Raw genomic sequence first — 129,793 nt, forward strand, 5'->3', positions numbered from 1 at the left:
CTCGCTCAAAGACATTCAGGTTTGGACAAACTGCAGTTCTTGCTGGGCATTGATATGTTGACATGACTTGATGATTGTAAACACTACCTGTAATTATCATGTGCAGTCACACCAATCATGGTTGAACTTGTCATCCAAGGTTGCCATCAATAGTGGTTAGTATTATCCATGTATTGTCTGTGGTTAGGTCAGTTTTGGGAGCACACGCTAGTGTTAGAAGTCACTGCATCTAACACATTGCACAACCACCCTGGGTCCTGGATGGCAAATACCCAGACAGACATCTAGACAGACAAAGTAACCTCTATCTCTTGCAGCCAGATGATAAGTGGGCATCCTTTTGACCTCTTCCAGTTGCTGAAGTCCTCAACACCAACCCATCTGTGTGCTAGACCATGCCCTGAGAAATACACCAGATGGCCAAAATGTCATAACATTCTCTCATAATATAAGTGATACTCTTCATCAGAGTTATTCTAAGTAATTCCAGCCCAAGGATCCCCCAAAGAGACTTCCAAAGAGAGTCATCACTTTTGGTCGCTGAATCGCTTCAGAACTGTACATTAAGACAGATAGCACCAGGACCCTAAAAACCCAGACCTTTGTTCCCTCCCAGCGATAACTGCCTCATCAAAGACCTCTGTCCGGGGACAGAGGTCTTTCTAAAAGGTTGACACTTACAGCACATACAGATACATTTCTGATGGCCACGCCCAAGAAATAATTGAAAGCCTGGAACTTACCTTGCATCCAAATAGTATCTACTCAGGCTGGTTAGGAACCTTCCACCCTACTGCAGTCCACTCTAGAAGTAAGCAAACGAGAAGTGGGGACATAGTTCGGGTATACTACACTGCCACCATCTTATGTGTACTTTGACCCAGATGTTTGCAGATGACACATATGTGCATATCCATATATACTACGAAAATTTCTATACTGCAACAGCAGAGTATTTTAAAGGGTTCCTGATACTTAACAAATGTGTATTTGTACAAAACTATGTACAGTCCCATGTAAGCTGCTACTGTTTCCATATATGCCTGTAATCATCTATTTGAATTTTTTTTGGGACAGCATTCTTCATTTACCAGGCTCCAGCAGCCTCATGTAGTGCATGCTATGGAAGTAGAAGATGATGAGTACTACTAAATGCCTACTGAATTTTTTGATACCCTACAGATTGTGATGTACTGCTTTTGATTTCTATATAGAAAGGTAATATGATTTTTCTGTTGTAGCCTTGGTCTTGATCCAGGACCATCATCATCTGCAGATAGAATGAGTTTAAACCATGCCGATGAAACAATGTAGCAGATTGGCTTTAACCCAGATACCCCGTAATTTCTGAATAACTTTCATATTAGTTAGATATTTACCATAAACCCAGTGAGAGCAAACTGCAATGTCTCTGCCCACTCACAGCATCATAATTAAAACATAGAATTGTTTATTTAAAGCAGCGGCTGTAAAGAATCGACTGTCAGACGGGAACCCATAAAAAGAAAAGTCCGGAAGCAGGCTGTGGCTTGAGCAAGTGTTAGGTAAAATTCATCTGTGCACGGTGTTTGTCTGTAGAAAAGCAAAATTATGCACGAAGGTTTATTTATGTGTAAAGAAATACATTGACTCAAATAGCCTGTAGAAGAAGAAACAAGGAAATGGCACAGAGTGGGTAGAGGGTGGGAGGAGGTCTAAAACCTCGGAGAAGTTAATAACTTGGTATAATAAATAATACATCAGACCGATGACAATTTGGCACTACTATTTATTATCGTCATCAGCTACCTCAGAAAATAGCTGCACTCGGTGCTCTGGGGCTACTGTGCACTGGATGGAAACACTGTTTTAATACTCAAGGCAATGATGACAATATTTGATGTTTTACCTCTGAGAGAGAGTGTCAGATTTTGCAGTGCTACAATCAGAAGCGATGGTGGAGACTATACCATTACCAGATGGTGCTCTGCCCAGAGGGGATGGATAAATGAGGACCACCAGGGTTGATATAACAGCAGGACAGTGATGTAACTGCACAAAGAACATGCGCTATAATAACTACGTCAAAGCAAATGAAATGGACTGAGTGCAGTCTGATATTCAAACTTGGCTTGTAGTCAACAGTCACAGTGACTTTGACTGAATGTTGATTTTTCAGTGATCCAAGAAAGAAAAAGTAAAGTATAAATGGTTACGTCTGAGAGGTAGGGATGGACTGGTCATCTGCCTGGGTGGTTGATATCCGCTTGACCCAAGGCGATTTCCGTAGTGTGGTGGATGCGGCAACACACTGCACCGGTGCATGCTCCCAGACCCGAACTGACCTGACCTTCCAAAGAAAATAAGCACATTATAACTAGAAAGCCCCTCAGTAAAATGCATTCTTCTGCCACGGTGCAACACACGCTTTAGCTATGAACCCAAACCATATTGCAATCATGATTTTTATTTTAGTTTTTATTGAGACCGATCAACAAACCAACCCACCAATTGAGTAATTTACCAACCACTCCCAAAACATACACGCAACAAAATATAAATGCAACACTTTTGGTTTTGCTCCCATTTTGTATGAGATGAACTCAAAGATCTAAAACTTTTTCCACATACACAGTATCACCATTTCCCTCAAATATTGTTCACAAACCAGTCTAAATCTGTGATAGTGAGCACTTCTCCTTTGCTGAGATAATCCATCCCACCTCACAGGTGTGCCATATCAAGATGCTGATTAGACACCAGGATTAGTGCACAGGTGTGCCTTAGATGCCCACAATAAAAGGCCACTCTGAAAGGTGCAGTTTTGTTTATTGGGGGGATACCAGTCAGTATCTGGTGTGACCACCATTTGCCTCATGCAGTGCAACACATCTCCTTCGCATAGAGTTGATCAGGTTGTCAATTGTGGCCTGTGGAATGTTGGTCCACTCCTCTTCAATGGCTGTGTGAAGTTGCTGGATATTGGCAGGAACTGGTACATGCTGACGTATACGCCGGTCCAGAGCATCCCAAACATGCTCAATGGGTGACATGTCCGGTGAGTATGCCGGCCATGCAAGAACTGGGACATTTTCAGCTTCCAAGAATTGTGTACAGATCCTTGCAACATGGGGCCGTGCATTATCCTGCTGCAACATGAGGTGATGTTCTTGGATGTATGGCACAACAATGGGCCTCAGGATCTCGTCACAGTATCTCTCTGCATTCAAAATGCCATCAATAAAATGCACCTGTGTTCTTCGTCCATAACAGACGCCTGCCCATACCATAACCCCACCGCCACCATGGGCCACTCGATCCACAACATTGACATCAGAAAACCGCTCACCCACACGACGCCACACACACTGTCTGCCATCTGCCCTGAACAGTGTGAACCGGGATTCATCCGTGAAGAGAACACCTCTCCAACGTGCCAAACGCCAGCGAATGTGAGCATTTGCCCACTCAAGTTGGTTACGACGACGAACTGGAGTCAGGTCGAGACCCCGATGAGGACGACGAGCATGCAGATGAGCTTCCCTGAGACGGTTTCTGACAGTTTGTGCAGAAATTCTTTGGTTATGCAAACCGATAATAATGTAATTCGGGTCACGGCACCAATGTAGCAGTTTGCTCTGTGTTGTGATTTGATCCTCTCCTTTGCTTATTTGCTCCCGTTTTTTCTTTGTTTGTTTGTTTTTTTGGAAGTACATGAAATCAGTGCATGGCATCACGGACTACATCTAACTGTTTTTCTAAGTTAACTGAGAACAAGTTTGAACTCCAATTTAAAGTTCATGTTGGACCGTTGACATCAAAACACCAGTGGAACACCAAATGTAAGTCCCATTTCTGTTGTTTATAAATTAATAAAATATCAAATGACAAGGATCTATTTTAGTCATTATATAAAACAAATAAAGAATATTTTTTCATTCTTTTAATGGAAAGAATATTTCATGAGGTGAAAGATGGAATGTTCCATTCAATGAGGCAAAGCTGAAGTATGCACCATTGAACTCATAAACATCCATTATTTGTATACTATATTATTATCCTCCTGCCATAGAGACAGACGGCCTGGTTGCTGAAGTCATGGTTAAGCCAAGTCTGAGAGCATGTGTTGGTGGCATGGCAACCATCCAGGCAGGCAGCTGGTCCATCCTCACCTGTTGAGAGTAACCATCTCTCTGCGGCAGCCAGATGAAGCACGGAAGCCATACACACTTCCATATTAAATACTTAGAATACCTTAGAAAGTTGAGTTACTAATGGGTTCTTGTAACTGATATGTACTTCCTGGATGATTTTCTTCTGAATTGATTAATATGTTGCATTTGGTGATTCCACTGTTGCATTACCACCTAGAACATGGGTATTGTTTGGGTATTTGGGTGCAGATCTGGCACTAAAGCTCCTGGTGGTTATGGTGTCACGGTAAGCTTTCAACGGCAGCAGAAGGAGCTCGTCTTGAATGAACACAGACCACCGACACCCCACACCCCACACAAGTGAATGAATGAGTGAAAATATGCAGTGCTAATCAGGGCAAAATAAACAGAACAGCTCCCACGGGCATCGCGGTAACAGGAGAAATGACTGCAGTAAAGTATGCCCCAGTCATCATGCACCACAGGTTCCAGCCAGTCAACCCAGAAGACTGTGGTTTCCTGAAATGCGTGATGTTTCCACCAGTATGAAACCAGGTGTGTGTCTGTGGTGCAAACAGAAATACTCCCTCAGTCCAATCACTTAACTGAACTGATTTTAAGTTTACCACATTACACTGCATGTCATTCAGTGCAGGCAGAGGTTCACTCCCTCAAATGGGTTCTTCTGGATTAGAGCCATCAAGGCCTGAGGGAGCCTGCTCATAAATGTGAGCACCAGAGGAGCCAGCATGCTCTGTCGGGGGGACTCCATCTTAATTTTTAGGATCGGGAGAATTTTCCCATCAAGATGAGAAGCAGATGTCTCTCCTTTTCTGTCTTCCTCTCTTGTGGTCGCACTGACTCTGTTTCTGTCTCCGTCACATTGGCTCCCTCCCTGGGTAGGTCAAACACGGCCCTTTGCCCCCTCGGGACGTGGGCGGAAAAGTACCATGGGAAGGGTAGCTGCCCCTCAGCCCGGTCACGTGACAGAGGAGCCTTTTTGTGGGATGCTTTTACGTACATTGCTACATGCTCATGGAGCTCGTCCAAAAACTTGAAACTTTCTCATGGAAAAGCGAAGGAGCGCTGATGCAAACGTCACGATCTGATGATTCCCGCTTAAGATGGATGTTGCAAAGTGCTGCAGAGCTGGCTTTCACTTGGTCTACTGGAACTACTTTCACCACCATTGCGTGACCCCTTGAACTTTGGCAGGATAAGGAATGATGGCTATCGGACAGAAGAGCTCCGTTTCCCGTCATGTGTCTACTCTCTGCGTAAATCGTTTGCAGGGTCTGCCTCATGCACCTGCGGTCCTCCTCTGGCCTTGCAACCCAACCTCTTGGCTCATTTCTGACGTATACACAAGTATAAACAGACAGAGACAAACTGCAGGCCGGTCACCGGGTGCAGGGTCACAGTCTGTAAACAAATGAGCAAGAAGATGAACAGAAGCTCTCCATGGAGTAGCCGCTGACTCTACTGAAGCAGAAGACCAGACGGATGAGATATACGACTTATACAGATGTCTGCTAAATGTACAAGTTGCCACGCCATCGCGTAAGATAAGGGTTTTGGTATGAGATTGTTTAACCCACTATCAATGAACGTTGCCTCAGTGGATAGAAGGTCATCTTTCAACCGAGGCGCCGAGTTTAAAGGCCCCGACTTAACCCAAATTTCCCCGCTGAAGTACGCTTCAGGAAGGTTCCTTAGGAACTGCTGACTGATGATAGAAGGAAAGGGAAAACTTCCATGAGGGAATAAATAAACATTCCCTATTTTGTTTGTGATTCGTACAACAGTACAATCCCTGATAACAAATAAAGTAAATTAATTTGGTGTAATTAACTCGTAATGGACGTAGAGCTCTTTGGCATAATATCTTGGGAGGACATTCTGGGTCTCGGTCAAATTCCCTGAAGTAGTTCTGAAATGCATCGACAAATACAAAAAACAGTTCACTGGGGAACCCATGGAAAAGCATTAACACCATTTGGCCTCAGGGCCTACATGGGACTACAACTGGAGACAGCTAGACCACTGATGACTGGACAAAATCTTATCTTTAAAGATGTAAAACAGTGATGATTTCAACTGATGAATAATTAGCATTTTTTTGGCCCATGGTTCTAAAAAAAAATGAAAAGTGCAAAACAGCATGTCTTCTTCTTTGTAATCAATAGCATTTGTCAAAACTGCTTATTGGTCTGTTACTTTGGTCCCTACAATAAAGGTCCCTATACCTTGGGACCATTATTGACAATGGACTATGAGCATCAGATTGACCTGGTATGTAAGAAAGCTCACCAACGTGTGTATTTTTTATTGTAAACTCAGACATTTTAATGATTTACTGAATCTGTTCTTACCTTTTCTGTTATTTGCTGGAATTGGTTTTTAACTTAAAAAACAAAACTTTAACTTTAAAAAACAAAAACCGTCTGCATCGTATTGTAAATGAGTGCAGCAAGATTGCTGGTTCTTCTTTAAATAACCTGCCATCCATACATAAAATCAGAGCCATTAAGAAGGCGTGGTCGATTTTGGATGATCCCAGTCACCCCTTGTACCCAGAGTTCAAACTGCTTCCATTTGGTCGTAGATTTGTGTCAAGAGATGTAGGACCAGTAGGTACAAGAACTCCTTTATACCCACTGTTACTAGGTTTTTAAACATTATTACATGAGTTTCTTATTGTTTTGTGTTATTATTATGTCCACTGTCTGGTGAGTTTTCATGGCATATTTCGGATCATGTTATGTTTATGTCTATGCATGTATGAATGTGTTCAATCTGCTGTTCAAATATTGCCCCATTGAGGATAATAAAGACACCTTGATACAAGGTGTCTTTATTATCCCCAGGAAAATGAATGAGAGCCATTGATCTGCACACACTGGGAAGGCTGGTGTAAAAGTGAAAGAATTGAAACCACTGAAGTCACTCGATGGATGCCATCTATCATACTGCCTTTTTCAAAACACGGACTGTGCTCATGGTGACAGTTTGGCTGTTTTGTTTTTTTTTTCCATAAAATGACAGGTAAGTTCCCCATATTACACCAACGTAAGTGTAAGAGCTAGCTAGTAAGCATAGGGGAAGTTTCCTTTAGAAGATCATGTTTTTATTGCAGCATTCCCTTTGTGTATGGTGTGTAATCATGGTAAACTTGTAAGTAATAGTAATAGTTGTAATAGTTTATAAACTTGTGCATGATGTGTGGGCTATATGACTGTTGATTTCAAATGTAGTGCATCATACATGAACCACAGGCATATAAGGGGCACCTCAGGGTTCTCTAATAGGACCATTGTACGGGTGGTGGAGAATGGGTATTAAAATTCTCAGACGATATTTCACATAAAATGATGATAGGTGGCAGAGGTTTTTGATACACTGAACCAAAGAATCAGTTGCTTCATTAAATGACTGAAACTGTAAATACAGTTATTACTTTAAAAGTAATTATTCAGGGCTTCAAAATCTTCAAAACTCTAAATAGAGCAATTGTTTCAGAAAACAATTCTGTTTTGAGAGACCTGACATGCTAAATAAATCAACGACTTTTTAGAAAATGATTCACTGTTTCAGTAGATATCAGTGTGACAATGAGCTGCTGTGTGACCCCCCCCCCGTACGGAAGCGGCGGACAGACAACAAACAAGATGTTAATATGACGCTTCAAGTGATCAAGCTTTTACTGAAACAACTGGGTGGGAGTCACAACTTCAACACTATATGACACTTAAACAAGAGGCCGCAGTGAGGTGTCACAAACTGATCGTGCTACCAGGAGGATCCTGGCCTCACTGGCAAGAAGTTCTCTTAGTTATTTATTTATTTATTTTACGTTCTGAAACGGGAAAGCACTTGTGAAACAATGTGACATCATCAGCCTTGAGAAAAAGTGGTTGTGCCTCGACTACTTATAAAACAGCTTTTGAGCCTTTCCAAACATTGCATTAGGTTTGTTTGTTACAAAGTTTCAAAAATCTTACATTTGCACTCATTGTTTGGAGAGGTTTAAACCCAAAACACTAGCTACGCCTATGTGAATCACCATCACAATTGTACCACAGATTGCCCTTTCTGGATGGCACACAAGTTGAAAAAGATAACATCTGCAAACATATGAAATTACTCCCAGGTTTATTCAAATTTACAGGTGTGTTTATGTGTTTTCTTGAATTTTATTCTCGTGGTCAAAAAGCCGAATCCATCCTGAGCTTTTACTCTGTTCTTTAATTTGTCCAACCTGCAAACGCAGACACGTAGGAATGAGCTCATTTATCATCGTGACAGATTTTGAAGCTGAACCATTGCCACTGTGCCCTAATGTTCCCTCTGTGCTCTGTTTTTGGCCTCAGCTACACCTGCCTGAAACTCCAGCCCACCTCCACCTGTGCAGGCAGCACCGTGCCGATGAAGAGATTAGTGACAGGACCCGTGAATGGCAGTGAGTATGAAACCTTGACGACGTGGTCATAACATGCACATATGTGGGACAGAGAAGGGGCCGTTATTTGGAATTCCGTGCTCCTCATGTCACATATCAGAGAACAGAGGGGAAAAAGAAAACCCTTTCCCACATCTGCTGCCTTTGATGGAGCAGGTAGAAGTTACGGCCCCGAGCGTGGTCTTCCTCCTCTTATTTTTCCTCCTGGTTCATGCTGAGAGCACATGTTCCCACACTGTGACCAGCAGGACTCTGGGTTTGTTGCTGGCGTGACTCAGATCACTTTGGCCTCAGCTTTATGGTGAGGCTGGGGGGGTAAAGGGGCTCGCCATCCTGAGGGACCACCCCCACCACCAGCTCAGGCTCGCTGCTGTCCACAGCACAGATAAAGTCTGACAAATGGCTTCTGGCATCCTGCAAATGGCTTTTACACACTCACGCGACACACGGGGACACAGCGATTATAGTGGTGCACCCCTCCTTCCCTCTGCTCCTTGGGCCACAAGGGAGAGCTGTTATCAATGTGAAGGAGTCGCAGGAGGAAATGCCATCTTAACTTGAGGAGTGTGTACGCTGCTGTTCATCTTCTGTCAATGGGCTGGTCCATCCTAGAACTATTCAGCACACTTCATAGGCCTAAATGGGGGTTGTTGTGGGTTAAACTCCTCCCTCAATATTCCACATGTAGTGAAGAAATGACAGATGGCAGAGGGGTTTTAATAAAATATCGAGGCAATCAATTTCCACAAAAATTTCTTAAACTTAAAAATCAATTGTTCCCACAACTTAAAAGTTTCGATTAAATGCTACTTGTACTTCATGATTACATGTGTTCATTAAGTAAGACTCTTTGGCTGCTAGGTTGTTTTTCAGTTGGTGTTCACTCTAAGAAATGAAACACAGGGGTTTTAAGTGTAATTAATACTATTACTTTCAATATACTTACATTTGTTAATTTGAGGGATTTAAGTATAGTATTTCATTTGATTTACTTAATTTCAACTACAATATTGTTTTGCACTTAATTGACAATGTTATGTGGAAAAAGTTACCTTAACTTTATCAATTAAATTCAACGTTTTCTTTCTTAGAGTGCAGCAGATCCGAGATGGCCTTGTGTGTTATGTATGAGCCAATTTTTACACCAGATATCCTTCTTGGCACAACTCCACATTACATGGAGGAATGTGGCAGGGGTTGGGGTTTGAACCAGGAACCTACTGCACCGAAACCAAACGCACTAACCACTTGTCCACCACTCCTGCGAAAGGGTTCATTAAGTCAGCTCAAATATTTTCATATATAATTACTTAATTCTTTTAAGTTGTGCTTAAGTTATGCTTTGAAGTTTTGCTTACTTAATATACAATTAGTTCAAGTCAATCAAAAATTCTGAACTTAATTTACTCAAAAAGCAAGACCATGTTACACAAACTTGAAATATTTAAGTAAGTAGAACATTTTCTTCAAACTTTTAGTTGACACTACTTAATCTTTTTAATTCATTTGAACATTTGGGATTACAGCGTATATCGAACTAAACAAATCAGTTGCTTCACAAAATGATTGACTGCTTTGAAACACTTGAAACAGTAAATAAAAAATTACTATAGAAATAATTATTCAGCTTCAAAATCCTAAATAACTGTTTCACAAAACAATTCCCTGTTTTCAAAGACTTGAAATGCAAAGCAAATAGATTGCTTCAGAAAACAGTTGACTGTTTCACAATGCTTGAAACACTTTTGTTGAAGATCTTTTGTTGATAAAATGTTTCACATTTTTGAAATACTTCAAAATTAAATGAAACAACTGCTTCAAAAATTAAACCAAACACTTGCTAAAGAAAATAATTCACTATTTGAAGTATGCAAGGCCATAAAACGAAATTGCTGTTACAAAAAGTTTCATCATTTCAAAATGCTACAAACACTAAATTAACCAATTATTTTGAAACAATTCACTGTTTTGGGAGATTAAAATAAATATGTATGAAACAGCTGCATTAGAAAGTGGTACAGTTTCACAAAGATAAAAGCCAATTAAGTCTTAAAAGCATTCAATAAGTCAAATTCTTCATTGGCTTGAAATATTCAAAATACAGAATGAGTCCCTTGTTTCACATAAAGATTTATTATTTTGAAATGCTTAACACACTAAGATAGTGACTTGTATTGAATAGTGGAACCCACTCCCCCCCCCCACTCCCTGCAATCTAAATTTCTGGTTGCGCCCCTGATGCCATTGCACTACATGATCTATGCTGTACGCTGTGCGGGTCTAGGATCAGATTACAGGCCTTCAGGAGGAAGAGAGCGGCACAGGGTGCAAGACATAGAAGCAACGGAGTCGGGCAGAACACGCAATCATGGGAAATGTTCACGAGAAAAGACAGACCTTTTTATTCTCGGCAGGAAACACAAATCTGCAGATGTTGAACAGCTGGGCAGCATCAGTATATGCACCATGGGAAAAAAGTGAGCATGAAATGTCACAGTGTCTAACGCCTAACAGGGTGTGGAAGAGAGTGGCTTTGTTTCAGTCAAATATGATGAATATTTGAAATAAAATAAAAAATATACCAATAAACTGAATTTCTTCTCTTTATATTCCAAACACGGGAAAGATGAAGCCCCTATTAAAAGTCTAGGCAGCAGAAGAGATGAGTGCATGTTGTGATTTGGAACATGCAGGGATATAGAGTGAACATGTTACACTCATTGTCCAAACAGATGCTATCTGAGATGATGGGAGACATGCGAGCCAGACGCCAGCCTCCTGAGAGTGTGGAAATAAGAGACCCCCCCCACACACACACACACACCACCACCACCAATTTCAAAATTTTGTTCATTCCCATGATCATTTTTAGTCATCAAGCAAGGATTAATCATAATATTTATGCTGGTGTGTTCACGCTTTTACCTGCTGTGTACTGGTCTTGTTACCTGAGAAATGCTCCATATGCTGGAAATCAGAATCATGCTGTGAACGGTCAAGACTTGCAGCTAGGCTATGCATGAAACACGTGCTTTAATTTTAAGTAGAAGCCTCAGTAACCTCCAGGCTTTGAAAATTAAAGAAACTAGGAAAGAGAACCTGCTCCTAATTTCCATCAGACATGCAATAAGATTTTTCCTTCCAACAAGCCTGGATAGGTCCAGCAGATGGTAGACAAGCTACAGCATCAATCACTGATCTAGCAGGTGGCAATGTTCAGCAGGTAGCAGTCAGTATCTACCTGACGTTGCCTAAGCAATACAAAGTTACTTTTTGAAATAAGCTGGTGCACCAAAGTGTCCCCAGTTTTAATCAGTTCAATCAATCAATTTCAATCAATTTCTTTATATAGCGCCAAATCACAACAAACAGTTGCCCCAAGGCGCTTTATATTGTAAGGCAAGGCCATACAATAATTATGTAAAACCCCAACGGTCAAAACGACCCCCTGTGAGCAAGCACTTGGCTACAGTGGGAAGGAAAAACTCCCTTTTAACAGGAAGAAACCTCCAGCAGAACCAGGCTCAGGGAGGGGCAGTCTTCTGCTGGGACTGGTTGGGGCTGAGGGAGAGAACCAGGAAAAAGACATGCTGTGAAGGGGAGCAGAGATCGATCACTAATGATTAAATGCAGAATGGTGCATACAGAGCAAAAAGAGAAAGAAACAGTGCATCATGGGAACCCCCCAGCAGTCTACGTCTATAGCAGCATAACTAAGGGATGGTTTAGGGTCACCTGATCCAGCCCTAACTATAAGCTTTAGCAAAAAGGAAAGTTTTAAGCCTAATCTTAAAAGTAGAGAGGGTGTCTGTCTCCCTGATCTGAATTGGGAGCTGGTTCCACAGGAGAGGAGCCTGAAAGCTGAAGGCTCTGCCTCCCATTCTACTCTTACAAACCCTAGGAACTACAAGTAAGCCTGCAGTCTGAGAGCGAAGCGCTCTATTGGGGTGATATGGTACTACGAGGTCCCTAAGATAAGATGGGACCTGATTATTCAAAACCTTATAAGTAAGAAGAAGAATTTTAAATTCTATTCTAGAATTAACAGGAAGCCAATGAAGAGAGGCCAATATGGGTGAGATATGCTCTCTCCTTCTAGTCCCCGTCAGTACTCTAGCTGCAGCATTTTGAATTAACTGAACGCTTTTTAGGGAACTTTTAGGACAACCTGATAATAATGAATTACATTAGTCCAGCCTAGAGGAAATAAATGCATGAATTAGTTTTTCAGCATCACTCTGAGACAAGACCTTTCTGATTTCATCCTCATTATGTGCTGTTTTAATTTAAAGATATGCAAGATGAGAGCATTTATAGTTTTTGAGTTATTGTCTTATAAACCTGGAAAGGGATGGACTCATTCATGTGTCCATTCACTCACTGCATTTCATTTCATTTCATTCATTTCACTGCATTTAAGGGTGTCAAAGTGGTGGTCCGTGGGTCGACAAAGGCTCACACTCCATGTAGTATATGGCCTGTAGTGTGCTTTTTTATGTATAATGAAAAAAGATAATTTATCTTCTGCATGTGAAGCAAACAAGAATGCACTGATATACCAGCCTGGCCTCACTTTATTTCTCTTTTTTTGTGATACTGTCATGCAATGTGTTACATTTTCATGACAGACATATATAGACAGAATAATAGTAGTGCTATATGACTAAAAAGATTAATCCAGGTTTTGAGTATATTTCTTATTGTTACATGGGAAACAAGGTACCAGTAGATTCAGTAGATTCTCACAAATCCAACAAGACCAAGCATTCATGATATGCACACTCTTAAGGCTATGAAATTGGGCTATTAGTAAAAAAAAAGTAGAAAAGGGGGTGTTCACAATAATAATAGCATCTGCTTTTGACGCTACAAAGTCAAAACTATTATGTTCAAACTGCTTTTTTTTTTTTAGCAATCCTGTGAATCACTAAATGAGTATTTAGTTGTATAACCACAGTTTTTCATGATTTCTTCACAGCTGCGAGGCATTAATTTTGCTGGTTTGGAACCAAGATTTTGCTCGTTTAAGTGTGCTTGGGGTCACTGTCTTGTTGAAACACCCATTTCAAGGGCATGTCCTCTTCAGCATAAGGCAACATGACCTCTTCAAGTATTTTGACATATCCAAACTGATCCATGATACCTGGTATGTGATATTTAGGCCCAACACCATAGTAGGAGAAACATGCCCATATCATGATGCTTGCAACACCATGCTTCACTGTCTTCACTGTGAACTGTGGCTTGAATTCAGAGTTTGGGGGTCGTCTCACAAACTGTCTGCGGCCCTTGGACCCAAAAAGAACAATTTTACTCTCATCAGTCCGCAAAATACTACTCCATTTCTCTTTAGGCCAGTTGATGTGTTCTTTGGCAAATTGTAACCTCTTCTGCACATCTTTTATTTAACAGAGGGACTTTGCGGGGGATTCTTGCAAATAAATTAGCTTCACACAGGCGTCTTCTAACTGTCACAGCACTTACAGGTAACTCCAGACTGTCTTTGATCATCCTGGAGCTGATCAGTGGGTGAGCATTTGCCATTCTGGTTATTCTTCTATCCATTTTGATGGTTGTTTTCTTCCACGCGTCTCTGTTTTTTGTTTTGTTTCCATTTTAAAGCATTGGAGATCATTGTAGATGAACAGCCTATACTTTTTTGCACCTGTGTATAAGTTTTCCCCTCTCCAATCAACTTTTTAATCAAACTACGCTGTTCTTCTGAACAATGTCTTGAACGTCCCATTTTCCTCAGGCTTTCAAAGAGAAAAGCATGTTCAACAGGTGCTGGCTTCATCCTTAAATAAGGGACACCTGATTCACACCTGTTTGTTCCACAAAATTGATGAACTCACTGACTGAATGCCACACTACTATTATTGTGAACACCCCCTTTTCTACTTTTTTTTACTAATAGCCCAATTTCATAGCCTTAAGAGTGTGCATATCATGAATGCTTGGTCTTGTTGGATTTGTGAGAATCTACTGAATCTACTGGTACCTTGTTTCCCATGTAACAATAAGAAATATACTCAAAACCTGGATTCATCTTTTTAGTCACATAGCACTACTATTATTCTGAACACTACTGTATACATACATTAAATATATACATATCATGGTACATGGAGCACACCAGGTATGCATCAGCCCTCTGATGCTTTTTCATTTTATTCTTTATTTGTTGAAATAGCTCCCCGCCATGAGGTCAGATCCTGACCTGTATCTCTCAGGTCATTTGAGGCCTAGGTGTCATATTTACAGTTTTCATTACATTCAAGAACAGTGTATCACCAGTACTTTAGTGAACTATGTGACCTTAAAATCACAGCACATTCACGACTTCAGTGCCTTTAAAAAGCACCAGCTAGGAACACACAAAGTGAAATTCAGCCTTATCAGATGATGGGAACCTCAATCCGCACCACATTTCCAATTTTCTCACATATGCAATAAAAAAAAATTAATTGAACATCGTCAGCTTTAATGTGTCTGCCTTATTAATAAAATGAAGTATGTACATCAGGAACAGCCGGCAGGTTCAGCAGTTCAGAAACCACAATGAGTTCTTTTACAACATCTGTAAATATAACTCAATCCTAAAATACCCTCGGCCGTATGAGCTTTGTCTTCTTTATAATATGCAGTTGTCTGATTGGTATCCCAGTCCAAAGTATGTAATATATATATATATATATATATATATATATATACACGAGGTCTGTCAATAAAGTATAGGTCCTTTTATTTTTTTCAAAAACTATATGGATTTCATTCATGTTTTTACGTCAGACATGCTTGAACCCTCGTGCGCATGTGTGAGTGGGGGAGTCGTCCAGCCCCTCGTCGGAATTCCTTTGTCTGAGAAGTTGCTGAGAGACTGGCGCTTTGTTTGATCAAAATTTTTTCTAAACCTGTGAGACACATCGAAGTGGACACGGTTCGAAAAATTAAGCTTGTTTTCGGTGAAAATTTTAACAGCTGATAAGAGATTTTGAGGTGATACTGTCGCTTTAAGGACTTCCCACGGAGCGAGACGTCACGCAGCGCTCCCAGGCGCCGTCGTCAGCCTGTTTCAAGCTGAAAACCTCCACATTTCAGGCTCCATTGATCCGGGACGTCGTGAGAGAACAGAGAAGTTTCAGAAGAAGTCGGTTTCAGCATTTTATCCGGATATTCCACTGTTAAAGGAGTTTTTTTTAATGAAAGACGTGCGGACGGACTGCAGCGTCGGCTCGCAGCTGCCGCGACGCTCCGCCACTGGAAAAACACCTCCGTTGGAAGCCTTAAGGACAAGTTGGAACATGTCCAGCTGTTAAACAATTTCTCATATACTCACTCCACTGAAAGCCATCAAAAGCCGCCTGGATTTTACAAATGGTTATCAACACGGAGGTGTTTTTCCTGTGCCGCCGCACCGCGCCGGCTGCGTCCCGACGCGCGGACCCGTCCACACGTCTTTCATTAAAAAAATCTCCTTTAACAGTGGAATATCCGGATAAAATGCTGAAACCGACTTCTTCTGAAACTTCTCTGTTCTCTCACGACGTCCTGGATCAATAGAGCCTGAAATGTGGAGGTTTTCAGCTTGAAACAGGCTGACAATGGCGCCTGAGAGCGCTGCGCGACGTCTCGCTCCGTGGGAAGTCCTTAAAGCGACAGTATCACCTCAAAATCTCTCATCAGCCATTAAAATTTTCACCAAAAACAAGCTTAATTTTTCAAACCGTGTCCACTTCGATGTGCCTCACAGGTTTAGAAAAAATTTTGATCAAACAAAGGGCCAGTCTCTCAGCAACTTCTCAGACAAAGGAATTCCGACGAGGGGCTGGACGACTCCTCCCACAAGGAGTGCTCACAGGCGAATGACGTCACCGACAGGCGTGGAAAAACTCACGCATGCGCACGAGGGTTCAAGCATGTCTGACGTAAAAACATATGAATGAAATCCATATAGTTTTTGAAAAAAATAAAAAGGACCTATACTTTATTGACAGCCCTCGTATATATAAATAATTTTACAATAACAAAATAACAATAATTTTACATTTATTGCTATTTACAGTCTTACTTAAATTTGTACATCTTCAATAAAGCTCATCAATCAATCATAAACAATATTTACGTTTATGAGCTTTTGACAAGAGCGGAAGTTAGCGTGCAAACTGACGTCCGCGGAATGTATTGTAAATCAGTCTAGAGTTGTTATTGGGTTACAAAAACATCATTTTTGGTTTCAGAAGTGTTTATTTCTTGTAGCTTTTATATGATATATGACAAAGAGGTTATATTTACACACAAACGAAAAGGTTTGAAGCTAGCCTGTGACATCACCATGCTAACGTTCACGAACTGTCTTGTAAATCACTTCAGAGGTGTTATTAGGTTCCATAAACAGCGCTTTCAGTTTTAGAAGTGTTTATTTCTTGCTAGGTTTTACAGAATATATGAAACATGTTATATAAACACATAAATGAAGTGGTTTTACAGAGAGCTGTGTTACATTGCCGCTCTACTTTGATTGGATGTCAGACCCGCCACTCAAAAAAAAAAAAAAAAAAAAAAAAGAGAAACAGAATGACTTTTTCACCTCTTAAAATAGGTCAAGGTTCACCATCTTTGAACATGTTCAAAGTCTGTGTCCCAAGAATGTTCCCTGTGAATTTGAAGACTCTAGCAGTATTAGGACTGGAGTTATGCTGAGCACAGACAGACGGACAGACAGACACAAAGTCTTGGCAATACCCGATGGCCATATTTTATGGCCTCGGGTAAAAATGAATAAAAAAAAGAAATTCCAGGTGTGAAAAATATGGAGGACCCGAAATGCTGCAACAATTCCAAATTAAGACAAATACAAAGAAAATACCTCCATCAGTTCTTGAACACCCAGTTGTATCAACAAAAGTCTTGCAAACTGGGAAAAAATGCAACCATCGGAAGCATGTGCAACAATTTAATTTGATAATGTGTGTGCTGCAAATTCACACAACATACATAAAAAGACAGATGTGCTACAAAGATCCACAACACAACGGAAGCATGAACAAAATGACAAAATAGATTTGTGCCCATTCCTCTGTTGTTGTGCATCGCCCATCACACATACATAAATAAATAAATGTATTTCTTCTAAAAAAAACAAAAAAAGTAGCAGTGGTCTTTGTGACCTCCAGACTCGACTTTGGAAATTAAAGAAACTGACAAACGTTTAATTCAAGCTACATGATAACTTCAATGGCACATGCTCCTGATGTCTGAAACAATCCCAGACATGTCCAGCAGGTGGCAGCCTCATCTGTTATATTTCATAAATAAAACCAACTTCATTTAGTACTGATCAGGTGCATCTGAGCTAACCATGTTTTAATCAGTTTAACCTCATTATATGCCCTTTAATACTGTGTGTGTTAAGATGGAACATTCACTGTCTGACTGAGATATCGTGGTAACCACCTGCAGGGATGGACTCTTTTTTTTCCCTTTCTTTTTTTCAAATCTATTAACTCCGTGCAGTTTAAGGCAAAAACTTAGAAATCTAAAAGTAAATAATTTTATGAAACAGATCTTTAATGAAACAGAAAAAAAAACCCCTTCATGATTAATTTTGTTGTAAGAGGAATATTTGATTTTCTGCTGACCTACTATGAAGAGAAACACAAACACTACAGTTTTCTTTGAAATGTTTCGATGTTGCATAATACTTTTGCACAGTATGTGTTATACTGAAGGTGTGATATTTGTGAATTTATTACACTATCCAATAAATGGTGCTGGCTTTAACCGACAGAAAATTCAAATTCATATGTAAAATGGCACAGTAAGGTAGAGAAAGAAAATGATGTCTGTGTTTACACACTTTAAATAATCATCACTTTTTCAAAATAAATGAAATCAGACTTTCTGCAATACCCTTGAGAAGAAGGCAGAAGAATGAATCAAGTTCTGTTTTTCCTTTACCAACAGCAATATTTAGACAGCAAATAAAATATTTCTGGCTTGTTGCCTGTGGGGATCCATGGACTGTAGTTTGGGTAGTGTTTATAAAATAGGTAGTTAACATTTTTCAAGGGTGGTAATAAATTATATAAAGTTTTTATAATGAGCTGGAATGGCGTGTGAGTCCAGAATGTTTTTAGAACCTTAGACCTCAACAGTTTTTAGAAGAGGAACTCAACCCTTTTATTTCTTGTTAATTACATCATTTTTAAATGTTAATTTACTGTCTTAATGTATTTGTAATTGGTTTAGGTTCTTGTTATCATATACACATTATTATTATTATCAGTATAATTATTATTTTCTTTTATTATTACTTCTATTTTGTCATTTCATGTTTAAATGGACCACAATAAAATAAGTGTTTTCACTTTCTTGTGTCATCCATGTATTTTTAATGTGTTTACATTATGTACTTACATTGAACTTACTAAATAAAATAAAAATACCAAACAGGATTTGTCAGCTCTCCCCAGTTTATCTGTAATCAAAGTTGTATGTACACACACATACGTGTACAAAGACGGCACTTCGCTTTTAATATATTGTGGGGAGTTACACAGAATAACAAAAACCTAACCAAATTTTTTTTGTTGTTTTTTCTTCATTCTGTCCCAAACAGGTATTTTTACACACCCATAAACAGACTGTGGCAGAAGACATCAAACGCAGTACACTTCCCACTCATGGTAACGGCAACATGACATTTAACTAAACTGACTAAACCATTTGAACTACAAAAACACAAATCAATAACACTAACAACACTGTCAAACTAACATGAACCACAATAACAACATTTAAAAAACCCCAAACCCCCAACTCTCATGGTGCATTGCAGCACATCCATTGTTCACTGTTGTTAGCTAATATCGCTAATTTCTCCAAAAATTAGTCCTATCCACTTTTCATTTTCGCAGAGTTCATCCTTGACAAAATACATAAGCATAGCAAACAGCAAATATTAAATCTCCCTAGTTTCTATGTGATTGAAGCCATACACACGCACACACAAACACACAGAGGCTACTTGGCTATTATAATATGGATTATATTACATCTATGTACTGAAGCCAGACTCTGAATTAGGTCACCTGTGAACACAGTCCAATTATGTCAGGCTTCATTCTTCAAACAGGATCTGAAAAATGATGTAGGACAGATATCCACAGCTGTTATTTCAATTGATTTAACAGATGAAACTTTTGTCTGTTTCAAATCATCCTTTCATAAACCTGTTTTTGTGTGATGCATTTTTTAAACTAGGTAATGATACCCTTGGGTATCTGACTTTAACCCCAGTGACATTAACCTTCATCCAAATGATTGACCCAGGGGTGGGCAATCAGGTGCCATGAAGGGCTGAGACACTGAATGTTTTGCTTGCTACCAATCACCTCAGCATGTGGTTTCATTAATGATCAGGTGTCTCACAGGGTGATTTCATTGACTTTCAGGTGTTTATATTCAAGGGAGAACCTTCATCAGCAAACCCACCTGCTGAAATGATTGGTTGCGAGGAAAACCTGCAGTGTCTCGGCCCTCGTTGCCCACCCCTGGTTGACCTGTGGCTGACTTTGCCAGTGCAATTCAGGAATCCACCTGTGTGTGCCATAATTAGTCCACATTGGGTTGAAAATGTCCTTGACCTTGACCTTTGTCAAAATTAATTCTTTAGCTCAATTTTGGGGTCAACCTTCACTGACAAACTAAGTTTGGTAGAAATCAGCAAAATGACCTGGGAGGACAAGGCCAACACACAGACAGGCAGACATGAAAATTCAGTAAGGTATATCTGATATATTATATTCCAATTCTAAGGTGGAACTATGCCAGTATACAGAGGTATAGCTAAATATCTAAAAAGGAAGAGTAAAATAGGAGAGTAGAAAAGAGTAGAGCAGAGCCACTTAGGTGCCTGGTCTTGAGAACCAGGGATGGTAGGTTGAAAAGCTTTTTTATCCCATGGGAACTCTCCCTACCCACCCAAGCAGCTCAAGAAAAAGGTATATATATAATATAATAAGTAATAAGACATAAGAAGGATAAGACATCACAGGAGAAGATTGTAGTAAAGGTAATTTAGTATGTGGACTAGTAGTAAAATCAAATATAGTTAGTAGGCTAAACTATAGATGCAGAAGCTATGAGTGTGTGAGTGTACTGGTATCTATCTAAAGTAACTCTGTTAGCATACTATAGGAAAATAAAAGATAATAATTATGCTATCAAATGGAAACCTAAGAACTTAGGTACTATATGTTGATATCTTTAAAGGCACACATAAACTGATGAATCATTAAAAATCTGCACCATGTAAAACAGAATTGTGAATGGCGAAAATAAGCTAGTTATAGTAGAAGAGCTATATTAGCTGTGAATAAGCCAACCGTACCCAGCAAGCTAATACGGTAAACAAAAAAGGTAATTAGTGTATAATGTATAATAGCGTAGTTAAACCTACAGTAACGGTATTAACAAATACATATAAAATAAATGTGGGCAAAAGTATGAATTAATGTGGGTTATCAAACACAAAAGAACCAACTATTTTGTAAGCTACGATGAACGTTGCTAAGGCCGGCTAGATAAGCTAACGTTAGCTGTTAGGTATAACTAATTGTATCCCACTCCTCCAATATTTACTTAAATATAATAATACTAAAAAGGGGGAACAAGAAAAAGTAAAGCGTGTAGAAATGCATATGGAGACATAAGTACATATATTTTCAGAAAAGAGAAAACGCCAGCTGTTTTAATCACCAAACCTGCAGCTGCCAGCGTTACACATCTTGCTGTTTCTTCGTCTTCTGCTCATATTACTGACACAGTATTCAGTAGCTTCGCCCTCGTGTGGGAACACATGTAATTACAGCTGATCATCCCAGTAACCACTTAAAGCATTATGACCTTGAGCCCTGTGACTGAGCTTTGGCAAATTTGACCTTGCCTGGTCAGTTCTACCAGCAGAGCAGCCTCCATATGTGTACCAAGCTTGGTGCAATTTGGAATGAAAAACCTAAATTTTTACCTTTGACCCTTATGAACTTGACCCCCAGTGACTGGCCTTTGGTTAATTTGTCATCACCTGGACAACTTCAGAACCCACCTCCATATGTGTGCCAAGTTTAGTGCAAATTGGAGAAAGGAGGAAACAAAAAACCTTCAATTTTGACTTCTGACCCCAATGATGTGGATGCCAATGACTGACCTTTGGTAACTTTGACCTTGCCTAAGCAGCTCCAGAACACACTTCCATGTGTGTGTCAAGTTTGGTGCAAATCAGAGTAAGAAAACCTCAATTTTGAGCTTTGATGGTGACCAAGTGGTTAGTGCACTTGGTTTCAGAGCAGAAGGTTTCCGGTTCAAATCCCACCCCTACCACATTTCTCCATGTAATGTGGAGTTGCACCAGGAAGGGCATCCGGCGTAAAACCTGTGCCGATTCCACATGCAGATCCACCTTGGATTTACTGTGGCGACCCCGAGTGCAAACGAGGGAGCAGCTGAAGGGGCTTACTATCTTGATCCCAATGATTGACCTTTGGTAAATAAATTTGAGGGGACATTAGAGTATAATGTCTAAATTTTGACATTTGATCACAATGACATTGACCTGTGCTGAAACCCATTAAGAGCAGCTCCAGGTTTGATGATCACCCCCATATCGAGGCTAACGGACATTAACGGAAGGACCTAGGAGAAGTTGGGAAAATATTCAAATATTACAAATATTCCTGTTTTTTTTTGTTTTTGTTTTTTTTTTGCATTTTTCAATTGTCGTGTTTTGCAGATACATTACATACATTTGTTCCAGCCTGTCAGAAATAATATTGATCACTGTGTTCACATCATGTGGAATGTCTTACAGCTTCAATCTCACAGAAAGTGAGATCAAATCTGTGTGGTTTGGATTCTGTGAGAACTGGCAGTCCCTGAAATGATGATTCCGGAAAATGCTATGTAACAGCATCATATATGACTTTACCATGAGGTGAACTTGGGGGGGGGGGGGGGGTCACTGTAGAGTGACGGCTGCTGCTGCAGGCTGAGAAACGACTGGCAGCAGAGTCTGAGGGCACAGATCACATGAAAGACAATAAGGTCATTTGTGGCCTGTTTAATTGACACCTGCACTTAATTTTGACTGTCAGCTAATTAACGTCTGCACACTGTTTTACTGTCAGTCGTGTTCACAGTTTTCAGCATCATCTGCAGCTTTATTCCATTTTGCAAAAACTACAACAAAAGACAGGTCTGAATCTAAAACCCTGAATGAGCCGAGGCTCTGAAGCCAGACACAAATTTTTGTCTTAGAGGGATTTTCCAAGTCTGTTTTATATATTCTGTGAAGTTGCTACCACGGACCAACCTGTCCACGCCCAGAGGAGTGAAGATGAAACTCTTATTCAATTTGTGTGTATATTTGTGCAGCCTAACAAATGAAATTACACATTAAATTGTACTGGCTGTCAGCATCTTGTCTTTATGCAATAACTGAAATATTTAATGTGATCGTTAATCAATAAAAGTACTTTGCAATGTTTTTTTCCTGAGTTTTGTCTGACAGGCTGAGTTGCAAATTCACCTAAAGCTGTACTTCGTACAACAGTTTGGGTGGCTGAAAAAAAGTTGTGTGGAAAGGAGAATAAGTCCTATACATGCCCTGAGGCCTGTTGGTGTTTATCCCGGAATTCTGTAGTATGAAGTGGATGAGAGTCCATGACCTTCCCTGGACAGCACCCCTGGTGTGATGCAGGTGCACCCATTTACAGCTGGGTGTGCTGGGATGATGCAGATGAAGTGCAAGGGGGAAAAATTTTTCTTATAAATTTCTGACTTTGACATTTGTGGAGTCTTGTGTATTGCGTAAGAAAGGCATTTCATCAGGTCCAGGCCCATCCTAAACTTGGATGCTCCTGAGACAACAAAAATCATAACGACATGCAGAACCCACCTCCGTATGTCTGTCGGGTTTGGAGCTAATCAGAGTGAAAAACACAAGATTTGAACATTGACCCCAATGTCTGAATTTTGGTAAATCTGATCTCCTCTCAACAATTCCAGAACCCAGCTACTACGTGTGCCAAATTTGGTGCAAGTAATAGTGAAAAACTGAAATTTTGACCTTTGACATCAGCAACCTTGCGCCTAGTAACTGAACTTTGATCAATTTGACCCCATCTCTGCAATTCCAGAACCTACTTATGTATGTATGACAGGTGTGGTCAACAACAGAGTAAATAAACAAATAAATCATCCAAAAATTTGACCTTTGATCTCAATGACCTTGTGCCGAGTAACTAAACTTTGATAAATTTGACATCATATCTGCAATTCCAGAACCTAATTAGTATGTATGTATGTACAACCCCAATTCCAATGAAGTTGGTACATTGTGTAAAATGTAAATAAAACAGAATACAATGATTTGCAAATCTTCTTCAACCTATATTCAATTGAATACACCACAAAGACAAGATATTTTATGTTCAAACTGATAAACTTTATTGTTTTTGTGCAAATATTTGCTCATTTTGAAATGGATGCCTGCAACACGTTTCAAAAAAGCTGGGACAGTGGTATGTTTACCACTGTGTTACATCACCTTTCCTTCTAACAACACTCAATAAGCGTTTGGGAAATGAGGACGCTAATTGTTGAAGCTTTGTAGGTGGAATTCTTTCCCATTCTTGCTCAATGTACGACTTCAGTTGTTCAACAGTCCAGGGTCTCTGTTGTCGTATTTTGCAATTCATAATGTGCCACACATTTTCAATAGGCGACACGTATGGACTGCAGACAGGCCAGTCTAGTACCTGCACTCTTTTGCTAAGAAGCCACGCTGTTGTATCAGATGTGTAAGTTGCCATGCCATGGGCACTAACACACCCCCATACCATCACAGATGCTGGCTTTTGAACTTTGTGCTGGTAACAATCTGGATGGTCTTTTTCCTCTTTTGTCCGGAGGACACGACTTCCATGATTTACAAAAACAATTTGAAATGTGGACTCATCAGACCACAGCACACTTTTCCACTTTGTGTCTGTCCATTTCAAATGAGCTTAGTTAAATTTGCTTGGTTAAATTTTACCTCATCTCTGCAATTCCACAACCTACTTAGTATGTGGGTGATTCTTAGACTACGGGCACTTATTATGTCCTTTGATCATATTGTATGAAAAACAGAAAAAAGGGGAAATTTCACACTTTTATAGTTATCTTTACAATGAAGGTGTGTTAAGAAATTTGTTCTAGTAGTCTATGATGACTTTTTCACCTTTTTTCAGCATCATTATATGCAAATATTGCCATTTTGTACTTGTCCCACACCCAGACTTTTGATCTTCAATGATAAAAATGAATGGTAAAGAAACATTTTTTCTAATGTTTTAAAATATCTCTGAATAAAATATCAGTAAAATAATCAAAACATAATTGAGGTATTCAATGTCATACAACTGTTGTGATTTTTTTTAAACAAAATGTAGTTTTCCCCATATTATTGCCATAATTTCCACCACAACACTGTAATGTCCCTTTAAACAGTTTGTGTGAAAGATTGTTTGGGTAGTTTCTATGGAGATAAACAGTGACATCAGAGCACATGTATATAGCGCCAAATCACAACAAACAGTTGCCCCAAGGCACTTTATATTGTAAGGCAATGGTGTGGTGGAAATTACATTTACAAGGCCAGTAGTACCCATAGTTAAAGAATCACCCATGTATGTATGACAGGTGTGGTCAACATCAGAGTAAATAAACAAATAAATCATCCAAAAATTTGTCCTTTGACCTCAACGACTTTCTTTTGCCAAAACAAACCCTTTTAATTGTAGTTCCGGTGTTGATCATCATCAGCATATTAGGTTTGGTGGAAGTCAGACTTGTTAGGAGTAGGATGGACAGACAGACAGACAGAGTTCAATTATAGTGTGATGATGCTAAAGGTTTTTATATTGGTGCCTTGTAGTTGCAGACACCACGTCTTTTTTTTTAAGGTAGAATTTCTGAACAAAATATTTCCACAGATTACTATAATCCATTTAAACAGAAAACAGTGAAGACAGAAGACAGTTTCTTGTTCTGCAGCAGTTAAGTGAAGAACATTTCTCCTTTAAAAATAAAATAAAATAAAATAAAATCCTAAAATAGAGTTTTTGAGTGAGCTGGTTATAATTAATGGTTGTTGTTCAGAGAAGCAATGGTTATCACTTGCCAGCAACTTTAGGCAAAGAAATGACTCTTGTGTCCCTTTGGAGGCAATTACTGCTTTCTGTACTTTTTACACATTTTTACAAGTGAGTGTAAAATGTCACTGCAAAAAAAAAAAGGCTCTATAATATTATGAATATTACATTAACGTCACCTAAAAAAGAAGTAATTTGAATTATTCATGAATCTGAGATTAGTACAAGTTCTTGCAGTTATTAAGTAGAACATAATGTTGTTTTATGACGCACTATCATGCAGCTCTGCAACGACGAAGAATATTTGTCATATTCTGGCTAAATGTGAAGAACCTTAAATATTTTATATCAAGATTTTGAAAGATTGTAACTGTAATCTCTGTGTTTGATGCCACTGCCAATTAATCCTGCTTCTGCACTTAACAGACTGCCCATTGGGTGGCACTCTAGTTATAGCTGTAAAGCACTAAATGACGTGTCTTGAATGACAGTAAATGCACAAATATAACAGTAAAAAAAAATTATAAATAAATACATTACACAACCAAAAAAATTAAAACCTGTGTGTGTGTGTATATATATATATAATCCATTTTAAATCTAATACCACATAAAGCAACTTCAATGTGAAAATTCTGTTTTTCTTTTATTTTCTTTCTTTTTTTGTTTAAGAAAATCCTTCTCTGTATGGAACGGCTAAATAAATAAATAAATACATTTTTATAAAGCACAGTTTCGCCAATCACAATCATAGAACTCCTTCTGGTGTTTTGGTGGCTTCCCTCACTAGTCTCCTCCTTCTATGGTCACCCAGTTTTGATAACAGACTACTCCAGACAGATTTATTATACAGTTGTATGGTAAATCTGGCAACAAAATTTAATGGAGTCTTCCATGCCCTAATATGTATCTGTGGTGACATTCTGTAAAAATCCATGCAGTAGTTTTGACATAATTCTGCTAACAGACAGACAGACAAATAAATAAACAAATGTCGATGATTTTATTACGTCCTTGGCGGACGTACAAACTGTGTGTGTTTTTAATAGTGTGAGCCACCCAGAGTAGCATGTACAATTTTAATTAATTGATTTTCATTTATATAGCGCCAAATCACAACAGAGTTGCCTCAGAGCGCTTCACACAGGCAAGGTCTAACCTTACCAACCGCCAGAGCAACAGTGGTAAGGAAAAACTCCCTCTGAGGAAGAAACCTCAAGCAGACCAGACTCAAAGGGGTGACCCTCTGCTTGGGCCATGCTACAAACATAAATTACAGAACAATTCACGGACAAATATACAAGAAATGCTATTGGCGCACAGGACAGGAGGATCGCCAACACGAATACAACTCCCATCTCTGGATGGAGCTGCACCTTAAACAGAGAAAAAACAGAATCAGGCATCAGAAAGACAAAAAAATACTGTATAATTTGGCAGCATTAAACAACAAGAAAAACAGAGAAATACTAAGGTGATCTCTGGCCACTAGCCTTAAACTTCACTAAAAGACCCAGAATTTAGGTAAAGTCGAGGCCGCAGCCCGCTCCAATTACTAATACATGAATTAAAAGAGTAAAAGCGTAAAACAAAACTGTACCAGTATGAAAGGGAAAATAAGTGTGTCTTAAGTCTGGACTTGAAAGTCTCCACAGAATCTGACTGTTTTATTGACGCAGGGAGATCATTCCACAGAACAGGGGCGCGATAAGAGAAAGCTCTATGACCCGCAGACTTCTTATTCACCTTAGGGACACAAAGTAGTCCTGCACCCTGAGAACGTAAAGCCCGGGCCGGTACGTAAGGTTTAATTAGGTCAGCTAGGTAGGGAGGTGCCAGTCCATGAATAATTTTATAGGTTAGTAGCAGAACCTTAAAATCTGATCTCCCTGGGACAGGAAGCCAGTGAAGGGATGCCAAAATGGGTGTAATGTGGTTGAACTTTCTGCTTCACGTCAAAAGTCTGGCAGCAGCATTTTGAACCAATTGGAGACCCCTAATACTAGACTGCAGTAAACCAGAAAATAGAACATTGCAATAGTCCAATCTAGAAGAGATAAATGCATGGATCAGGGTCTCAGCATCAGCCATAGACAAGATGGGGCGAATTTTCGCTATATTTCGCAGGTGGAAGAAAGCAGTCCTAGTAATATTTCTAATGTGGAGGCCAAAGGACAACGAAGGATCAAAAATTACCCCAAAGTTCCTCACTTTGTCAGTGTGATGTATGACACACGAGCCGAGGCTGAGTGTTATCTGGTAAAATTGATGCCGATGTCTCACTGGACCAAGAACCATCATTTCAGTCTTATCAGATTTTAAAAGTAGGAAGTTTCTAGACATCCAACTTCTCACTGATGCAAGGCAATCTTCTAAGGATTTTATGTGAATGAGATTACCAGCAGTTATCTGCATGTATAACTGAGTATCATCTGCATAGCAGTGAAAGGTAATCCCAAAACGCAGCAATATGTGCCCAAGGGGTGCTATATAAAGGGAGAAAAGCAGGGGGCCTAAGACAGAGCCTTGTAGAACCCCAAATTTCATGTCACTAAGGTTAGAGGTAGTGTTACTGTACAAAACACAGTGAGAACGACTGGTCAAGTATGACGTCAGCCATGCAAGGGCACTCCTAGTAATCCCAAAATGATTTTCCAGCCTATCAAGTAGAATATGATGATCCACTGTATCAAATGCAGCACTGAGATCTAACAGCAACAGAACCGTAGTGGTGTCCGAATCCATTGTAAGCAGAAGATCATTCACCACTTTAGTGAGAGCCGTCTCTGTGGAATGATATTTTCTAAAAGCAGACTGCAGTGGCTCAAAGAGATTATTCTCAGTAAGATAGTCTACGAGCTGCCGTGACACCACTTTTTCCAGAATTTTAGAGAAAAATTTGTTATCGGCCGATAGTTTTTCAATACACTAGGGTCAAGGTTTCTTAAGTAATAGTTTAATCACTGCAGAAACAAAGGAATATTTTTAATTTTTAATTCCATATTTAAAGGTACAGTAACATTTATGGGTGTTTATTAGCAGAAATGGAACGCAGCCTTCATAACCATCTGTTCATTTGTGCAAAATTACCTGTAACAATAAAGCAATGTGTTTTCTTAAACTTAGAATGAACACTTCATATCTACATTGGAGGTCTGTGCACAAATCATTACCTGAAATAATAAAAGAGTAACAGTTAAAAACAGATGTGCACATCTGGAGTTGGTCACAAGTCCTGAACAAACAATCTTGCAAAGAAAAAGAAATGATGACGATGTCCATTAGAGTTCACAGGCTCATAAAGATATCATTAACAAAAGATATTTGAGAGTATATGTAGTGATGTGGACATTTTCATCTCTCTCTCTAAGGGAGGAGAAATAAAGACGTAGGGCTTAAGGCTGGAGTTGCTGGGAGAAGATGATTTAGAGCGACACCGGTTCCGACCCACTAATCCACATGCATGGCCACACGTCTCTGCCTCACCCTGAGCAGCAGCCACAGGGGACATCTAGAACATTGGCAGAATCCCAGATCATGATTCATTAAAGGACAAACAACAGAGCCTGGTGCAGAGGACTCTGTGGAGAATTTCAAATCCCATAACACATCTTCCCTTCAATACCCGTTTTGACCTTGAATTACCAGAGCCGGTGTGCCGTTTCCATATCAGAGTTCGGTGGGTTGGTCTGTGACAGTTTACCCTCCCGGCTGATATCAGCCCAAATTAGAGCGTACATAATGAGTTGTGAGGAGAGCGGCTCCACACTGATAGTTCTGTGGGACCATTAATCTGCCGTGGAGCAGAACAGACTCTCATCTCAAATGGAACTGTCTCCATGTAGCGCTGTGAGTGCACTTAGCGTTCACATCACAGAATCGAAAAATGGCCGTCCACAGAGGTCAGCTGTTGTTCAGCAGTTCCAGTGTGTCGGGTTGAGGATTTTGTCCAGTCCGAACAGTCTGTTGTCCAGCCGATAAACTTCTACAGGGACAGATGTCTGTGACTGGGGCTCATGGACATGAGGATTTTGATCTGGGCCTGTTTTCATGAAGCACTCTAATCTTGTTTTGTCGACTAAACTCACTTAGTCGAATCATCTTTTGACATTAGTCACTGCACAGAGCTCTTAGTTGGCTAACGTTTTGTGTTACCCGATTAAAGTTTTTTAGCCTGGTACAGAGGAGGCTAATCTTATTTTAGTTGACAAAACTTCAGTGTCTTACCTCAAAAAAAGGCAGCTATCGTGTAGCGCCACTTGATGGAGGAGGAAGGAAGGAGAGACTTGCGGCGGGGGCGGATGTTCCAGGACCAGAATAATCCATTGGTGATGTTTACGGATGTCGAGGTCGGCCATGTTTGTAGCAAACGGGCCAACCCGGAAGTAAACAAAACTGCCGCGCATTGGAGGCATTTCTTGGCAACGGCACTGCGAGGCCGCTATGACCGTGCAAATCATCAACTAAAACTAATGTGAAGACGGCTAATCTACAAGTTTAGCTGTCAATGTGAAACAGCGATTAGATGGATAATGTTGGGAGACTAACCTTAGATGACTAAGTAAGTTTAGCAGAATAAAAGATTAGACTGCCTTATGAAAATGTTTTATTTTCTGGGTTGGTGCAGGCCAGAATCAGGGGTCTTCACTTGGTTCAAAATCCTGCTGCCAGACTTTTGACACGAAACAAAAAGTTTGACCACATTACTCCCATTTTGGCGTCTCTTCACTGGCTTCCTGTCTCTGCACCGGCACCGTCCTATTTGGCTGATCTACTTAAACCCTACGTACCGGCCCAGGCTTTGTGTTCACAGGACGCAGGCTTACTTTGTGTCCCTAGGGTGAATAAAAAAAATCTGCAGGAAATAGAACCTTCTCTTGTTGTGCCCCGGTCCTGTGGAATGCTCTCCCTCCGTTAATGAGGCAGTCAGACTCTGCTGAAACTTTTAAGTCACGATTGAAGATGCATTTGTTTTCTATTTTAGATGATTAACATATTGTTTTATGATGCTTTTTATTGTTTTTACTTTTTTTTTTACTTTTTTATTATGCTTTTAATCTTTTAATTATGCTCTTTGATCTTTTGGTTTAATTTGTTGTTGTTGTTTTTTGTGAAGCGCCTTGAGGCAACACTGTCATGATTTGGCGGTCTGTAAGTTCAATAAATTGAATTGAATTGAAACCGGGTCCCAGATCAAATTGGAGGAAATGAAGAAGCAGTTGCGATTATGATTTCAACCTCTTTCCCATCATCCCATTGCAGCCAATTATATGGTGGCCGTGAGAGACCACAACACAGACACAATTAAGGCAACACTAGCAAATGCAGAAAAGACACACAAACACAACCAATGTGCATCAATATCAGTTCTGCAACAGGTAGTTGCATCAAAAAGATGTCTTGCAAATCCAGAAAACCCTTGCAAACACAGAGAACACAACACGTGCAATTATTTAATTTGATAAGGTGCCTGCTGCAAATTCACGTCACACATAAAAACAAAGATGCTCGCGAAGATCCACAACACAGAGGAAATAAAATAATAAAATATAAAAATGTAGCTCGCTGAAGGGCAAAATCATCAATAAAGTAATAGAGGTAAAGATAATAGAGTGTTGTGATGATTTTTATGTTTTCTCAATTTGCAAGACATTTTTGATGCCACTGTCTGTTGTTGAAGTGATGCAGGATTTTTTTTAAATAAAGCCTTTCTGCAGTAACCAGTTCTGTCTCAATTTGTCTAATCTGACTCAGACGTGTATACAGAAACTCATATCACATTTTATAGGATAGTATATTTTTACACCAAAAGCACAATTTTTTACTATTATTTCAATCCCACATCTCATATTTACACATTTATTTATTGTAGAATGTTGTTAACTGTATGCATATTTTCTTAATGTTAATTTTTGTTTTTTACTCTATGTAACACTTCCTTTGACAATGTAAATGTATGTTTCCATGTCAATAAAGCTCCACTGAAATGAAATGAGCTCTTGATCTCCATAGTTCTAACAGAAAGACTCAGGAGGCAAGTTCAACTTGCTAATTTTAATACGACATCATGTATGGAACGTTTTAGTCTATGGTGTAGTAGATTTGCCGCAGAGTTGAGAAGATCACAAATCCTGCTGATGGAAGAGGCAGAGACACCAACTGGTGGCAGTGGGTGGAGGAGGGGATGTCTTGTCAGTGATCTGTAAACAGTGAGAGGTGAGTGAAATCACTGATGTTTTAAGGGATGTGCACAGTTCCTATTGCGTGGGACCTAATAGGAAACACCTGCTTGTTTAGAGATTCAAGATGATGCTAATTAACCCATTTTGAGTGACTACTTAATGATTTGAGTCCTCCGTTAGAACTTACGCTGTGTTGCATTTCTTCCACTGCTGGCTGGAGTGCAACTTGCAACTAAGGAACCTCTTGAACCTCCTGAAGCTGATGGCTGTTATATCATTGGCTGTCATGTTAGCAAGCTGTGTCAAAATCCAGATTCATAAAATCCTGCTCTATTCTCCAAAACAGGTTGGTATAACTTACTGTGACTTGTCCAGGTATTACAAATACATTGTCTTTCAATATTTGTTAACTTCTTGTCCAGATGATGACTGCAAACTTGCTAGCCTAGCCCAGTCAATAAATTAACACTTTCTACTTTTTGGCATTTAACTGGCTCCAAAGAGCTCCAGCTAAGTTGCCAGAAGACCGACTGATAGGGTTGATAATACTGTGAGATAAATACAGATGGACAATTAGAACTCCTTCAAGGGATGGATTTGTAGAGTTTAGGAGCTTGGCAGGTGGAGTCTGGTAGGTAAAGCTTACTGCTTTTTCTCTTGAGCAAAGCATGTTCACAACAGCAAATATATATCCTGTATATTCGTTTTGTGAATTGTTTTATAAATCATGTTGGTAGCATGGCCCAAGCAGAGGGTCACCCCTTTGGGTCTGGTCTGCTTAAGGTTTCTTCCTCAAGTCATCAGAGGGAGTTTTTCCTCACCACTGCTACATGTGTGCTTGCTCGGGGGATTGGAAAGGTTAGGCCTTACTTGTGTGAAGCACCTTGAGGCAACTTTGTTGTGATTTGGCGCAATATAAATGAAAATAAATTGAAATTGAAGCACAGATAGGTAAATGTTGGGCGGTGTCAGGTTACAAGCAGAAATCAAGCAATAGTTAAATATCTCCAACATCTACTGCTATTGCTTTTACTTTCTGTATCAACCGAAACAAAATTTTCTAGCTCTTTGTTGCAACTCCAAGAAGTGAGGTTGCACAAAGTTTGTTTGCGACTGCGTGTAGTGATGTTCCTGTCAGCGTTCGTGTGATGCGGCGAGATGATGCACTCACTTCAAATGCAAAGTATCGAGCGGCCTCAGTCACAATAAACATCTTGGAATAATTGAAATTCAGATTGAGCGAGAATGAAACAGAACTTAGGCTAATGTGAACATTACTCATTCCCTTCGGGGTCCGGTCAGACTAAATGTTCGACTCTGCTGCTGTTGTCCAGCTTTTGGTCATCATTGCCCCCCCACACACACAGACACACTCCTTCACACAAGCAGCTTAATCCATCACTCTGACTGCAGTGAGGAGGGATGAAGCGTGCAGAAAAACAGAAGGAATTTAATTCTGTTAGTCCTAGAGGCCATAAATCTGCAACAAACCACCTCCCACATTCAGCAGGTGCTTCACAGACGGACGCAGGTTTGGCCCACCTGCATGAAATAACAGAACAGAAACAACAAGCGTAACGCTGATATGATTAACTGCGTTACGTAACATGTAGGATATTTAAAGGAGCAAAATTGCAGTTTCTAAATTGAGCAGAGTGAGATATTGATTTAATGCTGAGATGCCACATCGATGGGGATTCAAGCTCTGACGCGTTCGCATGCTTGACTTGATGTGCCCTCCTCCCCCCAAAAAATACAGGAAAATTTAACAGGAACCAAGAAAGGAACACAGTCAGAACCAGAATATAATGTAACCATTAACTTGAATGAACAAAGGTCACAGAATATAGAATGAAATGAAGATGTGAGTCCAGAATGTTTGCAGGACAGAAATAAGTAAAAGTACCCAGAATGCACAGTTCAGCAAATCAACAAAACAATCAATCTGAAAATGGCCTTTAAAAAAAAAACGTACATCTGTAAAAGAGGGCGGGCGATTGCAGCTGGTGAGAACGTGAAGGCAGGTGCATTTCTTTGCAGATGGGCTCTGATTTATCAGCATTTATACAATTTGATTCTTAATTGCACAAGCAAGAGAGGCCATTTATGTGCACTGGCAAAACCCACCCTACATGCAACATGTGTGTGTGGGGGGGTTTGTGTAAGCGGGGGTTGTGTTTGATGAGGTTACGGCATTGTAAGTGTGTGGTGGCATTGTGTGTGTGTGTGTGGAGGGAGGGGTAACGCATTGTGTGTGTGTGTGTGTGTGTGTGTGTGCGGGGGGGGGGTAACGCATTGTGAGTGTGTGTGTGCGGGGGGGGGTTAACGCATTGTGAGTGTGTGTGGAAGATTGTGTGTGCATGGGGTGTTGCGTGTAGCAGCGTTTTGTGTGTATTTGAGTGTGTGTGGTGGTTGTGTGGACAGAGGTTGTGTGTGTGGGTGGGGCTGTGTGGACAGAGGTTTTGTGTGTGGGGGGTTGTGAGTGTGTGTGTGGGGGAAGTTAAGGCATTGTGAGTGTTGGGGTTTGTGTGTGAAGGACTTATGTTTGCGTGGGGGGTTGCGTGTGTGGCGAGGTTGTGTGTGGGGCTGTATGCGTAGGGAGGATTGAGTGTGTGGCAGAGTTGTGCATTCATGGGGGGTTGTGTGTGGTGATGTTGTGTGTGGTGATGTTATTTGTGTAGGGAGGTTGAGTGTGTGTGTGTGGTGAGGTTGTGTGTTTAGCGGGGTTGTTGGTGTGTGGCAAGTTGTGCGTGTAATGGTGTTGTGTGTGTGCAGGGGGTTGTAGTGTTGCAGGGTAGTGTGTAGACGATTGCATATGTGGTGTTGTTGCTTGTATGTGGTGGGTTGTGTGTGTGTGGTGAGTTGTGTGGGTGTGGAGTGTGTGTGTGTGTGTGTGTGTGTGTGGTGGGGTTGTGTCTGTGTGGCAAGGTTGTGTGTGTGGTGGGATTGTCTTGGGGATTTGTGTGCGGCTGGGTTGTTTGTGTGTGGATTGTTGTGCAGGTGGCGGGGTTGTGTGTGGAGTGTTGTGAGTGTGGCGGGGTTGTGTGTGGTGGGATTGTGTGTCTAGGGGGGTTGTATGTGTGGTGGGGTTGTGGGTGCGTGTGTGTGGTGAGTTGTGCATAGGGGGTTGCGAGTGTATGGGGGTTGTGCGTGTGGCGGGGTTGTATGTGTGTGTTTGTGGTGAGTTGTATGTGTGGTGGAGTTGTGTGTGTTTGTGGTGAGTTGTATGTGTGGTGGGGTTGTGTGTGTTTGTGGTGAGTTGTATGTGTGGTGGGGTTGTGTGTGTTTGTGGTGAGTTGTATGTGTGGTGGGGTTGTGTGTGTTTGTGGTGAGTTGTATGTGTGGTGGGGTTGTGTGTGTTTGTGGTGAGTTGTATGTGTGGTGGGGTTGTGTGTGTTTGTGGTGAGTTGTATGTGTGGTGGGGTTGTGTGTGTTTGTGGTGAGTTGTATGTGTGGTGGGGTTGTGTGTGTTTGTGGTGAGTTGTATGTGTGGTGGGGTTGTGTGTGTTTGTGGTGAGTTGTATGTGTGGTGGGGTTGTGTGTGTTTGTGGTGAGTTCTATGTGTGGTGGGGTTGTGTGGTTCCTGTATATACATACGTACATAAGCTACAATTCTGTGGAAAGTCACGGAAAGCTGTGGATGTTATTACCTCAGTTTCAAAGAGGACGACGTGTCCTCACATAGCTGATCTCACTTTATATTCAAATGAAAACCACTTCAGTCGTCAGTCGGCCTCGTCTGTCCCTGCTGCTCCACTCGGGTTATCTTTAGTGCGCATTGAATATTTATACAGCAGGTGGCAGGAGAGCTGGTCACTGATCTCTAAGGTGACTTGTCGAGCGTCCGTGAGGAGTGGCGGCGGCGGTGCACGACAGTCGGGCTGTCATGAACTGACATGGGACATTTTGTCTGCTGTGTTTGTCCTTTTATTCATTTCAGACAAAAGCTGACTGCACACCACACATTTATTCACCGATGCGCAACAAACTTTTACACACCATTTGGTCAAACAATCATTTGATTTAAAAAAAAATTCCACTATCCCTCAGCATCAAAATAAGAACTGGGATCTATTTTAAAATAGAAGCCAGACTCTTTGGCACACAGTAACTGTGCACGCTGCACAGAAGGAGCATCACTGTAGACGAATGGGAAATGTGCTTGATGGCATGTAAAACAGGTAGAGATAAACGTCTGGGCTCACCACCGGTGGCTTTTAAGCTCACATACTTTGATTGCTGTGGGACTGAAGCACTGAGAGAGCAGGGAGGTGGGACATGTTTGTGCACACCGCGGTGTGTGTGTGTGGGAATGCTCCACACTCTAGGCCTCATTCCGCCCTCCTCGCTGGGGGACAATTAGATGACATTAGAGATGATATGATGAGCTTTTTCATGGGAGAGCTTTTAAGTTATTGCTGCAAGGATTGGATGTTTTTAAAAAAAAATTTTTTTAATGCTAAAACAACATTTTCACTTGTAAAAAGCCAGACGTCTGTATGTCACCGCTCATGCATGAAGTGTTTTGTTAATGTCGGTTATTGCTGTAAGGATTTTTAATGAGCCCACTGCAATCAAAGAACAATTTCCTGTTTGAGATGAGTTCTTTTTTTTTTTAATGCATTAGCTGCTGATAGAAAGTAATATTTCAAAAGACTACCTCAGACATACTGGCAGCTCCAAGAACTTTAGATGGGGGCATGATTGGTTCATAATGCACTCCAAAAAAAAAAAGTGCAGGATTTCCATCCAATAAATATATAATATAGAATGTTATATTATTTTATATATATATATATATATATATATATATATATATATATATATATATATATATATATATATATATATATATATATATATATATTATTATTATTATTATTATTATTATTATTATTATTATTATTATTATTATTATTATTATTATATATGTAATAATATATAATAATATAAGAAATATATGTAGACCCAACTCAAAAAAGCACATTCATGTGTGTTCATGGTGGTGGGGGTTGCACAGCTTTTTAAAGTTGACAGGTATGTCTGCGAAACCTCTCATGCTGCCTGCTCTCTGCTCTGTTTACTGCTGAGCAGGAGGAGAAGAGGGGGAGGTTTCTGAGCTGAAGCCAAGCTGTTTCTTCCGCGCATTGCAGTTGAGAGTTTTAAGCCACCAATAATGGAAAATTTCCACCAGGCTCTCAAGTTCAAATGGTCTGTGCCGCCGAGCACGGATTTTCCAAAAAATGAATTGAATTGTTTCTGAAAAATCAGCTGCTTCAATGTCCCAGAGTCAAAATCAAATAAATGCTGATGATGTGCACTCACAGAAATATTTAACCCTAACTTTTAAGATTTATGTAATTTTATTACATGACAAATTCCCATTTACCTTTTTAGATCATTTTAATACAAACCCACCAAATAAACCTTACATGATGCATATTAATTACTGTAATAAATCCTATTCATTTGAAATGCATAATCCTCGGCTTTATATATAATATGTAATAATAATGACAGTATTTATTTAAAATACATAAAGTATATTGTTTGAATTGCATAGTAATTATGTTACCTATGCCATTTATCTTGTATAGGTAACATACTGAATATGCATCATGTAAGGTTTATTTGGTAGGTTTGTATTAAAATTATCAAAAAAAAAGTAAATGGGAATTTGTCGCCAATGATTTTATTACATCCTTGGCGGACGTAATCGCAACAAAGTTAAATACAACTTTGGTTACACTAGTGGCACAAAGTTGATCACTTTATTCCAGAGCAGCAAATATACAATATCTCATTGGTGCTACGGAAACAGGGGGCACTAAAACAGCAGATCAGTTGGAGAATCTGCAAAACAAAAGATGAAAAATGTGACTGCAAAGTGTGAACGCCACTTGTCTGGTACGATTATTAAAATTCTTGGAGATCAACAGCTCCACGAAGCCCCACCCTAGAGCTGCCTGTGCTTGTTTTCCATGAAACAGGGCATAATGTCATACACAGCTCTTGACATTGTGTGTTGCACAAACTGTAAACTGTAAAGCGCCGAGCAAAAGTAGGTGATGTGAAGAAAACTTTCTTGGACTGCAGTTACGCTGACTTGTAAAAGAAAGTAGCCAATAATAAATTAGCAAGACTCGTAAGGCGTGGAGGAGCGTTGTGGGCATTGGCATTTCATTGTTGCAGTCTCAAGCTGTCCCTGAACTGAATGTGTGAGATAAGTTCTTTGGAGCGCAAACAATCTGAAACAAAAGAACATGAGATGGAGATTGGTTCAGTAAGTAAGAGAGGGGAGGAGGCACTTCTGGTGTCCAAGGGCATCATAAAACCCAGTGTGTGTGTGTGTGTGTGTGTGTGTGTGTGTGTGTGTGTGTGTGTGTGTGTGTGTGTGTGTGTGTGTGTGTGTGTGTGTGTGTGTGTGTGTGTCTGCACAACAATGCCAACAGGGGCGCAAATTCTCCACACACACCAGGAATCAATTTTACACAGACAGAGGAGGACTTGGAAAGAGGCGTATTGGAGAAACGCTGAAATACTGCATCTTGTGTTATTGGATTTGTAGCCCATGCAGTTTTTAGGGGGGGGGGGGGGGGGGGGGTATGTGCAGAATCTGCAAGCTGGGGGAGCCAGTCAAGTGGAGCATCCTCAAGTCAGCACAAGAACCTGTGACCATCTGTGTCCAAGAGATTGTTCTGTTTTTTTTTTTTTACCTCTGAATGCAATTCAGAAGAGCTTAGAAATAATAACTGTTACGGCACCAACTTTAATGTACTTACAGGAAGACATTAAAAGTGCTCGGAACGAAAAATAACACTTGTGGCTCGTGTTCAAGAGAATGGTGCAGTCGATAGCTGGGAACTGAACCTGCATCGTGTTCTCAAAAAGCACATACATATTTTATTATGAACAATAAGCGGAAACATCAGCGAGGTGTGCAGGGGGACGACAGAGCCAGTCCACAATGTTCACTGACCCACGGAAAGTCTTACACTTCAACTTCTGGGTGAACTGTTAGAATGATTCCTATGGAATTACATTAAAAATTATATTTTTTGAAGGCTATTTTTCCCCCCTATATTTTACATGAGACAAAGGTGAATTGAACCAGGATGTTTACTATATGGTACTTGAAGCAGATTATGTTTCATTAATGGTTGTAGAGAAGCTTGAATCTTCGACTGGACTGGGTTGCTTGACGCGAGGACGTTTCACTTCAAATCGCAGAAGCTTCCTCAGCTAAAATTCTTGCTCTGGTAGTCTGACTTCTGTCTTGACTCTTGTAGAGAAGAATAATCAGAAGTCACAAAAGCTGGAGTTTTAAACCTAACCAGACCCCTCCTACGAAGAGGCAGACTGCTATAGGCTAGTGTTTAAACAATAGCTCTAATTAGCACCTATTGTGCGCTAGTTAGCACCCTCCTAATGACAGGGCAGCTGTCCCTCCTAATGATGGGACGGATCCTCTCCTGATGGCTCCCTTGACGACTGCTGATGACGTGAATGACTCATTACCATGAACAAAAGACTGAAACTCCTTTGACCTGAGTACCCCATTGTAAACAGGGGATAAAGCGTGTCTCAGACCCCCTCCCCGGTTAAGGCTGGGTTTCAAACATTTCACAAAGAATGCCTCCTTGACCCCTCTCTCAAACCATTTCTTCTCTCTGGCTAATATTTTAACTTTAGCCAACACCTCCGTGTTGATAACCATTCGTAAGATTCAGGAGGTTTTCGATGGCTTTCAGTCGAGTGAGTATCCGAGAAATTGTTTAACAGCTGGGCATGTTCAAACTTGTCCTGTAATGCTTCCAACAGAGGTGTTTTGCTGTGGTGCCACGCGATGAGCGGCTGGGTGCCGACGCGCGAATCCGTCCACAAGTCTTTCATTACAAAATCTCCTTTAACAGTGGAATGTCAGTCATCTATTTGAGTCTGGTCTGCTTGAGGTTTCTTCCTCAAATCATCAGAGAGAGTTTTTCCTTACTGCTGCCACCTGTGTGCTTGCTCTAGGGGTTGGTAAGGTTAGACCTTATTTGTGTGAAGTGCCTCGAGGCAACTTTATGATTTAGCGCTATATAAATGCAATAAATAGAATTAATTAAATTAGTAGACAGTTCTCAAAAATCAAGTAACTGTGCAAGAAGGACAAGAGTGAGGAAAGCCACCAAGACACCCAGACAACCCAGAAGTTATAGGTTTATGTGGCTGTGATTGGAGAAACTGTGCACAGTGCAAATTTCGCATTTTGCATCACCACTCTTAGCGTCATAGTGGAGTAGAGCGTAGAAGAATTTTCTTCCACCAAAACAGATCAAATCTAGGCTTGCAACTTAGATGTACCTTCTGGAAATTTGTAGCTAAACTTTCAGGATGTCATTTTAAGAAAATCCTCCTCTATACCACTTCATCATGAAGATGGATAACTGGTGATACAAAATGCAAATATTAGACGGATGATGTTGGGTGACTAACCTTAGTCGACTAAGTAAGCTTAGTAGACTAAAATATTTGACAGCTTTATGGAACCAAGCCCTGGGGTCCGTCCAAACTCCAGGTGTATATTTATTGATAGGTTTTCTGAACCATTATATTTATTCAGCATAAATTTTATATATGTGTCACCTATACAATTGTCTTTCATTTCACATTATTTTGATCCACTTTGCATAAATGTTGTGACCTTCATTAGAAACTTTTCTGGTATCTTGTTGGACTAGAGAGCAGCATTTTCAGCTTAGTGTCAATTTTTTTTAATAAGTACTGTCAGAGCAGTTTTTATGCAGTTATTTGCATCAGAGCAACTGCAGGGAGAAGTTTGAATTGAATTTTTGCATTGAAAAGTCATGTTCAGACTGCTGGGATAGACTTCAGCCCCAAACTCTTCCACTGTGATCCTTGATTGGAATAAGCGGGTACAGAAGATGACTGAATGAATGTCATTTATGTACTATCTGTAAAGCAAGATGCATCTGTGTGTATGTGGCTCACATATTTCTGTGACTGTTTGTTAGATCGGCCTCAGCGTTCAGATATGGCCTGCACATAGCACATTGATGTACATCCTTTATTATGAACAGTTTTGGGGATCCATTTTCAAAACCTTTATTTTGAAGTCGTCATAATTATTGGCCCAAGATGGAACATTTTCACCGCCAGCTTTAACAAAGATCATTGACAAAGATGAGTCACTCTCTGCCTTAAACAGAAGCCTATGTCTAAAGCGTTTATGGGGGAGAAATGGAAGAAATAAATTAAAGAAATGAATAATACACAAACACTCTGAGATATGTGAGCCACAGACAGACACACAGACACTTCTTGCTTTATTATCACAAAGCGGAATGTTCTCATGCACCAGCTTCGACAAAGATCATCAACAAAGCTCCCACTTTTCTATTTGCCCTACTGAGATTTCAAATCCCGCAAAATCTCGCAAAACTTCAAAGAGATCGCCATTCTGCGAGATTTCATTGACATTGAGAACTGCGCTGAGATGCTCTGATCAGGCTGCACTTTAACTGCTGCACACGGACAACAGCGTTAACATCACAACATAAAACTCTTTGTATATTGTGCCTAAAGCTCTCATGAATATATTCTCTGAGTTTATAGACATTGTTATTGTGTTTGTTTTATGTAAACATGCCAGAAGCTCAGGTTGTTCCTCCGTTATTTTCAGTGGGAATCGCTGTGAGCTGTGATTACTTCCTGTTCATGTTGTTCTGGGGGAAAGTGAAGTTTGCTCTTTAATGTCCTGCTTATTGTCCTTATTTGTCCTGTTTGTTCCAGAGCAATATCTCGTCACCTTCCTAAAATAATGGCCTAAGTCATTTAGGTGATGATATATAAGAAGTCTGAAATTCAGTTTGCGTTTATTAAATTCCACGCAGTTTAAACATAGCAGACACGGATTATTTGGAATATTTCAAGTTTTCAGGGTCTCATGCATGCAGTCTCTTATTAACATAATGAAAAGCATAACAAAAATTACATTTTGTTAGTATAATGTTCATTTGCAATAGTCCTCATGTAATTTCTCTGTGTTATTTAGACTGCAGTAACTCTCTGGTGCACAAAGGATTATGGGATATACCAATAGGGCGAATAGGAATACATACTTTCTACGGGCACTGTGCAAACGTTCGAAAAAGAGGAAAAAAGTTAAGTCTTTCAAAATAAAATGTGGCTTATCACCCAGACACTCAAGTTTTTTTTTTTCCCCATTGGCATAAATAAAAACATGTTAATGGTATTTTGGTTTTGTTTTTTTAAACAAACAAGACGTTCTGGTAGGGTCCACATGGATGGACCCCATGTGCACAGATTAGTACATTTCATGTTGTGTACTGATGAAAATGAGTGTTAATAATAAAAAATGACAGTGTTTGTGCAGAATTTTGCTATGACAACCTGTGTGACAGTTTTAATACTGAATTACCCCCCCAGTTAAGATAATCTAGAACCGCCACTGTATAATGGCGCCACACGCACTTCTGTTTTTAATGTTATTTACGCCCCCTAGTGTTGCACACGTGCCAGTCTGCTGGAGTTTGGTCACCTTGCGCACTCTCTGCGTCCGGGAGCATCACTGGTGGAATGTGTGCGCGGCTCTGGATGCGCTCCTCTGGCTGCTCATTGTTCATGCGTCTCTGACTTTAAAGGTCTTATGGTGATCGCGGCTCGTCTGACCCACGATGATCGGCACAAAGGGCGCCCTGGAGAGCGGAGAGCCGCCTTGCATCCGGCTGGAGCCCCTGATCAGCTCCCACTCAGCGGCCGGCGGCAGTCGCGCCGTCTTCACGGACAGCAGCGGCGCCAAAGTGACGGCCAACGGAGTGCACGACATCGAGGACCGGATTCTGAGGATCACCGGCTACTACGGCTACAACCCGGGGTACTCCAGTCATAGAAGTGAGTGAAAAGATGACAAGAAAGTAGAGGGATGGCGATCGGAGGCTGCGACAGTCTGCGTCAGGGAAGAATAGAGGATGGATAAACGCGCACGCACAAACAAATACTGTTGTCATATTTCACATCATTGTTCTTCTCTGGCTAAAATGACTTTGCCAGAAGTCAGGTGGGTCATCGTGGCTTTAATGAAGCAGCTTGGTGTCAATCAGTGTCAGGTGGAGGGTTAATGAGAGAGATGTCAAAGCTGTCAGGAACACACTTCCACCAAAATCAAAGCATGCACTGAGATTAAAAAACATGATTTATTACAGCTTCATTAACATCACACCTGTGCAAGTTCACTTGAAGAAATCCAGATCCAAATAAGGCTCTGGAGACATTAATTCCGGACTTGTTGATTCTGTCATGGAGAATATAAGAGACAGACTGCACCAAGATCAGAGAATTAGTTTTTGAGGAACAGATCTAAAATAAAATAAAATAAATCTCCATGTGTAAGAGAGAGTTTGAAATCATTCTGAATTGACTTCTTGATCACAATTAATACAAAATGTAACAGGTTGTCTAGATGGATTGATTGAAGATTCATCAATCAATCATATTTTGTATTTCTGTCTGAAATGTTTTGTGTAGTTGATAGTAATGTTGCATCGTGCCTCCATCTCAAAAGAAAGACCAAATAATAATTTAAGATCCATAGAGGCAAAGGATGCTTCTTCGGCGTAAAACTTGTGCCAATTCAACATGCAGCTCCACCTTGGATTTGCTGTGGCGACCCCGAGTGCAAACAAAGGAGCAGCCGAAGGGTCTTACTAGATGCAAAGAATGCTTCATCTTGATGAGATTGATCATACCTCTGGATTTCAAGGATATGAGAAGAAATGAAATTAGATTAATAGGTTGAAAAATATCTCATTATCAAAACTATCCAAAAGTTACATCTGAAGCCCAATTTACACATGGATCATAATTAATACCAAAATCAAAGGGGCTCTTCTGCTTGCTGAGAGTGATGAAAAACGATGATGATGAAAATGCTGAAAATGTTTTGAGTTAATCAAAATACTGAGTAATACCCCATTTTAAAATCTATAAGAGGGTAGTGAAATTAGCCAAAATTTGCATCTGGATTCCAGTTCATCTCTGTGTCCCTTTCACACGTGGATCCTGATCAAACACCACATATAGTGGTTTAATTCTGTTGATGGCAATGATCATGGCACTAATTTTTGTATTCAACTGAAAATGGTTTGAGCAATTGATGGAAATGTGCACAATACCTCTTTTTACTCGGTGAAAGAAAAGCAACCCCCCCCCCAATCCTTCCACCCCTATTCCCACCCCCACACACCATATCTGAATATCTGGTTCTCGATTAAAATTTGAAGGGTTCTTCTGCTCAGAGGGGGATCAATCCATCGAAATTTATTGTGAAATTGTTTTGAGCAGTTAATCAGAATCTTGCACAATGCCTCATCCCATTATATAAAAGAAGGTAATGAAATAATGAACAATTTGCTAATGGATCCCAATTAATTCATTTTCACACGTGGATCTTGATCCACGCAATGGGTTCACCATTCCCTAGGTGATATTGATCACTCTGCCAAATTTTGTCTTGAGCAATGACAGTTTTAATTTCAGATCTGTCTATTATGTCTTTATGATGTCATAAGGCTAGGTCTTGAAATACTAGGAAAGAGATCAAACAAAATTAAAACATTTGAGGTCTGCTTTCTAAAGTGAATTGGCTCTTCCCTGATCCATTGACTGTCTTTTCAGAAAATTTCATCACAGTCCATCAAAGTTTTGGGTCATCGTGCAAACCGGTGTTCACATAATAATCCAAGAAGATCCCCATCTAGATGTGACTGATGACAAAGCTATGCCCACAAATGCCAAGTCTTCCTCTTCTTAAGAATGATTACTTCACCAAATTTCAAAGAGTTTGGCTGGAAACTATCTGTCTAATCCAAACAACAGACAAATGTCTGTTATCACACAACCTGCTTGGAGGAGGTACGACTGCGTGTGCACATGTGCCAAGTATGGTGGTATTTATTAATGCTATTTAAAAATGAACAGTTAAGGATGGTCTAGATCAAACAACCCTTTACAGCAGCTTCAAACTGAAATGTTTTTCAAATGTTTGCACATAATTAAAGCAATCAATTTTCCAAATGGCAAACACGCCTGCTCGTCCCGTGATACATGTGAATACAGCCAGAGATGTTTGATGTATATCCCAGTGCAAAAACACATTCAGCTCCTTTATTATTTTCATTTGTCACCCGCGCTTTGATCAGTGGAGCAATACTGGGAATTTTGCTGACACAGAGATAAAGGTTGGGATTGGAATGCTGAGGAGGCACTTTGTCCAGGGGTGATCCTGAAATTGTGATTGATATTAACAGCAGAGAGAGAACAGCTTTTGCAATCTTCAACATGTGTGGATTCATTACTGGATTGAAGGTAATCCATCAACATGTGCAGCCACGCTGTTCTGCGCACAGCGGATCCTCTCAGCTCGCAGACGTTAAGCAGAATCGGCCCAGTTTAGCAGTTGGCTACTACGTCCGCTTAGTCCCTGTCCATATGTACATGGGTATTTTAGTAGACTTGGCTTTTTCTACATTTCTGGGCTTTCATCCAGATGCAAACTGCATTTTAGGCGACTGAAAACCGAGCTTTTGCAAAACTTCTTCCAGGGTAAAACTTTTCAGAAACTCCGTTTGGACATTTACATAGACAAGTTGTTGCCTTGCAATGTCAACATGTGCAATGTGTCTATAGGGCAGCAACGTCTCATTTGAACCCCTACGCGATAGTGCGGGATTTGACCACATTTGGGGACAGCTGGCACGAACACGGCAGAGAATCCCCGGGCGGAGTGTGGGAGTTTCAGCACAAACCATTCAGCCCGGCTCAGTAAACTTAAAAGCATACTCGCTGCCACCTAGCGGACCTGCTGGTTTAAGACGTGCCTGTTTTAAAATGGTTTCCGCTGACACTCCCACACTCCGCCCAGGAATTAGTCTCTTCCCATAAACAGTGTCACTTCTAATGGGAAAATGGTGTACTGTTTTGTTTTCGGCTGCAATCACAGCAGCAGTTGCGAAAGTGCAGTTTTTTTTTTTGGTTCCCAATGGAGAAGGGAAGACAAGGCAAATGTGAGAAGTTGTGTTGATAAGTGTTAGCCTACATAGCTAACCAGAGCAGCTGCGTTTTCTCGCCTATACAACCGCCTCAACATGTTTGAGCTCTGAGTCATAAAAAATGCAACATATATCCACTTTCCACCACATTGTCACGTTTTCTTTGCATTTTCACTTTGTTTGTGTGTAATTTGCCCAAAAACTCAAAGAAAGTGCCATGTTGTCCCCGGAAATAGAGAAATTATGTCATATGCATCATATTTGACCCTTTTAGCGCCCGCCCTCAAACAAGGCCGCGGTGCCCAATTGTCTGCATGAGGCGATTTTATGCAGTGATGGAGGTAGCTAAAATACCGCTGTTTTTGTTGTTGCTAGTTGGATAGTTTAGATGCTTACGTAATTACTGGCCTTCTCTGTTGAAAAACAGGTGTCAGTGAGCTTTGGACGCCTCTGTCTGTGTTGCTATATTCAATACAGACACTGCTACCAATGTTCTCGCCTGTTTTGGAGAACACCCAGTTGTAACCCTGGTTGAAAAAGAGCTAGCATGCTCTTGACCGCTCTTGACAATGTGTTTTGTGCTCATGTGAATTTTTTTAAACAGTTCTTGTGTCGACACAATTTTATTTTATTTTTTATGCCCTGTACGATACTTGCGCCGCGAGGCGGGGCATATAGCGTCCGGGTTGTCCGTCCGTCCATCTGTCCGTCCGCAATTTGTTTGCCGCAACGTAGCTTGGCACCTATTGCTCGCAAAAACCTCATATTTGGTGGGTACATGCCTTGGAGGAGTACTTCACATGGGTTTGAAGGTCAGGGACCTTAACCTACTTTTCAAGGTCACCAGTGGTCACAACTGTCAAATCCTTCGCCGCAACATAGCTCGGCACCTATTGCTCGCAGAAACGTCATATTTGGTGGGTACATGCCTTGGAGGAGTACTTCCCATGCTTTTCTCCCTGTATGTGGCACCCCTTGGGCGTATACTGTGGAGTTTTGGGATTGCCTTTCATTGTTATGCTCATTGTATCATCAGTCTAAGTATCAGCATCAGCATCAGTATCAGGATGATACTGATGCTGATGCTGATACTTAGACTGTCCACTTTATTGTGGACAGTCTAAGGCACACCTGTGCACTAATCATGGTGTCTAATCAGCATCTTGATATGGCACACCTGTGAGGTGGGATGGATTATCTCAGCAAAAGAGAAGTGCTCACTATCACAGATTTAGACTGGTTTGTGAACAATATTTGAGGGAAATGGTGATATTGTGTATGTGGAAAAAGTTTTAGATCTTTGAGTTCATCTCATACAAAATGGGGGCAAAACCAAAAGTGTTGCGTTTATATTTTTGTTGAGTGTAGTACTGCGCACGGGGCATTTCATGACGAATGTCTCTAGTAATGAATGCATCAAATCCCCATCTTCAGAAATCCCTGTGTCCATGTGGCGTTAGCCTTAAGAACACCAAGAGAAGCACATTTCTCCACATACAACTGGAGTTGCTCCGGGAAGGTTGACCAGTGTGAAATTATCAGTGGTGGGCTCAGTTCAGCTAACCGCTTATTAGCTAAGCTAACTTTTTTGTTAGCAGATTAGCTTTTCTGCTAACTTATAAAAATTAGTGAATCAATTAGCTTCCATTAAATGAAGTTAGGCTGCATTCACAACACTCAGATATTCGGAACTACCCGACGTAAGAACAACCCTACTTCCAGAAAAAGTGCACTCATGACATTACCCTGGAGAGTCTTTGAAACATGTTTTTCGAATTTGAGTCATCAGCTACCTAGCCTATACCACAGTACAGAGGCTGACATTATCTTTTAGGCTAAATTAAATTGTTAAAGACATTTTTGCTGATGTGTGGTGCTGGTAACTTTGCTAATCGTACACAGAATGTGAATATATTAAATATAGCAGCAATATCTTCTTAAAAAATCAATTAAAGATGCATTTTCAACATTAGAAACATTTCTGTCTTAGCAGTTGGAAATGGTGCCGCCACAGCTGTGATGTTAACTTGGTTGCTCCATTTCCTCTAAAGCTTTCAAGTGAAATTCTGGCCTGGCATAGCTTTCGAGACAGTTTTCCCCGAGCTAGAGGGCAGACTCTCCGAACTTTCAAGGGTTCTGAATGCAGCATAAAGCTAACTTTAAGTCCGCTATCTTTTTTAATATAAAGTTTAACAGTCAAAAACATCTTACATTTGTTCCTGTTGGCACTAATACAATAAGCAAAACTGACAAATCATGCATCTGCAACGATCATCTTGAGAAGATGGAGAAGCAGGAGGTTAAACCAGAGTAAATGCACTCATTAGATTATTAAAGTGATTTTTCTGTTGTATGGCTGGGGGGCCTGGCTGCCTTTTTGTTTCTGTCTTTTGTTTTTCCTTCCAGGTGGCTTGCATTTGGGACTGAGTGGCTGTGTTGCTGAGGTTATCAGGACCTCACCCTGATCACCTGCGGCTCGTCAGGACTCACAGCTGAGGTGCATCTATATGGATTGGAACATGGTGGCATTTAAGACTGGAGTATACAGTGTGTATTTGCCAGAGACTCGACCTTGTGACCAGACGGGTGAGATCGTCGTCTCGGGAGCCATCTCATCATCAGTGGATGCAGAGAACGTCCAGGGTTTGATGCACGGTCTGTGAAAGAGGAGGGGGTGAGGTCTCACGCTCGTCAGCACACTTCCTGAGGTACGTTAGATTTTGTGACTAACATTTATACAGTCAGTAAATGTGGTGTCCCTCACACCTTATTATATTGAGCTGTATGTTAGTCATGTATCGGCTTCCACTGCAGTGGAGTTTTGTGAACTGGATGTTCCATGCCTGCAGGTTGGGAAGCTGATTAGTAATCAAGCCAGGAAGTGTTTGCTGTTTATGTACACCTTTAAGTGTTCTCTCTGTGTGTAGAGTGTGGACTCACATAATGGTTCCTTCTTTCACAGACTCGGTTTGTTGCGGCCACCTGGGGGGTGTCGGCGGGGTCCTTGGGTCCGAACAGCTTCTGGCTCCGGACCGTTAGCGCTGCTGGGAGCGCACCACGCCAGACCGCACTTTCTTTTGTTGTTTTTTGTATCACTGTTATGTATTAAATTCAGTTAGCCTTTGTACCGTGCTCTGCTTATTTCATACTGGGTCCTTCAAACGCTGGTCGGTTCTCCGAGCTGCGTCCGACACATAACATTTTCTTGTCATTTAATACTTTCTATATTGTGAGTAAACTGTATGTTGAATGCAAAGTAATGTTTAATTTTATTTGTTCATTTAACTGTTTATGTACACTTTGATCATCTGATCTTAGCATGCTAAACCTTTTTGGGAACCTCCACGTTTATGCTTCAACATGTAGGTACTGTTGTGAAAGTGTAGTGACACGGACCCACAACAGGGGGCGCAAATGAACGGTCAATAGATGAGCCAAAAAGGAACAATTTAATGTTGTGAAATGTGCACAACGAATATACAGACAATCTCAGAATATGATTACAGTCAAATTACAAAGGTGACATGTGGGCAGGCTCGAGGATAGAATACGTCTGTCCTGAGAAGGGCCGGAACCACACGATTTCCGCCACCACCGAACCTGCTGAATACTGGAGCCGCCAAGTCCCGAATTCCCAGGTGATCACCGTCTCCGACTGTCGGATCTGGTACTGCTGGCGAAGAACAAAGACAGTCAAGTGTGGGTGTGTGTACACCCAGCAACAACAACGGTGGGAATGCCACCTCCACCTCTCACTCAATATGTGATGAGTACCGCAGTGATTCCTCAGGGAAAAAGAGTGCCATCCTGCACTCACTCAGCTTCCACAGAAAGAGGAACCGGTACTCCTGCAAACACTCACAATATACAGATATATTGTAACACAAAACGGCTGAGGATATTACCTTCAATGAAGTACGATATCTCGGCGATGAGGTGGAGATGACGTCTGGGTTTTATGGAGTGAGGTGATGAAGAATGAGTGACAGCTGTCAGGAAGTAATGAGTAACAGCTGTCACTCCCGGCTGTGTCCGTGGCGGCAGCGCCCTCTCGTACCTGAAGCCCGCACTTCAGGCAGGGCGCCCTCTGGTGGTGGGCCAGCAGTACCTCCTCTTCTGGCGGCCCACACAACAGGTACGGTCTGATATCCAGGTCCTTGATGTGAGCGCACATAGCAGCGCGCATAGTAACCAGCGAGCCACTGAAAACAAACCACTGTCACACTTATTTCCTACTTGACATCCATCACGCTTGCATTGTTCTGCCATGTTTTTTCTACTTAATATACACTAGTTTTCACAGAGAATGCCATGATCGTGTGTTGCAGTTGGCTGTACCAACCATGATAAGTTAAAAGTTCGAAAGGTGTATTTTTTTCGAGCTCCCAAAGCGCCACAAAGGTCGAGACAGAAGGGATAAATGGCTGGCTGATATCAGTCGAGTAAATGAGGATGGTCATGGGAATAACGCCGCTGGATCGCTAGTTGGCATCGCTTATGGTCGGAACTACGATGGTATCTGATCGTCTTTGAACCTCTGACTTTTGTTCTTTATTAATGAAAACATTCTTGGCAAATGCTTTCACTTTTGTCCATCTCGCACCGATCCAAGAATTTCACCTCCAGCAGCACAATACAAATGCCCCCGGCCGTCCCTCTTAATCATGGCCCCAGTTCAGAGAAAGAAAACCCATAAAATAGAACCGGAGTCCTTTTCCATTATTCCTAGCTGGGGTATTCAGGTGACCGGGCCTGCTTTGAACACTCTAATTTTTTCAAAGTAAACGCTTTGGACCCCGTGGGACACTCAGCTAAAGCATCGAGGGGGCACCGAGAGGCAGGGGCTGGGACAGAGGGCAGCTCGCCTCGCGGCGGGCCGTCAGCTCGATCCCGAGATCAAACTATGAGCTTTTTAACTGCAGCAACAAGGCTCTCCACATGCTCATACACCATTTGGGTATGACCAAATCAGCAGGCCTTTGTGAATATACAGTGGTAAAGACAACTATATCAACAATGGTTGTGAGTGTACATACAGTTTGTTTTCAGCGGCGATCCAAAATGGCGGCAGAAGTGACGTAGGCTCGACCGTACCTATTAAAGTTTCTGCTCTTTTAGGCCTGTTTTCTAGGTTGTAGAGCCCAAAAAAAAACCAAGCCAAAGTTAAATTCCTATGGTAATAGCAATAGCTTCAGCTAAAGATTTAGCAGTTTATTGGTTTAGTTTATCGTTATCTTTTCAGTTAGCAGTTAGCTAACCACTAGAAACATGCCAAATCCTAATGCGAATCTCTCCCAGATCCACTGTGAGGACCCCAAGCAACTGGGAGCAACACAAAAAATATAAATAAATGAATATCAATAATTAAAAAAAAAACATTAAGGTGTGCAGATTATGATTTCTTTAGCATGAGGCCTGTGATGCTACTCATTAGAGCGTCTCTCTCTCTCTCCTCTGTTATGCCACTGGCCTTTTTCATTACGGCGCTTTTCTTGAACAAAAAGCCAAATATGTGACTTGCAATCAGACGCCGACAAATTGTTCTCTAAATGAATCAAGCTTCCGAGTATCTCCCGCTGGCTCACGGCTCAGATGATCGTGTGCAGTAAAACGGATGACGTGCCTAATCTTTCCAACACATTAAACTCTCACAAACCTGTTTTAAATCTCAAAAGGAAACATGTACCTCGTGTCTTATTCAGTCACGAACAGTTCAAACTGAGATCTCCTGTGTGGGTTTTATTTTTTTCTTCAGATGGATGCTGAGGAAAAGGCAAATGAGGCTGTTGCTCATTAACAGCCTCCTGTTTATGAGTGGCGGCAGATGCAGTAGATTCAGCATGAACGCAATCATGTACTTCTGTGTGAGAAAAGAATAAACTCATCAAGGTTATTGAAATAACGCATGATTGAGCGCCTCAAACAACGCTAGACTGGAAAGCATGCCTGGACCAGTGACCAAGAGCATGCAATGTGGATGATGTGCAGTTTTCTTCAAAATATGTACACTAGTTTTTGACAGAACTGACCGAATCACCCTTTTGTGCAGTGCTGCACAAACAATAAACATCTGGATGTGCATGCAAGTAGATTGAGTTCTATCCATAAAACAATCACCTTTTCCAATTAAGCTGAAAGAAAATCAACAAGATGAAACGTGCAGTTCCTCCCTTTCCATTTTTCACAAAATTTACCATTATTTCTGTGGTGTATCACAAAATTACAGCTAATTTAATTGCTGATGAGGTATTCATTTGGGAGGGGATTCAATGTCATGTCATCGTGTCTTGTTGCTGTGTTTTACGTCACATGGGTCAACATCCTAAACTGTTTCCAGGCCAGGATATTATTGATCATATTGATGATATAACATTATGAATCATTTGTTTGAATACTATGGGCAGCACGGTGGCTTAGTGGTTAGCACTGTTGCCTCACAGCGTGAAGGTCGTGGGTTCAATTCCCGTGGCCTTTCTGTGTGGAGTTTGCATGTTCTCCCTGTGTTTGCTTGGGTTTCCTCCGGGTGCTCTGGCTTCCTCCCACATCCAAAGACATGCGGGTTAGGTGGACTGGAATCTTTGAAATTGTCTGTAGGTGGGTGTGTGTGGGTGTGTCTGTGTTTGTTTGTCTGTTTGTGGCCCTGTGACAGACCGGCGTCCTGTCCTGGGTGTACCCCGCCTTGCGCCCTATGACTGCTGGGATAGGCTCCAGCCCCCCGCGACTCTTAATTGGACTAAGCGGTAGAGGATGAATGAATGTTTTGAATACTAACAAAAAGATAGTGGTGCTGACAGAACTCTTTCTTATGACTTAAATTGTGAAAAATCCAAAGGGACTGCACCTTTAACAGTGGCTCAAGATCCAAGGGTGGACACGAAGGGCCGAGGCGGTGCAGCAGTTCCTTGGTACTGATGACCTCCAGTGGGTGATTTCACAGATGAAAGTTTAAGGGGAGAGATCATCAGCCATCTGATCCATGCATTTGTCTCTTCTAGACTGGACTACTCCAATGTTCTATTCTCTGGTTTAACCCAGTTCAGAGCCTCCATTTGGTTCAAAATGCTGCTGGCATATTACACCATATTACATATAGACCATATTACACTGATTTTGGCCTCCCTTCACTGGCTTCCTGTCTCTGTGAGGTCTGATTTTGAAGTTCTGCTATTAATTTATAAAATTATTCATGGATTAGTGCCTCTCTACCTAGATGACCTAATTAAAACCTACATGCCGGCCCATGCTCTGTGTTCTCAGGACGCAGGACTACTTTGTGTCCCTAAGGTTAAAAAAACTCTGCAAGCCACAGAGCTTTCTCTTATCATGCGCCTGCTTTGTGGAATGATCTCCCTTCATGAATAAAACAGTCAGATTACGTACAGACATTCAAGTCCAGACTAAAGACTTATCTATTCTCCTTCTCGTATATGGCTAGCAAACTGGTGTAGTATGGAACTACAATTCCTGTCCTTATAATTCATATTATTAGCCACGGAACAGGCCTTTGTCTCACTACATCTAAGTTCTGGGTCTGTTAGTGAAGCTCAGGGCTAGCTGCCGGCGACAACTTTTAGCAACCTCTCTGCTTCCCTGTTGATTTACTGTTGGTGAATTAATGCCTCAGGTGCAGTTATTTCGGGCCGACTGAGTCTGCTCTTTTTCTCTCTGTCCGAGGCACTGATCCTGGTCTTGCACCCCAAGGCACCAGACTGATCTTGGGATGCCACGCCTGTTGCACCACTGACTGGAGGTCCTGCCCTGCAGCCTATCAGTGCTGGACATGGACGCCTATGTATTAGAGACGCGAGATAGACTCTATGCTCTTCTGTTTCTTCTGTTTGTAAACAAACTTTGGTACAATCTGTAAAAACCTTCTAAATGGCCTAAGCAGTGTGTCACCCCTCTGGGTCTGGCCTGCTTGAGGCTTCTTCCTCATTATCACCAGACAGAGTTTTTCCTCACCACTGCCACCTGTGTGCTTGCTTAGGGGGGTTGGTAAGATTAGACCTTACTCACGTGAAGCACCTTGAGGCAGCTTTGTTGTGATTTGGCACTATACAAATAAAACACTTTGAATTACATTGAATCAGCCTGGTGGTAAGGAAACCTTGTACATAATTTTTGCCTTTCTACTGAAAGTAATATTTAAGAAATGTAGAAGCACGCGGGTCCGTACCACCACCAAAACCAGACAATCCTGGAAGTTTGTCATGATTAGTATTTTTTCAGTACATCCCCTGAATGCAGTAACTTCTTTCACTGTAACACATCCAAATTTGGATTGGGATTAAATTAGATTAGAGATTAGATAGAACTTTATCAATCCCTTGGGAAGACTCCCTCTGGGAAATTGAGGTTCCAGCAGCATTATATCACAGCACACAGCTATTGTATGGAAGCACACAGTATTGAACAGCACAACATTGTATAGAAGCACACGGAGTATCAAAAGTGAAACTAAAATTCTGCATGAAATTTCACTGGGATACATATGATTGACAAGTTAGTTTTTCTGCAAAAGTGGAAAACACCAAACAGAGTATTTCGTCTTGATAAGACGAATCATTCCAGCAGTGGAGACTGGCCCATTTTTGATAAACTGACCAAAGTGTAAAGAAAAAAAAATCCACATCATAATCCCAATCAGCACAAAATCTGAATCATTCTTCATCTTGATGGATTGATCATTCCACCATATTTCATGGAAATTGGCAGAATAAAAAAAAAAAAAATAAATATAGCAAAAAGCCACATTTTTAATGAAAAGAATGAAAGACCATCCATCTCAACCAGCACCAGTCCCTTTTCATAAAATAAATGATCATTAAACTAAATTTCACAGAGATTACTTAAAAAAAACAACAACAAAACAGTGTTTTTGTTGTGTGGGCCGCTGAAGAGGAGGTACTGCTGGCCCACCACCATCAGAGGGCGCCCTGCCTGGAGTGCAGGCTCCAGGCACCAGAGGGCGCTGCCGCCTTATGGGAGCAGCCTGGGTGACAGCTGTCACCCATCACCGGACACAGCTGTTCCACTCAGCACAGAGGTATATCAGGAGGACGGCGTCTCCACCTCAGTGCCGAGATATCGCCTTTAGACGAAGGTAACGTTCTCTGCATTTATATTCTGACTAAATAGCTAACAGATTTGTTAAACCTTTTCAGGACAGCTGAATTGCTTAGATAAGTACTCACCTGCCTGTCATACTGTAACTGGAGGTGGAGGCGGCTTCTCCCCTCTCCGTTGCTGGGTGCTGTCGCATCCACGCCTGTGTTGTTGCTCTCTCCCGCCAGCAGTACCGGATCCGACGAGCGGAGGCAGTGGCCACCTGGGAATTCGGGACTTGGCGGTTCCAGTATTTCCAGGGTTCGGTGGCAGAGGAGATCTGGGTGGTTTCGGTTCGACTGAGACGGACGTCTCCTACCTTTGAGCCTGCCCACACGACACCAGCGGATTCGACCCCAAATTGTGATTGTTGTATTCATTGTGCTCGTTTCACAATAGTAAACCTTGTTATTCACCTTCCTCCATTGTCCGTTCATTGCGCCCCCTGTTGTGGGTCCGTGTTCCTACACTTTCACAACAGGATATCTCGGCCAGCGTCATGGACCCCGAGGGGCGTCAACCGGCTGTTGAACGGCCAATGGAAGACCAAGGCGCGTCGGCGGCTTCGGGAGGGGGCAATCGGTGAGTTGCAGGCGGATCCTCACCGCTTTCAACCTCTCGGATCGATTTAATGACCGAGCAGCACGTTCTCCTAACCGCAGGGTGGAGGCTCTCGCCGCACAAGTGGAGGCGCGCCCTTCGGTGCGCCGCTGCGGCTCTCCCTCCCGAGGACCCTGCGCGTGAAAGTGACGTTCCACTGGTCGTTCAACGGTCCCTTCCTCCGTCCCCAGAAGCATACATAAGCCCTCCAGAACCGTACGGAGGCTGTGTGGAGACGTGCGCGGATTTTCTGATGCAGTGTTCGCTCATCTTCGCACAGCGTCCCGTGATGTACGCGACTGATGCTAGCAAAGTAGCTTATGTAATAAACCTGCTTCGCGGGGAGGCACGCGCTTGGGCTACCGCGCTCTGGGAGCAGAACTCACGGCTCCTTCATACATACGTTGGGTTTGTACGGGAGCTCAGAACGGTGTTCGACCATCCCAACAGAGGAGAGTCCGCTTCAACTGCGCTACTGTCAATGAGACAGGGGCGTCGGAGCGCAGCTGCCTATGCAGTCGCCTTCCGCATCGCGGCGGCGAGATCCGGCTGGAATAGCACTGCCCTCCGCGCCGCCTTTGTAAACGGACTGTCATTGGTCCTAAAAGAGCACCTGGTGGCGAAGGACGAACCGCGGGACTTAGACGGGCTCATCGATCTGGTCATACGACTCGACAACCGGTTAGAAGAACGCCGTCGGGAACGAGGCGAAGGGCGTGGCCAGGCACGCGTCGTCCCTCTCCCTTCCGGTGCCGATCGAGCTCCGCCTTCCCCACGCTCCACAGCCCCTGCGCTCCGTGGGGTCACAGCTCCCCCTACTGACGAAGCTAGGGACACGAGTAGGGCAACATTTAGGGCACCAGATGCACCGAGGAGATGGACCCACGGAGCGTGTCTTGTTTGTGGTTCCATAGAGCACCATGTGAGAGACTGCCCCGAGCGGCCAAACGCCAAACGCCCGCCCCTAGAGACTGGGCCAGGGGTGGGCCAAAACATTCACGTGGGACACACCCACATTGCTACACGACTCCCAGTCACGATCCTGTTTGAGGATTCAACCCTGAAGGCCCCAGCACTGGTGGACACGGGCTCTGAGGGGAATCTGCTTGACAGTAGATGGGCCAGGGAGATAGGGCTCCCTCTGGTGGCTCTTACCTCGCCTGTGCAGGTTCGGGCGCTAGATGGCTCCCTACTCCCACCAATCACGCATAAGACACCTCCAGTAACTCTGGTGGTATCAGGTAACCAACGGGAGGTGATCGAGTTCTTTGTGACTCAGGCCACCTCCCGTGTGGTTTTGGGTTTTCCCTGGATGCTGAAGCACAATCCCCGGATCGATTGGCCGTCCGGGGTAGTGGTTCAGTGGAGCGAAACCTGCCATCGGGAGTGTCTAGGTTCCTCGGTTCCTCCCGGCTCCCAAGCTAAGGAGGAGGTCCGAGTCCCGCCCAATCTGAAGGCGGTGCCGGCGGAGTACCATGACCTCGCTGACGTGTTCAGCAAGGATCTGGCTCTCACGCTTCCTCCCCACCGTCCTTATGATTGTGCCATTGATTTGGTTCCAGGCTGTGAATACCCGTCCAGTAGGCTGTACAACCTCTCACGGCCGGAGCGTGAATCAATGGAGACCTACATCCGGGACTCATTAGCTGCCGGGTTGATCCGGAATTCCACCTCTCCGATGGGTGCTGGTTTCTTTTTTGTGGGTAAAAAAGACGGCGGGCTTCGTCCATGCATTGATTACAGGGGGTTGAACGAAATCATGGTTCGCAACCGATACCCGTTGCCCTTGTTGGATTCGGTGTTCACCCCCTTGCATGGAGCCAAAATTTTCACCAAGCTGGATCTTAGGAATGCGTATCATTTGGTTCGGGTCCGGAAGGGAGACGAATGGAAGACGGCATTCAACACCCCCTTAGGTCATTTTGAGTACCTGGTCATGCCGTTCGGTCTCACTAATGCTCCCGCGACTTTCCAAGCGTTGGTAAACGATGTCTTGCGGGACTTCCTGCACCGGTTCGTCTTCGTATATCTAGGACGATATACTCATCTTTTCCCCGGATCCTGAGACACATGTCCGGCATGTCCGTCAGGTCCTGCAGCGGTTGTTGGAGAACCGCCTGTTTGTGAAGGGCGAGAAGTGTGAATTCCACCGCACTTCTTTGTCCTTCCTGGGGTTCATCATCTCCTCCAACTCCGTCGCCCCTGATCCGGCCAAGGTTGCGGCGGTGAGAGACTGGCCCCAACCAACAAGCCGTAGGAAGCTGCAACAGTTCCTCGGCTTTGCTAATTTCTACAGGAGGTTTATTAAGGGCTACAGTCAGGTAGTTAGCCCCCTGACAGCCCTGACCTCCCCAAAAGTCCCCTTCACCTGGTCGGATCGGTGCGAAGCCGCGTTCAAGGAGTTGAAACGGCTCTTCTCGTCTGCACCAGTTCTGGTGCAGCCCGATCCTAGCCGCCAGTTAGTGGTTGAAGTGGATGCCTCGGACTCAGGGATAGGAGCGGTGCTCTCCCAGAGCGGGAAGACCGATAAGGTCCTTCACCCGTGTGCCTATTTTTCCCGCAGGTTGACCCCCGCTGAACGGAACTATGACGTCGGCAATCGGGAACTCCTTGCTGTGAAAGAGGCCCTCGAAGAGTGGAGACATCTGTTGGAGGGAACAGCCGTGCCATTCACGGTTTTCACTGACCATCGGAACCTGGAGTACATCAGGACCGCCAAGCGGCTGAACCCCAGGCAAGCCCGCTGGTCACTGTTCTTTGGCCGTTTTGACTTCCGGATCACCTACCGTCCCGGGACCAAGAATCAAAGATCGGATGCATTGTCCCGGGTGCACGAAGACGAAGTCAAAACGGAACCGTCGGATCCCCCGGATCCCATCATCCCGGAGTCCGCTATCGTGGCCGCCCTCACCTGGGACGTAGAGAAGACCGTCCGGGAGGCCCTGACCCGTGACCCGGACCCCGGAAACGGACCAAAGGACAGACTATACGTCCCACCAGAGGCTAGGGCTGCAGTCCTGGACTTCTGTCACGGTTCTAAACTCTCCTGTCACCCTGGGGTGCGAAGGACCGTGACAGTCGTCCGGCAACGCTTCTGGTGGGCATCCCTGGAGGCCGACGTCCGGGACTACATCCAGGCCTGTACCACCTGCGCCAGGGGCAAGGCCGACCATAGAAAGACCTCAGGGCAGCTACAGCCACTGCCCGTGCCTCATCGCCCCTGGTCCCACATCGGCCTGGACTTTGTCACGGGTCTCCCGCCGTCCCAGGGACACACCGTCGTCTTCACGATAGTGGACCGTTTCTCCAAGGCGGCCCACTTCGTGGCCCTCCCGAAGCTCCCAACGGCCCAGGAGACAGCGGACCTCCTGGTCCACCACGTCGTCCGTCTGCATGGCATACCATCAGACATCGTCTCCGATCGCGGTCCCCAGTTCACCTCGCACGTCTGGAGGAGCTTCTGCCGGGAACTGGGGGCCACGGTCAGCCTCTCGTCTGGGTACCACCCCCAGACCAACGGGCAGGCAGAGTGGGCGAATCAGGAACTGGAGCAGACACTTCGCTGTGTGACAGCCGCGCACCCGACGGCCTGGAGTACCCACCTGGCCTGGATCGAGTACGCCCATAACAGCCAAGTGTCATCTGCCACCGGCCTCTCCCCGTTTGAGGTGTGCTTGGGGTATCAGCCCCCCTTGTTTCCGGTGGTTGAGGGAGAGGTCGGTGTGCCCTCGGTCCAGGCCCACCTACGGAAGTGCCGTCGGGTGTGGCGTGCCGCCCGCTCTGCCTTGTTGAAGGCCCGGACGAGGGCGAAGACACATGCAGACCGGCGGCGGGCCCCGGCCCCCAAGTATCGTCCTGGGCAGGAGGTCTGGTTGTCTACCAAGGACATTCCTCTGCAGGTAGACTCGCCGAAACTTCAGGAACGGTACATCAGACCTTACAAGATCCTCAAGGTCATCAACCCCGCCGCAGTGAGGCTCCAGCTTCCGGCCTCACTGCGGATCCATCCAGTTTTTCATGTTTCCCGGATCAAGCCCCTTCACACCTCACCCCTCTGCACCCCGGGTCCGGCGCCGCCTCCTGCCCGGATCATCGACGGGGAACCGGCTTGGACTGTACGCCGGCTCCTTGATGTCCGTCGGATGGGCCGGGGTTTTCAATACCTGGTGGACTGGGAGGGGTACGGTCCCGAGGAACGCTCCTGGGTGAAGAAGGGCTTCATCCTGGACCCGGCCCTCCTGGCCGACTTCTACCGTCGCCATCCGGACAAGCCCGGCCGTGCGCCAGGAGGCGCCCGTTGAGGGGGGGGTCCTGTTGTGTGGGCCGCTGAAGAGGAGGTACTGCTGGCCCACCACCATCAGAGGGCGCCCTGCCTGGAGTGCGGGCTCCAGGCACCAGAGGGCGCTGCCGCCTTATGGGAGCAGCCTGGGTGACAGCTGTCACCCATCACCGGACACAGCTGTTCCACTCAGCACAGAGGTATATCAGGAGGATGGCGTCTCCACCTCAGTGCCGAGATATCGCCTTTAGACGAAGGTAACGTTCTCTGCATTTATATTCTGACTAAATAGCTAACAGATTTGTTAAACCTTTTCAGGACAGCTGAATTGCTTAGATAAGTACTCACCTGCCTGTCATACTGTAACTGGAGGTGGAGGCGGCTTCTCCCCTCTCCGTTGCTGGGTGCTGTCGCATCCACGCCTGTGTTGTTGCTCTCTCCCGCCAGCAGTACCGGATCCGACGAGCGGAGGCAGTGGCCACCTGGGAATTCGGGACTTGGCGGTTCCAGTATTTCCAGGGTTCGGTGGCAGAGGAGATCTGGGTGGTTTCGGTTCGACTGAGATGGACGTCTCCTACCTTCGAGCCTGCCCACACGACACCAGCGGATTCGACCCAAATTGTGATTGTTGTATTCATTGTGCTCGTTTCACAATAGTAAACCTTGTTATTCACCTTCCTCCATTGTCCGTTCATTGCGCCCCCTGTTGTGGGTCCGTGTTCCTACACTTTCACAACAGTTTTTGAGAGAGTGGCTAAATTATTGGGAAAAAAATGTACATCCCTCTGTAAGAGTAATGTGGATTTTTTTGTTATCAAAACCAAAAATTTAAAGCAATTGATCAACCTTTCTATAATCTTGAGGGGGGGACAGTCCCAGACACAAGTGTGGTTCTGCTATTGTTGAGAAATCTAGACACCTGTTTGACAAATAAGCAACAAATTTTAATGAAATGAAGAAGATAAAATTAGTTTTATTTCCTGCTTTTCTGGCATGAATAAGTCTTTTACTAATGGTGTGTGAATGTGAACATGCAGGAAAAGGAAAGGTGGGACGTCACATGTGGTGTTTTGTTCTGATAGAATAAGCAGATGTGGATTGTAAGAGCAGCTTACTGAATTTAGAAATATTTTACAGCTGTCTGCTACCTGTTGGCCCTTTCAGTTTCCAGTAACCAATTCCTGATTTTATTTTTTAACACATGCACACAGCAGAAGCACATGTGAGGTTTTAGGTTCCACCCTGTGTATCCGTCCATCCGTGTGTGAACAAATTAACAAATAAACTAAAGACTTTTGGTTTGATTTCAACCAAACATGGTGGAATGACTGAGGACTGTCTCAGGAAAAAGTGATTTAATTTACAGAAAAATCTGTTAAAAGTTAAGGTCACAGGCCAAGGTCAAACTTTGGGTCCCTTGCTTATATACAGAAGCTATTTAGAATGGCTATTCCAAGGAAGGGATTAAAGATAAACCCACAATTACTATAAACACTAATATGAAGTCATACATCAAACTTCTATGTGATGCATAGCTTAGTGGTTTGCACCGTTGCCTCATAGTGAGAAGGTCCCAGGTTCGAATCTGGCCTAGTACTTTGTGTGTGGAGTTTGCATGTAGTGCTTGGAGAGCTCTGCCTTCCTCCCACTTCCACAGACCTGCAGATTAAGCTGACTGTCAGCGTGAATGTGTTTGTCTGTGTGTCAGCCCTGCAGCAGACTGCTGTCATGTTCAAGGGGGCAGATAGGATAAAGTGCTTCAGTTTGTGGCAAAGCTGATGAAACATCACAGCATGACTGTTTTGCATGTAAGGCACAGGTGTTTCAGTCTCTGAATGCCACTTATGTGTTTTCATGCCAGAGTCAACAGAAGGGATTCATCAGGGCTGTGTACTTGTCACTTTATTTATTTATGTGTGCGTGTGTGTGTGTGTGTGTGTGTGTGTGTGGCTGCAGCTGTCAGCTTGAAAGTGAATTCTTAGTAAGGTATGAAAGGTGGAAAGCAGATTTGTTTGTTTTTTTATTTACTTTAACTTTTAAAAATGTCACATTCATTTTATTTCAGTTGACATGACATCAGCAGTGAGAATTATGTGTCCCTCAAGCTGACGTGGATCATTAAAGGTAAAACAAAGGAGCTTGGATATAGGAACAGTGGGCTCATCGCGCCAAGCCTACAGGGTGATGAGATATTTAGAGGGAGTGATTCCACGTCTTTATTATTTCTACATGCCATCTGTATTGCATTAGTAGATGCCTCTGAGGGCCACTGTGGACTACATTTGTTGACATGGGGCACAATGCACGTTGTTGCAGTATGACAGCTCGTGCACAATGATAAGACAAGAATGCAAGAAGATAAATGACATTCAAAACAATGCTTTCTATTTAAGCGGCGGCTCAAAGCCCAATGTGCGCTGTTGGAAAGACTGAAATGATATTTAATGGAATAATGTTCTCCCAAGCACCTGCCTGCCTGCTGCTGCAGTGAGCGTGCACGTTACAAAAATGGTATGCAGCAAATTCTTCCTCAGCATCTCCCTGCAAACTATTACAATAATTTGCTGCGTACCCCGCTTTTGTAACCAAATTAGAAAAGGGTATGCCTGCAGAGCAGCAGCGCTGTCCACTGGGAAAACAGGCATGGTGCCATATAGGAATGGCAGGTGCTTGTACGTGCACAAAGCCTGCTTTGTTCATTGTTGGAGCCATGATGTGACAATGGCAGACCCCCCCCCCCCCCCCTTCCTCACAGCACAAGTGTTTAGTTTGTTGCATGTGCACTGCAGTGAGAAAGTGTGCACTGACACACACAGGTGGTGCAGCTGCAAAAGCTTTTCTACTCATTAAGGCTGCTCTTCACATTCAATGCATTTACTCGTTTTGGGTTGTCCCATTCCCAGGCCTGCTTTCTCAGCTCTATTTATAACTATCCTAGGCTGGAATGGGGTGTGTGTGTGTGTGTGTGTGTGTGTGTGTGTGTGTGTGTGTGTGTGTGTGTGTGTGTGTGTGTGTGTGTGTGTGTGTGTGTGTGTGTGTGTGGTGTGTGTGTGTGTGTGTGTGTGTTCAGCCTGAACCCCTCCTGAAACACTGTCACACTCTCCTGGGAATGAGAAAAATGCCCTCCAGGTGGGTGTAATATCTGACTGCAGAACTGCTGACACGTGCCACTCCTTCATCGCCCGCGTGCGCGTCAGGAGACCGTTTTCACGTCTGTGTAATCCAAATGCACTCTCACATAATACATAACATTTTAAAGGTTTGGAATCTCTTTTCGGTCAACGCTCAAAAGCAGCAGTTTCATCAGCTGCCCAACAGCGCCCCTATGTGGTCTGATTTCAAACTGCTGCTAATTTTGTCAAAGCTGTGATTGTGTTTATAACTAGTGCCTTAGAATTGTGATAAAAGTTTTTTTTCTTCAGTGAATCAATTAAAATAAATTCATTTTTAATGTCCAAACATTGCCGTTCCAAGAAAAATTAAATGTGTTTTTCCGCTTATGTTTTATAGAAGAAATGACTCAAGTTACAACTGTATTATATAGGCACCTCTATGGATGGATAATAATGGAGCATTGTGTACAGATACTTATTTATACACCACTAATTTAAATACAATTTGTCAAAAACATAAATTCCTGGTGTAGTGAGATACACTGTTGGTTATGTGAAGTGTACTTTTAGGGACAAACATGCAAACATACCCTTGAAATGCAGTAGTAGTTAAAGAATTGTAGATGGTGTCAAAATCCAACCCCTTGTCCGTGTCGTGATAGGTGGATAACAGATCAAATAGGGGATTGCATGTTGGGGTGAAATATGGTGGATCAGGCGGTGGAAGTCATGGCTTGAGACCCAACAACTGTGAAGACGATTGAAGGCTGCAGCAGATCCTCAGACCCTGACTGTCTGGGATTTCCCAGCCTTCACACCAGGCGAAGGATCTGTCAAGGACCTTGCGGTTGTTGATGTGTAACAACATTCCCATGTTAAACAAACCCATGCACAGGTGTATCTAGACCAGTGATGTCCAAAGACATTCCAGAAAGGTCAAAAGGGTTTTCTTTGCAACCACTGACTCCAGCAGGCGATTTCTCTGAATCACTTTGAGCAGATGGGATGAGTTCATCGGTGAGATGATGGTCTAGTGGTGGAGAGGTGATGGCCTGGTGGTTAAAGCGTTGGCCTTGAGACCAAAGAATCATTGGTTCAAATCCCAGCCTGATCAGAAAATCACTAAAGGCCTTTGTGCAAGGTCCTTATCCCGTAGTTGCTCCAGATGTGCAGTGAGCACCTTGTCTGGCAGCACCCTCACATCGGGGTCAATGCGAGGCATTATTTATAAAGCGCTTTGAATGTCTGATGCAGATGAAAAAGCGCTATATGAATGCAGTCCATTTACCTGCAAAACAATAGTTTGCACCATCTGTCATGCTTAGTTATCATGTTAGAGGGTAACGTGTCACGTCATAGAATCCAAAGCACGTTGATCTTGTTTGACTTTTACTTTGGAGACCAAGCATTCAGCACAGTCAAAACTATTCCATTTATTCATCATATTAGCACAACCAATAATTGGCATCACATTTTTACCAAAATTGGAGCAACTTTAACTTTTGACCCCTGTACAAACTGAAATTGAACTTTGTCACCATTTTTGCTGTTTTTACCCCATAACTCTATAATATTCTGTCACAGATAGTCCAAACTATACCTTTTTGGAGTCTTTGTGATCAGACAAACAATGCAGCATCATTTTCAATAAGATTGGAGCATTTGTAAATTTTGACCCCAGTGTAATTCTTCAGTTGACCCCTACCTGGCTGCCTATTGAGAATTTAGGTAGCTAACATGCTTTTACAAAAGAGTGATGTCTAAGGAGTATTTGTGCCAAATTTGGTGCTTTGTTTCACCATTTGAAAGATTCCTCTGTAATCTTCTGTTATTTGCTTCATTACAAGAACGTCTGTGCCGAGTTAATGTAATCCATCCTAATCACCACTAGGTGTCCTCATCTTCTAATGGTCCACTTGTGTTGAGCAGATGGGATGAGTTCATCAGTGAGATGATGGTCAAGTTGTGGGGAGGTGATGGTCTGGTGATGGTCCAGTCAGCACCTCAGTGAACTCAGCTTCACGTCATCATCCAGATGAAATGAGTAAGCAGGAGCTGCATGAAGACAAAGGGGCCGAGTGGGTCAAACCTGAGGCCTGCTGGCTCATTTAAATGACAGAGGAGGCTGTAAAGCTCGAGTGCATCAGTGTTCAGGAGCAGCACCGTTGCTATGGAAGTAAAGATGGAGGCTTTGATCTCTACTGCAGCAGCATTTTTATGCAATACAGTACCGGTATATTGTTTTTAGCATCAGATGTGATTGAGCGGCAAAAACACAGTTACATGTGACGTAGAAAAACCGCAAGTACAAGGAGACATAATCTCCTCCAAGCTTTGAGTGGATGAACTGTGGCTGCCAGCAGGTATTTCTCTTAATCTGATAGCAATTAGTATCCCGGGCTCTGCTGCCAAGGTCTCCTTGCTGTCCCTAGCTGTTGGCTCCACTCATCAGCAAGTCTATTTTTAAATTTCTAACCCTGCTCATCTCACAGCTCATCTCCTCCAAGACCCGATCAAACATTAGCTTCAAATGTTTTTACGCACTGACTCTGTAGACCGCGTGTTTATCATCACATCCCGAACGGCATGTGTGCCACCCGCGCAAATCCACTAATAGAAAAAATAATGACCGCAAGAATAAAATACCCATAATGCTGTCTGTCAGTGTGTTTTTAAGGAAATGTTGTTCATATGGTTTTAATTTTGGTGTCATTATGTTCAAGCTGCAACTTTCTATAGAATGTGGTGGATCATTTTTTGTTTTAGAAGTGAATGTGTTACTATGGTAATGGCCAAAAACAACAAAGTCCACCCAGTCCTGAGCTCTAGAAAAGAGACCTCGAGTTCCCATTTGATCCACTTGAGCATTTAACATGACAATAACTGAAATGGAGAGTTTGGGATTAAATAAGATACATTAAGACCAGACTGTGCTGTTGAGGCTCAGTGGTTTGTGAGATATAAAAAGGAGTAAATTCATTGAGGTCGAAACAGGCAGTTCCAGTCATTGTCACGAAAAAAAAAATGCTCAGGTGGATTAAATAGAAACTTGGGCTCCATTAAGCAGTAAAGCCCAAAATCTGCTCTCCAGGTTCTTACTTTTAGATACAGTGACAGGTGGTTTTTAATGAGGTCAAAGGTCAATACAGGCATTTCTTGTGATTTCCAAGAACAATGTGTGTTGAGAGCAAATTGTAACTTTTAGTCCCTGAGTACTTTAAGACCAGAAACTCTGATGTCTAGCCTCAGTGGCTACTAAGATATATACGAGGGGTAAATTTGAGGTCAAAGGTCAAAACAGGCATTTACAGTCATTTCCATGAAAGATGCTCAATTGACTCAAATAGAAATTTGGGGTCCCTGAGTAATTTAAGGACAAAATCTGCTCTCCCGGTCCAGTGGTTTCATAGATCAAGTGATTTTCTTTCTTTCTTTCTAATAGCAGTCAGTGTTCAGAACAGGGCTTCCTGCTGACTTTCATAAATAAAAGTCATTATTTCCTCTGAATACACATTGTTCCTGAAAATGACTAGAAATGCCTGTTTTGGCCTCTAACCCCAATGAAATCGTCTTTCACTGCCTCTCAGTAATGACTGAGCCTGAAGAACAGATTGTGGACTTAAATTAATCAGGGACCCAAAGTTTGTATTTGTTTTAGATTAGCATATAGCTGGATTTATTTATTTTATTATTATTATTATTTTATATTGTGGTTGGGAAAATAATTTCATCCAAAAACCTGGGAGCACTTTAAGTCATGCATCATAGAAAAATCGGGATAGTTTTCATTAGTGTTAGTGTTTAATGAGGGATCATGGGAAATAAGTGTGCTTTCACTGTGTCACTACCTTAATCATCTCCTCTGTACTGAGTTCTACGTTCAAACAAATATTTCATTGTTACTAGATTTCTGCATTTCTTCACTGTAACATCTGATGAGTTAGGGTTAGACCCCCATAGGATTAGGGGTAGGGCAGGGTTAGGATTAGAGGAGGGGTTAATTTAAACCATAACCTGAGTGCTGCTGAGCCCAGCTTGACCAGCATTGATTTTACTGGTGAGAATATTCAGATTATATTTCAGGGTTCCAAGCCTTATCTGTCTGAAGGCATACTTTAAAAAGTGATATGACATGGATGTAAAAGCCCGAGCCAAATTTCAGTCCATTAAAGGTGCTGGGAGATAAACCACAGCGAGAGACCGGCTGGCCTGAGGACTTTCCTTAAGATGGAAACTCATAATCGCAGCACTTCCCGTAAACAGGCTGATGCTCTCCTGGCCCACTGCAGCTGCTGATGCAGTAAAAAGTACTTTAGTTAAGTACTACAGTGTACAAGTGCATCTCTGACCAATATTACTTACATTTTACTCTCTGCGGGATGCGACGGGTATTATTGTGAGCTCTGTGCAGAACAAGTACAGTTGTATACATAAGTATCTGGAAAGGGACACAATTATTAGTTCTTTGGATGAAGATCCATCAGACTAATGACATGAAGCTTCAGGAGCAGTGCACAGTGTGTGGTGCACCACTGATCCACTGATTTTCTGAAAAACCTTTCAATTCATTTTTCTGAAATTTGGTACCCACAATGTCTGGTCAAGCTAAGTTGGACTTAATCCCTGAGGGCCCCCCAAGGGCCCACGAGAAGGGCAAAAAAAGCCATTAGAATCCCTTGGGAAGACTCCCTCAGGGAAACTGAGGTTCCAGCAGCATTCTATAGCAGCACGCAGGGTAAGAAGCATCTAGAGCATCAAAAGTGAAAGAAAATAAACAATTTGCAAATATAAATAGCAGCAGAAATGAATAAATTACTCACACTGTTGAATTTATTGCAGAAAAACTGTTCAATACTTTGTTACTTTAAAAAAAAAATTCATATAAAGACTCCTTGGGGGGCACTCTACAGAGAAAAAATGTAATTGTCTTTGCTCTGAAAGGGGGGGCAAAAATTGACATTTTGCATACATCTTAATTTATAGGTGAAAAAGTGCTTGACATTTTTCCTTGGTTCTACATAGTATAGATTCCTTGAATCAGCTTCTTCCTCCACCAAAATTGTCACTGACTGTGAACCATTAATGCCACTTTCCCCATATTTGATCAATATTACTCTTTGTTTGTTCAAAAACATCAGGGTCCCTTGACCCTGTGTTTGTAATGTTGCCTCTGCACATCACTGCAATGAAGTTAAAAAAAAAACAATCAATTTGTAGTGTAGACTTCAAAATATCACATTAACAATTTAGGAATCGCAGCTATTTGCAGGCACCATAAGCAAATGGCCAAACTAAATATGCAGATTATTTTTAAATACCGTAACCCATCTCTTTCACAACCAGTTTTCTTGTGATAAATCAGCGGACAGAAACTTGAACATTTCCAATTCACTGTATACAGTGCATGTGGAATGTATTCACAGTGCTTCACTTTTTCCACATTTTGTTATGTTATAGCCTTATTCCAAAATGGAGTAAATTCATTTTTTCCCCTCAAAATTCTACTCACTATACCCCATAATGACAACATGAAAAAAGTTTTTTGAAATTTTTGCAAATGTGGAAAAGTGAAACGCTCTGAATACTTTATACTGTATGTCTTCAGCTTCACAGCAGTCATTACGAAATGCAAACATTGTGGTATTGTCTTTTAAATCTGTCTGGAGAAGGTATAGTTCTCAAAAACTAAGGGACTGTGCAAGAAGGTGAAGAGTGAAGGAAGCCACCAAGGTACCGCCAACGGCTCTGGAGCAGTTATAGGCTTTTGTGGCTGGTATTGGAGAAACTGTGGATAGTGCAACATTTGTTTATGGGGGGGGGGGGGTACTTTTGGGTGACTTATATGGTGATTTGTTACTAAATAAATAAATTGATTTGAATTAATACTGTATGTAACGCCAAGCTGTGCTGTTTGTACTGATGTCTTTGACATACTATGTCATCTGAGCAGCATAATAGCAATGTGGAGATGCGGAGGATGTTTGAGGTACCTGCTGCCTCCGGCACCTAGACACTGACAGCAGGTGTCTGACTTTCCATGTACTTTTTGTGTTTCGTGTGTAGTGGTGTTTGTTATGACTGTTTCTGCAGCTGTGAAGACAACAGGAGAGATCTCTATAAATAATGTGATTATCGAGGAGTAGTGAAGAGCAGAGGAGCAAGACAAAATGGAAAGAGGGGGAGAGAGAGAGAGAGAGAGAGAGAGAGAGGAAAAGAATGGGGTCATGAAAGGAGGGGATGAGAGAGGAGGAAAAGTAGGAAGATAGGATGCAGCAGCAGCAGTAAATGCAGCATAATTATCCAGGGCTGCTTGGTTACCTTCCAAACAAAGCTGCTGATTTGCTGAGTAAAAGAAGAGGTGGGGCGAAAGGAGGGAAAAGAGGAGGGAGGCAGGGAGGACAGAAAGAGATGAGTGGAGTGATTGCACCCAGTTCCACACACACTCGAGGCTCAGTCTCCCTTGGAGACAGTGACAGTGACAGGCATGACAGGGCAGCAGTAGAGAAACCACTAAGCTGTTCTTCGACTGAGCGGTGTCTCACTACAGACAGACAGAGTGGGAGAAGGAGAGCGAGGGGGCTGAGTCTCGGGAAAGGGGTGCTAGGTGGGAAGAAGGCAGAAGAGTTGGCAGATCTTTGAGGAAGGGGGTGGGGTGGGGGGTGGGGGGGTTCATCGAGGAGAACGAAGAGGAAGAAGAAGAAGAAGAAGTGGAGGAGTTAGTGAGTGTGAGAATGCAAGGGGAGAACTGGAGGAGCTGCTGAGTGTGCAGGCTCACACACACAGACACACACACACGCTCGTGTCCCAGGGAAGGACAGTGCGTTTTGCTCCCAGTGGAGGATGAAGAAGCACTCAGCCCGAGTGGCTCCTCTAAGCTCGTACAGCACTCAGGTCCTGACCTGCCCCATCTCTGAAGGTAAACCAAGAGAGGTAGAAGTCAAAATTCCCTGTACCCTGTACCATCTATGCATGTGTGAGCATGAAGTTAAAAAGGCGTAAAAAAAAAAAGAAAAAGAAAAAAAAGAAGTGACGCTCTTTCAATTACTTGACCAACTTTGACATATTGTCCCACAGGGCACCAAGTTTGCTGCCGTGTGGAGTGTCCAGGTGTTTATGAATAGCAGTGTGCTTTGAGGACTTTGAGCATGTGTGCAAAATCTGCAAAGGCCAGCAAATCTAATGGAGTTTCATTTTTACTGTTGTCAGTGTCATAGTGATTGGTTTCCTCTGGATGGAGCAAAAAGTAAGTTGTGGCGTCACAGAAAGATGCGTTATTCAGAGTTAGTGCATCCTGCCTGCAGGGTTGAGGTTCTGCATGAGCCGCAGCAGCATCGTGTGTTTGTCTCCACCTGCCACATTTGACCCAACACGGATGTCAACTCATAGACAGGTCAGCTACTTTTAGATGTGTTATAATAAAATTTAAAGTAACAGAACAAACAAATGCACTCGTCACACAGAACCATCCACACATCCTTGACTCTGATTTGGTGTTGTGGTGCATCCGTTGTCACTGCCAGTGATAAACCAGTAACAGGATTAGCCTGTAAAGTGTAATGATATGCAGTATTGTGACAGTCAAGGCCATAAGTATTTGGATAATAATGCAATTTTATTTATCTTTTTTATTTTGCCTCCATACACCACCACAATGGATTTGAAAAGAAACAATCAAGATGTTCTTGCAGTATAGAACTTCAGGTTCAATTAATGGGGTTTTTAATGAAAATATCATCCTAACCATTTAGGAATATGTGCTTTGTATACGGGTGATTCTTTAACTACGGGCACTATTGGCCTTGTAAATGTAATTTCCACCACACCATTGCCTTACAATATAAAGCGCCTTGGGGCAACTGTTTGTTGTGATTTGGCGCTATATACATGTGCTCTGATGTCACTGTTTATCTCCATAGAAACTACCCAAACAATCTTTCATACAAACTGTTTAGGGACATTACAGTGTTGTGGTGGAAATTACGGCAATAGTGTGGGACAACTACATTTTGTTTAAAAAAAATCACAACAGTTGTATGACATTGAATACCCCAATTATGTTTTGATTATTTTACTGATATTTTATTCAGAGATATTTTAAAACATTAGAAAAAACATTTCTTTACCATTCATTTTTATCATTGAAGATCAAAAGTCTGGGTGTGGGACAAGTACAAAACGGCAATATTTGCATATAATGATGCTGAAAAAAGGTGAAAAAGTCATCATAGACTACTAGAACAAATTTCTTAACACACTTTCATTGTAAAGATAACTATAAAAGTGTGAAATTTCCCCTTTTTTCTGTTTTTCATACAATATGATCAAAGGACATAATAAGTGCCCGTAGTCTAAGAATCACCCATACATAAAAAGAATGTCCTATATAGGCCGTGAGGCTAGTTCCTGTTGGTGCTGATCTCTGGATTCCACTGGATGAGAGCCCAGTCCTGTGCACATTATTTCCCCAGTCATGGACTGTACCCATTTACAGCTGGGTGGACTGAGATGATACCAATGAAGTGTCTTGTCCAAAGACTCTGACAGGGACCGTGAGCAGGACTCAAACCCAGGTCTGCATATTTGCAACCCAACAACTTATCCCACTAAGCTATCTGCACTTCATACAGAAAAGACAACAGATTATTCTGGTTGAGATAAAGTCAGGTGTAGCTTTTTTCTTGTTGTTGTTGGTTGGTTTACTTAAAGTGAATTCTGAAGGTGAACTGTATTTACACTTGGCTTTTCCATTTGATGCAATTTTCCCACTTCTTTAAACTTTAGGCCACCACTTACACTGCAAAAGCTGTCCCTCTCAAAATAAGACAAATAATCCAAAATCTAGTCAAATTGTCTTGTATTTAAAAAAAAAAAATCTGCCAATGGGGTAAGAAAAATTTACTTGGTTAGAATTCTCAAAACTAGCAAAAGCTCTAGGCACTGAATAATTAAAATGTGCCTTAAAACTAGACAGAATTCTTATTTTAAGATTAGCCTCTGTCTTAAAATAAGGAAAACAATCTTATTCCTTTGCTTAGATGATTTGAAATCTATTGCCTTTCCTTGTTACTGGTTAAATACAGCTTGATATTAGCTGGAAACATTTATTAAAAAAAGTGAGATGCATGTTCCCAAATTAAGGCATTTTTTCGTATGTAAAAAATGCTTGACAAGATTATTTTTTCTATTTAGGCAAAAATTAAGTCAAATTTTTTTTAAACATGTCTTTTTTTACTTTCTTAGATATCAGTTTTTGCATTGTACCCACCAGGAGTACAAAGTGATGCAGGCAGCAGATTGGGACAGAATTCACTGCATTCTGTTACTTTTTCTACTCCAGTTGACGATGGCAAGAAAATCTTATGATGTCATGCTATTTTCTTTGTGACATTTTAGTCAGCATCAACACTGCTATTAAGAGATAAGAATTTTAGCTGCAGGATGTGATTTTATGTGGTGGACGTTATAATATTTCTGCATCTTGGCACTGGATCGGTCTGTCAAGGCTTTTAACTCAGGTAAATCAGATTCACATGCAGCTTAAAGTCGGGGTTCTGCATCAAGAAAAGTAAATACAAAGAAGTTGCTTCCCTCTGCGTCTTTTTCTCTGTCAGGTCTTATTTTTTCAGGAAGCACGTATGCACATTTGCTTGATTAAAAAGCTTCACGGGGACACAGTGTAATTTACTAAATGATCCCGGGGAAAAGATAAACTGTCTTTCACAGTTTGGATTGGTTCCCAGCAGGAATACAAAGTAAACCCATGGTTTTCGTGAGAGGATAATGATGTCTATAATGCAATCAAATGAACTAACCAACAAGTCAGGTCTGGCAGCATGCGCTGGTTCGCTTTATCCACCACCCCATGGAGCCACCTTGGGTGGTTGGATAGCAACCACCCAGAAAGACAACCAGTCACTCCCCATCTCTCAAAAGTATCCATCTATCTACTGCAGCCAGGTGAAATGTGAGCATCTTCTCAGCATTCTCCCACCGCTGGGGTCATCAACACTGAGACACCTGCATGCTGGATCATACCCAAAGAAACCCACAACAAGACCAGAATGTCACAGTTGATGTTCCCTCACCATGCAAGTCCTACTCCTCAATTGAGCCTCCCAAAGTACAACCCCAACTCAGAAAAAGTTCAGATGATATGAAAAAAAGGCAGTGATCCTGACATTTACCTTGACTTCTGTTTCATTGCAGATAGTATCAACCTACAATATTTCATGTTTTGTGTGGTTGGCTTCATTTCATTTGGTAAAACATCTATTCCGACATTGCAGGCCTGCAACACATTTCAATAAAAGTTGGGATGCTAAAGCATTTACCACTTCGTAATGTTGCCATTTATTCTCACAACACTTAAAATACGTTTTGGCTTTGAGGATACCAAACAATGAAGCATTTCAGGTGTTATTTTGTCCCATTCTTCTTGGTAACATATTTTAAGTTGTGCAACAGTATGGGATTGTTGTTGTTGCATTTTTCGCTTCAAAATTCTCCACACATTTTCTATTTGGGACGGTCAGGACACATCAGTCCCGTATCTGCACCTTCTTCTCAACAACTATGCCTTTGTAATGTGTGCAGAATGTGGTTCAATATGGTCTTGATTGTTGAAAAATGCATGGATGTCTATGGAAAAGATGACATCTTGAAGGCAGCATATGTTGCTCTAAAATCTCAGTGTTCTTTTCTGCATTAATGCTGCCATCACAGAAATGTAAATTATGTTTGGCAAGGTGCACTGGCACAACCCCATACCATGACAAACCCTGACTTTTGGAGTTGTTGCTGATTACAGTCTGGATGGTTATTTTTGTCTTTGGTCTCGACCATGCCTTATCCATTTCTTCCAAAAACAATTTGAAATACTGAATTATCTGACCTTCATACATACTTCCACTGTGTGATGGTCCAACCCAGGTGCCTCTGGGCCCAGAGAAGATTATGCTGCTTCTGGACAAGGTTAACATGGGGCTTCTTTTTTGCACACTACAGTTTTAAGTGTCACTTATGAATGTAACGTCATATTGTTGTTCTTTGCAACAAAGTAATCCCTTGCCCATGTGGTTATATCAGCTATTGATGAATGACAGTTCTTGATGCAGTGCCGTCTGAGGGATCAGAGATCACGGGTGTTCATCTTAGGCTTGCGCCCTTGCCCTTTTGCAATGACATTCCTCCAGTTTCCTTGAGTCGTTTAATGGTATTATGCAGCCTAGAGGTGGAAATGCAAATCATTTCTCATCCTTTTTGAGGAGCATTGTTTTTTAAACTTTTTAATAATGTTCTCAGTCATTTGTTGACAAGCTGGACAGCTTCTGCCCATCGTTGCTCATCAATAACAGTATTTTATGGACACTGCTTCTACACAAAATCATAATTACAATCACCTGTTGACATCGCCTGTTTGCAACAAAATCACATTAGTAATCATCCAAACTTTTTTGCGGGGGGGGGAGGGTGCAAGCCTTAAATGCAGGAATAGATGTGTATTAAAAACAATGAAGTTGACCACGTAAAACATGAAATATCTTGGGTTTTTATGGTCTACAATGAAACAGAAGTCAAAGGAAATGTATATGTAATGTGTCTGATTGAGAGTTATAAGTAATTCCAGCTGTACCCAAGGACCCTCACAGTTGATAATTCGATAAGTAGTACCATCCCACGTCCCTTGAGGGAACAGGGAAGAGGGGGACCTAACCAGGGTTCAGAGAGGGCACACAGTGACACATGGCAGCCAGGGGATCGAAAACTAATAACAATAGCAAAAGTAATTCTTTTGGCATGTCCAGTTTTTTGCTAGAGGTTGACACAGTGGATCTGATATGGATCCACATATTGAGTTGGCTTATGGCGGATGCACTTACTGACATAACTCCAGCTGTAAATGAAGAATGGATTCAACTACAACAACATTAATATCAATAGTAAATGCAATATTATTATTCAAAATATTTAGGCAGGACTTTTCTCTAAATTTAGCTTTTTCTTGGAAACACAAAGTCTAGTGCTTTCTCATCGAGTAAAATAAATAAGATAACAGGCATACATTAAATGACTGGGTGTCAGGAAAATTTGTGTTTGAGTTGTGTGTAAAAAGGCTGCCAATCGTCTCAATGCACACTGGTGAGTTGATCAAAACAATGTCAGCATAAAAGTACTGAGGGGAAAGAAAAGATGCCACATATTTTTCTTGCATAATTTCATGCTTTGGTAAGTAAGATTGACATGCAATAAGTGCTGTAAGTGTGCAGGAGAGACACTAAAGCTGTGATCATTTAGAGGTCTGATGTCTTCAGCCATGGTGGAAATGGCACGGCTTCACTTGCTGAGGCAGCAAAGACAGTACAGGCTGCCAACACCCTGCACATGTCATCTTTTATTCCTGCCTTAGTGTAAATTGATCACACTGTGGAGAGGTTTTAAAAAAAAAGGATCTGAACTCACTCAGGAAATCCTCTCAGTCACACGGTTAAGGTCCAGCAGCCGCTGATCCATCTATCCAACATTGCAATATATCACAGTGAAAGGATTATTGTGTCACTGATGTACTTCCAGTCAAAATAGAGGCTGCCACGACTGTCAAGGTTGACATGACTTTTCTTGTGGAATGTCATGTGCTTAGGTTTACTCTTGCTCTCTGAGCATCGCGTTTCCATACACAGCTCAGGGCAATGGCTCTTGCTGCATTGTGACAGTATAATACATTGAACTACTTTATAGAGTCGCAGTCAGTGCTAAACCAAAGCATTTTTCCTCATGGGTTAGTGTTGTCATCTCTAACAGAAATTATCTGAGGGGCACTGGGCAGGTTATGTCTTCTGTGCATATGGACAATTGCCCAATTAAAAAAACAAAAAAACAAAACCCTACAATGTGACAGGAAGTTTCCTGAAATGCATGTTGTTGTCTCCCTCCAGGAGAGGACGGTTCTGAGTCTCATGCTGAGACACCAGGCAGCGATACCAGTGGAGACAGCCCGTCTTACCTGACATGTGCCAACACGGTCCTGAAGGTCCTGGGTGGTCTACTGATGGTGCTGTGCATTTCCTCCTCTTGGGTTGGCACAACACAGGTGGTCAAGCTGACCTTCCAGTCGTTCTCTTGTCCCTTTTTCATCTCCTGGTTCAGCAGCAATTGGAACATCCTCATCTTTCCCATTTTCTACTCTGGACATGTGGTTACCACGAGGGAGAAGCAGACACCCATCCAGAAATTCCGGTGACATATTATCAGGGGTGGGAGGGTTACTTTCAAAATCTGTTTTGATCAAAATTACTGATTACCTGTTGAAACATACTGAAAAACCCATTTCAATAAGTGGTGAGGTATTTTGAAGACTAATGTAGCAGGATGAAGTCCGGATTGAAAAGACGTTCCCGCTAGCTTGGCCAACGGGGAATTCCCCTTTGGCTGACCTGGTAGAGTTCTGGTCTTTAGTTCGAGCAGTCCGGGGTTCAATCCCACCGCCATCCCGGCCACAAAGGTCCTATGGTCACACTAAGAAAGAAGTTGAGTTGCCTTGACTAAACTGTTACATATCAGTAGCCTAATCTGTGTATCACAATACCCTGACTCTCCAGAAATTTGCTGTGCCATGATTTCAGCAATTAATTCAACAAATAATTCAGTCAATATAGATAGATAGACAGACAGATAGATTTGTTGAATGAATTGTTGAAACCCTGGCAGTTCTGAATATTCAAGTAATGTAACCTTATGACATCCCATTATGTTTAAATGACTTCCAATTAAAAATATACCCAAAGTACAAAAGTGAAGAAATAGCCTATCAATAACATGACTTTTGAATTAGCTTACTATGTAAGACTGTGACAACGAAGCAATTACAAAAAACTACCCCTACAAGAAGAATCCCCAACACTACAAAATAGCGTCATTTCCTGACAATTTAAAGTTTCCAATTCACCTAACCTGCATGTCTTTGGATGTGGGAGGAAACCGGAGCACCCAGAGAGAACCCACGCAAATGCGAAGAGAACATGCAAACTCCACACAGAAAGGCCACAGGTAGGAAATGATCCATGACCTTATTGCTGTGATGCAACAGTGCTAACCACTAATTCACCGTGCTGCCCCCTGCTTTAACTTATTTTATTGAAATCAGTTAAAGAAGAAGTCCTAAGGTCCATTGATACCATAGCTTGAAACAGATGACAGTTTACGATTGTCCTTGAATGGGACACCAGTCCATTGCTGGTTATTTCCCTTGCCAAGACTGCTACCCATTTACAGCTGGATATTCTGGGACAATGCAGATAACATGTCTTACACAAGTAGCATGACTGTGAAGTCAGGTTTGCATATTAGTACTTCAACTCACAAAGGGAAATGGTGCTTATATAAATATAAGACAGAACACCACATATTTAAAACATTATTTTGCTTTAATTCTCCAAAAAAGCATCACAAGTACTTCTGATAGGTGACAGTGTGCTTTTACCAAAGACTTTTACCAAAATGACTCAAAATACCCGATGCTCAGATACAATCCTGCCTTGATTCTTGTCTACTCAAGAGGGGCTAAGAGTGTGACAAATGCCTTTGCCTTTGTGTGGTGCAGGGAGTGCAGCCGGCTCTTTGGGGAGGACGGGATGACTCTTAAGCTTTTTGTGAAGAGAACAGCACCATTCTCAATTCTGTGGACACTAACAAATTACCTGTACCTTCTGGCCTTGAAGAAATTGACCGCTACTGATGTCTCCGCTCTCTACTGTTGCCACAAGGCCTTTGTCTTCCTCCTATCCTGGATTGTCCTCAAGGATCGGTTTATGGGTGTTCGGGTGTGTATAAATATATTGATGTGTCTTTCAAAGACGGTACTCTTTTCTTCCTATCTTGCTTTTGGTTATTGATGTCCCCCTGCAGATTGTGGCTGCCATAATGGCCATCACAGGTATCGTAATGATGGCGTATGCTGATGGTTTCCATGGTGATTCATTTGTGGGTGTGGCACTAGCTGTAGGCTCTGCCTCTACATCAGCTCTCTACAAGGTATGTATTTGGCCCAGGTGGGGAGGGTCCATTTCATCAGGGTCTAAGGTCTAAAAACAGGAACTTCCATTCATTTTCCAAAATGATGTTCTATTAGATCAAATAGAAATTTACGGTCTATGAACCCAGGACACACTGGAGGGACTACATCTCTTGGCTGGCTTGGGAACGCCTTGGGATTCCCCCGGATTTGCTGGGGGAGGTGTGTGTGGATCGGGAGGTCTGAGCGGCTTTGCTTGAGCTGCTGCCCCCGCGACCCAACTCCGTATAAAGCGGAAGAAAATGGTGGATGGATGGATGGATGACTGAAATCTGACTGAAATCTGTTTATTGGTTAATGATATCTAAGTATACTAGACCATCCAAACGGTGGTTCCTGAGGTATGGCACAGCTTTGTTAACCCCCAAAACGTGAATCAGCTGCAAATCGTGAATTACCCACAAACCGTGAATTGCAAAATGTAAATACTGAAAAAATATCTTCCGAAACGTGACCGCACATCTCATAAAATGTGAATTTCTTCACAATTTGGTGTACCTCATGTGCTTGGCTGAGGACACCTGGGTGCACTAGGACAATGCAGATAATGGATGGATGGATGGATGAGCTTTATTGTCATTGTCATTAAAAGTGCAACAACAACAAGATTACGTCTACACTATACTATAAAGTGGCTTGTTCAAGGATACAGACAGGGAGCGTGGCCAGGAGTCAAACCCAGGTCTACATATTGGTAGCACAATTCCTATCTGGATGAGCTACCTGCTCTACATGCAATTATATACATTGTGAGAAATGGTATTGTGTTCAAGCTGAGCTCCATATGTTCTTGTGGCGTAGGTGCTGTTTAAGATGTTTGTAGGCAGTGCCAATCTGGGAGAAGTGGCTCATTTCCTATCCACCATGGGCTTCTTCAACCTCATCTTCATCTCCTGTGTGCCCTTGATCCTTTACTTCACCAGGGTGGAGCACTGGGGCTCACTTTCTTCACTGCCATGGGGATACCTGTGTGGAATGGCAGGACTATGGCTGGGTTGGTTGATATTTCTTGGAAAACCTACAAAAACATACAACTGTACATAGTTCTCTTGAATCCTGTTTCCATCCTTTTGTTTCTGTCTTCTACAGTGTTCAACATCTTGGTCCACGTTGGGGTGGTGCTGACATATCCCATTCTCATCTCCATAGGGACACTTCTCAGCGTCCCAGGCAATGCAGGTACTTAAGTATGTGGATCAGGCATTCAGTCCATTTTGCTGATTTAGAGTTCATAATTATTCTGCTAGGAATGAGTTTGGCCAGGATCAAATAGAGTAGATGGGCATGTATGCTGGGGTATTGAATTGAGAGTTCAGCACTTAGTGCCACAGTAGCAAAGAGATTATGCAGCAAGTCTGCCTCTCTTGTTATGGAAACCTAATCATCAAGGTGGCTCAACAGATCCTGCAACTCTTCTCTTGCTGAGGGAGGATCAGGTCTCCAAGGCAACACAAAATGCTTCCTGTTGAGTTTTTCGTTAACCACAATGGACTGTGTGAAGGTCAGTGAGTTATGGTGACTTGTCTGAGGCCTCCAAAGACAGAGAGGATATAGTGGATTGCTTGTGCTGATTAAAAGCCGTATTTGCCAAACTCATCCCCTCCAGCTCCGGTGCCCTCTGCTTTATCGTACTTTATGTAATTAATCTCACTTTGTTTGTGTTTAACTGGCTGTCTTGCACCTTATTTTTATTGCTCCTGTCCTGTAGCAATCGACGTTTTAAAGCATGAAGTGATCTTCAGCGTGGTCCGCCTGGCAGCTACCTGCATCATCTGCCTGGGCTTCTTGCTCCTGCTGCTGCCAGAGGAGTGGGACTCAGTGACGCTGCGCTTCTTGGCCACCATTGCGGACAAGAAGGTGGAAGAGCACGGCGAAGAGCTTACGGAGACCAGTGTCCACACTCGAAGCCGGAGCCGGGCCAACGGTGCGGTCTCGATTCCACTGGCGTGAGATGGCCAAGCTCCATTAACGGTGTCCATTGACTCCCGTTATTCTGTCCTACACTGAGGAGGCGGGTCAGGATGTCATGGAGACATATTGTCTTGACCTTTAAAAATAGAACTTAGGAAATACACCGCTGCCTGTGTCACATTCCTACAGGATAAGTCTCAGTTGTGGATTTTCAGAACTGAAAAGGTGGAACTCACCACACTCAGCCCAGTTCTTCGCACGCACCTAAACAAAGAGCTGAACAGCCTCCTCTGAGCTCCTCCACAGACTGTATTCTATGAATATAAATATTGGCAGGGCCAGTTTGGCTCAGTTTTATTTATTAAATTAATTTGGAACTGTATCAATGGGCCTCATGTATCAATGTTGCGTCCGGCGATATTTGAGCGTATATGGGGTGTACGCCAAAATGGCTGCGCTACTTGGCATTTATCAATGTGGTCGTTGGCGTACGGTGCTCTGAAAATATACACCAGGTCGAGAGGTGGTGTAAATTATACACCAAAATGAACCAGCACGGAATCCACATAAAAATGAAAATGATCAACATGATAAACAGTGCCATTATACAAATCAATGCATATGTTAAATAAATAACACTTTCTTGATTATACTACATAATAATTAATACAAATCCCGCTTTTGCGGGATTGTTGGTCTCGAGCACGATCCGTGGCCACAGCGCTGACCGCAAAGAAAGCGCTGCTCGCCTTTTTCTCCAGACTTTGAGCCTGGAGCCAGAGCAGCGCTGAGCTTAACTTTATGTGGTGTGATTGTTTTAGACAATGGAATTGATAATTACAACTGTAGTGTTGTCATTCCCTTCGCCCGTGCTGCAATCAGGTTTTGTCTTCTCCATTTGTTTGTTACAATAAAATAAATAAAGAAATACATTTTAAAAATAAAGAAATCTGAAAAATTAGGTGTGTCTTATTAATTGAGCGAGCAAATATCAACATGTCAAGAATTATTGACATGTAAAAAGAGAATACAGTGGTCCCTCGATATAACGCGGTTCACCTTTCGCGGCCTCGCAGTTTCGCAGATTTTTTTAGTCCAATTTTGCATGCTTTTTTTTTTACAGTACATTGTGTTCTGCGTGTCTGTTTATAAGAATCTTTTCGCCCAGAAGAAAAAAGAGTGCCAACAACTACCCATAACTGTGTTCTTCACTCGGAAAAAGACACCTGCAGCGAGGTTTGACTCAGTGGAAAAAGGCGCAGCGTCAGGACGATAAGGGCGCGATCAGAGGAACCGTGAAATACTGGTCAGTCACTATTAATAATTTCTTATGTGTCCAACCTCGTACGTTGATCGTTAAAATTAAATTCGTTAGTTCTAAAAGCCATCATAATTATTTATAGGAAAACGTTCTATTTTTATTTCTCAAACAAATGTTTGGGCCTGAAAACAGTTTGGTCTTATGTTTCTACTAAGGTTTGAACTTTGAGAGTGTTTACACACGAGAGAAAAGTGAGAAAATGTTCGTGCCTGATTGAGAAAAGTGTATAAAGTGGTTTTACAGGGGTTTTACAGCTTTAAAACGTCTATAATAATTGTAAAAAATAACGCTGACTACTTTGCGGACTTCGCTTATTGCAGGCTATTTTTAGAACGTAACTCCCGCAATAAATGAGGGACCACTGTAACACTTTTTTGATTATACTACAAAACAATTAATACGACGGCCGCTTTTGACGCTCTATTGGCACGCGTCGTGATTGGTGGAGTTATTTTTCTTTGCCGTCTTCCTGGCTTCCATGTCGGAAAATGAGGGTGTGTCTGAAGCAGAGTCTCAATATTTATGGGTGTGTTCATTATAATTACGATTGTTTTCACCCGCCGCATTTATCAAGGTCACGTCTGGTGTACGCCAGAAATGGGCAGGTGCGCACTGCTTGATACATGTCACGGCAACTTTGGTGTACTTCAAATTTACACCGTAAATTTATGCCACAAGTGTGCAACGTCGATACATGAGGCCCATTAAGAGTATTAATTTAAAGTCTCATTAAATAGTATTTATATGCAAGAATGGCTATATATTATGCGCAATGTACAGGCTCTTTTTATTATAAAATAAAAGCCTTAAAACTCATGTTCGTAGTCACCAGTTCAGCTTGTGACTACATGAAAGTGGCTAAACTATATTAGAGCATCTTTTATATTTTTCCAGTAATTTCTGTGCTGCCTAAGAACTTTAATAATAAATCAGGATTGGGATGATACATAAATGCTTCAGAGGCTCTTCACATTAAGCTAGTAGGTTAAAGGTTAGTAAATGGTAAATGGAGTGCATTTATATAGCGCTTTTCCATCTGCATCAGATGCTTAGCCATCAGAGACAAAGAAAATGTGAAAAAATATTGGAAATATCTTTTTTATTTTTCACTCCACTTGAGTCTGGAGTCAGATGTCAGCAGTGGTGGGCACCGCTAACAAATTTAGCTTCAGATAACTGCTAATCTGATACCTAAGTTAACAGTGATAACGCTAAACCAATACACCGCTAACACATTTATCTGAAGCTAACTTTTATGTTATGAACGTAACTTTGGCTTTGTTTTTTTTGTTGTTGTTGTTGTTTCTGCTTGTTGCCTTCGCACATGGTTTATGTTAAATCCTCTGGTTTGTACTGTAATACTGTCCCTCACAAAATACAAACCCAGACTATTCCACACTTTCAAATTTATTCAAAGTCACAGTGGAAATCAGGCCTGGATTCTGAAGAACTTCTCTCACCCATGAGATTTGCCCGTTCAGAACCATGAACAATTCGCCCTATTGACGTATCCCATAATCCCCTGCATGCCAGAGAGTGGCTGCAGTCAACAACATATAGAAAATCAACACGATGACAGTTGAATATTATACTACAAAAATGTATTTTTTTTATGCTTTTCGTCACGTTAATAAGAGACTGCTGCATGATACCCTGAAAACTTGCTAAAACAATTATAACAAATAATCCGTGTCTGTTACATTTAATCTGCGTGGAATTTAATAAACGCAAACCGTATTTCAGACGTATTATATATATTAGTCTCGAACAAAGAGGACAAACAGTGTTGTAAAGAACAATAATCAAGACGTTAAAGAGCAAACTTCACTTTCCCCCAGAACGACATGATCAGGAAGCGAACGTAGCTCACAGCAGCTCTCATTGAAAATAACGGAGAGACAGACGTGATTCTCGCATGTTTACATAAAACAAATGCAATAACAATGTCTATAAACCCAGAGAATATATTCACAAGAGTTTTAGGCACAATATAAAATAGTTTTATATTGTGATGTTAATGGTGTTGTCTGTGTGCAGCGGTTAAAGTGCAGCGTGATCAGAGCGTCTCAATGCAGTTCTCAATGTTACACAGATCTCGCAACGTGGCGACCTCTCCAAGGTTTTGTGGGATTTGAAACGTCAATAGGGCGAATGGACACAAACAGTTTTGTAAAACACAACATGGGCATAACAAAGGGGGCCCTTATTTCGCAAGATCCTTTCCTTATTGGTCCCCATGGGCATTTGTGGGAGGTCCCGCCCCCTGCCACTGACCCGCTAACGGGACTTATGATTTATAATGTAACCTGAATCTCTTTGTTCTGAGTGGTAAAACCGGTTAAATCCAGTTCGACATGCACATTCCAACAAGTAACAGACTAAAAGTATGTGAAACTAAGAATACAATTCTTAAGTAAAATAACTATTTAATACCAAAACAAATAAAGAAAACAAATAACTAAATAATAGTTAAACACACAAATATATCAGTTTACAAACATTTTTTACCATTAATCTTTATTTAAAAAAAAAAAAAGTTAGCAGACTTAAAGTTAGCTGAACTAAATTTAGTGGAAGCTAATTGGTCTAAGCTAGCTTTGCTAAGTTGCTGTTAGCTGATTAGCTGAACTCAGCCTACCACTGGACTTCAATGTGAGAATATGCTTCGTCACCCTGTGATTACTGGATTAATTCTTCAACAAACAGATAAACCAACAAGTATCTTAGCTTTTAAAGAAACAGTCTTAGTCATATAACGTTGTTAGCAGTCAAGTCTCTGAGTGAACTTCTCAGCTTTGACAATTTTGTCATTTGACAAAAACTGCATTAATATAATTCATGAAAAGGAAATACATGGGTTTCAATCACTAAGATTAAAAAAAAAGTCTATAGATTTGTCAGTAATAGAAATAAGACTGTTTCAGCTCTATATATGACCAAAATATTAAATATTGTGGAGGCCTGAAAATGTGTGTGAAATTGGGAACAGAAGAACACTCAAGCAGTTTCTTTTTATTACAGTCGTTTGTCTCATGGCCAAGTATTTGTTTAGCAGACTTGAGTGGTATGATTAATACAATACGACTAATCTGCAGAGTGCATTACATTGATTTAGCAGCAATGACTTTGCATATTTCTCCTCGCTCTGGTGCGTTTTCTGTGTTGCTCTCAGCTGTCACTCACTGACACACTGAAGAAAATTGAGGATGATTGTTTCTACTTTAATTTATCCTCTTTCACAGATAGACATAATCTGTGGCAGTAATGCGTGCATATCTAGCTGGCAAAAACAAAAAATCCAGGAGAGAGTTTAGCCTGCAGACCGAAAACACTGTGATAGGCAGTTGTCAAAATGAATTCTTTAGTGTCACATAATGTGATGACAAAATGTAATTTTAGTCCAAATAGTGCAATTGAGGTGATGAGGGTGTTGGTTTATTGACTTCCCCACTGAGATTAAAACACACACGCGTGCACACACTCAAAATCTGTTGTTCTGGTTTATGGAGTGAAACTAGTGAGCTGATACCTCTAGAAAAGCAATTTTTTTATTTACATTTTTAAACTGTGGTGGATAAAGCTCAAATCTTCACTTACAGTCAAAGCCTCACACTAATAAATGACAATTAGATAGAATCATAAGGGCGATACAAATTGTGAGCTCACATTCTTATTGATTGATCTTCCGCTCCATGCAAAGCATCAAGGCTCAAGTGTTAATCTGCACATCCATGGGCATGTTGGTCTTAAAATGATGTGCACTCAGGTGCCGTGTTGGTGCTTTGCTTTCATGAGCTAGCAGAAAATAACTATAGACCACTAAAACCCTCGCCTAAAGTCTAGTACTGTGTATTTCTGGTATTCATATGTTGCAATATTTACATATGTATTCCAGAGATTGGCTCAAAACACGTGTATAGTCAGCTTGGACATGCAATGAAACAGGAAACAACAATTAAAGCAAAGGTAAGCACTAATTGGACTAATTCATTTACCTCAGGGAATCTTGATGGCTGCTATTTGCTGACGCACTGTATGCAGATCCGTTAACTCGCCAGAAAACCTCTCAATTCAGTCCACCATCAAAGTATCAGGCAGGCAGTTGCTGTTGCACCCTTTTCAAGGCAATGATAGGTGACACTGTGATTGGTTTGTTTCACATCCATGTCAAACTAAGTGACTAAATTAACTGTTTTGTCATTGCCCATAATGCAATGTAAACTACACTTTGGTGCATGTGGAAGAGTTCTGGTTTGGCTTTGTGCATTTTACTTTGAGTTATTTGTGTTCTTCTGTTTGAGCTGAGTTTTCAAGCAAAAATGCACTGGACAGACTTTGTGCCCTAAGCTTTGCCAATCTTAGGATAGTCATGTTCCTGAAAGATCTGAAATATTGGCATTGAAAATGCAAATGCATATAGAAAAAAACACAGTTGTGCTTATGGGATGCAGTTTACATGTGGGCTATCAATAACCAATACAGAACCGTGATTAAAGTTTTGAATGTGCTGAAAGGTTGTTCCAAGCATCTGCTGGCCACTTGTAACAACATGACTCCGATCCAGCAGTCTTGATTTTAGCTAAACATCTGTTTTTTAAATTGCTGCCCAGATGATCAATGTAACTGTGGCTCATCCTAAACTTGCTTTTATTGAACTTTTGTTTGATTATCGAAATCTACTTGCAGCTGTGTTAGCCAGAGGAGAAGTGCTGTTGCGTTACATTCATATTTCTTTCCAAGAATATTGTAAGCCCACCTTATAAATATGCATAGATTGCCAACGGGAATGAGCATGAGTAAAGTAACCATTTTTATTAACATTTTCCCAAAGACTCTTTTTCTCTTTACCACTCTGGACTTTTTTTCCATGAGGGACGAGATGGAGAAAAATAACAGGTTCAGTCAAGCATTAACGTTTGAGTTACAAAATAACCCACAGGGAGAGTTGCCTTAGAAACCGCAGTCAGTCTAATGAGAAAGTGTGACTGAAGTATATACATGAGATTGGAAGAGAGATTTTCAATCCTGTTTGCCAGCAGGAGACGTGAAGACCACCAGGGTCGTTACGGAGCAGAACAAGTGGGTCAAAATGGGCAGCCAGTTAGTCCAAAACATACATTATTCACAGAGAGAGCCAACAGCAGTGTAGACCCACTGAGGTGAGATTACTTACTATTAATACACCCAATTTCAGCAAAGATGTCTGAATTTTCAAACAAGCAGCTGTGGCTTTGGTGGCTACCACATACAAACAAGCTTGTTTCAATCTACCTGTTAGTTCAAAACCATTGAACAACAGAGACACAGATGTTCCCATACAATCATACCAAATCCTTTCTGCAAGGTTGTGTGGATTTGTGACAGTGTATAACTGAGCTTTACACAGTTGCAATAAAGCAGTTTTTCTTTACCACTGTCACCAATGTGCTTGCTAATGTGGTGTTTAACCCTACAGTCAGATTATCTACAATTGAGGGTGACAAGCAGTTGGCACTTGTCACCTGATGGTCATTCCCGGGCATGCCTAGCTTGTGGTTACTTGATTACAGAAGTATGAGAGATTATATAGGACAGAGAAACCCAACACTGTCACTGTAATTCCTCCTGATTCTTTTTGTAATATACTGCCCCTTACAAAGAAAGAAATCGATGTATTCCTCAGTTTGAATTTATTGAAAGTCACGCTGGAAACCAGGCCAGGTATTCTGTCGAGATGAGGTGCGTCGTCAAGATGAGGTTCCTTGCGTAACTGCATATGTGTGCACTGAAAAAATTACTTGACGAAGTTCGCTTATTTTGATGGGCAAGTAAATGTATAAATTGTTCATCCGAACGTAGTAATGTTTAAAATCTACTCACTATAAAAGGATAAGTATTTTTAATCTGGAATTAGCTTATTTCGACAGGCAAAATATACATATACATACATTTATGCTCCTAACGTAAAATACAGAAAATGTTTTACTTACTAGGCTATAAATACACTGAATACAATTAATTAAAAAAAAATACTTTGACGGAAAAAACAAACAAAAAAACAAAACAAAATGTGCATGCGCAGTTGCACGTCGAGCGAGTTACATCATCTCCACATGTGCAGTTGCGCGAGGCACCTCATCTCAACGGATGACGTCTTCAAGTCCGGGGTAGAGCGATGTGCGCATGCACACGCATGTGCAGTAGCGCGACGCACCTCATCTCGATGGGACACCAGGTCCCAGAGATACAGTCCACACACGGACTCCATCTTCTGAAAGACCTCGAACATGGCTGACAAAATACTTTTATACAAGACAATGTAGGCGGTACAGTGGGTGGGTTTTAGTCTCACAATCCTAATCTTACTGACTCCCCACAGACAGGGGGAGCCCTCCCTTTATCTGAAACTTGTGCATGCGTAACTTTGTACCAGGTTCCACGGATAACAAAAGCAAATGCTTGATAACTAACATAAAATAATAAAATAAGGAATTAGCACAGATATTATCTAACAGTCAACCAAAGTTCTTAAGCTTAAGCTTAAGAAAGCTTAAGCTTCATTGATAAGCTTAAGCTTCATCCTACTCCTTTTTGAAACGTGCATGATTTATAAATGTACGTTTGGGAAAAAAATGCTGATTTTAACATGTTTAAATAAATAAATAAAGTTCGACCTTAGTGGATAAGGACCTGGCCTGTCAATAGGTAGACATGGGTTCCAATCCTGCTTGTGTGACCTGTCTGTGTCTTTAGACAAGACTATCTATATTGTCCCAGTCCATCCAGCTGTAAATGAGTATCAGCACTGGCTGGGGAGGTAACCTGCACGGCATCTTAGAGTTTCATCTGCTTCCCACTATGGAACTCAGACATCAGCACCAGTACCAGTGGGCCTCAGGGACTATATAAAACTTACTTCTACTACTTTCAGACAGTCACTCATGTGCTTGCTCGGGTAGTGGATGTGGTTTAAACCTTACTCCTGTGTAACTTATTTTAAAGTTGCAATCAAAAGCTATATGCAACGCAAAATTCTAGTAACTAATTTTTGGTTATATACGCTTAATAAATTTGCCACAATTGGGAACAGAATTTTTAAAATTAATTATTATTTTATTTTATTTTAGGAGTTCTGCTAACTTTTTTAGATTTACAGTGAAGAGCAGTTCAGCCTGTAAAAGCCAATAGCCAACACAGGCTCCAAATCCAGACTGTCCAAGGTGGCCCCGTGTTGTCATCATGAAAACAAGAGGGCACAGAAGGCCCATCCGTCCAAAACACCACAAACCATCTGTGATCTGCTGGTCACACCACAGCAACAGTCAGGATGTCTGAATGAGATGAGGAAAACTCTGCCTCCACTGAAGCATGAAATAAATCTCTTCACTCTCACGGGTGAGTACAAATATGACTCATTCAGATTTTATTTCATATATTGTTTCACTTTGAAGTAATTTGATAAATGGTAATTGTGGGTGAGGTGCAGCAGGAAGCCAGCCTTCAAAGCGATGCAACAATTCAGAGATCCTTCATTATCAGCCGCTATGACGCCTCCAGGTCAGCGTGGCAAAAAATCAGCCTCCGAAGAGTCTTAAAATTAGCTGCAACTGTGACCAGAGTCACACAAGAACAGTTGTTCATCCAGTGCTAGGACTCCAAAAGCCATGTTTTTGCAGTATTGTTTATGACTGGTTGTAGTTTCCACCCAGGAAGTCCCGTCATTATATCTCCACAGGCGCTGCAACCGTTTCATCTTCAAATTGGCCACATGAGCCCCGCCAACCAAAATGCAACAGTAAAATAAATAAATAATATGCTGGCAAAACTTCACAGCTTCACCACAGTCATATATTACAACACAATAAGGAGTTTATGTATGGTACAGGACAGATGCTGCAGCGATGGAGACGTCCACGGCAGTCAAACAGGGCGCTGTGACCTCAGTGGGGTGAAGCAGGTAAAGAATCCCAACCAAGTACAGAAGAGCAGCTGTAGCATCAATAAATGAGTTAATGCATTTTTATATTGACGGAAAATTAAAGTGTGCAGCAGTGCTTGTGAGGAAGAGAGGAGGAAAGAAAACAAGAGACAGCTGTGAGCGTGGGTCCTTCTTGTCCCAGCGGATCTGATTAAAGTGCCAGTGGAGTGGAAAGCAGGGTGGTCTCCAGCAGGATGGGCCCTCAATGGGATCTATTTTCAAAGTCCTGGGAACAGAATAGCCCCAACTATTAGACACACACACAGAAGCATAATCTTGACAGTCTTGATTTGTCTCCAGAACTGTTGTTTTAAAGCTACAGTGTTCACAGTTTAACGTCATCCAGAGGTGGAGTTTCTGATTTCATCATGCCATCCATCACCAGTCGTGATTTTGGTTTCTCTTCACATTTTTGCTTCTTTTGTGACATGTTTTCACGCTCCCTTGCTTTCTTTCGTGATAAGAAAAATGTAAAAATGAGTGTTCTCAAACTTGTCAGTCTGCTCTAGTAACCAGCACACAGTGTGTAGGCGAGCAACCACTGATTCATCTTCTTTTCTTTAGTTTTCTTGTTGTCCTCATTTATTTATTTGGAGTTCTTGTATAGATAGACCAGACATTTTAATTCAGATGTGGAAAAAACTGTTAGTCTCAGCTTCAATTTAGCGTGATTTTGATTACACCAGTGCTGCTTGGTATCCTGATCTTACAAAGATAAATCACCTGCAGACAACCTTGAACAAAACTGTAAGGTTTCTTTTAAATATCCTTTTTGGACTCACTTAAGTTCTGAAGAATTTGCACAGGTTAGGATGTTTATACTAAGTCTCCGAGTTAAATTCCTGCAACTCCATCAAATGCATATGATTCATTAATGGACATACTTTGGTATGTGTATTGAATTGTACTAAATAAATTCAATCAATCAGACCTGCAAAATGCCAATATCAGAGTAAGTATGGCCCTTTAGGGCGACTACAGCAACATGATGGATTTAATACATTATATTCCATGTCTGCTAATAAACACCTTAAATCCTACACACTGTAGCATTAAACTCACTTCTATAAAGAAAAAATTAATCAACTACAAATCACATGCTGGAAACATTGATTGATTACATGATGCTAAAAGCATTTAGGCTCATGTGAGCTCTTAAACAGAATGAAAATCGCTAAAATATCAAATTATATATTAACTATAAATAATACAAACATATACCCATATATTAAATAAATAGTGCAAATATTAATAATGTACCAACTATAAAGCACATTGAAAGCAAAGCAACTGAAAATGTATGACCACCTTCAATTAATCATCTGATCAGTCAATTAACTTGATCAAAAGTGCTCTTGGAGCCCAGTAAAGCCACACCCACATTTCAAAGTATCAGGCGTGTAGATAAAATGTTACATGGCTTCAAGATGATGCAAAATCATTCCAGTGGAACCCAAGGAACCTCTGAAGAGACATAGTACCAAAGACATCCAGTCACCGCCTTTGATCACTGGTTAGAGTCCAAGTCTCACAATGATGTAGGAAGAGAGACAAAATTAAAATAAATTATTTATAGCAAAGATCCAAAAATAATCACATATTTATTTCAACAAGTTGATACTCAATAGCCATTTCAAAGACTAAAAGAAGAAGGTAGTAAGTCCTCTACAGGCCTGGAGGCCCAACGGTGCTGGTGCTTAACCCTGGTCAGTCTTGATGGGACACAACTCCACCACAGATCACTTCCTCAGCAGTGGCGGCACAACGGAGGGCTTGGGGGGCTTAAGCCCACCCAATAATGAGCCAATCTCCCCCTCAGCCCCCCCAATAATTTTGCCAATAATGTGAATAGCAACTGACATATTTGTGGATCTCAACTGCAGTTTTGCGCTGAGAATGTCTCAATATTGCATAACTGATTAAAGTGATGAATGTGTGTGTTCGGCGATCCACCAATCCTGAATCACCCTTCACAAACAGAATTTTCAGTTGTGCAAATAAACATTTATTTGTAAAAACCCACACACAAGTTACAAATCAGAAATTTGTGTTTATGGATCACAAAGCACATGTACAAATCAAAGGATATTTGTAAATCAGCCTCTGTGCATTTGCAAATATTAATGAGACAAATGTAACTCCATACTCCAAAAATTTAGGTTTCCTAAATATTTATTACGGCCAGTCTTAAAACTTCACTTATCTTTATTTATACCTATGTGCAAGTAAACTTGCAATCATTCTAAGTGATGTGTGTGTGCATTGATACCACATTTTAGAGGAGCACGGGTGACTAAAACATATACCTTGGTATTTATAAAGCAATTTACTATATATTTTTCATTTCGACAACATTTTGTGGAGCCCCTCCAACTTTTATTCCAGCCCCCCCAACAAAACTTTCCTGGCGCCGCCACTGTTCCTCAGCAAAGGCTGGTACCTGGTATTGGTTTAAAGACTGATGAAGTCCTCTGCTGGCCCTTTAGCGCTGAGGTTTATCTCTGGATAACTTAGAATAAAGCACGAGTCTATGACTCGCCCTCAATGGGACGCCAGTCCACTGCAGATAACTTCCCTGCCAAGTCCAATAAACAGAGAATATATCAAATTTAGTATAAAACTACCCTCCATTATCCAAAGTATCACACTATTTAAGTATCTGTTCATCTGAATAATTATCAGGTTAAAAACAGAAAACTACTAAATGTACCACAAAACACTATTCTCAGCAGGTTTAGATAAACCAAGACCAAACCCCTGAGACCACAACAGCCATCAAAAGCAGTCTTTTTAGATATAAAAACTGCCGAGATCACATCACACTGTATCAGTGTGGAATTAAATAATGATAAGCTGTCTGCAACTGAGCTAAAATATTTTAATACCAGGAATGGGAAACACAAAAATATACTTGCAGGATGTAAGAAATCTTTATTGTAATTCACCACTGGGTGTCATTGTTGGGACACAGTCAAGTCCTACAGCTCAGTGGAGAACTACTGCAATTTTAAAACCTTATGATATTGTATTAAATGTTGGCCTACCTGGATGTTTTGATGTAAAAGGCAGTTCTCACTATGTTAATTTTGAATATTATCATATAAAGATATATATATATATATACACACGTGTGAAGACTGTTAAAATAAACTATTGATTTTAAAAATAAAATTTAATGCCTGATGGTCGGGGTTCAAGGCACTGGAGCAGAGCAACATGTTAAAACAAGTTCGCCTGTTTAGTGAGGCCAGATTTCAGGAGCTGACCACTTATTGGGATACTGACATTTTATAGCACCTCAAAAAAAAAAAAAAAAAAAAAACCCTTCCTTTTCCAGTTCACTACCCAGACACACAAGGACTTAAAGCAAATCATCATGGCCCATGTCAGACCAAAGTTCTTGGTGTCTGACACAGTGTACCGCTACATAAAAAGAAGGTGAGGGATCATTTGTGAGCAATTGGTTCCAACTGAGAGATGATTGGTCATGGCCAGCCTACTGAGTGGAAATCCACGCGAGAATGCAACATTTGGACCAGGGAGGGGCACAAGAGACCAACGGCAGACAATGAGGGCACTCAGAGGACTGCAGTGGAAGTCAGACAAAAACGCCTTTGATTTAACCCTTAATCAGCTTGTTGCTCATTCAACATAATTGATAGTGAAATCTCAGAGTCAGCCTCAACTACCTCACAGGTCTTCAAACCAGATTCCTCCCAATCAGTTCAGGGAGAATCAGCATTTTAAAGCTGCAGTGTGTAGGATTTAGTGACATCTAGTGGTGACGCTGCAGATTGCATTATACCATCAAAGGTAACAGTTTTGTTTACCTTCACGTTTTCAATTCTTTGAAAATATGAACCTCCAGTTCACAAAGATGAAGGTACTCAAACATGCTCACCTGTGCAAGCAACCAGCAGAGAGCACATAGGGGAGCAAGGAATGATTCATTTATTGTTTCTTCAGTTTACTAGCTGTGCTGCAAAATGTGAACAATGGAGTATGTGTGTCTCTGTTTGGGCTACTGTATCTGCAACATGGCGGCTTCCATGAGGGGCCCGCACCCAGACTCATTCTGAACTTATTAAAATGCATCAGTTCATTGCTACACTAAAGAACAGATGTTACAAACGCAAATATTTAATTTATACTAATAAATGGACCTAAATCCTACACACTGTAGCTTTCTAGCATTTCCGGTTTTGGGTTCCTCATTAAATTTACTTCTCCTGAACAGGTTAGCGTCAGATGAAATACTGGTTAATATCATATATAATATGTATATTTTGGATATTATAAAAATGTCTTGATATAAACCGTGTAACACTATAGACTAATCAGCAGCACTGCAGTTAGTAAGCTAGGCTATGCTGGGCACGCTGTTAGCATAAATTGCGCTAACTATCAATTTCCAACATTATTTCTCTTTACATGTGTGTAAATGGACCTAAATCCTGCACACTGTAGCTTTGTAACATTTCCAGTTTTGGATTCCACATTAAATTTACTTCTCCTGAACAGTTTAGCGCCAACTGAAATACCGGTTAATATCACTGCATCTCAGGTTGTGTGACGAACAATGTGTATATTTTAGATATTATAAAAAATGTCTTGATATAAACTGTGTGACATTATAGACTAATCAGCAGCACTGCAGTTAGTAAGCTAGGCTACGCTGGGCACGCTGTTCGCATAAATTGCACTATCAATTTCCAACATTATTTCTCTTTACATGTGTATGAAGCGAGGAAGACAGAAAGTTAACTCAGCACCAAGTTATTGCAAGCAGGAAACATTTTAATTTGTAAGAAAAGAACAACAAAAACACATTAACTAGTTACCATTATTTTTTTTAAATGTTCCGTAACATTAAAAAATACAAAGCTTCCATTTTAATTTTTGTTCCTTGGAACAGTTCAAAGCCTTGGTTCTGAGTCACAGGGAAAGCTCCCCTTTTGTATCCTCCACTAAACTCAAAATTACGTTACTTAAAAGACAACTGAGTGAACGACCCCGACACAACCTCAAGGAGTGACCCAACCATTACCGTGCTTGTGACTTTATCACCAATTAGCCTGTGCTTGCTACCTCAATGGGACCGGCTGCTTTCAAGTCTCAGAGGTCCAGAGGGTCAGTGCTCAATCATAGTCTGGTTGGAGAGGTTGTCCGCACCAGCCACTGGCTGACAGGGCGGAGACGGGGTCAAAAGGGGGTGGGGGGTGGCTTGAAAGGGAAGAAGGACTCCTGCCAGCTCCAAAGAAGAGTCTTTTGTAGCCAAGACACTGGTCAGACTGACCTGGCCTTTCAAAACCCAGCCGCCCCTCTCGTCCAGGCCCGCGACAGCTGATGACAAGGCCCCAGCTGCTAATTATCCGGCTGATAGAGAGTTACTGAAGTGGGACTGTCAGAGCGAGGGGTGGCCCTTGTGTCCACCACAGTGAAAATGCGAGGGAGGGTGATGTCGTGGGATGTCAAGTAGTTACTCGAAGGAGTATTTTCAAAAGAGGCCAATCATCAACTGAGTCAATACTTCTTCCAGTCAACTTTTTTTTTTTTTTAAATCTTTGCAATATTAATTGTGGATGCCATTTTCTCCAATATCAGCATGATCATTTCCTTTCATACAGGGTGTAGAGTATCTGCTGTTTAAGCTTCCACACTACAGCATCATGTAGCCGGAGGACACCGGAGCCGTTCCTGTTGAATTCCATATAAGGTACTCTTTGGACTGGAGTTCCCGGGCTGAGGATCAGATTGAGAAATGACTTAGTTTTCTGAAAATATGTACCCAGCAAATATTTGGATTTAACAAGAATTTCTTTTTCTTTTTTTTTTTTAAACTTACACGTTCCAATCCGTGGTTTGGCAGAAGAATAAACCTGCACTGAATGTTGGTCCACGCAGCACCCGGACAGTGTGGTGTCAGGCACTTTGAAATACAACTGTGAATACAATGCAGTCAGATAACTTCACTTTCCTCACACATCTATTGATTTCCCACCAGGTATCAGTTATTACATTATTATTTAACCGACATTTAAATGTCGCGTTAAAACTCATATGAATTCAGCAAGTCCTATATTCAGGTCTCAAACACCCAACCTGTGTCAATGCCTCATTTAAACTGAGACAAAGATGCTGCTTGTCACGCTCACTTTACCCTTCAAATTAGAGGTGGGCGATACCCGGAATTTTGGTATTGATTCAATACCAAATAAATACAGGTCCAGTATCGCCGATATCGATACCGATACTTTTTCATATTTAAGCTTCATAGATCCAAAGGATCCAAAAGACCTAGGATAGAATTTCGCCAAACACTGTACGTGACAACAAAATACTTTATCATCACAATCAACATTTTTGTTTAAAAAAATATCACTCAACACAACTTAAAACAAAATCTCCTGAGGTAGAGAGCTGACAAACCACAATACAAGGGTGCGCTGCTCCGTGTTGTGTGACACAGTTCAGCGCTGCTCTTACAGACAGAGAGTAGACTTTGATGAATCTGCGTGTGCAGCAGTCAGTGCGTGCGGGAGAGAAAAAAAGCTTGACTATCAATCTTTTTACACGAGGATCGTTCAATATCAATACCAGCGTTGGTATATTAATGATATTAGGATCGATCTGCCCACCTCTACTTCAAATAGAAGGGGCAATTATCTTGGTGATCCATGACGCGCAGTCTAATGCACATAACGTAAGTGCATTTGGGGCGTGTCCAACTCCACTTTACCATTTATGTAGCATGTAATATGAGTGCAAAGTAAGTTACAGTTGGGCAAAGAGGTTTGATTTAGCTTCTTAATTAATCATAAGCTTCGCTTCTGCCCTCATTCAAAAGTGTGTTTTGGGCCTAACATGAATTGCACCAATCAGGTTGTCATCTGATGGCTGCACAAGGCCTTGGCCCATTGATAGTGAGATGACAGACTGGATATGTGACAGAAGTGAGAGGTTTTCTGCAATGGAACAGATCACATACAAAGTTCTCCAGGATGAAACAGACAAGAGGTTTCATTCCTGCAAAACGCCACTTCATCCATCATCATCTCTATTCATTTTTAAATTTTAGTTTTCAATTCAGATTAGTTTTAGTTTGATGAGTAATGATGAGCACAAACATGCACGTATGTGTAGAAGCAGAGTGTATACACATAATGGGCCAGTCCATGGAAGGTGTATACTGTGCCGTAGAAATAGAAAAACAACAACAACAAAACAACAACTTTGTGTTCTACTCTTGAAGAGGCTTTTGCTGGTCTATAATACCATCGCAAACACTAAAAAAAATAACGTTGAACCAACTTCAAAATGTGCATCAATTGGCAATATTCAAATGAAGCAGGTTCTTCCAAATTAACTTAAAAACTAATATTTATCACAACTTCTTAACTGAATGTAGACAATCTGGATTTATTGAGTGTTACCATTTGTTGTTGTTGAAAAAGCACCAGCACTGCACCTGACCACACCTCAGGTAAAAACCAGTACCTCCAAAGGTGCACAGATAAGCCCAAGTCCATTTTGCTATTTAAACCACTTGGGTACTGGATGTGAAAATAAAAATTGCGTCAATTGGAAACTAGCAATGATACTTGCGCTGCACTTTGTGTAGCTTTGCGCTGGGCACTACATAGGTTAGCCTCTTCATCTGACACCCACAAACCGTGTGGATGTGTCCTAGTGTGCAGAGGGCATACTAAATCAGTGGGAGTGTCTCAGAGTCAGCAGGAGTCTAGATATGGCCTTTGTGACATGTGTCACAGACATTTCAAACAAGCTGTTTTTAGCCTAAATTTTACTTACAGCAGGGTAGTTTCTCTATGTCCAGACACAGAATTGTGGCACTCTGAAGTTACTAAACACGCAATCCTAACTACATGTAACTGAGTGTTTGATGAAGACCAATTTTGCACAATATGACATCTTTAAGTTCAAACAAATCCAATTACCTTCATGTAGGCTGTAAGTTCTGTGCAGATCGGGTCAGTAGGACCTCGTGTTGGCCCTGAAAAGATGATCCTGCCGTCCATGGTCACCTCCCTAGATTTGGGAAACTTTTGTCCTAAATATTAGTGAAGAAAGTAGTTTTTAAGTGTCGTTTAAGCAGCTGTAACATGTAATGCTGAAGGGTACAACACCTACCCAAGATCCAGATCAGCAAGTTCTTCTCCTTAGTTACCTCCAGTTGTCCAGAGCTCACCTTCACCTCCACACAACCAATCTGATCTCTGGAAAAGACAAACAAACACTACCCAGTGATGGAAACAAAATCCACACGACAACAATTCCTGTTAATTAGAAATAAAAGCGTACATCCTCGTGTGTCAGTTACCTGTTAAAGAAAGGCAGGTGAGCATCACAATACTCAAAGCTGTTCTTCACACTCTCATGAAGCTTCAAGGTTGCAGAAACACGCAACTGATTTTCTTCTTCTGTCAGATGATAGGAACCGAGTATGGGTGGCACAGGGACCTGAGCAGGATTTGGAATTTCAACAGGAATCAGTTAAAACACAAATGTGCACATTTAAAAGTGATTTTAAGTCCCATGGGTCCTACCTGAGATGTATAGCTGCACAGTCTGAAAGTCTCCAGAGGAGGAGAGAAGGGTAACTTATAGGGGCCAGAAAAAGATGAGCTGTCACCATTATCCACACTGTTGGGAGAAAGGACAGTCGAATCCACAGAGGTGACGCAGGGATGGACCAGGATGTCCTGTAGCGGCGAACCATTTGGTGGCAGCGTGAGGGTGACCGTCACATTTGGGAGAACTCCCTCCACTTCACACTGTAAAAATAAATGAGGGGCAGACAGTGGGATGCAGAAAGGTTCCATTTTGTGGTTCACAGTTGCTGACTTTTCCTTATATCTGTGCACTTACTTTGCATGTCACTGTGCCATAGACATCCCAGAGGTCCTGTCTACTGCGGTTACCATACTGCATGGAGCGCACCATTTCTCTCAGTGCTACATTAACTGCAGCGCGACCACGGTGCAGCCCCGTCTTCCATGCTGGCTGCTTCTGATTCCCAGCAGGAGTGGGCACTGTGGATGTAGCAGATGCCCCCAATGGCGGGACGTCCAGGGGTGTGCCCAGTGGGCAAACCTGCAGGAGGACAGACGGCAGCATCGCTAGGCGGGACGCCAGGCCCTCAATATCAGGCTTACTTCTTGGGCCAAGCAGAAATGTTTGTAGTCCTGTCAGCAGTGTGAGACCTTGAGAGACTGACAGCAAGCTGGCCAGGGGTGGTTGTGGCTCAGCAATGGCATCAACCAAAGCAAGGCAAGCCAGGATGAGAGGCCCATGTGACATGACCAACACTGGCCAGAGTTTTGCTTTGCCCGAGCTGTCCACCCGCAGTTCCAGAGCCGGTGACCCATGACAGTAGACGCAATCATCTCTGAGGGCTACATAGGAATTTTCTGAGTCTGGCCAACCCAGTTCCAAGATCAGGAGCTGCAGCACTGTGCTGTCTTCTGGAACTGCCACATACGAGGAACCAGCCAGGCTCTGCGCACGGCGCTCCACAGTAGGGAACCTCCTGTAGTAAGGAAAGCCATCTTTAAAACCACTGTTTCAGGTGGAGTGTTCATTCGGTGTACAACTGGTAGCTTGATCCCTGCCTACTTACATGTGCATTTTAAAGTGTCCTTCAACAGATAAGAGCAGGTACAGTAGCTCAGAGGATAAGGAGCTGGGCTACCAATAATGTTTGGTGTCATTGGACATGACACTTATTCTGCATTGTGTCAGTCCACCCACCTGTGAAAGGGTACCAGCCTTTGTTGGGGAAGTAACCCGTGTCAAACTGGTGTCCACTCCAGGTGAGATGTAGACTAGGACTTCTTTAACAAGACTCAAAAATACGACTGTAATTACTGTTTGCAATTAAAGTTATCTTTTTAAATGATTAATCCATCAATTCATCTATAAAACATAAAAATATTAAATGCTCATAATTTCATAAAGCACAATACTGACATCCTGAAATGACTTATTTTATGAAACCAAAACTCCATTAACCTAAAATTAATACATTGACAGTGATATAAAACCAGCGATACAATGAAACTTAATGTGACAAAGTGTCCTTGAGCAAAACACTAAATTCCAAATTGCCCTAGGTGATCAAACCTGCAGATTTCTTAGAAACACCCGTCACTGCTATGTGAGTGTGAATGCAAGTCCCTCTGACTATCAGCCAACATCCTAAATGTTAATAAATGTATGACTAAGTCAACATGACGTACTTCCTATAATCAGTTTGGAATACATGCTTCATAAAAGCAGTCCAGTTCAATACTACCTAACCATCACCTTATATAACATGGAAAAACAGCAAATGATGATCACATTTGAAAAGATGAAACCGTGAGAACATCTGGAATTTCAGAGGTCTGCAATTAAAAATTCTATTCATCATCAATTAAGGCTTTTAATGACTAATTGTTCATTCTACAAAATGTCAAATATTATTTCAGAATGCTGATTTAATTATCTTGATAACCAGTGCAACAAGGTCAAACTAGATGTTTGTAAGTAATGTGACTGATTTTAATGGCTAATTGTTTAATCTATATATTATCTCAAAATGCCAATTTCAATTTCTTGATAATCAACGCACCTTATTTGGAAGCATTCAAATAAAATGCACAATACTTTTTTTATTTTCTTTTACCCTTCGTTTTAGAGGTTAATATCTTTGATATTTAGTGTGTATATATATATATATTACTTTTAATGCTCTAAATAAGGTAATGTATTATCTGCAATGACAATAAATGATATTCTATTCCTTTTATAATATTCTCACCAGTCAATATTTGTCTTTTATAACTATATATGTATGTAATTTATACCCATCTACATTTTTTTAAATTACACTTTTCTCATTACTATTAGTTCGTCGCTATAATTAATTCTGCATTATTTTTAGCATTTTATTTTTATGTTGATTTATCCTTATTTAATTCTTTTTTATGGGCCACAATAGAAGTAAGTGTTTCCACTTTATCGTGCTATCCAATTATTTTAAATGTGCACTATATCGTTTTCGTATTTTGTACATTCATGTATTAAATAAATTCAATCACTCGTGTGTCACAATCAAACCTCGAGAAGCGTACGGACGCATGTTCTCCTTTCTCATGAGAAATTATCCACAGCGCTCTCACACTCATTTGTCCAGCGACAAGTGAAGCTAAATGACGGGCGAATCCTGTCACTTTACACTAAAACATCTTAATATTCCCGTGCTGAAGTAAGTGCAGCTCGATGATTAACTCCGTCCACGCTGTTGTTTACTTCCTGCTGCTGTCATGTGACAAAAGAACCGCTCAGCTGCTTGCGCATGCGCATTGGTAAGCAGCAAGCCCCACCCTGCGCCCCCACACAGGAAGCTGCTGTGCTAACCCGTTAGCTGTCAACAAATGGGAAAACTGCACCAAATTGGCGAATCCATGTGGACTTCGGTGGCGTTGACGACTCTGAGCTCCTTCCCCTGAATTATATTCTGCTGCGAGTTGTGACCATGGCGGTGAATCCGCAGCAGTTTGAGGTAAAACGTTTGCACCGCAGTGCTAGCTGGGTAGCTAACTGCGGCTAGCATTAGCTTGACTTTGTTCTTGTTCCTCCTCCCTGTTCTGACAGTGAAAAGTAAAAGTGGACTAATACTGCTTCTTTGTTGTCTGTACTCAAATCCTCTTTTAATGTCATGTTTATTGATGTATAGATTTTTTTAAATCAACAAAAAATGCCTATTTGATTATGGTTTATTTTTTTATTATTTAATATTTGTTTTTTCAGGGTATATTCAGTCCAATAGTGATGTGATTCAGTATTGCTGCTTTCATTCATTCATACTTTTAAGATCAGTCAGATAATTGTTTAGTCTGTAATATCAGAAAATATTAAGATGCAATTTTTCAATATCCAGTACAACCTGTTCAGTTTTTGTTGTCATAAATCAGTTGATGCAATTCAGAGGTGTATTTCACAAAAGCTATAGATCTTATTAAATCAGGATTTTACAGTTAACCTGGCTGAATTTAGCAGTAGCTTGCTCTAGACCTTTTTATCAGATTAATTCTGGTGTGTTATGCGTTCTGTCAGCAGACAGCTATCAGAAATCAGTATTCTCCCATACAGTAATGAATGACATTTAATGTTGTATGTAATGTGATTAATTTTCATTAAGCCACACTAAAATGCTAGATATTCTTATTACAATTCAGTGAAATCTTGTTTGTATTTTATCACTGTGACAGTTATCACTAATAATCACTTATGTGGTAGTTATAGCTGTTATATTGTGCACGTGGAAACCACTTTTCTTTTTTCATTTTTTTAACTACTGCAGTTGTTGATGTGATTAGAAATGGGTGATAAAGATGCAAATGTTGCAATTATGTCTCACACACATGCGCGCACACACACATACATTTACATGTGCATATGTATATGTAAAACAAGTCGTAGTCAGTATTGTTGGCTCATTCCTAGTTTAAACCCTAATTGAAGTGTAGTAACAACACTTAAACTGGTTTATATTTGGTTTTAAAATAGTTTAAACCAGATTATTTTGAGGTTAAACAGATGAAAGTCCATGTAAGAAATTTTATTTTTGGTTAATCTCTAACAAAATATGATAAGGTTATTCAGCCACTTTTAAACACACATAAAACGTTTTTGGACTTGCTGTGGAACTGGTTCTAACAGTTTATTTTAAAATAGAAAACAAACAAATCTTCATATTTTAGAAGCTGGATTATGTTAAGAATTTGGAGTTAGTTTTTGATATGGCTTTAATAAATTATCATCAAAATAATTTACATTTCAGGTTCTGTTGACAGAATCTATTAATCATCTATTAGGGTTTTCAGCGTAACAATAATAAGGCACACTGAATAAGGAAAATAATTACATTTGTACACTCCATGAGGTAAGATGTGATCCTCAGTGTTTTGACAGTGGGAAGCCGAGCTTCCTTTAACATTTGTGTTTTCAGTTAAACTGTGGTACCATCAGGGGAAGTGGAAGAGCCATAAATTACATTGGTTCATGAGTACTTGTTTATTTGTTGCAAGTCATATCTTCATTGCAATACTGCACAGTGATATCACACATTCTAGATTTTTACTTATATCGTGCAGGCCTACGTCTTGCAGTGTATCACAGAGACATCACTCCACTGTGGCATCTTCATATTTCTTGCATAGTTGTGAGGAGCATTGTTTGGAATTTAATGTACTAGTCAGTTAATTGTTGAATATTTCTATAATGCACATAATTGTTTGTCTGAGGTGGTCATCCTTACACTTGTATCTCTGTTTATTTGCTCTTCCCAAGGAGCCCTTTAATGCAGATGACTACATTGAAAGGTTGGTATGGAGGACTCCTGGAGGAGGATCCAAAGGAGGGGCTGAGACATTTGACCCCAAAAGGTACTGGAGAGAAGTCATTTAATTTTCAAGTATATATATATATATCACCATTCCCCAATGTGGGTGATTAAAAATGCTTTGTACGCCTTCAAAATCCCAAAATGCTATAATCTTAATTTTAACATGAATTTGTAATGCTATTAGGTGGATATGAAGCTACTTGCCATACATTGTTGGGACTTTGATGTCTTGCATAATAAATTCATTTACTACGTCTAGCATAGATGTTATTGTTTGGTTTGTGTATCTGATTGATTGCAGGATTATTTGAAAGGTTTTGGAACAACCATTATGAAACAGTGGAAGTGTTAATGGTTGTGAGTGGGACTTTTGGTAACAACTCAGACATAGCTTTGGGGCCAGGAGTTAATTATTATATTGCTGAATAATCTAAGAAAGGGTATTTTTGATCATTTTAGTTAATTAATCATAATGTTGCAGGATGGCTATGTGACATATATGAATGGTGCTCACATATGAGGCTAATGTATCCTCTGTACTAGAGACTACCATGCAGCTGTCTTCAGCATTAAACCAAACTGTATATATTCAGAAAGAGAACTGATGGATGGATGATGAGCTACAGTGTTGAAGAAGTAGGCGCTTTGAATGCCTCTCTGGACACTCATAATGACTGTGCCCGTGTCATTTGTCACATGGGATTAAATGAACCTATTTCATGCATATCTACTAACAGCGCATCATATTTGGGCATTTCCATAGCAACGTGGAGCCTTGACATGACTTGATACTCTCTCATGATTGAGTCCCCAATATAAAAAGTACGGTGGTACTAAAAACAGAAAACATCTTTCTGAATGTGCACTGAGTTTGCAGATGTACATCACAGCTTCCAAAATTGTATTTCATTATTAATACATTGATTGTTGGTAAGTCTCTGGAGGTGTCTGTTGTGTCAAGATTAAAAATTTCCAAAACAGAACTATTAATAGTTGTAATTTTTAAGCAGTCACCAGTTCTCTTAATCTTAGATATAATAAGTAACTGAGTTAGTTCATATAGTAAAACTCATCAAAGCTAATGGAGACGAAGAGTTGGGTAAGGGGGGGGGAAACTGGATGTAAATATATTTAAGAAATGTTTTTGCTTGTTATTATGTTTACTCTTGGGTACCAAGCAATTTCATATAAGCAGAAATGTTGTATGTACTGTAGATCTGTCCTTCCTTATCTATTTCTTCCATAAAACTGTCGCCACCACGTCCTTGGGAGTTCTTAGCAAGGAGTCGGAGGCAACATATCTTAGGAGGCCACCGCACTGTGAGTCACCATCCCGGGAACGAGTGTCTATTGGGAAGGGATGGGAGATGTCTTTAAGCTGTAGCCAGTGCTGAGAGAATTAGTGGAGAGATTATAAACTCATCATTTTGGGATGTTTCCTACTCTGTGAAATGTGCTGCTGACTTAGAACATTTGCTTTGCTGTCCTGATGGCACTTAAAATGCAGCTGACGAAGCTGCTAGTTTACAGAGCTTCTTAACTCTGGGGACCCTGTAATTAAACATCCAGCACTATTTCCAAACTATTACTGTTAGGTCAGTGGGACAGATTTAACCTTCACGTCTCCCATAACGCCCTGTTTGCTGCAAATCTCTGTTGTTTTGTGAAGTTCTGGATCTCCAAACCTGTCTTCTCTGCCAGGCTGTTGGAAGAGTTTGAGAAGCACATAGAAGACCTGAAACAACTAGATGAAAGGATCCAGAGGAAGGTGGAGAAGCTTGAGCATCAGTGTCACCGCGAGGCTAAGGAATTTGCTCACAAAGTGCACGACCTTCAGAGAAGCAATCAGGTGAATCGTACGATCAAAGGTCAGTGAAGGCACACGTCCTGAGTGCATTTGGTTTACTTTAATTTCTCGCTCCTCAATTCAGGTGGCCTTCCAGCATTTCCAGGAGCTCGATGACCACATCAGCTATGTAGCAACCAAAGTTTGTCACCTTGGCGATCAACTAGAAGGCGTCAACACACCTCGTCAGAGGGCTGTGGAAGCTCAGCGTCTGATGACCTACTTCAATGAGTTCCTGGATGGAGATCTGCGCAGTGATGTTTTCCATAACCCCGAAAGGGTGAGTCTGCAGAACATGTGCCTTCCATTCACTTCACTGGGGGGGCGTGCACAACCATTGATGAGCCTCCCTGCTGCAGTATTGCTGGAGGTGAGAATGAACAGGATTATGAGGTAAAGCATCCACATTAATTTGTCACATTTATCCCTTTAGTTGGATCCCTCAGCTAATTTAGATTATTAAAGTGTCATTTGGTGTCTGACAATAGCTGGCTGATTGACTAACATGGATGTCAACATGCTCACATCAACCCTAATTGCATTTAGAGCAGGTTGTCTAGGAGCGAGAATTTTCCACCAGTGGTTGGTCGTTGGCTTTGTTGCGTAAAAAGCTTGTGGCATGATGGGACGTGTAAGGGCGGTGGTAACATGCAGGCGTGTAAATGAAACACACGCGTGACCTTTAGTTCCTACCTACACTCAGACTTTGTTGATGCTCGATGAGTGAGCACTGTAAAGGTTTGCGACAGCAGCGGGCTTGAGCTGCTTTACGGTAGTTCCTGTTCGTGGGGACCATCGTTAGCGGATGCAGAGCAACGAGTGCAGGTCTGGGGGGTCAATCCCCACAGGCGATCGCTCAAGATGGGACTCGGTTTCTGGAGAGACACGCGGAAATATCTGGCCAGATTCCTTTTTCTTGAGCATACCTCTAGACGAGGAGGAAAGAGGAAAGCTGCAAGTGAATAGCTGAAGGGGGATGGCTTTGCTAATCCTTCTGAAAGGGAGGGCTGGGCCGCCAGCGTGGAGACAAGTGCTGCTAAACCCTGACTGCAGGGAGACGGCTACATTACTTACATGGGATTTAGCTAATCTTAGCTGGGGGACTGATACTTAGAAAACCTTCGCTGAGCAGAAAGGCTGGATCCTCCTCACGGGAGCAGAGTAATGATGTTAGCTGAGGCAGGCATCTGCGGGAACAGAGGAGTTGCGGACGGCGGGCCTTTCGTAGGTCTGAAGCTTTTTTCAGCCAGTGTGTATGTCAGGAGTGGAGGGGAGGGAGGTGTTCTCGACAGGGGCCCCTTTTTGAGACAGATATCCCTGGCCGGACAGATTATTGAAGGCGATTTAGACTCCTGCGGGATTACAGTCCATTCAGAAAAGGCTTGCCAATAAAGAGTTGGATATGCCGCTAAGTCAGTACTGCTGCTGCCGGTGCTCAGGTGAGCGCAGCTTGTCTGTTATCAGCAACCTGTTCAACATGAGGAGGAGGAGGGCTGCTCTAAGATGTTGATCCCCCAAGTCCCCTGCCGGCCTGTCCACTTCCTGTGTGGATGACCACCTTGCTCCCCCTACCCCATCATCTTTCTCTTACTCCCTCTTTTCTTCACTCTCTCCCCTTCAGATTAAGGAGGCTGCTGATATCATTCAAAAGCTGCATCTCATTGCCCAGGAGCTGCCGTTCGACAGGTGAGTCAGGCGTCCTAGAGGCAGCTTTAGACAAGAGCGCTGTCAAACACGAGGAGGTGGTGTATTAGTGATGCTGTATGTTCCTCTCGGGGTTAAGCTCACCACATATAAAGAGAATTCTGTAGTATAATGAGAGTTTGTGGAAATAAAACTGACATATATTTAAAATGTGGGGGTAATATTTTGTAATTACCTTGTTAATGGTTGTTAAATCTGTTTTTCTGTGACAGATTTGCAGATGTCAAGGCAAAAATTGCAAGTGAGTGTGCAGAGTAGTTCATTCTGAAGGCAAACAAAGTAAACCACAAATTGTAATGTGTGTATTTCTTTGTATTTTATCTGCTTTTCCTCTCAAGGCAAGTACCATGATTTGGAGCGGCAGTTAATCCAAGAGTTCACCGCTGCCCAACGCAGGGGTGAAATCGGCCGTATGCGGGAAGTGGCGGCAGTTCTACTACATTTCAAGGTGACCTCTCATCTGTCATTACGTTGTCGCCCTGAGTGTCGTGTTTTCTGCAGTCCCTCTCCTGGTGCTGATGGAAAATTGTTTTGTTTAAAAGGGTTATGCGCACTGTGTGGACGTCTACATCAAGCAGTGTCAGGAGGTGAGTACATAAATGTTCTGTAAGGGCCATTGATATCTCCAGATTTAGTGTTTATCCTTTTTTCTCCTGCTCATCTTGCAAATTTTGATGCAGACATGTCTGCATTTCATTGAAAATTGTGTTGATGTTACAGGGTTCCTATTATAAACATTTATACCGAATAATATAAATCACCAGGTGTCTCGAAAACGGGCAGGAAATTTCTTGTCCAAACAATAGCCTTCTGCCCCAAATAAAGCAAAAAAAATACCCCACTGTCCCAAATAAACCAGAAATACCCCACTGCTCCAAATGAAGCCCAAAGTACCCCATTGACCCAAATAAAGCCTAAAGTAGCCCACTGCTCTACATGAAGCCAAAAATAACCCTTTGACCCAAATGAAACAAAAGTACTCTTCTGCCCCAAATGAAGTCAAAAATACCACAGTGTTGCAAAAATACCGCCACAGTGGTGTAGGTTGTGATGTAACTCAACCCCCACCCCATTCTCAAGTTTCAAACAAACCTTATTCTGTGCCTGCTGCTTTAATTGGTAAGCTTGCCACTCCTTCTCTCTGTGCCTTCTAATCAAACAGTTTATTAAAATAAAAATAAAAAATCCAACTCTACATTAATTGTTAAAATGCTGTGATTGCTGAAATTGTGCATAATGAAACTTTTTTTCTGTTGCATCACCACTTCTGCAGCTTCATGCTGGACTGGTGTCATGTACTGAGATGACCCGCGTACCAGATTTGTAAACTCGGCATTTGCGCATACGTGAAAAATAGGAGTTTGTTCTGTACAGAGTTTAACCTTTCTGTGTGCAGACCAAAATCAGGTATACAGGTGTATTTTTCTCCATAAATTGAAACCAGCCCTGTTTTTCCACACACAGAAAGGGTACAGAACACACTCCCCATTTTTTGAGCATGCACACAAAGTGAATTTACAAAGGACTTTTTTGGGTGGTGGTGGGGGGAGACAGTTTGACAAAAAGCATACAGGAATGTTAAGCCGAGATTTCATCTGTTTTCTTGTATGAAAGTCCTCGGTTCCACTCCACAAAGCTGTGCTTGGTGATGTAACAGACAAAAGTTCTACTATGCACAGTTTCTGTGAGTTCTGTGAGTTTCTCAGAGTTGCTATGGGTGTCTTGGTGGCTTCCCTCGCTAGTCTCCTTCTTGCACAGCCACTCAGTTTTTGAGAACTGCCTACACCAGACAGATTTACATACATGTATTGCTTAATGCTTGCTGTAACTGAAATCCAACACATCCAAGACATGTTCATGCATCTATCCACTGACTTGTCTAAAGAAAATTACTTGTGAACATGTTGAAATAATACATACTAACACGTTGTCCGTGGGGATCCACGGGTTGTAGATTGGGTAGTGTTTATAAAATAGGTAGCTGACATTTTTCAAGGGTGGTAAGACATTATGCAAAGTTTCTATAACGATTTAAACTGAAAGTGCAGGAAATTAAAATGAGAATGTTTTATGAATAATTTTGTTTAGTTGTCGTGTTTTACAGCTGGCAAGGTTGAGATATTTCCTTTTTTTCAGAGCCTGTCTGGTTATCAGGGACTGATTAATGGTTCGCTGTAGTTACCTAATATCCCTAATTTCTCCAAAAATATTAGTCCCATGAACGTTCCATTTTCACGGCGTTCATCCTTGACCCAAAATACATAAGCATACCAAACGGAAAATGTCAGCTCTCCCCAGTTTGTCCATGATTGAAGTTACATACACACGTACACAGAGGTCACTTTGCTTTTAATATATAGATATTTAGAATAGTTAGTTTTTCCAATTACTTATGGGCCCTGAAAATGAAGGTACTGTGCGAAATAACGCTGTAATTCCTAAATAGTTGATCTGATACTGTTGTTCAGTCCCTTGAATTAAAGCTCAATGTCTGCACTGCAAGCACATCATGATAGTTTCACTTCATCTCCATTGCAGTGGTGTTGTAAAATTACAAAAACCCTGTAACTGTCTAAATACTTGACTGTAAAACACTTTTATGTCTAGAAGGTTCTTTGCACATTTTTCTGTGAATTCTCGAGAAAAATAATTTCCAGTACACCCTGTGGCACGTTACAGCTGTCGAGTGTAAGTGTAAGTTTGATGGTTTCCTTAGGGCGCCTACATGAGGAATGATGTGTTTGAGGACACTGCAATCCTCTGCCAAAAGGTCAACATACAGGTGGGCGAGGTCTTCAGCAGCCCAGAAACCGTTATGACCAAACTCATCCAGAATATCTTTGAGAACAAACTACAGGTATTTTTTATTTATTTATTTTTTTACAGCTTCTTCTTGTTTGCTTTGCTCTTCAGATTTCAGCAGTCTGTCATGTTGTGTTTGACTGGATTTCTGCCTGCAGGCCCACGTTCGAGAAAAACTGGATGGGACTCGACACTCTGATGTGGAACAGTACCTTAAGAACCTCTACGACCTTTACACAAAGTAATAAATTGGTTTGCTCTTTTCGTGTACTCTTATTTCACACAGCAATCTTTAATTTAATTAATTAATTTGTGCTTTTGCAGGACCACAGCACTGGCTGGCAAACTGACTGAGTTTAACTTGGGTTCTGACAAGCACACTTTCTTGTCCAAGTTGATAAAGACCATTTTTTCCTCATACCTGGAAAGTTACATTGACATGGAGAGAGAATACCTTCGCACTCGAGGTGCAATGATCCTACAGCGTTACTATGACTCCAAGAATCACCAGAAACGCTCCATTGGTACTGGCAGGTAAGATGATAGACCTCACTTTGTTTCCACATTAGCATGGCTTTTTATTGACGTGTATCTGTGTCCTTCTGCAGTATCCAAGATCTGAAGGAGCGCATCAGACAGCGCACCAACCTTCCCCTAGGTCCCTGCATTGACACCCATGGGGAGACGTTCCTGTCACCAGAGCTGGTGGTCAACCTGTTACAGGAGACACGCCATGCTTTTGAACGATGTCACAAGGTGAACCTCCAGCAGATTGTGGGGAATGTAGTGTATCTCTGTTTTCACAGAAATGTGCTGAAATGAACACACTGCACTTGTCAATTTGTGTGTGTTTGGGGTGGCTCAGCTTTCAGATCCATCTGACCTGCCGAAGAACGCCTTCTCAATCTTCCTGCTACTGGTTGACCACCTGTGTGTGGATCACATCGATTACGCGCTAGAGATCGGACTCTCAGGTACACCCAGCTTCTATAGCCATAACCTCTTATTTTTGTGTGTATGTGTATTACACTCACATTATATTAAGTAAACCCACACACACAGCTGTGATGGATCATTTTGAAAGGACACAAAAAGAAGTCTTTTGCTTTTGTGAGGTCGAAAGGTCAAAGTGATTTTCATCATTATTCATATGATGATGTAGCCTAGTTTTACTAAGACGAAAACTGAGCGTTTAACTTCTTCAGGAACATTTTCAGCTGCTTTTCTTGCAGTTACAAAATAAAGTTCCGCAACACTGAACATCACACAACAAACATCAGCAGTGCTTCTTTGCAGCTTACAGTGATTTTTGCAAAGCGTTCAGTTCAGTTGATCGGGCTGCTCTCTGGGCTATTCTGACTGTTCTCAAGATTCCCTAGAAGTTGCTGAATATCATAGCCAGCCTATACAGCAATACAGACTTGACTAATCAGATGTGGCGACAGCAGGTAGCTATGGAAACAATACAGTGCACCTGACCTCCAGGATCAATGATTAATGCATCTTCAAAATAGTTGGAGATTAATTTAATGGTCAAATTATAATTAACTGTTGTAGCTCTCATGTCATCAGCTTTTTTTTCCAACAGCTGGTGATTTTTAAAAGAATGTTGAAGTGTAAGTTATCTTTATTGAAACATGTATCTGCAGCATCTTCATCATATTTTCACACAGCTACAGTGGAAGTAATCCTGTCTGTCCATGTTCTTGATTCTTGAGCTCCATCCTGCATCATCTAAATACTGCCGTTCCCATAATTTATTTGCACCCTTTTTGTTTGTGTGTTTGTTTGTTTGTTTGTTTTTGTTCTGCAGCTATCCCCTCATCAGATGCTAAGAACGCCAACCTGTACTTTCTGGATGTGGTTCAGCAGGCAAACTCAATTTTCCACTTATTTGACAAACAGTTCAATGACCATCTCATGCCACTTATAAGGTCAGTAAAGGTCAAAAATTTAATATGTGTCCTGTAACCAGTACGTGTGTGTTTAAATGAAGGGCAAACGTTTTAATTGATAGTATCGTTCTTTCACATGTGCCTTCAGCTCGTCTCCAAAGTTGGCCGAGTGTCTGCACAAGAAGAAGGAGGTGATTGAGCAAATGGAAGTAAAACTGGACACAGGAATTGACAGGTGCGGTTTTTTTTTTTGTTTTGTTTTTTTTTCTGTCCCTGAGAATAAATAATAACTTTAATTGTGCACAAAGAAAAAGACACTTTTTTTTCCGGCCACACAGAACATTAAACTGTATGGTGGGTCAAATGAAGCACATTTTGACAACAGAGCAGAAGAAGACTGATTTCAGGCCCGAGGATGAGAACAACGTCATGATCCAGTACACCACGGTAAGAACTGTAAGGCATCTGTCACAGTTTCCCCTGCAAAACAAAAGATCAGTTTGTTGTTCTTAGATTAAACTCAAGATAATAAACACGTACACAGTCAGCGATTATTCATTTTTTTCCAATTCTTACTTCCCTTCACCTCTCACTGCCGCAGGCCTGCTCCAAGGTATGTTCCTACATCAGTCGACAGGTGGAGCACGTGCGGAAGTCCATGGACGGGAAGAATGTGGACACAGTGCTGACGGAGCTGGGTGTCCGTTTCCACCGGCTCATCCATGAGCACCTACAGCAGTACAGTTACAGCTCAATGGGAGGCATGCTGGCCATCTGCGATGTGGCTGAGTACCGACGATGCGCCAAGGACTTCAAGGTGAGCGGGGCGTGTTTAGGTCCAGGTCACGCTGGTCACAGGCCAGAACCACACTCTTGTGGTTTCTTTTTTCTTCCCTCTGACTATCTGGTGCATTCTCTAATCCTTTAATTTCACCCTCTGAATACACAACACAGGCTGCAGGAGTATGAGTATTTGAATTTATCAAGAAGTGTAGAAGAGAATATCACTCAGATCTTGTATTTTCTAAAGCTTTGGCTCTATTAGGTTTTGCAGAGTTTCTGGTTCAACTTAGGCTGAAACGTTTTACAGTGTTTGTGATAATCAGTTCATTAGTAACTGATTCAGAGATCAAGTTGAGGAGTGTGTGAACCCAGTTGCATGTTCCCACATCCTGAAGAGTATGTGACATTTAGCACCACACCAGTCTCCATCCTCATGTGGTTTCAAAGTGGGTGAATGGTTTTTACAGTGCCTGGAGGTGCCATCCTTGTTGGCAGATATACCTTCTATAGATCCTCACTGACTGAAAGCCAGTTTGTGACCTGAACAAAGGAGGGGGACATCACCTGACTGCTCCTTGTCTGTGCAGACTACAAGTCAAGAACAAATGGGTTTTCAAGACATGTAGTGGAGAGATTGCACACTTTTGGTTGTATGATAGATCTACGAGGTCTGTTAGAAAAGTATCCGACCTTTTTATTTTTTGCAAAAACCATATGGATTTGAATCACGTGTGATTGCATCAGCCAAGCTTGAACCATCGTGCACATGCGTGAGTTTTATCACACTTGTCATTCACCTGTGAGCAGTGGTCCACCCCTCTCGTCGGATTTTTATTGCGAATAAATGTCTGTTACAGGAGTTTTTTTCATGGAAAGAGAAGCGGAGGGATGCGCCACGGAGCCGCTCATGGCGCGGGACAAAACCACCTCCGTGTTGGTCTCACAGGGCGGCTTTGAGATGGCTTTCGGTGGCTTTTCAGTTGTGTGACTATCCGAGAAATTGTGCATGAGCTGGACATGCCAGAACATGTCCTGTGAGGCTTCGTCACGGTGTTGCTTTGCGCCATGCAGCTCCACCGCGACGCACAGAATTCCTCTGCTCCTCTTTCCATGACAAAAACTACTGTAACAGTGGAATGTGCCGTTCATTTCTAAACTGGACGCTGTGTTGATCCGGGACGTCGTCTGACTTCCACAGGAATTGCGGAAGACATGGACATCTGCAGTTTTTCGCCACATTGAGACAGACGTGCGGAGGAATTCTGCGCATCGCATGTCTAGTGGATTTTTATTTTATTTTAGCACTGTTGTCGTGCGTTACCTGTGCTGCTCCACAGCCTGTCTAGTGTCGGATTCCCTGTTTGGGAATCCGCTAGCTTAGCGTAGCTACTAGCTCTTAGCCGTTTTAGCATGGCGGCTTCTCCTGTCTCTCCCGTACTTTTCTGCTCTGGGTGTGAAATGTGTAGTTATTCCTCGGCCTCTTTTAGCAGTAACGGTACTTGTAATAAGTGCAGCTTATTCGTAGCTTTGGAGGCCAGGCTGGGCGAATTGGAGGCTCGGCTCCGCACCGTGGAAAATTCTACAGCTAGCCAGGCCCCTGTAGTTGGTGCGGACCAAGGTAGCTTAGCCGCCGTTAGTTCCCCCCTGGCAGACCCCGTGCAGTCGGGAAGGCAGGCTGACTGGGTGACTGTGAGGAGGAAGCGTAGCCCTAAACAGAAGCCCCGTGTACACCGTCAACCCGTTCACATCTCTAACCGTTTTTCCCCACTCGACGATACACTCGCCGAGGATCAAACTCTGGTTATTGGCGACTCTGTTTTGAGAAATGTGAAGTTAGCGACACCAGCAACCATTGTCAATTGTCTTCCGGGGGCCAGAGCAGGCGACATCGAAGGACATTTGAAATTGCTGGCTAAGGCTAAGCGTAAATTTGGTAAGATTGTAATTCACGTCGGCAGTAATGACACTCGGTTACGCCAATCGGAGGTCACTAAAATTAACATTGAATCGGTGTGTAACTTTGCAAAAACAATGTCGGACTCTGTTGTTTTCTCTGGGCCCCTCCCCAATCAGACCGGGAGTGACATGTTTAGCCGCATGTTCTCCTTGAATTGCTGGCTGTCTGAGTGGTGTCCAAAAAATGAGGTGGGCTTCATTGATAATTGGCAAAGCTTCTGGGGAAAACCTGGTCTTGTTAGGAGAGACGGCATCCATCCCACTTTAGAGGGAGCAGCTCTCATTTCTAGAAATCTGGCCAATTTTTTGGGATCCTCCAAACTGTGACTGTCTAGCGTTGGGACCAGGAGGCAGAGCTGTGGTCTTATACACCTCTCTGCAGCTTCTCTCCCCCTGCCATCCCCTTATTACCCCATCCCCGTAGAGACGGTGCCTGCTCCCAGACCACCAATAACTAGCAAAAATCTATTTAAGCATAAAAATTCAAAAGAAAAAATAATATAGCACCTTCAATTGCACCACAGACTAAAACAGTTAAATGTGGTCTATTAAACATTAGGTCTCTTTCTTCTAAGTCCCTGTTGGTAAATGATATAATAATTGATCAACGTATTGATTTATTCTGCCTAACAGAAACTTGGTTACAGCAGGATGAATATGTTAGTTTAAATGAGTCAACACCCCCGAGTCACACTAACTGTCAGAATGCTCGTAGCACGGGCCGGGGCGGAGGATTAGCAGCAATCTTCCATTCCAGCTTATTAATTAATCAAAAACCTAGACAGAGCTTTAATTCATTTGAAAGCTTGTCTCTTAGTCTTGTCCATCCAAATTGGAAGTCCCAAAAACCAGTTTTATTTGTTATTATCTATCGTCCACCTGGTCGTTACTGTGAGTTTCTCTGTGAATTTTCAGACCTTTTGTCTGACTTAGTGCTTAGCTCAGATAAGATAATTATAGTGGGCGATTTTAACATCCACACAGATGCTGAGAATGACAGCCTCAACACTGCATTTAATCTATTATTAGACTCTATCGGCTTTGCTCAAAAAGTAAATGAGTCCACCCACCACTTTAATCATATGTTAGATCTTGTTCTGACTTATGGTATGGAAATAGAAGACTTAACAGTATTCCCTGAAAACTCCCTTTTGTCTGATCATTTTTTAATAACATTTACATTTACCCTGATGGACTACCCTGCAGTGGGGAATAAGTTTCATTACACTAGAAGTCTTTCAGAAAGCGCTGTAACTAGGTTTAAGGATATGATTCCTTCTTTATGTTCTCTAATGTCATATACCAACACAGAGCAGAGTAGCTACCTAAACTCTGTAAGGGAGTTAGAGTATCTTGTCAATAGTTTTACATCCTCATTGAAGACAACTTTGGATGCTGTAGCTCCTCTGAAAAAGAGAGCTTTAAATCAGAAGTGTCTGACTCCGTGGTATAACTCACAAACTCGTAGCTTAAAGCAGATAACCCGTAAGTTGGAGAGGAAATGGCGTCTCACTAATTTAGAAGATCTTCACTTAGCCTGGAAAAAGAGTTTGTTGCTCTATAAGAAAGCCCTTCGTGAAGCTAGGACATCTTTCTACTCATCACTAATTGAAGAAAATAAGAACAACCCCAGGTTTCTTTTCAGCACTGTAGCCAGGCTGACAAAGAGTCAGAGCTCTATTGAGCTGAGTATTCCATTAACTTTAACTAGTAATGACTTCATGACTTTCTTTGCTAACAAAATTTTGACTATTAGAGAAAAAATTACTCATAACCATCCCAAAGATGTATCGTTATCTTTGGCTGCTTTCAGTGATGCCGGTATTTGGTTAGACTCTTTCTCTCCGATTGTTCTGTCTGAGTTATTTTCATTAGTTACTTCATCCAAACCATCAACATGCTTATTAGACCCCATTCCTGCCAGGCTGCTCAAGGAAGTCCTACCATTATTTAATGCTTCAATCTTAAATATGATCAATCTATCTTTGTTAGTTGGTTATGTACCACAGGCCTTTAAGGTGGCAGTAATTAAACCATTACTTAAAAAGCCATCACTTGACCCAGCTATCTTAGCTAATTATAGGCCAATCTCCAACCTTCCTTTTCTCTCAAAGATTCTTGAGAGGGTAGTTGTAAAACAGCTAACTGATCACCTGCAGAGGAATGGTCTATTTGAAGAGTTTCAGTCAGGTTTTAGAATTCATCATAGTACAGAAACAGCATTAGTGAAGGTTACAAATGATCTTCTTATGGCTTCGGACAGTGGACTTATCTCTGTGCTTGTTCTGTTGGACCTCAGTGCTGCTTTTGATACTGTTGACCATAAAATTTTATTACAGAGATTAGAGCATGTCATAGGTATTAAAGGCATTGCGCTGCAGTGGTTTGAATCATATTTGTCTAATAGATTACAGTTTGTTCATGTAAATGGGGAATCTTCTTCACAGACTAAAGTTAATTATGGAGTTCCACAAGGTTCTGTGCTAGGACCAATTTTATTCACTTTATACATGCTTCCCTTGGGCAGCATTATTAGACGGTATTGCTTAAATTTTCATTGTTACGCAGATGATACCCAGCTTTATCTATCCATGAAGCCAGAGGATACACACCAATTAGCTAAACTGCAGGATTGTCTTACAGACATAAAGACATGGATGACCTCTAATTTCCTGCTTTTAAACTCAGATAAAACTGAAGTTATTGTACTTGGCCCCACAAATCTTAGAAGCATGGTGTCTAACCAGATCGTTACTCTGGATGGCATTTCCCTGATCTCTAGTAATACTGTGAGAAATCTTGGAGTTATTTTTGATCAGGATATGTCATTCAAAGCGCATATTAAACAAATATGTAGGACTGCCTTTTTGCATTTACGCAATATCTCTAAAATCAGAAAGGTCTTGTCTCAGAGTGATGCTGAAAAACTAATTCATGCATTTATTTCCTCTAGGCTGGACTATTGTAATTCATTATTATCAGGTTGTCCTAAAAGTTCCCTAAAAAGCCTTCAGTTGGTTCAGAATGCTGCAGCTAGAGTACTGACGGGGACTAGCAGGAGAGAGTATATCTCACCCGTGTTGGCCTCCCTTCATTGGCTTCCTGTTAATGCTAGAATAGAATTTAAAATTCTTCTTCTTACTTATAAGGTTTTGAATAATCAGGTCCCATCTTATCTTAGGGACCTCGTAGTACCATATTACCCCATTAGAGCGCTTCGCTCTCAGACTGCGGGCTTACTTGTAGTTCCTAGGGTTTGTAAGAGTAGAATGGGAGGCAGAGCCTTCAGCTTTCAGGCTCCTCTCCTGTGGAACCAGCTCCCAATTCAGATCAGGGAGACAGATACCCTCTCTACTTTTAAGATTAGGCTTAAAACTTTCCTTTTCGCTAAGGCTTATAGTTAGGGCTGGATCGGGTGACCCTGGACCATCCCTTGGTTATGTTGCTTTAGACGTAGACTGTGGGGGGGTTCCCATGATGCACTGTTTCTTTCTCTTTTTGCTCCGTATGCATCACTCTGCATTTAATCATTAGTGATCGATCTCTTTTTCCTGGTTCTTTCCCTCAGCCCCAACCAGTCTCAGCAGAAGACTGCCCCTCCCTGAGCCTGGTTCTGCTGGAGGTTTCTTCCTGTTAAAAGGGAGTTTTTCCTTCCCACTGTGGCCAAGTGCTTGCTCATAGGGGGTCGTTTTGACCGTTGGGGTTTTTCATAATTATTGTATGGCCTTGCCTTGCATTGTGGAGCGCCTTGGGGCAACTGTTTGTTGTGATTTGGCGCTATATAAGAAAAAAGTTGATTGATTGATTGATCGCGGTGGAGCCACATGGCGCAAAGCAACGCCGTGACGAAGCCTCACAGGACATGTTCTGGCATGTCCAGCTCATCCACAATTTCTTGGATAGTCACACGACTGAAAAGCCACCGACCGCCGTCTGAAAGCCGTCCTGTGAGACCAACACGGAGGTGCTTTTGTCCCGCGCCATGAGCGGCTCCGTGGCGCATCCCTCCACTTCTCTTTCCATGAAAAAACTCCTGTAACAGTGAAATGTGCTGAAAAAGTCTTGATGTCCACGTCTTCTGCCATTTTTGTGGAAGTCAGACGACGTCCCGGATCAACAAAGCCTTCACGTTGGAAATGATCTGGTTGTTTCAGCGGGGTTTCAGCCTGTCGATCGGTGCTCGCTCTCAGACGCTGTGGGCAGTCTTTAAACCGGCTGGAGCACTCCTTAATCTGTGTAATCCCCATAAAATCGTCCCTGAAAGCCATCTGAATTTTCCGAATGGTGTCCACCTGGAGGTCTCTCACAGTTTCTGGAAAAAATTGATGCAGCAAAGCTCCAAATTGTTCAGACATTTATTCGCAATAAAAATCCGACGAGAGGGGTGGACCAGTGCTCACACAAAGCCTGCTCACAGGCGAATGACGCAACCGACAGGCGTGAAAAAACTCACGCATGCGCACGAAGGTTCAAGCTTGGCTGATGCAATCACACGTGATTCAAATCCATATGGTTTTTGCAAAAAATAAAAAGGTCGGATACTTTTCTAACAGACCTCGTATATCATGATCCAGGGCAGTTTAGTGGGTTGGGAACTGCAACAAACATGCATTTACTTACACCTGGAGGACACCTGTGCTGCATGTTTTCCATGTGTACCTCCTGCAACCGCAGCTGATTAGTCAAGTCTGGTGTTTCCCAGCTCTGGGCTGGTTGGGCACACCTGACTCAGTTAATTATCAGTGGGATGCATGCAGGACAGCAGGGTTAGTGACCCATGCCCTCGACCGTACCTGACCAAAACTAATGGTTTTTGCATCACAGAATAGTTCGTTTCATTATGTCCTTGAAGGACGTAATAAAATCATTGGTGTTTATTTATCTGTTCGCAGGATTACGTCAATACTACTGCACGGATTTTGAAGAAATTTTTACCACAGATAGATATTAGGCCATGGAAGACTCCATTAAATTTTGGAGGTGATCCAGATCTGGATTCTGGATCAGGTTTTCAATTTGTATGCTTCACTTTGTCATATTTTGAGGATTATATCAAAACTACTTAACAGATTTTCACCACACATTGGTGTTAGTGAAATCCTAATCCAGAATCTGGATCAGGATTTCACTTTGTAGAATTTTAAGGATTACGTCAAAACTACTTCACGGATACGACATCACGATGTAAAACCAAGATCAGGAAGATACTGTTTTGTTTCAGCTTGTGACTTAAATATCACATTGCAATATCTTGATCAGTCGGACCATTCTGGATCCGTATGCAGTTATTGCATTGTGTTGTGGAATCTGCATCCAGGTAAAGTCCGGGTCATGATGTGAATCACATATCTGTTATTTTGAGTCCTCATCAATCCTTGGCGGATGTCAGAAATCTCAGATTGTTCTTGTTTTGGCTGATTTTGATCTGATCTATATTGAGGTGAAAGTAAATTTTGACTTGAATCTCTCCCTGCCTCATGATGTCATAAAGACCTCTACAGCCAAACTGTGGAGGTAGCAATCAGATGCAGGCAAAAACAAAGCCCCATCTATCACAAAATGTTCCCCCATCATGTAGCCTGTGTGCATCAGGAACCTGAAAGACGAGTGCATTTTTACAATGTCTCCTTTTCCCACAGGTCCCCCTGGTCTTACAGCTCTTTGACACACTCCACGCCCTTTGTAACCTCCTGGTCGTTGCCCCTGACAACCTCAAGCAGGTGTGTTCAGGAGAACAGCTCACCAATCTGGACCGGAACCTCCTGCACGCTTTCGTCCAGCTAAGAGCCGACTACCGTGCTGCCAGACTGGGCCGACACTTCAGTTAATGAATGATCAAACGCCTTGCTGTCCTCCATCCAAGAACCCTGTCCCTCACACTTGGAGATGATCCCTGCTTCAGAGAATGAATCTGTCCTCAGTAGACGGTATGTCTGGCTCCAGCCTCCCTGAAGTGCGTTGTTGAGGTAAAGGCCGCTGCTCCATTAATGTGGGATGTTTGAATTTTACCCCCTAATTGATTTCTCTGAACTGAAGGCATTAAAATGTCTAATTGCATAAGATTTAGATTTTTTTTTTTTTAAGTACTAATCCATCACCTGTCCACAACATTATCATTAAATGGGCACTTTTTTGTGTGTACGAGTATGTGTTAATATTTGTTTTGTTTTTGATTGTGCCAAAAACTATAAATTCTGCGGATGCACTTGTGCACATGAAAAGACTCTTGGACTGCTGTAAAGGGAGACATCAGGCCCTCCGTCTTACTGTTTAAATGGGAGTGGATTCCCTTCGTGATGAACTGCAGAGGACCCAACGGCCATGGCTCCACCAAGCACGTGACAGGGCTCTGTCTAGTGGAGAGGCATATGACCACCTCGCTAACCTATGACCTCTGACTACAGGAAAGAGGTCAAGAGACCACTACAGACAAGTGCGACGTGAACTATAAACAGGTCTGAGAACCTCTCTGGAGATTTGGGTGGTCCTATTTGGGGTCAGATGACTGTTGCGATGGGTCACTGAGTGTGTCACTGTAATTGCACAAATCAACACTTTGCTCATCCAGCGGCACACACAATCCCGAGCCTAGTCCTGCAGCGTTTCCGGGTCAGGGCACACTGAAAGGATGAATCAAACCGGAGAGGGCTGCTTCACACAGAGCTTATTGGACATTCAGTTAATGTAGTACACACTTAAAAAAAGAAAAGAAAAGATGGCGGATTGTTTCCCTGCCACCTGAAAGTGTGCTGAACAAAGCTGCTCCCACCGCACTGCTGTTGACCTTAATTAGTGACTCAGTAAAATGTGTTTCATTTTATCCCCATCCTTCATAAACACCATCAGTTGTCTCTGTTAATGTCACTTTCAAAGTGAGCCAAACAGTCTTGCTTTCTCTGCGGAGCTCATCAAGTATTCATTGGAATTCTTACCATCAGAGTAAAGTTCTTTCTTAGACTTCAGCAAGTGAGCAGAAGCAGAGGGGATTAGATATCTACAAGCTGATGAATTGTGTGCAGCAGTCATGGACTGCGGAGAGCCGGGGAGATAGAGACGCCTGAGAGCTCAGTTCCAGCTCCGGCTGGTTAGTGTTGTGTAGAAGGTACACATAGTGCTGTGCAAGCTCAAACAACATAATTAATTAGGCTAATATTAATATTATCAATGCCACATAAATTCAATTCTCGCAGCCCTAATCACAACTGGATAGCTTGTAAAAATTATTTTGTTAGGCCCCGATGCAAACAGTGGGTCTTTTCCAAACATTTGAAAACTATTTGTTTTTGCGGCGATTAATGTGCGCAGCACAGGAAGGGGTTGGGGAGCGAGGCCCGGCTGGTGACGATAACCGGTGTGGAGACGGCAGCAGAGGCGCAGGCTCGCCCCTGGGACACCCGGCACAAGCGCATGGAAGAGGGGAGGGGATGTGTTTTTTGGGTGGGTGTTTGAGCAGGTGGAGGGGATTAGTAATACTGTCAACACTGGAGAGCTGGATAAGACTGTCCTCTCATACTCGTCAGTTTGAGCAGCTCTCACGTACACATTCAGACATAAGACGACAGCACATACAGAAACAGGGTCGTCAGGACACAAGGAGACGTGGTTGAGGTTGGACAGTCCAACACTGTTCGTTGCTCCTCGCGCTGAGTCCGTTTCCTCTGTCTTTGACCAGTCAGACTCCATTATCACCCAGTAAGTCTAATATAGGCCCTGAGGCCCATTGGTGTCTGAGTTTATCTGGATTTGTTAGCATGAATCGGATGAGAGTCTACAACTCCCCCTGGGATGGAACGCCAGTCCAACAAAAGTTACTTCCCCTGCCAAAACCACTACACATTTACAGCTGGGTGGACTGGGACAATGCAGATGAAGTCTTTTGTCCAAGGATGTAGGTAGCTCAAGCAGGATTTGAACCCAGGTCTCCAAACTGGCAGACCAGCTTTGTATCCACTGAGTAATGTGCGCTATTATCATGCAGGATCTTCATGAAATTCAGGCATAGGACTAAGGTATTACATGGGAGTGGAGCAGGAAAGTCAGTGGTACAAAGTTGTAGAGCAGTGTGAAGTAGTATGAGTTGTGTGGTATTTGGGCAGAAAAGCGATGAGACTGAGGAGTTTGTGGACTGGGGGCAACACCCTGATGGGTGAGAAATGTTGAAAATGAGGAATTTCACAGCATGGGAAAACAAAATGATAGGGTTCAGGAAAAAAAAAACAATGCCACTAACCAAACAAAGCACTGGTGTGATGAAAGGGAACCTGGGTATCAGCCATCCAGGTTGGAGATATCGATGTATACACAAAAGCGAATGGAGTTGTTTAGTTTTCCAGAAATGTCTCCTCTAACATCTTCAAATCTTCCTTAATGAACCTCTGTCAAAGCTGAATTCAGAAAAGTCTAACAGCATACAGACACTGAGGCCAGTTGGTGATGGTGCTTTTCCTTGGATTATGTAGCGTGAACTGGATGAGCGCCTACGACTCCCCCCGGATGAGATGCCAGTCTTTCACAGGGTACTTCCCCAGCCAAGGCCTATACCCATTTATAGCTGGACTGACTGGGGCAATACAGATGAATAGTTTTGTCCAAAAACCCAGGTAGCATAACCAGGAATCTAAATATTGGTAGCCACACCCCATTTTACCAACCTGGCAACACAGTGGTGCAAGCTATTGGTGCGCTTCCTCCTAAACACAAGATAAATGGTAAATAGACTGCATTTATATAGCGCTTTTCCATCTGCATCAGACGCTCAAAGTGCTTTACAATTATGCCTCACATTCACACAAACACACTCACACACTGATGTCAGGGTGCTGCCATGCAAGGCGCTCACTACACACTGGGAGCAACTTGGGGATTAAGGACCTTGCTCAAGGGCCCTCGGTGATTTTCCGGTCAGGCTGGGTTTTGAACAAGGATCCTCTGGTCTCAACCCCACTGCTTAACCACTAGACTGTCACCTCCCCAAGATCTTGTTTTGAAGGCCACCTGTGATCTATTCTAGTACATCTAGAGTTGCTTGTTTTGACCATTTCCAAGAGACATGGCAACACTTGTAGTGATACAAAGGTTTATAAGGAACTCTTCTTTCTGTAGGAAGGAAGAACCAAAACAAGAACTGGAATTAGACTCTTAGCTTATGTGAAATCTAGTTCCCACTTGTAGTACCGAGTTTGTACCAAGTGGTTGCTGCTGCTTTAACAGAACCTTCAGAAGTGGAGCTGCAGCCACTCTGAGGCAAATGACTCCACATTCAAATTCCAGCTGTAGAAGCCTTTCCACCGTCGACCACACGATGCATTCATTTGTTTACTCATTTACAGGTTTCTCCTTTATCTCAAACAAATCATCAGAGGCAGTTTCCTGTTTGTCCACTCTTTTTTGTGTCCCCCTGCTAGTTGTCCAACATCCCATAAATCCTTGCTCGCAGCACAAACCGTGCCGGCCCTCCCTCTGCCTCCTGGAGCACTGACAATAAAGCATTACAGCAGTCAATCCATGTCAACAGCAGCTTTGCTTAATTCCTGCTAAACACATTTAAACTAAATCTTCACCTAATGATGCATAATGATTTGCTCTTTAGGCTGCTGCCGGCTTGTATCAATTTCAGCCGTTTATTTTAGCAGTCATCAAAAAGATGACTCAGGTGGTGTGGCTGAGACGGTGTTAAGGATCTCCCTGTTGACATTATTCACTGCACAAAAACATAATGCATCGTCTGGGGTCCAGGCATAGGTGGATTTACTGTTTTAATGTCCTACGGGACTGAATAAGGATGGGAATCGAGAACCAATTCCATTTGAGAAGTGGTTCCAAATTGTTCAGTCCATCAGAATCTTTTTTTTTTGACAATTTTGTGTTATAAAAATTCAGTGCGTAATGTTTGATGTGACTGCAAATCTACAACACCACAAACAGCTGCACTGATACTGAAACCTGCTGTAGGCCTACATTTTTCCCCACAGAAAACTGATCAGTAATCAATAAGGGAATTTATAAATAATCAAAGCAATAAGTGTAATTGATGATGTCATCAATATCTTAGATATTCCCCTCCATAACACTGAATGGTGTCAGAGGATTAACCAAGTCAACATGCAAGCCTGGAAAAAAAAAAATGTCATTTATCCTGAATGCTGACTGGAATGGTTCAAAAGGATTTACAGTAGACTCATCAGTTTTCAGTTTTTCAGGAACTTTCCAAACAATTTCAAAATAAAGGAAATTATTCAACAAGTCAAGATCAAGTTTAGGTTTTTAAACCACAGCAAGTTTTTTTTTTTTTTTAAAGTAGGTAAAGTATCATTCATCAACAGATCAACAATAATGCTGTTCTTGGCTTTTGTTTGTTTCTTTCCTTTTGCTCCTTCTTTTTATTGACTTCTTCGATGAGTCGTTGCTGTGCTCTTAAACGGTATTTTGGAAGGTAGGGCAATTCTTTCTTGTGCCAAGTATTCATCATTTGGAAATAGCAGCTCTCACTGCTGTTATTTGGGATCCAGAACCTTCCCAGACGGATGGTTTTCAATCACCTTCTTCCTAATCTCTTCTGGAATTTCTTAAACCTTGGCATAGTGTGCTACAGAGTGAGACCTTTTAGCCAGCTTCACACTGCTGAAACAGTTCTGTTTAACTGATGTGATAGAAGAGGTGCAGCAGTAATCTTGGGTTGCAACAACTAATTGATAATTTTTTATTTTATTTTTTTTTTACCGTCAATAAATTGCATTGATAATAATGCTGTATTCTGTCCTACTATCAACAACAAGAAATTTTACACAAATTTGTTATATATAGTTGACATATTCTGATCATTTCTTTTATCAAAATAAGGAAGAATGATTTGGAATTTGAATATTTAAATCTTTGTTTGCAGTTTGTTTTTGTTAACATGATAACATGACTGAACAAAAACTACCAGGATTAATTTGATGAATGTTTGTGTACAGTGGAGCATATACCAGAAAAGCAACTGGTTCTAGGGGCAGAGCCAAAATATTTTTTTCGTTTGACATTTTTTTTTAAATCTCTATGGGTCTATGGGTCTATTTTAAAATATTAGAAGTGTATATATAGTGATTTTATATTAGACATATTCTCATTTTCTTTTCCCAGTTAATTGATCATTCTAAAATAATTTATTGATTAATAGTAGTTTTTTTTCCCCCATATTGGTGTTGTTTGGTGAACTTGTGTGGGTTCAGTAACGGTGGGGGGGGCACATACTGTTTCCACACAGGTTCGGTTAGTATTGTCCAATGTTTTGCTTCTGTAAATTAAATTAACATTTAAAAATTTAAAAAGAAAAAAAAATCCATACCTGCCAGGCTCTCTGATGTGATGCAGATGTTGCCCCGGCGTTGACCTTCTGCCCATATAATTCTGGGGCCAAAATGGCACAGGTGCCTGATACCACCTTCAGTCGTGGGCAGCTGGGAGCTGCACTGTGCAGGAAGTGAACAGTGCCAACGTTCTTGCTCTGCTCACTTTTCTCATGATCAATGTCTCATGTTATCTCTCTCAGTCCTTCCTGTCAAATGCGTCTATGATGCCGCTGAACCACTGCCCTGTCCCTCTCCAGCGTACACCTTCTTTCTTATGAAAACACTATTAATTCTCTGCTGGAGTGTTTTCCGGTGCTATTTCCTGGCTCCGTGCCGGCGCCTGGCACTGTCTTGGCCCGGTTTGTGTGGTTGACTGCTCCACAGGAACAGACTGGCACTCTAGCTGAGGGCTCTGGGGTCTGCACACACAATCCACTAAATATGTCTCTGTGTGACGAGCTGCACTGCTTCAACATATGATGGAGGATTTCTGATGCACACTATTATTGAGTACATTTCGTGAGCTGTAATTATGCTATGCTACGCAATACTTGCTCTTATTGTGTATTATTACCTCAGCGAGGCAAGTTTGGCAGCACGATTATTCAAAATGTAATGAGGGCTTTCTTGAAATTGGTGAAAAGATTATGTCAAAGGTAGGAACAAATTTGGGGAAACAAGGAAAAAACACAAAAGCTTGGACAAGCAAAAGAAAAATAGGGCAAGTTACAGACAATTTCAACGAAACTGAAAACAATGACATTAAAGAAGCTGAAATGGATGTGATGGGTTCATGGGATATTACAAAGACAACTTGCTTTTTTTGATTGATATGGTGCTTCAAAGTTACCCACAGTCTCGTGGTTTCTTCCTGATTATGTGCTCTTTTAATTTGGTGAGTTATAAGATGAAAGCATGTATTGTTTTTGAGTTACTGAGTACACAAGCTGGCTTTGCTTACAAGCGCAACACTTAAAAAAACAAGTCCATATTCAATTGCTTCATTTGGTGATATTAACATAAGTCACATTTGTCCAGAATAACAATTTGGCAAAAATATCTCTGAAGTTCATTTGGATCAACCTAATTAATTTCACTAAGTTGGTCCAACAATTATTTATTTACTTATTTATTTTCCCACTTCTGATCTGGCATAAATGCTTTTACATAAACAGGTGGAGCCAAATTTTTTAACATTTATTTTCATTAAGACGTTTGCAAGAATAAATATTGAGAGAGCCCAAGTGGTTGGTTCGGTAATAGTTATCATTACTTTTCAGGGTAGATCTGCACAAAGCAAGTCAAACTTGCATTAATATGAATTTTATTTACGAAATGGAGTGTTTACTAGAATCAGATTGGACAAAACCTGCTAAAAAAAAAAAAAATAGAATCTTGCCTGAAATAGATATTAGTTCATTCTGAAGTGGATCTGCATTGATGGGCAGAGTGGAAAAATGTGAACATATTTATTTTAATTATGACAAAGGGTGATTAATGAAACCAGTCATTACAGAACCAGAAGAAAATGTTGGGTCTAATCTGAAATAGATGTTATTACATCAGAGTAAATCTACATAAAATGTTGATATTTTAATTATGAAATATATATGTTAATCAAACCATTTTTTAGAAAACATATGCACAAAAGGGCAGAATCAAAATATTTAAATATTAATTGTATTTAATGTTACAGAATAGTGCTTATATTTGAAAAATGATCTGCAAGAATGGTCGGCCAAAATATGTATTTCTGGTGAAGCATGCAGCTGATGAGGTTATATGCATTCTAATAATTATACTCCTAGTTCTAATCCTACTTCTTAATCTTATTATGAATAATGGTAATATCAGAACTGCATTCGTTGCTGTTGCACTAGTCTTATTATTGCAACATAATGCACATGCATGCATAAATTCCTATAACACGTCCTGCGTGCTGATGTGCTGCATGCACGCACATTACATATTAAAAGCACACAGTCCGAGTGAAAAGAACAAATTGATTCTGATGGTTAAGAGAATCAGTGCTAAACACATTGGCTCACGGGGCAAACAAACATCTGTTACGTGTGTAGGGCCTTTGGCCTTCTAACCCACTGATGTCGAACCAAGCGTGCACGCATGCCAGAGAAACAAACGAGGTCTCTCTCTCCTCCGCTGAAGATGAAACACCGCATCACCAAAGCATGTGCGTTTGTCTAATCAAGCTTTGGCCTCGGGGTATGCTGAACGTAAATGAACAGGCTGCTGTGTGCCAGCCTCTATTTCTGCTCAGGCTGTTTGATGATGAAATGGTGTGGTGGGCATCAGACAGAAGGGGGCACTAGTGCTCCAGTGTTGCTGTCCTCCCCTGTGGAGGCTTCTCTTCCTCTCAGCTCCTCACAATGGGGATCTGCCTGAGGGGGGAAATGTTGCTTTTTTAGGTCTGTGAGCCCATATCCCTTAATCCCCAGCCATGATTGACAATCATGATTTAGGGTATATGGTGTCCCATTCTAATCCACGAGCAATGATTTCATTTGCATACCTTCCGTACGTGGCCTCATTTTGGAGGAAAACGGTTGCCTTTGTAAGTGATACAGAAAAGGGAGAGAAAGCAGAAGAGAGTGCAAGATAGAGAATAAGAAGGAGAAAGAAATGTTTTTTTTTTCTCGCGCTTTTTATTTATTTATTTAATTTTTTGCTTGCAGGAGGGTGTTGGCAGTCTGTGCCACTCCTGCAGCACGCGCGCACGTGCAAATGCAAACTCTCACATGCAAAGATTCACAAAGACGCAGAGACGCTCCCTCACACGACGCAGAACTCAATTGGTGTGTTTGCTCATTTTATAACCAAGTCGGGCTTAATTATAATCATGGGAGTTTGGGAGTTGCCGTATAATCTCTAGAAGGTATTAAGAATTACCCAGAGCACACCACAGCAAAAATAAACAAATACGTACAATTATGTCCCAGTCATAAGACCCAAGGGAGCACAAATCAAATAATGCTCAGTGTTTGCCCACAGAGGCCATTCATCCTCGCTTTTATCTACTGCAGAGCACCAGACGAATGCTGGAGGTCATTAAGGTCATGTACAAGGTTAAGGCAAAACTGTAGAAGGTAAAAAAAAAAGGATGAATTTTATCTGAGATGAAAGTTATGGTAGTATATATTAAATGTGATGCAAAAGTTGTTGCATGTGAAAGAATTGTAGGATTTTTATGTATTTTAATAACAGTTTTTCATCATTAGATTAACAGAAACTCAAATGTGAAATGTATGTTTTCATATTTACACCTGTGTAGATTTTTCTTTTGTGGAAATGAGAATGTGTGTGTATATATATATATATATATATATATATATATATATATATATATATATATATATATATATATATATATATATATATATATATATATATATATATATACAACCCCTGGCAAAAATTATGGAATCACCGGCCTCAGAGGATGTTCCTTCAGTTGTTTAATTTTGTAGAAAAAAAGCAGATCACAGACATGACACAAAACTAAAGTCATTTCAAATGGCAACTTTCTGGCTTTAAGAAACACTATAAGAAATCAAGAAAAAAAGATTGTGGCAGTCAGTAACGGTTACTTTTTTAGACCAAGCAGAGGAAAAAAATATGGAATCACTCAATTCTGAGGAAAAAATTATGGAATCACCCTGTAAATTTTCATCCCCCAAATTAACACCTGCATCAAATCACATCTGCTCATTGACATTGACCCTATGCCATGACATTGACCCTATGTGTCTTTTTGCAAGGAATGTTTTTGCAGTTTTTGCTCTATGGCAAGATGCATTATCATCTTGAAAAATGATTTCATCATCCCCAAACATCCTTTCAATTGTCCAAAATATCAACATAAACTTGTGCATTTATTGATGATGTAATGACAGCCATCTCCCCAGTGCCTTTACCTGACATGCAGCCCCATATCATCAATGACTGTGGAAATTTACATGTTCTCTCCAGGCAGTCATCTTTATAAATCTCATTGGAAAGGCACCAAACAAAAGTTCCAGCATCATCACTTTGCCCAATGCAGATTCGAGATTCATCACTGAATATGACTTTCATCCAGTCATCCACAGTCCACAATTGCTTTTCCTTAGCCCATTGTAACCTTGTTTTTTTCTGTTTAGGTGTTAATGATGGCTTTCGTTTAGCTTTTCTGTATGTAAATCCCATTTCCTTTAGGCGGTTTCTTACAGTTCTGTCACAGACGTTGACTCCAGTTTCCTCCCATTCGTTCCTCATTTGTTTTGTTGTACATTTTTCGATTTTTGAGACATATTGCTTTAAGTTTTCTGTCTTGACGCTTTGATGTCTTCCTTGGTCTACCAGAATGTTTGCCTTTAACAACCTTCCCATGTTGTTTGTATTTGGTCCAGAGTTTAGACATAGCTGACTGTGAACAACCAACATCTTTTGCAACATTGCGTGATGATTTACTCTCTTTTAAGAGTTTGATAATCCTCTGCTTTGTTTCAATTGACATCTCTCGTGTTGGAGCCATGATTCATGTCAGTCCACTTGGTGCAACAGCTCTCCAAAGTGTGTTCACTCCTTTTTAGATGCAGACTAATGAGCAGATCTGATATGATACAGGTGTTAGTTTTGGGGATGAAAATTTACAGGGTGATTCCATAATTTTTTC

The 129,793-nt window shown here is 41.6% G+C and overlaps 3 protein-coding genes and 1 long non-coding RNA gene across 5 annotated transcripts in view; 2 read left to right on the forward strand and 2 right to left on the reverse strand.

Moving 5' to 3' along the window:
• The first annotated feature begins 42,669 nt into the window (after positions 1–42,669).
• On the forward strand, positions 42,670–80,498 carry slc35f4 (solute carrier family 35 member F4). Of its 2 annotated transcripts, none has more exons than XM_034159441.1 (7): positions 42,670–42,886; positions 76,071–76,371; positions 77,735–77,954; positions 78,040–78,165; positions 79,007–79,199; positions 79,295–79,384; positions 79,914–80,498. In XM_034159441.1, exons 1-7 carry the CDS (start codon positions 42,670–42,672, stop codon positions 80,153–80,155), a joined length of 1,389 nt encoding a protein of 462 aa, XP_034015332.1. In that variant the 3' UTR covers positions 80,156–80,498. The 2 variants fall into 2 exon arrangements, with proteins under 2 accessions (XP_034015332.1, XP_034015333.1); XM_034159442.1 differs by lacking the exon at positions 42,670–42,886 and adding an exon at positions 69,823–70,054 and having other exon boundaries at positions 79,914–80,155.
• Positions 80,499–94,429: 13,931 nt separating this feature from the next.
• Positions 94,430–100,737, reverse strand: ap5m1 (adaptor related protein complex 5 subunit mu 1). Its single transcript, XM_034194798.1, has 8 exons — positions 100,516–100,737; positions 98,284–98,944; positions 97,962–98,189; positions 97,736–97,875; positions 97,546–97,631; positions 97,353–97,465; positions 95,240–95,336; positions 94,430–95,136 (listed from the first exon to the last, which is right to left on the reverse strand). Exons 1-8 carry the CDS (start codon positions 100,581–100,583, stop codon positions 95,054–95,056), a joined length of 1,476 nt encoding a protein of 491 aa, XP_034050689.1. The 5' UTR covers positions 100,584–100,737; the 3' UTR covers positions 94,430–95,053.
• A 196-nt stretch (positions 100,738–100,933) lies between these two features.
• exoc5 (exocyst complex component 5) lies at positions 100,934–120,494 on the forward strand. Its single transcript, XM_034194797.1, has 18 exons — positions 100,934–100,960; positions 102,751–102,845; positions 104,507–104,654; positions 104,737–104,931; positions 106,273–106,337; positions 106,568–106,596; positions 106,694–106,803; positions 106,898–106,942; positions 109,072–109,212; positions 109,316–109,398; positions 109,482–109,691; positions 109,766–109,913; positions 110,023–110,131; positions 110,971–111,091; positions 111,201–111,287; positions 111,391–111,499; positions 111,654–111,869; positions 119,431–120,494. The coding sequence occupies exons 1-18, from the start codon at positions 100,934–100,936 to the stop codon at positions 119,617–119,619; spliced, it is 2,127 nt and encodes a 708-aa protein (XP_034050688.1). The 3' UTR covers positions 119,620–120,494.
• Positions 120,495–125,157: 4,663 nt separating this feature from the next.
• The window catches only part of LOC117531693, an 18,551-nt gene continuing 13,915 nt past the window's right edge, over positions 125,158–129,793 (reverse strand). Inside the window, exon 3 of the long non-coding RNA XR_004566702.1 lies at positions 125,158–125,312. This is a non-coding gene — a long non-coding RNA (uncharacterized LOC117531693). The remainder of the gene's footprint in view (positions 125,313–129,793) is intronic.

The sequence above is a fragment of the Thalassophryne amazonica genome, chromosome 19, assembly GCF_902500255.1.
Source record: "Thalassophryne amazonica chromosome 19, fThaAma1.1, whole genome shotgun sequence".
NCBI classification, from domain to species: domain Eukaryota; kingdom Metazoa; phylum Chordata; class Actinopteri; order Batrachoidiformes; family Batrachoididae; genus Thalassophryne; species Thalassophryne amazonica.

Coding starts and splice junctions, on each gene's coding strand:
- ap5m1 (XM_034194798.1), bottom strand. CDS start 100,583: ATGAGTGTGAGAGCGCTGTGGATAATTTCTCATGAGAAAGGAGAACAT. Junction 97,632..97,735: donor CACCTGCCTTTCTTTAACAG/GTAACTGACACA, acceptor TGTCTTTTCCAG/AGATCAGATTGGTTGTGTGG. Junction 95,337..97,352: donor AACTTACAGCCTACATGAAG/GTAATTGGATTT, acceptor TTGTATTCACAG/TTGTATTTCAAAGTGCCTGA.
- exoc5 (XM_034194797.1), top strand. CDS start 100,934: ATGGCGGTGAATCCGCAGCAGTTTGAG. Junction 100,961..102,750: donor TGAATCCGCAGCAGTTTGAG/GTAAAACGTTTG, acceptor GCTCTTCCCAAG/GAGCCCTTTAATGCAGATGA. Junction 102,846..104,506: donor GAGACATTTGACCCCAAAAG/GTACTGGAGAGA, acceptor CTTCTCTGCCAG/GCTGTTGGAAGAGTTTGAGA.
- slc35f4 (XM_034159441.1), top strand. CDS start 42,670: ATGATCGGCACAAAGGGCGCCCTGGAGAGCGGAGAGCCGCCTTGCATC. Junction 77,955..78,039: donor ATCGGTTTATGGGTGTTCGG/GTGTGTATAAAT, acceptor GTCCCCCTGCAG/ATTGTGGCTGCCATAATGGC. Junction 79,385..79,913: donor CAGCGTCCCAGGCAATGCAG/GTACTTAAGTAT, acceptor CCTGTCCTGTAG/CAATCGACGTTTTAAAGCAT.